General features: G+C 40.1%; 1 protein-coding gene across 5 annotated transcripts; it reads right to left on the reverse strand.

Moving 5' to 3' along the window:
• Positions 1-11939: 11939 nt before the first annotated feature.
• LOC139465772 (zinc finger protein 263-like) lies at positions 11940-106143 on the reverse strand. 5 transcript variants are annotated; one of them, XM_071247663.1, is made up of 6 exons: positions 106126-106143; positions 105825-105873; positions 87477-87556; positions 25919-26035; positions 18297-18395; positions 11940-16339 (listed from the first exon to the last, which is right to left on the reverse strand). In XM_071247663.1, the coding sequence occupies exon 6, from the start codon at positions 16244-16246 to the stop codon at positions 13862-13864; it is 2385 nt and encodes a 794-aa protein (XP_071103764.1). In that variant the 5' UTR covers positions 16247-16339; positions 18297-18395; positions 25919-26035; positions 87477-87556; positions 105825-105873; positions 106126-106143; the 3' UTR covers positions 11940-13861. The 5 variants fall into 5 exon arrangements, with proteins under 5 accessions (XP_071103764.1, XP_071103766.1, XP_071103768.1 ...); XM_071247665.1 differs by lacking the exon at positions 106126-106143 and adding an exon at positions 106034-106076; XM_071247667.1 differs by lacking the exon at positions 18297-18395.
• Between the last annotated feature and the right edge of the window lie 38036 nt (positions 106144-144179).

Raw genomic sequence — 144179 nt, forward strand, 5'->3', positions numbered from 1 at the left:
CTAATTTGAATATACTACTCCAAAGAAGTTAGGAACACCAGATTCTTTCATTATACTCTAGTTAATCTGTCTTGGCATTCTTTCACATTACAGTAGTTAACAAATTAACTATGGCAATATGGAAGAATTGGTGTTCTTTTACTTCTTCTGAGTGTTTTATGTTCACCAACCTGTTGTTATAATTATTGATTTTGAAATAATGTTTTATCCTGCATCAAAGGATGGAGCCTTTGAAACCTGGGGATGAGGCATTGTTTCTTACCTTTCTCTTTGAGATTTTTTTTTATTTTATTCTGTTGCTGTTGTTACCATTATCTTACAAGACACTACATGCGTAGGTGACTGTATTTGAGTCTCAGCTGTTATTTTTATTATTTGTTATTTCATTCAATCATATTCAGTAAATACTATTAATACTTAAAATTTCCTTATTGTTTTAATAGTTTGCAAATTTGTTAAAAAAAGAAGTTTCTTGAATATATTTTGAGGGGGATTAGAATATATACCACTCAAAAGAAGTTAAGGAACACCCGATTCTTTCATATTACTATAGTTAATCTCTCATGGCATTCCTTCATAAAAGAATTGTGCTGTCTTTAACATCTTTTGAGTAGAATATAATGTGTAAGTTGTCTTACACTAAATCTCAATTTGTCTTCCACTTTAAATATAAATCAAATTGGGGTATATACTCCACAAATAATGTCAAGGATCATTTCAGTGCATTATGCTGTTCATACAGCTGTGGTACAGTTTTATCCGACAGACGATACGGTGTTGTCCTTGAGTGCTACAGACCTGGGATTACTTCTTCCAAAGCCATTAAATTCCTGTCAGGATATTATGCTCTGTTGTACATCATTTGTTCAATACATTTTCAGTTACCGTATTCGACGTAATAAGCGCCCACAGCGAAATTTGTTAGTATATTGGCTAGTGAACAATCCCAATTCGCACCCCTTCCGATTTATTAATGTCCGCAAGACTTATTTATTCATGCATAATACGCACTCGTGTGTTATATGCACCCTTAATTAAATTCTGGAAAATATATCTGTCGTGTATAATACGCACAGACTTTTCTTTTGTATAATTTCAGGCTGTCAGCATAAACCACGAAATTTACAATCTTTCAACTCTTTTGGGTTTTTTTCACCAAAATCATATTCTAACAAGAGCCCCCTATTTCTAATTTTGAGAGCGCCTTAGATGCTTATTACGTTGAATACGGTATTCCAGTTTACTAATGTGAGGTATACTTGTTACTTTAACAACTCTGTCTTAATAAATCTATTTTACTATCAAACTGCTTTCCTTGTCTGTGTGTTTGAATGTGTTGTGATGCTGATTCAGCAATTAATCTTGCCCTCTATCCCCATCACCTGTAGTTTTCTCAATGTTCGGCCATAATAAATTATTTCAAAATTTTCATCCCTGCCTGTCCTGCTACCAAACACCCCACTGTTCCACAGGCCTGCCCCACATCTTACTGTCTCCAAGAAACAACAGATGAGGAAAATGGATTTCTTCTTTCTGTCCTTAATGAGAAGGGGCATGATTGGCCCAGTTGTCTAAGGTACCGTACACTAGAAACCTATGGTTGTGGGTTCGAATCCCGGTTCGCCCAAATTATGTTTCTAGGTTTGTCAGCACCATACCCAGGGTGGGTTTCACCCAAGTGGTAAAAGTCTGAGACTTTGAGTTGTCCTGCCACATTAGCTGACACGCCTTGAAATATCTAGAATACTGTTCAAAGTGACATTAAACCCAACTCACTCACTCACTCCTCAATGAAAGACACCACATACCTGGTCCTTCCAAGTATTCATGTTTGTTTGTTGTTTAACGCCGCACTCAGCAATATTTCAGCTAGGTGACAGCTGTCTGTAAACAATCGAGGCTGGACCAGACAATCCAGTGATTGACATCATGAGCATCGATCCACGCAATTGGGATACGATGACATGCAGCGACCAAGTCAGTGAGCCTGACGACCCGATCCTGTTAGTAGCTTCCAATGGCAAGCATGATTGCTGATGACCAATTCTATCCGGATCTTCTTAGGGTGCCATGGGGACGTCAACCACCCAATATAACAATAACCAATAAGAACAAAGCCAAGATCATATTTAAGCGTCATTTTACTCACGCTTGTGAGTTCCAAAAACTCCACAAAAAACAACTTGAGGTACAAACAAACAATATTTCCCGCCTTTCAGCTCAGGAAATGTACAGCCAAACAAATAATCATGTACAAAATACAAAATACAAGTGCATGTGTCACAAAGATGGACTCCATGTGTTTTGATCACAATACAAAACACAGGGAAATGTTACAATGAGTGATTCATGTGCCGCTGAGATGTACAAAATGCCGCTGTAAATGAAACAGGAAATACCTCAAAGAACGATCTGAAAGACTATATCTGACATGACTACTACCAATATTCCATGAAGAAAACGATGTCCCACCAATCAGTCTTTCATCTTTGAGACTGATGTCTTTTCTACAGCGCAGTTATTTATCATAAATACTTTTTAACTGTTAAAAGATTATCTCTGAAATGCGACATTCAGATGTATTTCAAACATTTCTATCAGCTCAAAATGCATCTGATTAGGCTAAATAATAATAGTCTTGGTTCTCAGGCACCGCACGCATCATCATAAAATTTGCCTCACGTTTTGTTTTTAATTCAGTTTTTAGAAGAAAAAAATCCTTAAATATTCCAAGTCCAACCCTGGTCAAATACTGTATTCCATTATTTTACTCATCAAGAGATACATTTATGTAGGGAGGCCCTTTCCCAGGTTGATCATACACGACTGTTTGTTTGGTTACACAACTGTTTATTTGGTTACATACTAGTTCGCACAACCCCCCCAAAAAGAAGAAAAAGACACAACCCGCCCGCACAATATTTTCCAAAACCATTGCCTGAGAACCAATTCTTTTATCTAAGCCTTAAATCTTTAACAAAAAGACAAATTTTACAGTGTATGTTTTTGGCTAAATGTTTACAAGGACGTATGGTTGTGCACAGTGAAGGTGATGAACGAGTGAGACTGGATGGTACATGATTAATATTGACATGTAAAAACACCATGAGGTATGACAAGCAGATAGAGTGAGGTAATCACTAGACAGTGTAATGCTATGATACAGTATTGCCGGCAGCCAGGCCATGTATACACCTTTAACTTGCTCATGCTTCAACATGGGAGTGAGTGAGTGAGTGAGTATGGTTTTACGCCGCTTTTAGCAATATTCCAGCAATATCACGGCGGGGAAACACCAGAAATGGGCTTCACACACTGAACCCATGTTAGGAATCGAACCCGGGTCTTCAGCGTGACGAGCGAACGCTTCAACCAATGGGCTACCCGACCGCCCCTTGAACATGGGAAAACATTGCAGGAAATGTACACATGTTGTCATAAAATCTCTCCGGTTTGAGAAACACCTACACTGAAATTTCATTGGTATGTATGTATTTCATTCGCAAACTTTGACAATCTAGCTGATGTGTTGTGATTAATAACTGCAATCTCTTTTAATTCACATCTTGGTTCTCGCTACCGCTAAACAAAGATCTGAGGACATCCCCTTGTGGGGATCTTTCATTGGACAATCACAGCGTCGCTAATCAGATCAGGAAAGTGACAGTTCGAATGTGTTTTCTTATCATGCAACCATGAAAAGGTTAACACAGGATATTCTGATCGACAGTTGCGGACTGTACGAGCGATTGTCTCTCTCAGTGGGATAAACTTTTGAATGGAAGAGACTTTGAATAGCCTGCTGGAAATACTACTATACAATCTCTCCATCTATTAGACATTCCAGAATGTTCTTTTATTCAATTTTCAAATTCTGAATCAGGAACTTTGACAAAACATTGTTCAAAAAGAAGTCTGGCATGTAAGTCACCAGTTTGAAACTAGTGCCATATAACTTGAGAAAGCTGCTTTCTGATTGGCTGATGTTGACTTCTTTTAAGTCATTTCATTGGTGGGTCAAGATTCGCGACCTGTAATGGGGTGTCCTCAGATCCTTGTTTTGCGCTAGCAAGAACTAAGATCGGATTTCAATGAGGCTGTGTTTCACAAAGAATCTTAGTGCTAAGACAATCGTAACTCCCATACAATAACCTTGACTGAGGTTATTGTGCTAAGATCACTTTGTGGAACAGAGCCTTCATTTTGTGATTTGCAAATTATTTAGAATATACTTGCCCCACTGTCTCTATTTCTTTCTGAACATGTTAAAAGATCTTCCCTTAAGACTTAGGAAACTTCAGTGTTTCACTAAACTACACAAGATGATGACTAAGTCTAGACTAAGATGTCGACTGTTGGGTAGGTAGGTCTCTAAGCGTCTAGGATAATCTGCAGACTAGATAGGTTTTTCTAAAATCTTTTTGCAAATGTCTGATCTTGCGATGAGTAGCTTTAATCGATTCATAACAACCCAAAACCCACCAGTGCATTGACAATCCTATTGTTCAGATAAGTATTTAAACCTTCATGAAACAGCTTTTAAAACGTTTCTATCATGAATATATCAAAGTTGTGAGAAAGAGTTAGAAGAAAATAATGCATGTAAAATACTGTGATTTGTGACAGGCTGTAAAGTCCTGCATAATGTCGTACATACATTTCTAAAGGCACTTTTTCTAATCAATCAAACATTTTGCGGAAACTACTTGTAAAATCTCCCATTAAGCCATCGTCATCAGAACAACTGTTCTCCACAGCAAAATAACAGTAATCTCAAAACAGCTGAAAATAATTGAATTATAAAACTATTTTCTAGCTTTTTAAGTGTCACTTTTTAAAAAAGGATCACAAATTATATCAGTGCTGTATATCTATTTACACTTTCACCGGATTGATTAAAAAAGTTTAAGGAAGCAAAAACCAGGTTGACCTTTTAGTTCCCACAGACAAGACAATATGGATACAGAAATCTGCAGTTCAGTGCCCAAACTTCTTCACCAGCAACAGCTAGGTTAGCCAGATATCACTAAAACCTGTTTGAGTTAAAAGCTTCTACACACTTAGCAAAAAATAGAAAAATAGCACTATTACTAACTTGATATGCCCAATCCTCCTAATCTACAAACAGTGTGTTTGAAACCATGTATACCAAGTGCTTTAGTCTTAAAGTTTCAAGCTTAATTCCTGAAGTTTTATCTCATGTGTCAAAAAAACTCACAATACCATTTATCTGGGATCAACAGTCCAAACTATACATATTCATAACACAAAAAGGACTATCAGCCACTTTTTAGATTTGACCAGGAATTTAACACTATTCCAAACTAACTGACCTTTGTTGGCCAATTTAAAACTGATAATTTTCAAAGTTACTGTAACATTGTGTTCGATACTTTAATGGGAAATTAAGCAACAAATCCTCTTCCGCTTGATTGGCAGTTATCAAAGCCATAGAATCAGTCAAAAATATAACAACATGAACTGGGACATATCTATTCCGAATTGGGAATATCTACTAACATTTGCTGCAGATTTGGAACAATTCCAGCAACATCCCCGGTTACTTCTATGTATGACAGGTTACTCTTTGATACTCCATGTTATTAGTCTCTATTATTTAAATACCAGGGGGAAATGGTTTAGAAATGAGACATTTTTTGTGGCAATATGATAAAAAATAATGCATATATTTACAAAGATTTCAAATTGTCTTAACCTGTTCATAACAAATATCTTACAATATGGCATCTGAGAGTTTAATAGCTGAATATTTCAGTAAATGGCACCACCTTACAAAATATATAACTTCTCAACACTACATCTTAGTAAGTTGTTAAATATTGAAACTACAATCGCAATACCTCAATCTCCTGACAACTTGTCAACATACACCGGGACTGAACCAGAGACAGGTGCTCTTGTGGCTGCTCTTGGAAGAGCATTGTCAGAATACAAGTTTTGACAGCTGAAGTAAGTTTCACATTGAAAACCCATCGTACACACAATATTTCTTTTACAACATCAATTCTCTCATCCCAAGATGGCACTGCCCGTTTTGTTTACAAGTTTATTTGTTCATAAAAAAATCTTTAGTCTAACAAAACAGAAGCACTAAGAATGAATAAGATTTTTGTCAATATTTCTCCTGATGGGTTTTCTCAAGAACAAGGCAGGCAATAACATTGCATATCTCACATCTGTTGAATATGAAAAATAACATCTTTCAAATAGGTAAACCTGATTCAGGCATGAATTTGTGTGAAATCTGTGGTGAAATTCAGGAGCACTTTGCAAATGGATTAACATGAAACTACATAGAATATTTATGGTGAACATCCCTAGGAATGATGCTTTAAACATGAACAAACATGACTGTGCCTACAAACTGTCCTGCAGTTTCCTCAAGAACTGGATGAAGTTAAGAATATGATTCTGATATCACAACTGAGATCATACATGTCGTTGTCATCTAAAAAAAATGGTATCAAAACTCTACATAAAACTGCTCCGACATTCCGTTTTTGAAATGTATTAAAACGAGAAACACTATATACTACAATGTGGTTGGTTACAGAACATTATAAATATTACAAGTAAAACTGACAGCATATTTTAAGCTTTCTTCTCATGATTTCTTCCAATGGACACAAGTGAAATTTATTCGTCAAGTAAACAGTATAATTTTAGAAAATAATATTTTCTGTCATTCATGTCACGAAAATTGACATTAAAATGTGGATAGCACTTTGGTGATGTTTTTTAAAAGATTTGTACTCATTTGAACTCAAAAAACAATTTAATACATGAAATCTCAATTGCCAGGGGTAACAGCACTTCCATGACATGGCAATAATTTCATTCCTTTTACATTGCTGCAAGTCAGCAACAAGACCTGCACCATCACCAGGTTAAGGAAACATGGCAATGACAAACATGTTCCAACTCACAGCTATTACTTGACAATAATTTCACCATCAATTTTTGCAGCTACTGAATGACATCCCTCTGCTGAGACAAATAGTAATAACAATTTGGAAATATTTCAACAACAAAATCATTCAACTTCTTAAAAAGTTCATGAATATACAAGCATATCTTTAAACATGTTGAGACTTCTTTCGTGATGAATCATACCTGAAACAACATAACAGTAGTGTACGTATTATTGTTGATAAAATGACGATGGAATACCGTATTCAATGCAATAAGCATCTTGTAAATTGTAGGAGTCCCCCCCCTTTACATGAAGTGACTTTTGAGACCCCTCTCCCGATGAAGACAGTCCACATGGACAAAGTAACAGTTGCTTCAGCCAAGGTGCCAAAAACGCCCACAAATGAGTACTTGTAATGCAATGAATAAATGATTAAAAAAACACTTGAGATGGCAGTTATTAAGCATATCTTGTTATTGTTGGTAGTGTTATAACACGCTACCAGTTGCTTACTTTTTTCAATGACCCAAGTGCTTATTGGGTTGAATACGGTAATGATTAACTTAAATTTATTGATTCACAATATTCACAATTATTGATTCAATTGCCTGTGATCTCATGATTTCTGAACAGGGATTTACCTAGAATTTTCAATTTAAGTGCCTGTAGCTGCGAAACTGTCTAAAACCATTGGACTTCTATTTATCTAAATTCGGAGGTATTTTAACCCTGCAATACAGAAATGTAAAACTAAGTATTAAAGCCATTTCTCTCTCTTGATACTTTCATCAGTGGAAAACATTGATTGACTGATTGACTGATTGACTGTTGTTTAAAGCTCAATCAGCAATATTCCAGCTGTAAGACTGAGGTCTGGAAATAATCGCGTCTGGCCCAGACAGTCTAGTGATTGACATCATGAGCATCGATCCACGCAACGGGGAGCGAGCCTGACCACTAGATCCATCAAGTTACCTCGTATGACAAGCATGGGTTGCTGAGTCTGTCAAAAACAAGCACCCTTGGCAAACTAAAACAATATTTTTTTCAATTATACCATTAGTTGGAAATGTAACATTGTTTGATAGGGATTGAATATCTGCCCTTGGGTACCTAGGTAAATCCCTGCAGAAAGTCCTATTGTCCAATATAACAGGCATGCAACAGACACACCTGGCAACTCTCCACAAAAACAGTAACTTCTTGGTGATGATTAAGCCACTGTTCTCCTTTTATTGTGACAGTGTGACAAAGCTAGATTCGTATCTTTGGATGATAATGGCACAGTGTACAGAGACAACAAGATCTAACTGCATCAACTTGACTGGATGAGGCATGTATGGATGAGACGAGATCTCTGGGAAGATTATCATGATTCTAGGTATCTGTGAGACGGTAACCAATGACAACCAAGATGGTCCAGATTCCATGAAGTTTCTGCACTCTCCTTAAATTTGTCTTTTAAAGATTTAAAATTTCATATAGTTTTCACATGAATATGTACAATTTTAGTCTTCCACTTGTTCAGGATCAAAATAATTTCTTTCTTCAAATCAAACTTTCCTTCTCGGACTTTGAAAACTCCAAATATTCTTCCTGGAACTTACCACTGTAAATAATATTTGTAGGAATATTTTTAATTCCCTTTTTCAAATTGATTTGGTACTCTCTTTTTACACAACAGGGTGTCTTATGAACAACTTCTTATTGTGAATTACTTTTCTTTGGGTCATTTTTAATTTAAATTAGAATGAATATTTCTGTCAAAGTTATTTCTGTGTTAAAATCCTTACCATTTCTCAATTTGCTTTTAACAGAAACATGTCTTTGGAACCCAGACCACTTGGAATGGATGAAAAAATTCATTGCATTTTCATATGCAAAATTTGTCACGAGGAATTCTATATACAATCAACCACTTGGCATACATTCTAACGTTACCATTGGCAACTTTAATTGTACAAAGTTATTAAAAGTGGAAAAATATAATTATTTACGTGTACAAAAATGACATGAGATATTCAACACACCTACATTTGTAAGCCAACAACAGTATGCATACAAATCAACAATATTTGTCTCCGAGATATATATGTACACACAGCCTAACAAAAGGCCTGACAAGCTTCGACTCATGACACAGACCAAGCTTAAACTACCAGGGACACCGAAATATTTTAACTTTAGTCCTGTCAAATTATAAGATGAACATTAACACAGACAGCATAAAAATGCAGACAGATTTACCAAATATAGACAAGCAGAAAATGTTACAATTTTATCATTATTTCATACTAGTAAAATTCTCAAAACGTGTCCAAATTACCTAAATCGTTTATCCTTGACATCCTTGTCTAAATCTTGGTCCTCATGGTAACTCGATCACAAGGGTGTGGCATTCATCCTGATCCCTCCCCTTTGTAGGGCTCCACCCTCCCCTCCCCTCCCCTCCCCTCCCCTAGGTAGAGTGATCCCCACTCCCAGGGCTCTCCCACTAGAGCATGGAGGGTCATGGCACACAACCAACCATACTATTGCATTCATTGAATTGTCATATTCACTTAATACCCACAGTAACACGTTTCTCACAATTATCTACCAAGTGTCTTTCATACACTGAGGCTTGAATGTTTATTTCTTCCAACATTGTCTGCGTGTATACTGTAAGTACTGTCAATCTCTGCATCTGGACTACTTGAAGATATTTCTAACAATGTACTTCCAAATCCCTGGCAAACAAAGGGACTATCATTCAATCTGTAATAAACCCTGAATTTTTATGAAATTAAATAAATACATTGAGTGTATTCCCATAAAAAGTCTGATATTTGTCATACTGTAAACAATTCACATAATGCAATAGTACGATGACTTACTGACTATCATATTGATATAATGTAACACATTTCCTGCTATTAGGCCCCAAGCTATAAAAACAGGATGTACGTTAGGATCTATTTCTATCTTCGATACATCGAACTGATCACACCTGTATACAATAATTAATGTTTCAAACACATGAAATCCTCAGTTAAAGAAAGACAATCCTCCAAATCTTAATTTGTGTATTCAAGTATTGTCAACCCTGATTAAATAAATATACCACTCAAAATTAGTAAAGAACATGCGATTATTTCATATTAACTATAGTAATAGGAAAGAATCTAGACTAACATTTAGTCTCTGAAATCTTATATTACACAATATCCTTCTTGACTCTAAAAATAAAAAAAAATTCCTATGCTGATAGAGCTAGCTTGAGCTGACTAGACTTGCTTTTGTATGCATTTCTAGATTATTATTTTTTCATGAAATAAATATATTCCACGGTCATGGTGCAGGACTAGAAAGAATCGTGTCTTCTCTAATAACTTCTTTTGTGCAGTCTGTATAATCTTTATCTAAGCTCCTCACATGTAGGTAGATGAATAATAATATTCCAACACACTCTTCTGATATTATTCATGTATTTTCAAAATAATACTCTCAAAAGCATCATCACCCAGTACCTGAACTACTTTTGACTCCATATCAATGAATATCTGCCGGCTATAAGTACATTAATCAAAATCATAATGTATTTTTAAACAGATGTGTTCCAGTTGTAAGTTGGTACAAGATCATTTCCTCTATACGTAAAACCCTGTTATATAGCTGGCGCAGTAATTGGAGAAAATGTGATACTACTGTCAACACAACTGAGTATCAGAAGAATATTCAATACAAACAACATGACATGACCTGTTGACTACTAGTATTACATAAACTACAACTAGTTATAGTTGGGACAGTGAAAGACATGGATTCTGATGAAACAACCACCCATACGGCAGCCTCTCACTCACTGGGATACAAGTTAACATCTCAAATATGTGTCAAATGTTTACGTTCATTATAAATCCAATACTCTAAATCATGCCATATTTGTAATTCTATTAAACAATGTTACTTTTTCACCAATTTCGATGAGAAAATTATATTTCTTCCTCTAAATAAATTTAATTTAACAGTACAGTGTTCATAACATATATAACACTTACAACTTAAGGCAGATCTAGATTTCTCGAAAGTCAGCAACACAACATGGCTGAATTGAAGGCTCAACAACCAAAGTTTCAGAATCAAATTCAAAATTACATGAAACCTCAATTGGCACAAACAAATAACGCTTCTTCAACAAAGAAAATCAAAATATAACAAACAAGTACATGTAGTACATCCGCCATGGATAAAACAAGAAGTACCTTTCAAGACCCACTGTAACCTGAAGCCAATCAGGGTTAACTACAACATACATTGAATGCCATTCAAAAGCTGATCACAAGAAATACTTGAAACTATCACTGAGGAATGCATAAAACATGGACTTTCAACTAAATATCTTTGGCCCTGTTGTAGCATCAGGCATTTTCACAAACTTACTGGATGTTTGCACATTAGCATGGCCTGTTTCAGTATTCACCGCCAAAAGAAATGTGAGTGAGTGAGTGAGTGAGTGACTTGGGTTTTACGCCGCTTTTAACAGTATTCCAGTTATATCACGGCGTGTCAGCTTAATGTGGGAGGAAAGCCCGAAGTGATGCAGGTCTCAGACGTTTACCACTTCGGTGAAACCCACGAGCACGGGTATGGTGCTGACAAACCTAGAAACATAATCAGGGCGAACCGGGATTCGAACCCACAATCATAGGTTTCTGGCGTGCCCAAGGGACGCAACTCTGCACAGCGAATCGCGGCGCCTTAGAAGACTGGGCCACCCGTGCCCCCCAAAAGAAATGTGAAAAAATGTTAGTGAATATTTGAAGAATTGCTAATATTCAAGAGATATTATACTGGTCGATGCACAAACGAAACTACTGTTATGCTGTGTGATCTGATGCTCATGAACGCATCACATGTGTTGTCACAGATCCATGACTCAAGATGCACCAATTGTCTCGTGTAGGATTAGCATGTAAAGTTTGGAAATCATGAGCCTCATATTGTGATAAGAATAAAGACACTTGACTGACTTTAGTCTTCTCATTAATTAGTACACATTGGAAACATCTCTTCTTGACGTACATACTTCTTTATTATGTTTCTACGGTTTGCATTTCTTTTGACGGTGAGTATATTTGTAATAATTAAGTGAGTGAGTTAGACTTTACGTCGCTTTTACCAACATACCACAAAAATGATGGCAGGGAACACAAGAAATGGGTTTCATATACTGTACCCAAATTATTAGGTGGCAACATCTGATTGTCAAATTGAAAATTTCAAATATGCAGAAAAGTTTCAAACTCACTCATATTTACGAGTACATTTGAAAGGAAGAAATGCCATCCTAACAAGCCCTAGAGCATTCCTCTGGCCACAGTTACTGTCTTATATTTGTTTTAATGTTATAAAATGATGATGATTGTTTCAGCACTATGTCAACAAGGACTGACGAAAACTTTCAGATTTCCATGTTTTATGCTTTCAAACAAGAATTAAGAAAAAAAATAACATGATAGATGCAAACACACTCAGTCCTGGGTGGCAACCCATAATACTGCATGAGGTATCCAGAGAAAAAGTGTCAGTTTAGAGTTATCTCCCCTTGGCTACAGATTTTACTTCCTTGGGACTGCTGTCCGATCCTATGTGAAAACAGTCAAGATGTATTAGGCATCTATTTAAAAATTGACATCTTCCAGATATATTATGCCCTTTCTCCAAGTGTTGAGCTTGGGGGTTGGCCAATTCAAGTGCCAAAAAATACCAAATATTATACATTATTTTAAATAAGAAACATCAATATTCCTCTGACCTAGTGATAACCAGTAATGAAATGCAGTCAAATATTCTCTTATCAACTACACTTCTAAAAAATCTTTATTTTCTTAATTAAATTTGGGTGAAAGTGTCAACCAGATTTACCCAAGTTACAATTAAACTGTCTTGGCAAGTGCCTCTCAGCCTTGTACAGTTTGTTGTTAGATAGGAAAAAATATTTTTTGCTATATCCTGTGAGTGATATGAATACTGCATGCTGATTCTTTATATAGGCAAATTTAACACTGACATACAGAAGATGGTGTTTTCCAGCATTTAGAAATTTTTCCAAGTATATAGTTGTTTCAAATTCTGCTAGCAATGGGGAGATAACACATGAACCTATCTGACATTCAAAACAGCACATACTCAACAAAGTGAAAACAAATGTTTACTTTGAAATTTGCGTTCACCTGTGATCGAATTAATCAATGAATGGAGACTGTTTCATGAAATTATTAGAAATACTTAAAACAAAGTACCACAAATCTTACGTCAGTATTTTTACAAATGACACCTCTCCCTATAGAAAGTTTCAGAAGAAAGCAATAGAATATAATCTTGTTCTAATTGTATTAACAAAAACTCCACAAATATCCAAGCAAGTGCTTTCAATATCCTTATCACTTACACAAAAATAGGGACGAGCATTTCGAATTTTTAAAATAATTTTTCCAAAATTGAAAATTGTGACTGTGTGACTGATGCAGATGTAGACGTAGATGCAATATAGATGAATATATTTGTTTGGAAAAAAATAGATTTAATTTGATCACAGGTATCCACAAACATCGTGTTACTCAAAAAAAACATTGGCAAATGTCACCATACAAAGTACCAACTACACAATATGCACCAAATAAACTATAATGTGAAAAATATACCCTTAACCAATGGCATATAAGTCAAATGATCACAAATAGATTCCACATGCGTAGCGGACACAAACAATAACAAGTAAATTTTGATTTCATGACAAAATCCAAAACAGGCCAAAAGAGCCCTTGTGGGAATGCTAGATAACAGAACTAGTCTAACACTTTGGCCCCTAAAATATTCAAATGATCAAGTCACCATTTGTTGCAGACAATTCCATTTGAATTAGAGGGGATAGATTGCACCTAGCTACATATTTACACTAGGACTATCGGAACTTATAGTACATTTCTGTAGACTAACTGTATCTATGAGTGGGCTCCCCTGACCACCACTACGTGACGTAGTTGTGGCGGGGCGTTCAGGCTCTAAAAATGGATCATCGGCAACAGAATCTCTCCTAGAGTCTTCCGAGTCTATACTTTCGTAACTTGTTGACGACCAGTTCCGGGCTTTTCTGTACCCCATGAATGGATCGAAAGATGATTCTGTAGGCACAGACAGTGTATTCTGGTCGATTTCTTCAAAGTCTGGAGCCTCTTTCCTCCCACACGCCCACTGCAGCGTCTGTGTCACGTCCTTGTCGGCCTGCGCTCCTTCCGGGCTGGCGTATTTACGATGACTCGTTTCTGATTCCAAACTATCAACGCTGGACACTGAGCAGGTTCGAGTTGAGTCTGTTGTATCTGTGCTTGAAACTGAACTCTTACGTACTTCGCTACTCTCCATTTCGGGCACAGCCAGAAAGCGTCCACCTTTTCGTGTTGATCTCTTGTTGTGGGTGCGCATGTGTCGTGTGATCATGTCTCGCCGACAAGCTGCGTACGGACACTGTGGACAGCGGTATGGTTTCTCACCCGTGTGTGTTCGTTTGTGAGTGTTCAGGTGGTCACTGCGGCTAAACACCTGGCCACAATCTGTGCACTCATAAGGCTTAAGTCCTGTATGGAGCCGCATATGGCGAGTAAGCATGTCACTACGCGAGAAGGACCGATTGCACACTTTACAGTAATGTATTTTGTTATTGTCAGCTGCACGTACAGTCTCAGTTGGGAGATGCTTGGCCATATGTTTAGCAAGATTATCGTAGGATGGAAACACTTGTCCACAAACCGGACAGAGGTACGTCACATCGGACTCCGATAAAGATCGTTTCTCGTAAAAGCCTTTAGTGTGTTCCTGCTTGACAGGCCCATATTGCTTGGATGGGAAGTTGGAGAACTGAGTAGGTGATGATGGGTACAGAGCCCGTGGCGAGACAGCCAAGCGATTCACCTCCGCTAGGGGACTCAACATGGAGGCGTGAGGAGGGAATGTGAAGAATCGTGGTGACATGGGACTAGGGGACAGAAGATCCGAGTCCGAGTGGGGACCTTCAAATGGACTGGGCATGCTGAAGTTGAAGATACGCCCGCCTTCAGGCACTGAACACAGAGGTGATTGTGGAGAGATAAGACCGTGGGGTGAGTATGGCAGGCGATGCGTAGACCGGAAAGTGACAGGGGAGAACTGTTTGGCTGCTGTGGGAGACAGCTCCTGCTCCTGGGGAACCTGGCCCATCCCTACACCCAGGTTTGGGGAACCCAGGTTTGGAGAACCCAGGTTTGGAGAACCCAGGGAGGGACTCCCTAGTGATGGAGACCCCAGAGAAGGGGATCCCAACCCTGGAGACAAATTAGGACTGGTGCTCTTTGAGAGGTCTAGAGGTTCATTCTGCTGCAAGGAAGGAGGTTTTGAACGTTTGTGTGAAGTAACAGAAGAGGTAGGTTCCATGAAGACATCGTCTGGTGTGTCCGACCGAACATCACTGGTCCTCTTGAGATCACGTTCTGACTCCGACACCGACTCACAAGACACCCATACACCTCCCGGCCCCACATCCTGGCCCCTGCCTTTCATATCCTCTAGTTCAGGAGGGTAGAAGTACACTGGCCCTTCCTTCAAGCTTTGCTCTAAGGATGAAGAGTCTGACTGAAGACTAGTCACATATCGTTGATGAAGCATTTTCTTGAATTTCCCATGTTGGTAGCTCTGACGTTCACTCTCTGAATGAAAATCTCCCTCCTCATATTTCTGAGCAGACATCTCTCCAACTCGCCTTCCTCCGAAATCCTCTTGTTCTGAGTTCCCTGGGTACTGATGTTTGGGAACATCTTCTGATCCAGTGAAGGGGGACTGTTCTCGACTGCTGCCACTGTCAATGTTGCTGGAACTTGACTCCGATATTGTCTCAACTAACGTGTTATCATCCGCTTCACCACTCCATAGTCGAGGTCGTTCAGTTTTTATCAATGGGGGTCCTCGAAACCACCCATATCTAGAATCATCAAACACCTCCCCTTCTTCCCCTGTTCTGGAAGGCATATTGAGTATCTCGTTACCTTCAAATCCAGGCGGACACTTTTGCAAATTGGGATTCTGGAATGCTCCAGCATGGCTGGGGTTGTCACTTGAATACGGAACGAAATTTAATGCTTTATTCACGCCTTTGTCCAACATACTGGCTGGTTGAAACTCTGACTTAATATGAAATTCAGCAGGACTGATTGGTGCGGCAGTCGCTTCCAAGGGCTGTGATTGGCTGGCTTGAATTTTATGGTGCTCCTTGGAGCTTTGTGACGGATGACCCATCATAGTCAAATAAACTCACAAATTGGAGATGGGGGAAAGGGAGAAGGTAGGCACTGGGTGGGGAACAAATGGGGATCCTTGGTATTCATGGTGACTCTGTAATGAAAACAGAATAGAATTTCAGGTGCATAGTCAACAAAATATTAATAAAAATAATCAAAATTAATTATTAATATAATATTACAGAATAAAAGTCTACTTAGTTCTCCAAAGAAAAAAAAATCTTTTGTTTTTGAGAGTGAGTGAGTTGGGTTTAACGCTGCTTTAAACAGTATTCCAGTTATATCACAGCGTTTTTGTTTTTGAAACCTTCAAATCTTTAAATGCTGAGAATGGTAACTAATGACATCATCCATGCTACCCTCTTTGCAAGTTCCTGACCAAGCAGTTTAAGAGAACTGGAGTGAGTGAGTCAGTAATGTTTTACGCCATTTTTTAAGCAATATTTCAGCAATATCACAGCGGGGGACACCAGAAACAGGCTTCACACATTGTACCCATGTCGGGAATCGAACCTGGGTCTTTGGCGAGACAAGGGAACGCTTTAACCACTAGGCTACATGACCACCCCTCAGAGAATCGGAAGACTTGTACATTTGTCAGTGCTTTACACTACATTGAAAACACAGCAAATTTCTCCCAGGACAAAATGAACCTCTAACTATTTAGTTCAACCAAAGATAAATTGACTTGTGCTCTAGATTACAAAAATAAAATGTACCAGTTGTTCCAACAAAAGACAGGCAACAGTACTGTCATCTCACGTAGAGCTGCCTATTATTGGGATAGAATTACTATACATCCATGGACTTATCATTCAGTACAGCCTTGGAGCACGGATAGTGTTTACTGTAATGTTATCAGTGGCTGACAAAGCAAAGAATAGTACTTTCTCAATACTTATAATGCCCATGTGCAGTGATGCAGATGACCAAAATATACTGCGACTGGTACTTGAATATTAAAAGGAAAACAACTTGTCATACTGTAACCGACATTTGCTACTGAAATACATAAAACTGCCAACCCACCTGGAAGTGATGCAAGTGAATGAGTGGGTATAGTTTTACGCCGCCTTTAGCAATATTCCATCAATATCCCAGTGAGGGACACCAGAAATGGGCTTCAACAGCGTGACAACCCAACACTTTAACCAATAGGCTACCTGACTGCCTCTGATGCAAGTACTCAAAGGAGATGCTAATGTTATTTGAAACCTCTGGCTAAAGGTGAGGGGGCGGTCGGGTAGCCTAGTGGTTAAAGCGTTCGCTCGTCACGCTGGACCCAGGTTCGATTCCCGACATGGGTACAATGTGTGAAGCCCATTTCTGGTGTCCCCCGCCGTGATATTGCTGGAATATTGCTAAAAGCGACTTAAAACCATACTCACTCACTCACTATAAAGGTGGGTGAGAATGGTTATACTTTGTGTTTAGCAATATTCCAGCAATATCAAAATCCCATTTTACCAATACAGTGAATCAAACCCTTGGCGTCAGCATGAGAAGCGAAAGCTTTAACCACAAGGCTAACCCACAGCCCCTTACCAAGAACATCTCAACATTCCCCCAAATACTGATATAGTAGAAAGGCAGCCATCCATTCATGATGAAGATGGTTAAAACAAATGATTTGTAATTAAACAGGAAAAGGTAAAAGTGTAAAAATTAGTGCACTCCATCATGTGAAATTTGTTAATATTTTCCACAAAGCCTCCAATCATGACACTTAGAATTTGAAAACCTTTCAATCATAAAACATGTACAGATTTATGAATAAAAAAATGTTTTCTAAAAATCCAAAAGCTCTTACTGTTATGATGACCAGTTTTCATAATCTCCGGGAGATGAAACACTGTCAGGTGTAGATTGACACTGACACTGATAAAGCTGGATTTCCATAAAATCAAATATTCAGTCTTAAAAATAAAATTACTTACATTGAACGACCATCCTGTCACCCAAGCACATGCCAAACTAATGCCAGATCTATCGAATTCTCTTATATATCAAGTCTGTTTCACACCTATGAAAAAAGTACGTAGGTTATTTACGTGGTGATTAGAATGTAGCAGCTTCCCAAGCCTCGTCTTTAGCCTGAGTGTTGTCAGAGCAAAGCGAAGGCTCTCGATCAGTCCTTCGTCTGGAAATACCTGTGAAACACAACAATCAATACTGAAGCACTAATTACAACCCTCATCGCCCAATATCCCATCTTACAAATTAACAAGTATAGCTGTGCTCCAAATACACGTGGAACAACCATTTTGCAGTTTAAACTTGTTTACTTTCTTGTATATAGTGCTAATCTTGTCTTAAAAATAACACAGCTGTGTAGAGGTTGGGTGCATTATACATACATAAACTTGACTTGTTGATTTTTTTTACCCCAAAGCAAAAACATTACCCTGAGTATATAACACTTGAAATACCACGTCAACAAATCCGTACTGAAGTAAGCAAGTTTATCTGTTACACTATCTGGTTTTAAAAAGTGATCATTTTGTATCTGAATTATGTCTATAGTCTATTTTACGAATATTGTATTCAAAAATTCATTCAATATTGGTGAAATCATCAGACCACACCAACTCACAGATATCTAGAGCAACCACAATCAAATTAACATTATTGACGCCCTGAAACGAACCTTACTTGTTAAAAATTCAACGCATGTATAGAAAATGTCATGGTTAAAAGTCATATTAGCTGTAACATGACAATAGATAGATCATTGTTAGGCGAAAAGATATACTGTCTGTACACCGGCGCGACTGTTACCGATAGAAGTGAATTTTACACTGGTTAACTGTCTATAGGTGTTATAGTAACACCTACCTCTTGTATCGCGCATACAACATGCACCCTCAGTTTAAGGTTTGACCGTACGGCTCAGCCCACCTAGCGAGTTTGCCCATTGAACCCAGACCTTCACTGTGATCAGCCGACGCTTAAACTACTAAGCTACCCCACCCCTCCATACAGAAGAGTCATCAGGAGATGACATATCCCCCAGATCTGGTGCAGTTCGAAAATGGAGTTTAGCTTCTTATACCCCACCCTTGGTTCACTGCACTTGGATACCTTCAGTTCAGAGAAGAAAAAAATAATTCGGACCGGTATTTTCTAAATCCCAAATCATGAAAAGGCACCAGTTCACCACGAGATTGATCTGTATAGCATGCTACATCTATGAATATTTAACTGTAATAAATAGTTGCAACAGTTAGACACAGTCATTTTGTAAAATCAGTGACTCTAAATGCATAAGAACCTCTGGGAGTATTTAAAACAAGAATGTGTTCTCCCCAATCCTTTTTTTAATACATTAGTTAAAATGGTTACCCTAATTACGTCAGCAAATCCCCCCAAAACAATGATTGCAAATTATATCTTGGAAAGATAATGATTTCATGCAGAAACATTCATAAGTCCAAACTGTTTCCATGGAAACACAAGAAATTAACCAAAAAATTTTGAAATATGACAAGGCAATAGTTGAGCATGCCTTGTTTATTGTTTAACGCTGCACTCAGCAATATTCCAGCTTTATGTCAGCAGTTGAGCATGTGGTCATTGCACATGTGTAGTTTCATTCAAAAATATTCATTGGTTTGAGAGTCATGGCTCAGAAACGAAGCCTTGAGTTGTTTGAGACCAAATTGTTCCCAGGGAAACATAACAAAACAAAACTTAGAAAGATTTCAAAATAGCAAAAGTCACCATTCAATCTGATGACGTATGCATATGCCAATTTTCATGTTTCTCCATCATCTTGTCTGACACAAACATGGACTTAATTTGTTATTAGTTCAAAACTGATGAAGTTGTCTGTTCTCGGTTATAAGTTGGGTTTCACATGTGTTAAACAGTATTCCTGTTATATAAAGCATGTCAGCTTAATGTTGGAGGCAAGCCCGAAGTGATGCAGGTCTTCAACGTTTACCACTTTAGTGAAACACCATCTTCCCGAGGCAAGAGAGTTAAAAGTCTAGTTGCTACCGTTGCCGAACTAGGCTGGAATTTCAGGGCTCGATCCTAGTGCCACCAATGGCTATTACAAGTTATGTCCCCCTTACTGACCAATCAGATTCTACCTCTCATATCACTTGCATTTGCTTCAAGAAAAATGGCACAGCGCCTTGATTAAAAAACATGAAAAGAATTGGAAAATATGTGTCGACGCCCAGTTGATGGTACACATGGTCTGCAAATCCTGCAATCGAACAAATTCGACACAGCAGTGGCCATGTTGTTTATGAACCATATGTCGATATCGTTACGGGACTTTGATAAGACTATGAAGAGACTTGTTAGTCCAGCCAAAATATAACTCCATAATTCCAGCTTAAGTCGGAAACTGGACTTTTACTGTCAGTCAACTCCCTTACCTCGGGAAGATGGTAAAACCCACTTGGTCATAACAAGTACAGTAAACCTCGGTTATAACGAACTCAAAGGGACTTCTAATTTTAGTTCGTTATAACCGTAGTTCGTTATAAGCATATATACAGCATAACTACAGCAAATAGTCGGGACCAAAAAGCGAGTTCGTTATAACCGTAGTTGACTGTACTTACTGATTTTCAGTGTCACAAGAACCACAAATAATTGCAATTCATGACTGATTAACACCCAGCCCACAAATACTTTTGTTTTCAGAGGCAGTGATTCAATAACCTGTTCCTTTCTCCAACCCTTTGAATATGTCACTAGCCACAGTCTTGCAGGCTAGCAATACATTTCTGAATCATCTCCTCCATGGCGACAAAAACACCATTGTCAAAACCTACATCGGAAACCTGGAAAGACAAGACATGTGTGTCTTCCCAGAAGACAAGGTATATATTTGTTCCACGTGGAACACAGCAAACACAGATGAAGTCTGAGTTGACAATGACATTGAGTTTGAGACAACATCTCCTCCCCATAACCCCTAGTCCATCGCCCCCTCAATCCCCATCCCTCACCCTCACCCTCACCCCCACCCCCACCCCCACCCCACCATCACTCCCTCAACTCTGTCCTATACAAATAGGGTCTACAGGACACTAGTTAAAACATGAATATTGATTAGCATGGTCCTATCACTTGCGTAAGGTGCTACAACTGCATATGTATCTTTGGTTACCTGGCGTGGGAATTTTATACTTTCTTGTTGGACAAGTTGGTCACATCACCTACACATCTTAAATGATAAATTTCCGAAGACTTATTTGATTTATTTTTTCAAGGATGTTCTTGTTAAAATGCTGAAGGTGAAAATAAATTGTCATTAGTGTTGATTCAAGTTATTATGTAAAATATGCAAAATAATCAAATCACCATTGTTAAATAAATTTTGAGTTGCTTGAAGACAAATATGCATGTAATATATCAAAAATATTTCATATCATTGCAAAAAATAATTCAACTTTGAGATTAGAAATGACTACACTTAAAAAAAGCAATTTGACTGAATGTGTTAAGTAGGTGAAGAGAAGGTGATACAAACTAGCCATGGGTCTCAACTGACCCCCTCAATGTTAAAACTGGCAATGTTACCATAGTAATGACTAGAACTGCAAAGATAAAGTAGGGCCATGATACAATATGTATCTTGATATGCAACCATACAAAAACAAAATATCAGTACTTCAGCTTTTATTAAGTTTCAAGACTTGCATGTCAAGATTGGACCTTCATGATTTTGGAATTCTTTTATAACAAGAAGAACTTTTGAAGTTGTAAAGCTTCAAAGTTTCTCTCCTTCAAAACACTTCAAATTTCAAAACAGCAGACAACTTCAAAGTTCGAACACTAGAACACCTGTGAAGATCCGAGGTAGAATAGGTCTTCAGCAACCCATGCTTGCTGAAGAAGGCAACTATGCTTGTCGTAAGAGGCAACTATTGGGATCGGGTGGTCAGGCTCGCTGACTTGGTTGATGCATGTAATTGTATCCCAGTTGTGTGGATCGACGCTCATGATGTCAATCACTGGACTGTCTGGTCCAGACTCGATTATTTACAGACTGCCGTCATATAGCTGGAATATATGCTGAGTGCAGCGTTGAACAACAAACAAACACCAGAAAACAATCAATGTACTTCAGTCTGAACAGTTCAACTTCAGGGTCTTTTTCAGAAAAATTAAAATGTCATCATTGTAAAGGGACAGGTCACCTGCTGTTAAGTCTTAACGGAGGTACACGCTCTGCCTACCTAACACGATCTATGATGTACGTTCAAAAATAAAGATAAGAATAGAAGTTGTTTATGATTCATAGTGTAAAAATTTTTTTTATTGAATGTAAGTGCTTTAAAGAAACCCATGCTTCAAGTCAGCAAACCTGACGACCTGATTCCATTGGTCGCCTCTTAACGACGAGCATAGTCGCCCTTTACAGCAAGCATGGGTTGCTGAAGACCAATTCTAACCCGGATCTTCACAGGTCTTGTTCTTTGGGAGTGTAGGACACTTTTGTCCACATTAAATATAAAAGTGATATAATTATTATCTGTTTTATTTTACAATTTGACAAACTATACCGATATAAATACTACAATTCATCAATTCTTGTCAAGTTCACAAAAATAGCACCAGCTAGAATCTGTCACAGTTTTTTCGCAATCAAATCCCTAATGACATCTTGTCCACATGGTTACACCCGGCGATTGTTAAGATCACAAATCCCAGCTTCAGTCACTAAACATGATGCGCTATATTCATTTCCAATATCCTTTCATAATTTGTGGCAAATGTTAGGACACACCATCTGAAAAGATATCTAGAGTCCCCCACCACATTCATTCTTACAACAACAAAAAAGTGGGATGTGAGTAATTGTCTGGTATTGTGGCTTCTTCAGCCTATTGCATTATAAACCGAAATTAATTACATGTACAAGTATATTTTTTTTTCAAATCCCTTTGTTTATGTTGATATTGGTCTTGAGAAGTTTTCTGCAATATAGATAGAACCCACAGAGACATCAAAAGCAGGAGGCCAACAGCGACAAGGGGACATAACACTATCAAGTGAGTGAGTGAGTGAGTGAGTGAGTGAGTGAGTGAGTGAGTGAGTGAGCGAGCGAGCGATCGAGTGTGGTGAGTGAGTTGTGGTTTTACGCCGCATTTACTAATATTCCAGCAATATCACCATTTGGGACACCAGAAATGGGCATCACACTTTGAGCCCATGTGGGAAATCGAACCAGGGTCTTCAGCTTGACGAGCAAACGCTTTAATCTCTAGGCTACCCCACCGCCCCTCACTATCAGATTAAATTTTGGCTGTTTATGCTGGTTTCCGGTGCTATTATGATCCTGTTTTTGTGCATTTTCTGAGTGACCGCTGGAACCACCTAACAGAGATATTCTCATTTGTCACTGCCCTGCACTGACTCGGCCATGTGCACACTGCAGCGTAACGACCAGTCAGTGAGGAACACACTTATTGTTCCTCTATACATTAGGGCTGGGGCGATATACCAACTGTCTGGCGACTTGTGACAAACATGAACTAATTTAGTGTAGACATGTCAAACGAAGAATTGGAAAAGCCACCAAGTTTCCAAGCAACAACGAAGCTGTACAGCAAAAGCCTAATAAACAATGATTCAGTGACTGTTTGGTGTGATAAATCATTTAGGCTATTATCAGCATATTGAGTCAATGACCTATATCATTTTGAATGAGGGAGTAAAATGTTAGTACCAGATGCCATCTTATATTTCTGGCAGACGATTGGGCAGTCGGATAGCCTAGTGTATAAAGCATTTGCTCGTCACGCCGAAGACCAGGGTTCGATTCCTGACATGGGTACATTGTGTGAAGCCCATTTCTGGTGTCCCCTGCATTAATATTGCTGGAATATTGCTAAAGGGGTAAAACCATACTCACTCACTCACTCACTCCGGCAGACGATTCCATAATCATCACGTGACAGGTCAATACTTATCATGTGAAGGGTCAATATTCAAGGTCAGGGTCAGTCCTGTGATTTAGGGGTCCACATTGAAATGTATTCTTTCGCCACATGGTATGGAATAACAGACTACCGTATTTTCTTGAGTAAAGTGCGCACCCATGTATAATGCACAACCCCTCTAGCAGGTTCAATATTTTGGAAAAAAAGAAATTTGAATATTATGCGGAGGAATTATTTTACACCGTACCCTTTCAGCGAAGTCCGGCAAACGAACGGGTGATGAGAAACTTTGTCAGTACAAATTCGAAATTTGAGATAAAAAATCACCAGACATGTTTATTTACCATTTAAATAGTATTTATTGTTCTGCTAGGCATTGTTTTATATCTAGGGATTAAGATTACCTTGTGTATTTTCTCGTAAACTAAGCCGGAAACAGCAATCAGCTGTACACACGTTTTCTTGGAATTGACCGGTGATTCGGTCAAGACACACCCAATGATATAACTTTATAGGATCGGCAACAATTGTATCTGAAACTATTTTTTTTATCAGGAATAATATATTCCATTATTTTCTTAATTATATGCAGTCTTTACTAAACATATTTAAAATAATAATAACCATAAGCGAAGCTGCTGATCGCTATTGCCGGGTATTATTTTTTACATGGAACCAGTCTGACCAGTCACCGTCAAGGCTCACGCGCACGTGATCGCGTGATCGCGTGATCGCGAGAATTTCATGTTGACATAGAATCGTCAAACAAATACAAATTTTTACCTATTCAAAGTATGTCATTTATGATATATGTATCCATTCTCTGTCAACTAAAGTTCGTTTCAAGGCGTCAATAGCGGTATTCTGACCGTGGTCGCTGTTAATAACGGTGAGTTGTGCGATCTTCCGATAGCTTCACACACGATTTCGCCGAAATTAATAACAACGTTGTTTCAGTCACATGAAACACCTCCCCATGGGTTTTATGAGATTTAAAACCCTATCCGAGGTCGCCCCAAGGTTTTATCCCCCAGATGCAGGTTGTAAAATCTCATAAAACACTAAAGGAGTGTTTATCCCACACATCACAACTGGGATCTGAAGGAATATTTTTTCACACATTGTAAGGTATATTTATTATGTGTGTTAGGCATATGTAATAATAAAAACTTTAATTTCCAGAGTGAAGATATAAATACAGGAAAAGAGGCATAACTCTAGCTGGTCTCATGCAGAAATCAAGTATTCCACACTTTAGCCATTTTACTGGTGCTTCAATTACCCTATACACATACAGACAGACAATTAGTATACTCAGATTTCTTACATATTTGTCTGGAAGTCTTATTCGAGGGCTTAATACGAGAAATACGGTAAGTCATGGCATGTCAGTTATTCTACATATGAATCAGAATGGGGTATCCATGTCAAACTGCATGGTGTGTGTATATATATATATATATATATAGAGAGAGAGAGAGAGAGAGAGAGAGAGAGAGAGAGAGAGAGAGAGAGAGAGAGAGAGAGAGAGAGAGAGAGAAAAAAAACAAAAAAACGTGTCAGGTATTCAATAAAGTTAGTTATTCTGTAACAACACACTTGTTTGTTGAACTGAAGGCATTAACTCAGTCTATGTTCTGAGTCACAACAGTGTTAAGGAGCGCTCAGCAAGACTTACCAAATATGCATTCCTCTAGATAGTATAATATCTATTGGCAATGACATATAAACACAGTGTCAGACCCATATAGAAATATTATACTCACACGAAAAGTAAAACGTAAAAGCTGAAGGTGTACAAGAGAGTTGTCTGCCCCTGAGTGTGTGTGTTGCTGTATCAAACTCTAGCCTCGCTGTCATGGTGGGTTGTGGGCATCCAATACCTAGAACAACAAGATCAGTTGTAACATTCATTGTATGAGGTAGTCATGTTTAAAGGGGAAGTGTACACGCAAAAATCACTTTCTTTCTTTTTCTAAACAAAACGCAATTTTAGAATTAGTTAGTATCTGTGTTTGAAAATATACACTCATTTTTTTTCACAGTGAAAGTAGGAAGCTCACAATAGTGTGAAAGTGATATGCCGTTATGAGGCCTTCGTTTTACGAGCGAAATAGGCCTGAGTTATCCCCCTTCGATTATGACGTAATTGGTGCCAATTCAACTGGGTCCCTGTCCATTCTCAACGCAAAAGATATCAAGGACCAGTTTGCGGTAAAACAACATGGTCTACGACACACTCCGGCGCAGTGGTGACTCAGCATAACACAATTCTGGCTGGCATCTGAGATGCTAGAATCACAAAACTGTACCTACACCACGTGAAGCGGCTCTAACAAAGCATGATGACGTCATAATGTTTATCAATTGGCACCAATGACGTCATATTGCAAGGGGCATAAGCAATGGTGTTTTTGTTATGGAAATAGAACACTTGGTAAATGTGAAAAATATAAATCGTTTTTGTGCAATAAATATGTTAATTAAATATGATGTTTTTATATTTTTGTCTATGACACTTCTATGTTAACACTTTTAATGTGGAAAAAGTACAAGAAAAAATGGTTCATTTCCGTGTGAACTTGCCCTTTAATACTGCCTATAATAACTGTCCCTCGCCTCGCAATGTTATATAGGCTTCCTATAAAGGAGATTTAAACACATTTTCAGTTTCATCACGATGTGTCAGCTAAGTCCTTAATGGACATTTTTAACTTCATCAGAACCAATGATGAAGACCCGTGAAGATCCAGGGTAGAATAGGTCTTCAGCAACCCATGCTTGCCGTAAAAGGTAACTATGCTTGTCAAAAGAGGCGACTAAGAGGATGAGTGGTCAGGCTCACTGACTTGGTTAATGCATGTCATTATATCCCAATTATGTAGATCGATGCTCATGGTGTCAATCATTGGATTGTCTGGTCCAGATCTGATTATTTACAGACCGCCCTCATATAGCTGGAATATTGCTGAGTGTGGAGCTAAACAACAAACAAACAAACAAACAAACAAACAAACAAGCAGTTGGAGTAGCCCAGAGGTTAAAATGTTCACTCATCATGCCAAAAGCCCGGTTTGGATTCCCCACATGTGATGCCCATTTCTGCTATCCTCAGCAGTGATATTTCTGGAATAATAGCAACAGTGGCAAAAAATCCCATACTCACTGCCTGATGTCTGTCTGGTACAAGGATTCAGACCAAAGGACCATAGTAAGGGCCTGAGGGTAAGGTTTTTAACAGAGGATAGTGCAGAAATCTGTCAAGTTCAAAGAAGCATTCATAAAAGGGTCTTACATAACTCCTGGTGCTCGACGGTTGGCCATGAGCGACACCGATAACACTGCACCTCTCAACGGTCGGAAGCCAACATCTGACTGTTGGCTTGACCTGGGGCATTAGTTGTGTTTTATAGGAAACAATTTGTTGCTGAACAGTGGGGATTTGTTGTGAATGGAAAAATATAGTGGAATAAAAACACCTGAATTGTTGCCATATTTGGTAAGCCTGTTTCATGACGTTAAGGCCTTGCGTATACAAGTATAGAAATGAGGGGGTATCACATGTTAACAAATACAGAGATTTTATGACAAATATGAAGATTCCGAGTGATAATAGGCAACTTTTTTAGAGTTATTTCTATTAGAGCTGACACTGAAATAGAGACCTATGGTATTGTAGCTCACCTGGTTAGAAGTTCATTTTGATGAGCATGAAACATATTCCAGCTTTTTGGTACTTAGTGTTTGAAATGACAGGGCGCCAGAGATCCTTATTGTTAGCACCTTTAGCATGTTTAGTGTCTGAAACTAAGGACTACCAAAGGACAACGGTTATGTTTGTTTGTTTGTTTGTTTGTTTATTATGTTATAAATAAGCAATATGACAGCTATATGACGGCTATCAGGACTAGACAATCCAGTGATTGACATCATGAGCATCGATCCATGCAACTGGGATACTATGACATGCATTAACCAAGTCAGTGAGCCTGACCTCCAGATCCTGTTAGTCGCCAACAAGGGTCATGACGACAAGGACTTCTTGACCTTATGCTTTATGTCGAACAAAATATTAACTTAATTACCTAATCAGTTACAACTAATCTAACAGATCTATTTCACCGGGGGAAATAGTTTCACCACCCTTGATCGTCTAGTGAGTGAGTGAGTATGGTTTTACGCCGCTTTAAGCAATATGGGAAACAAAAGGCTTCAACAAAAACCTTCATAACACAAGAGGCAAGCAATGTCTAACATCACAAGACAATCTCTATGCATGAATATCAATATGAGGTCACTTCAGTAGAACTTTCTAATTAGCCAATCAACGTCGAGAATTCTACATTCCCAGCAGCATATAATTTAATGATATCCCTATATTGAAAACAAACAATAAAGGGTAGTTCTTGATGGAGATAATAAAGGTGGTGCTTTTGTAGTGTTGCGGATATCTTATACATACAACTTGTCGATTCTGGATGCAATGGCATCTATTAATGGAATGTTTCTGTTGTGGGTAGGTATTGTTCTGTTAAGACATGCCTGATTGTGTTTTCAAGCTCTGGCAGTATGGATCACTGCTCATGATTTGAGTAGTGGTGGGACAATACACGGATGCATGGGAGGATCGCAATATTTTACTTCCCGATCCAAGTATCGATCACAGTCGCACATGAAGGAAAAAATATTGATTAATACCTTAAATGTTTACTTCTTTACTTTTTGCGGCTGTTACACAAAACAATAATTAGTAGTGAAAATTGGTATTGAAAAAATATATATTTTCATCCATTGTGCCATTCTTGACACTGCCAACTGTAAATCATCAGTGTGCCATGTATTTGGCAATACTGTCAATGAAAAAGATGACTTAAGCACCACAGATAAGGGCACATGCAAGTATCGTGATACATATCAGATTGAACAAGGTATGGTGATACGTATCAGATCGTGAACAAGGTATCGTGATACGTATCGGATTGCACAGTTGGTGTATCGTCCCAGCCCTAATGCATAGTCCAGACAGGACTATATACAGGCTGCTGGAATATCGCTGACATCAGCCCCAAAGGAGCTTTCACTAACTTATAATGATACTCCATGAGTTGAAATTGTGTCCAGACTCAATTATTTACAGACCGCCTTCATATAGCTGGAACATTGCTGAGTGCAACGTTAAACAACAAACAAACAAACAGTTCTCAACTGCACCTTATTAATTACAGAAGACCAATAACACAACAACTGATAGAAATGGTGAAGGTAATTCCTGGAATATACCTGTATCACTGAAGTCACATCTCTGAACTTAAGCCATTCAGCTTTCCAACACTGACAACATGAAGGTCAGAAAAATTGCAAATATAAAAGAAACTGAGTTTTCCACTAAATGGTTTCATCTTGCCATTTCTTTCTCCACATAAAGTGTCTTGTAGGCAAGCTGCAAGACCTTGGTCTTTGTATGTTGCAAAACAAGGATAAAAATAAAGTCAATACCTTGGTGAAATTGTATGACAAGGTGAGGAGAAATGTGGTTTAACATCGCGTCCAAGATTATTGCAGTTATTTTGTAATGTGCATGTGTTTGTGTGTGTGGCTGCTTGTACTAGTCCGGACTGATTCCAATTTATAGTGCTGGCACACTGAAATACCAAGCTGAAGTTTAATATGAATACCCCACTCAGACACAGTATACCGACTCCAAACCGACCAGTCCTTGTTTTAGTCCCTTAATGCTGAACACCAGACAGGGTAACATCAAGTACCATCTTTTAATGTCTTTTGGTATGACACGGACGGGGATCAAACCCAGGACCTTCCGCTCTCCCGCGGACGCCTTACCACTAGACCACAGAGGCGGTCCACAATATGATGAGCATAGATGGGGTGAGGTGAAATGGGGTTTAATGTTGTGTTCAAGATTATTTCACTTATACAGCGATGTGCATGGATGAGAGAGTTTGCTGCTGAGTTAAGACAAATGCAGCATAAGAAATTGGCACTTGTCCTGTCGTCCTTGCCAAAGCGCCCAATAGTTAAGGTATTAAAAGGACAAGTAGAAATTTGCCGTTTTTTAAGAGTTTTACTTTATGTTATCAATAAAAGGACCAGTGGACTACAGCTGCAAATGCCTGTTTTGTTTCATTTATATTCACCACTATTTTGCCTCTTCGCCGAATGGATCTGTTCCAGCAGAATAAAACGGACTGGTTCCTCTCTGGTGTGGACATTTTATATATTAACAGAGCTCCAGATAAGCTTTTGGTGTTGTGGGTATTTTACCCATACATTTTAAAATCATTGGGTATCAGTAATTCTACCTGCGTATTCAAATTTCTGTTACCCACTAGTTTTTACACATGTGGGTATTTAAGTTAAATATTTAAAAACACTATTCATCTTGTCCCTGCAAACTGGTGTCATGTGGGTTCGAGAGCTTTATAGGACTCAAAAATACCACGATACTTCCACAAGAAAGTGTGATGGCAAATGATCATGATGTAACTGTCATCGTGGAGTTTGGCAAGGTTGACGGAATGCCCCTTTATAATTTCAAAATAAGTTGCTGATTTGCTAATCGAATACGCAGGGTTACTTCACAATATGATACTTCACAAGTTTTATTTTTGTAGCGTATCTGTAATGTTCGTTGCATATTTGATACGCTTGGATTATATTTTACTGTGTATTTCTGCATTTCTGATGCGTATTTCACGCAGATACGCAGCTTATCTGGAGCTCTGATCAAAATGCTGGCCCACAAGATGCCAGGCCACAGTTTAACAGGGATACCCACTCAGACACATTATACTGATTCCGAGCCAGCCAGTCCTTGTTGTCTCTCCCTTCTGGCAAGAGCCAGGAAGGGAAACAACAAGTACCATCTTATAACATCTTATGCTCCATCACACAAAAGCAGTCTGAACATAAAAGTACTCCATCTAATGTCTACCTAGCTTCAACCCAATCCCCATAAACCTACCGTCTTCTCACCTACACCCACAAGGACAATGGCAAGTATACAGCAATGGAAACCTAAGCCTAACAAACATGTATCTCCCATTACTGACATGACTAATGATCAAAACAAAAATGCCATCCTACTCCCCGTTCAAAACAAACCCACATTCCAACATCACGTTCGCAAACAGCAATCCAATTACAATAAGCCTACGATCAATATATACGGAAACTGAACATATCATCAATGTTAGATACGTTAAAAACACATATGAAAGAAGGTCCTTTCAATTAACAAAACATCGGTGAGGAATCGTTGGGCGGGGATCTACAAAGAAGCACTACAAGTTATGTGTTGTTAGCCCTTGTGGTTGAATAGGGCAGTTAGGTCTGTCCAACTCGGCAGTTGTATGACCAGGGAAAGTGGGACAATCAATATCATGCACTTCCTTCTATGGCGTGTATCTGCACTGAGCATAAAAGGCCAGTGTGTCGACCAATCAGCATCGATGATCGTTACTTACAACATCCTAGTTCAAGGTTTAATGAACATTTTTCTATGGGTGCGGAGGGTCACTGTGAAGCTTAAGTCGATGTATTGCCATTTATGGAATTAGACAGCCTGAAGACACTTAAAGTGCACATTATGGAATACCAACAAATGCCAAGTGTTTCCTGTGATACACAGGTATCTGAAAAATTATTCAAGTGAAATCGGAAGACTTTGATGACATTCTAAAGAAACCAGAGAAATGCTATGAGAAGATGTGACGCCACTTTGCTAGACAAAAGCAGAATGCTCAGGCCACATATTTTAGTTTTTGTTTCACGGGCCTGCCACCACTACTGGAGGAAGACTTTGATGACATTCTAAGGAAACCAGAGAAATGCTATGAGAAGATGTGATGCCACTTTGCTAGACAAAAGCAGAATGCTCAGGCCACATATTTTTAATTTTTGTTTCACGGGCCTCCCAACCCAACTGAAAAGCAGCTGGTTAAAGAAATACATTCAACATACAAATATTTATTTTAATAATAATATAGACCCTCTTGTACAATACAAAATGTTAGACATAAATTCTATGTCTACATCACTATGAGTGATTCAAGAGGCCACCTGTAGTTTTAACTCCTAGCCAAAACGACTTTCCATTTTCCTCTACCTTATCTCGATGTTTGATTGGTCAGTAACCTGTTAATGAAAATCAAGAGTAGGTACCATATTCAACGGAATAAGCGCCCAGGTAGATATAGGGGGCTCTTATTAACATATTATTTTCAGTTGAAAGATCGTAAATTTCGTGTTTTATGCTAACAGCCTGAAATGCTTACATATGACAGATATATTTTTCAAGAATTTAATTGCTCATAATTAAGGATGATATAACACATGAGTGCGTATTATACACGAATAAATAAGTCTTGTGTACATTGATCAATCGGAAGGGGTGCTGATTGGGATTGTTCAGTAGTCAATATATTAGCAAATATCACCGTGGGCGCTTATTAGAGCAGGGCGCTTATTATGTCGGATACGGTAATTAGAGATCGCAAGAACCATGAGAATGGAACCATCGGTTAGTGTACATGTACCGAAATGCGAGCCTCGAGACATTATATTATAACGTGGATAGCTTCGTGTAATGTTATCCTGATGACTCTGATCTTTGTGCATTGAAGCGAGGGGGCACAGGTCATCTAAAGCGCCCAAATTTGCTTAGCAGAGTTACTTCCCTTGGGCATGCCAGAAACCTATGATCGTGGGTTTGAATCCTAGTTCCCTCCGATTATGTTTCTTGGTTTGTTAGCACCATGCCTGTGCTCATTGTAAGGTTTCATCAAAGTGGTAAACATTGAGACCTGCATCACTTCAGGCTTTCATCCCACATCAAGCTGAAACCCTGTGATATAACTGGAATAATGTTTAAAGCAGTGTTAAACACTTCTCCGTCACTCAATGAAACCCTTAAGTTTTAACATAATGGTTATTACAAGGATTCCTTGACCTTCATGCTAATTTTGAGCAACACATACTAATTTTTATTTTTATGTACTCAAGCTATGCAATCAACCCCTATTTTGGCTGGTTCAGATTCAATTACTTACAAGCCACTGTGATACAACTTAGAATATTGTAGATTGTGGCTTTCAACAACATTCACTCACTCATAATGAGTCCTATCCATTCTCATGAGATGGTACAGCCTACTACAAATATTTCTATTCTCGACTACAGACACTTTTAAAACAAGATACCAACTTTATGATCCCAAAGATAATTTGGGTTACATCAGCATAAGGTCTCAACTTAATAATATATAAAGTTAATATATATACAAATACATGTACAGAATATTAAACGAGCTCCCGTGTAATACCACACCTATTCACAAGTTTCATAAAATTGGTTTTACACGGGATCAAGTTTAGTATTTACTTATTACTTGCCATTTGAGTGTGAATAGGCTGACACCTACACGATCCACGGCATAGTCCAATTGAGTTTAACAGAATAATACTTCAAACACGTCAAAAGTTGAAACGTATGAATCCAATACCATAAAACGGTCCACCTTTAGAATTCAGGCGTCCGTTCCACAAAATTATCGTAGCGCTAAGGTTATCGCAACTCACATACTTTAACTAACGACGTTGTGTTGTGTCGTTGTGCTACAATTGCCTTGTGGAACAGGGCCTTTCACCTCAAAGTTCACAATCACGTCACAATACCCGATTATGTAATTTGTGGAATTTTGTTGCAAGATCCATCAGCGAAACAATGCCAAGTGACGTCAGCCTAGTAACAAGGTTGCTGGGGTCATTGAGTGTGCATAAGCTCTTCTCAGTGATCTATCATCTCCACATGCACTGTTGTTGAATAAGCCAAGGGATGCTGAGAGCTTTCAATATTTGTTTGTGAAACGTGTTCCGAGAGTACAAAAGCATAGGCGTTTTGGTATTACACAATGTGCAATACAGCTGTATGTTTATTAAACGGGTGACCTCTTCAAAGGCAAGTAATAAAAGAACATCACAAACATTAGTAACATTCAATGTGGCACTAGCGAATATATCCTCAACTGTTTTTCACAAAAGTCATTGTAAAATTTGGTATTGTGATATGAATGAATTCCAGGCCGTTTATTCTGAAACATTTTGTCAGAAATTTGAATATTATGCGCAGAAAAAAATTACACCGTACCCTTTTAGCGAAGTCCGGCAAACGAACGGATGATGAGAAACTTCGTCAGTACAAATTCGAAATTTGAGATAAAAAATCACATGTTTATTTACCATTTAAATAGTATTTATTGTTCTGCTAGGCATTGTTTTATATCTAGGGATTAAGATTACCTTGTGTATTTTCTCGTAAAGTAAGCCGGAAACAGCAATCAGCTGTACACACGTTTTCTTGGAATCGACCGGTGATTCGGTCAAGACACACCCAATGATATAACTTTATAGGATTTTTAATGCAAGGATCGGCAACAATCGTATCTGAAACTATTTTATTTATCAGGAATAATATATTCCATTATTTTCTTAATTATATGTAGCCTTTACTAAACATATTTAAAATAATAATAACCCCAAGCGAAGCAGCTGATCGCTATTCCCGGGTATTATTTTTTACATGGAACCAGTCTGACCAGTCACCGTCAAGGCTCATGCGCACGTGATCGCATGATCGCGAGAATTTCATGTTGACATAGAATCGTCAAACAAAAACAAATATGACTTTTAACGAGTCAAAGTTTGTCATTTATGATATATGTACCCATTCTCTGTCAACTAAAGTTCGTTTCAAGGCGTCAATAGCGGTATCCTGATCAATACACATTCCCAATACACACTCCAACTACAAAATACACACAACCCAAAAGCCCATAAACCTATGGTTTTTAAACTACCTATAAAAATATTTGACATACCATTTTACAAAACCAGATAAATCAGTTCATTATTTTGTGCAAAGGAGTACACTATTTTCCTGAACAACACAGCTATCCCTCCTCCCCAAAGTCAACGACCTCATTACACGATAACTATTGATTTTTTACTTAACCCAATTTTCCATCTGTGGCAGATTTTGATTGTTTGTAGATACGAAGGGGTGAATGCACTACGGGACCTACGATCGTCAATCCAAAACAACAGCGAAATCAGATCTCCTAAAACAACAAAATCAGTCACAAACCGAGAGGTATTTCATAACATCACAAACTGTTTATCTGAAGACACGGCCATGTCAAATGACCACCCCTGCCATTTACCCTTCTCCTTGTATTTACAAGATCTCCAGACCATTGACGTAAATTGTGACTTACAAAGCAGCATCAGCGCGTGGCCTTACGATTCCCAGATCAATACTAGAGCAAGCTGGCCGTACTACGTCATCCAGTGGAGGGAACATCTCCAAATGGTCTTGTTTACTACATCCTACAAATGAGTGTGTTTGTAGCGCGTTGTTTTCATTGAACGCTTCACAACAGTGTAGATAAACAGGGGGTGGATGCTAGTTTAGGTTGGTGCTAAAAACAACACAGCGTTACTTGTATGTCAGTATGCTTGGGGCAATGAGACATGGTGCTAGTTAATATCATAAGTGAAAAGTAAACATAATTGTTCAGGCAAAACAGAAAGTTTCCTGTTAGTCAGATTAATCATGTTAATGGAAGATTTTGTTTATTGGCTTGTTGTTTAACAATATTCCAGCTATATGACAACTGTCTGTAAAAAATTGAGTCTGGACATGACAATTCAATGATTGACATCATTAGGCCAGGCTTTTTTTTTATTTTTTGGATTACAGATTTTTCAGCCAAAAGTCCAGATCAAAATAATACTGAAAATAAAGATATCTGTTACTGTTCCGTTTTGAGGTCTTCAACTGTTGCACTTGCAGAGAGTTTACCGGTGGTTTTCGTTTTGACGTGAATATATCTGCAATTCCCAAACTCCAACAACGTACAAAAGCTTGTTGTACAAAGTTCAAATGAATGTCATCTTTCAAAGTTTCTTGAGTTGATGCATATCTAAACGGGCGTTCATGGAAGATGACTGCATATATTTTTTTATTATTCTGAGTGAGCTAGGGTGGCAAGGATAGAGGTGGGTGTTTGGTGAGTGAAGGGGGTCGGAGTGAGTGAGTTTAGTGAGGTTAGATGGGTGTCTGATGAGTGAGGTCGGTTTTAGGTGAGTGAGTGAGTGAGTGAGTGAGTGAGTGAGTGAGTGAGTGTTTGTTTTTAGTGAGTGAGTGAGTGAGTGGGTGGGTGGGTGGGATTTAGGGTGGTGTTTGGTGAGTGAAGGGGGTCGGAGTGAGTGAGTTTAGTGAGGTTAGATGGGTGTCTGATGAGTGAGGTCGGTTTTAGGTGAGTGAGTGAGTGAGTGAGTGTTTGTTTTGAGTGAGTGAGTGAGTGAGTGAGTGAGTGAGTGAGTGAGTGAGTGAGTGAGTGAGTGAGTGGGTGGGTGAGTGAGTGAGTGAGTGAGTGAGTGAGTGGGTGGGTGGGTGGGTGAGTGAGTTTGTAAAATCCTTGACAAGGAAAAGTCTTACCACTATGCCACTTACATCCCCTATTCCTGTTACAACTAATCTACTTAACATCAAGGAAATAATCAGTAATAAGGGAAGGGATGCTAATTGCGTTAATTATAGAATGAACTTCTCAAGAACAAAGTACACAAGTCACCCTACATTTTGCTCTGAGGCTATGGGAATGTTTGACTGTGTGAGTAGCTCAAATCAAGACATATTGTCAGTACAGACCTCTCTTAACAGTCGTGATGTCACAATACGGCAATAGTGAGTGTGTGAGTGAGTGAGTAAGTATGGTTTTACGCCGCTTTTAGAAATATTCCAGCAATATCACGGCGAGGACACGAGAAATGGGCTTCACACATTGTACCCATGTCGGGAATCGAACCCGGGTATTCAGCGTGATGAGCGAACGCTTTAACTAGGCTACCCGACAGCCCCTCAATACGGCAATAGAGTATTATATCATGATACAAAGCCCACATTACAGTACATCGATCTGCAACCCCTGCATCACGACACATACCATACATTACATTTACAAGTTACATTGGTGTCATGTGAATAATAACACAAACTGTTCAACAATGACTTTACACAGATCTCTAGTACTTCCTGGTTGGCTACTAAGCATAACATTCATAATGCCCTCTAGCTAAAACCAGCAATATCACGGCGGGGAACACCAGAAATGGGCTTCGCACATTGTACCCATGTTGGTTAATCGAGCCCAGGTCTTCGGCATGACGAGCGAACGCTTTAACCACTAGGCTACCCTCGTTAGCAGACATGTTTTCCACTATTAGCTCTTATTTATTTTTGTGTTTTCAAATGTGAAGCAATAGAATTTAGTCGCCACAAGATATTTTTCAAGGTAGTCATTTGGCTACCTCTGAATTTTAGACAGTAGACAAATTGAAATTTAGGTCGAATTGGCAACCGTTTTAGTCGCAACTTTGAGGCCTCGTAAGTTCAATCTTATCCTTCAGAGGGGCATGAGAATTTAGGGTAAGTCCGAGTAACAAACAGTAAAGAGAAATTAGCACAAGCTCAAATCTAACAAACTGTGTTACCCCACCAAAGCTAAAAAGCTTGAAAAATCCCCCAAACGGGCGTGTCAAGTATACACTGCAAGAGTCTCTAAGACTGGCTCCGAACAGAAGAGTTCATTATTTGCGTCAGGGGTTGGCTACCTGCTGGGCTACTACCCGAGAGCCAAAACTACGAAGCCCTTTGTCGTCTTCAAGTGCCACATGGTGAAGATAATGGCTGGCGAAGACTGTGTCAGACCTCCAGAAACATCCTTCCATGATTGCTCTAATAGAACAGTTGTTATGTAGAGCAATGGTTGAGGCGGCCGCTCTGATTTCGTGAGGAGTATTCGTTCTTGGAGGATCAAGGTTAGCAATCTCGTAAGCCTGCATTATAACTGCACATAACCATTGTGATAAGGTGTTGCGACTAACTTCGGTTGAGGCCGTACAGGATATGGGAAAGAACAACCGTTTACTTGTGCCTCCCAGGATAAAAACTCATAGTGCGCTTACAGGGCACAAGAGGATTTCACCCTCATCTTCAACCCCCATAGAGATTGGTGGAATGGTGAAGGACCAATCGGATTGGCCTGGTAGCTGATTCTTCACAATGAAATCCCTGCACAGCCCAAGGTAAACTGCTCCTGTGTACCATACTCAAAACGGACACGGGTGATGTCAAGTGCACGTAGCTCACTTACCAGCGCAGCTGTGGCTTATCCAAGAGAAAAATTGTCTTCTTGGTGAGGTTGAAAAAGGATGACGTATTGAGGGGCTTGTAGGCATCTTCCCGAGGCAAGAGAGTTAACTGAATATAAAAGTCCAGTTTCCTCCCTTGCCGAACTAGGCTGGGATTATGGAGTTCCTTTTTGGCTGGACTAACGAGTCTATGCACAGTCCAATCAAAACCACGCACCGAAATCGAAATCCGGTTCGTAAACTGTCATGCAGAGTTCGGTCGATTGCAGGATTTGCAAAGCATGTGCATCGCCAACTCGTTGTTCCAGCCTAGTTCGGCAAGGGAGGAAACTGGACTTTTAAAGTCAGTTAACGCTCTTGCCTCGGGAAGATGGCTTGTAGGGGCCCGTACAATCCTCTAAGTGCCACATACTAATGCAAAGCGGGGCACGGAATTAGGCCTTCTGATCGTCAAACCTAAAAGAGTGCAGTAGTGCCTGTAGTTCCGTGACCTTAGTTATTTTGCTAGTTTCTGGCCAACACTGAATTAAGCGCTACCAAATACATCATAATGATGCTACCTTTTAAATGTCAATTGGTAAACATGGTTGACGGAGGAGACAGCGCTTGAACTTGAACTAGATAGCTGTGAATTCCGCAAGGGCACCTCTGAGGTGGTTCCTCATGTGACCAATCTGGCGTTGCTGGAAATCTTGTGCGCAGTGAAGTGCAGCTCCTCAGATGGCTGGGCCCCCGTGCCACCCTAGAATGCTGACTGCTATAGTCACAACACTTAGGGATCAAGGTAGGTAGTGCAAGACACTGAAAATCTTGCGGAACTAGTTGTGTCCAAAAGTGTACTTATTTTATAATAACCTATAAATCTGGTATGAAATATATTTGAAATTCATTAGTGCTGGATGAAGTTACAATCACCTATATCGAAACATCCTGAAAAAATATACAATGTGAAATTAATGAACGCTGCAATAAACTTACTGGAGTTTGTTCTTTGCATTGTATTGAAAAAATAAAGACATTGAAATTCAGAAATGCTAGATAAAGGGAAAAGCACATGTGCCAACATATTGAAAGAACAATTATCTTCATATAAACTCGACTGGTCAAGATTCGGGGTAGAATAGGTCTTCAGGAACCCATGCTTGCTGTAAAAAGTGACTAATGGAATTGGATGGTCAGGCTCACTGACTTTGTTGATGCATGTAATCGTATCCCAATTGCCTGGATTGATGCTCAATCACTGGATTGTCTGGTCCAGACTCGATTAATTACAGCTTGCCGAATATTTCTGAGTGCAGCATTACACAACAAACATGTTCTTATATAAACTGTCTTCAAAGATATAACAGCTTCTGAAAAGCAACATAATGTTTCTAGTAAGTGTCATCAAGACCAACTTATTAACGTCCCTCATAGCCATCAATGACATAAGCCATTTCATACAAACTCGGATTATACATATCAGTAACTAAAGCTCTTACTTGATCAGTGATTAAAATTATTCATTTCTCCATATAAAGGGCTTCCATCACTGTAGCCCAGTCTAAATTGGTAATATCATTAACCAGTTACCACAAGAACGAATGATTTGTAAGCTCACGTCTCTTTCTCTTCTTTGAAGACATACAGATCCAGAACCTACATTTCATAGACATATTGTTCTTTGTAAATAGCAGCAGAATCATCATTGTCAGAGCAACTGGCTGACAGATAAATGAATTAAGCACTCATGATATACAATAACAGCAAACCAATTGGTATGTCATCTTCACCACACGCACTGATATATCAAATATGGCCCAAAACATCAATAATTAAAAGGAGTCATTACGAAAGCAGGAAGTATTAGATGTCATAAAACAATTCAAGAGTAGCCGGAATCCAGGATTAGTTCAATTTTGATTACACACCATAGTCATATTTGGCACCAAAAATCAATACAGGTATGTTTCTCACCTGCCCCAGTTAACGAGTACTCTTGTGATGAGAATCCGCTATAAGGAAGTAGGAATAGGAGACACCAAGTAACAGCAGCCAGCCTTAGACAATATCTTGGATCAATACATACAAGCTTCACTGAGAACCATGAACGTCCACACAGCACCTGGCAGCATACTATCCATACACATACACACACAATACTGAATTCAGGGCAGTAAGTGAGCATGATACCACATTTGAGTTTATAATTTTGATGTTTCACGCTGCAGAAACAATATTCCAGCCATACCACAGCTGCTAATTTATATTACGATCCACTTTCCAAGCCCTAGGGTAAGGCGACACACATGCACAATAAGCCTGACAATTCAAACCATTTGGTCGCCTTGGTCGCCTTGGTCGCCTTGTTCAACTCAAAGGTCTGATGCTCAAATACACTGACCACTGCGCTATCTCAACGACCAACAACTGAAATGCGAGACATGCTGCTGAAATATGTCTTGTTATCTATTAGGCGTTCATTATTTTATGAAATTCTACCTTAAATGTTGTCATCCAGTTGAGGAGATATTGGGTTAGTTTGGCCCTATGGATTGCATGGTCAAGTTCAGTGACTTGGTTGATTCAATGTCATCACACTCCGACAGCATGGATCAATGGTTAGAATTTCAATCACTGGATTGTCTGGTCCAGATTCTGTTATTAACATTCAGTCATCATATAGCTGGAGGTCTCAGAAATTTACCACTTTGGTGAGTGAGTGATTTGGGTTTCTTGCTGCTTTTAACATTATTCCAGTTATATCATGGCATGTCAGCTTAATGTGGGAGGAAAGTCCGGAGCAGTGCAGGTCTCAGACGTTTACCCCTTCGGTGAAACCCACGAGCACGGGTATAGTGCTGACAAACCTAGAAACATAATCGAGGGGAACCGGGATTCGAACCCACAATCATAGGTTTCTGGTATGCCCAAGGGACGTAACTCTGCACAGCAAATTGCGGCGCCTTTGACGACTGGGTCACTCATGCTCCCCAACTTTAATGAACCCCAAGCACTTTAGTGAACCCCAAGAGCAAGGGAATAGTGCTGACAAACCAAGAAACATAATCGGAGCATTTAGGGATTCGAACCCACCATTACAGGTTTGCTGTGTGCCTAATGGACGCATTCTGAACAGCGAATTAAGGCGCCTTGGACGTCTGGGCCAACTGTGCCCCTTCAAATAGCTGGAATATTGCTAAGGACTAATTGACCAATCATATGAAACATTTTGCAAACAGTAAAGAACAGCATTGGATCAAATTCAAACTGTACACCAGGCAAATAGCTGATGAATGTTATAGAACATGATTCACTACATCGCTCCAATAACCAGCAACTGAAAGTACTGTGACAGCTTTCCATCAACCATTAGTTTCAGATGTCTGCTGCACTAGCTGATACAAGGCTATTATTTCCACACAAGAAAATAGGCTGCTAAATACCAGGGACTGTTCCACAAAGCTATTGTCACACTATTACTATCGTTACAGCATGGGAGTTACAATCACCTAGCAGCTCAATAGCAGCTTCAAGAAGATAATCGTTCGTTCGTTATTCAGGTTTAACGCCGCTTTTAACAGTATTCCAATGATATCACGGCGTGTCAGCTTAATGTGGGAGGAAAGCCTGAAGTGATGCAGGTCTTAGACGTTTACCACTTCGGTGAAACCCACGAGTACGGGTATGGTGATGACAAACCTAGAAACATAATCGGGGCGAACATGGATTCGAACCCACAATCATAGGTTTCTGGTGTGCCTAAGGGACACAACTCTGCCCAGCGAATCGCGGCGCCTTAGACGACTGGGCCACCCGTTCCTCCAGAAGATAATCAGTTCTGGGCCAGGCAAAGCAGGGGTTGAAAGCATGAGCAACAATCCATCCAATCACATTATTACATTTAGCTAGGTCACACATTGTTACTATACTGCCCTGTACAACAGGCTCAGAGATCATTCTAACCTGCAGATAACATTTCTGTCCTTACGCATCAAAACAACTTAGACAAAATCAGAACAGCATTATATATTTCATATTTTTGTCCCAAATATGAAACTAGTAGCATTTTTACAAAGGCCTCCCCATGAATAAGACCTTCTACAGATACACATCTGATTGTTTTGTCTTTGCTGTCAGTGAACCCACCAAAATACTGCCTTTATTAATACATACTATCAAATTGTATATCTGAATAATCCAAATACATTTTTCACACAAAACGCCCTTCTCTGAAGACCGAATACAGGGAAATAACACTTACATCAATAGTGTTCCACTCATTTACCAGCAAGAAGTCACTGCTGCAGACAGCAGTCAATAAGCTTACATGGCAAGTCATTAACGTCTGAGAAGTCGGGGCAAACAACTGTTCCCTTCATTAGCATCACACCCACAAACGATTAGTTACAAATTGTACACGACTGGGCAAGAAGTGGAGTCATCTGACCACATGCTTCTCGACATAAACATCCTTTCACACAGTCCCTACTTCTCACTACACCAACTATGCACTGCACTACCCTATGACATCAGATAAAGCCTTCATCAAGGGCCCATCCTCTTTCTCGGAACCACTGTTCGGGAGGGGGGAGAGAGTGCGTGATGGGGGACAGGGATACTGTTTTCTATTGAGTTATCTCCCTTTGACCTGCTGTAAAGGGTGTGGTTTCATGTCAATGATTTTATTGACTTCCCTGTTAATGTGAGCCCTTTGAGGCAATCAATCTGGATTTCATTTGCTCATCAACATATTACAAATAATACATTAATACACTGTTTGAGTACAATGCAAAGTTGTACATTACTTACAGCTTAGAATCTTCATTTTGCGTTAACTTTGAATACAAATCTAATATGGAGTTGCCATAGATGCTGTTTGTTTCTTTGTTAAACGCAGTGCTGCGCAATATTCCAGCAATTTGACTGCTTCGTCAGAGTATAATGAAAAACGGCATTTAGAGTTGGAGTCAACAGATTACATATCATTATTTGGGAAAGTAAATGGAATCTCTTTAAAGTACAATCCTGACTCTACAAAGTTATTGATTAGATGCCACAGCCTGGAATTTCTGTTCAGTACTCCTGCACCAATGAAAACCTCAACCCTACACTAATCATCTTCCCTAATCATAGAAGATCTTCACAATCCCATGAATCACTAGCCTAGTCCAAATCCTTTCACTAATCACCTGCACTAACCTTGTCTAAACCCTTACGTTGAAAATCTAAACACATCCTAACAAGTCTTTGCCATAGCCCTGTACTCTACCCTACACTACTCACAACAGATCTCTGCCGTTACCCCAGACAGAAACAACCATTCCCCTGCCCCTCCCCCAGCCACCAAGTCTTTCAACCCCGACCTGTCCCGCCCATGACTTATCCCCATTAATCCCCATTAATCCCCTTCCCCGCAAGCTGCCTCCACCTTGACCCAGATCTTCTGACCATTCCCTCGTATTGATAGATATATTGATCTTCCACTGCCGCCACCGCCACCACCCTACCGAGCTGTTCAACATTCAGTGCTCCACGCCCGACCTCCTTGCAAACACCAGCACCTACGTCTAGTTACATACAGGCGGCCCAGTCTCACCTAATCAATACCACGACTTCCTTGAGAGCTGTACACTACTTTTCAGCACACTTCACATGATGCAATACCTCTACCACCTCACCTGTTCCCTGTGCTGAAACCATTACGACTCCCAAATTTCATCCCCATTGCTACAGATGCTACATGTCTATGATGGCAGTTTGTAGTAAGGATGTACTTCTGGCTACGCAAGCACAGTATGTGCCATTGACCTACAAACCTTCTATATCAAGCACAGAGAAAAATCAATTAACGCATCAGTGCCATAAAATACTTATCTACATTGCCGTAGCTGTGACTTGTATACCATAAACAGTTTACATTGCAAACAATAAAAAAACCCATCAAGGCCCAAATATCATTTTACTGAAACATTGGCATTCAAATTCATCTTAATGTATTTTATTTGTATTTATGCTCTTATTAGTGCCCTAGGGGCGGTCGGGTAGCCTAGTGGTTAAAGCGTTCGCTTGTCACGCCGAAGACCCCGGTTCGATTCCCGACATGGGTACAATGTGTGAAGCCCATTTTTGGTGTCCCCCGCCGTGATATTGCTGGATATTGCTAAAAGCGGCGTAAAACCATACTCACTCACTATTAGTGCCCTATCTAACAGCTGAATCACAATCAAATGTGAACATCAACAAATGTGATACATTAGGAATATGTAGCATCCATTAATATAATAGTCAGTTAACATTCATTATTCAAAACTATAATCACCGATTATTCAAAAGAGAATAGTTCACCAAAGTAACATGTCGCATGTTTAACATAACACCAGTATAAAAGCACAGCCTATAGTATGAGTGGTTTAACAAATCGAAATCACTCAGAGAGTTGAGTATAGACTCCAGGTGTAATCACAACCTGCTTGTAACAGAGCAAGAATATTTGACCTAATTACCAGCAAAGCATCGGAACCAGGAAGGAGATCCACACACGGGTTGAGCCTCTCTACTTACCACGAGAAATCATCATTGCTTCACGTCAGGGATATACAGAATTTCTACATTGACTTCTTTTTCGTTAATTAACTTTTTTTTACATCCGTCAATAACTTCTGCGTCAATTTATCTTCCCATACAACTTCTATTACATCAATGGTAAAATATGACCAAGTTGAAAAAGTTTTAAGTATCAACATGACAAATGACTCATTATTCATTCTACAAAATGTACAGATATTATTATTAATACATAAACATTATTTCATGTGTAAAAGTTATAATTCAAAATAATTCCTAAATAAAATTCTTTTTAAAAATCATAAAGTACTTACAAATCGTACAGACTCAAAGAAAACAAATTACAAAAATTATTCATTGAGTATGTTAACAAAGTTAATTGAAATACACTAATAATCATCTAATAGTTAAATAATACAAGAGGAAAACACACACTATGTGTTAAGCCTTACCTTACGCCGGCAAAACACTCCATCTTATTCCCTCTGTTGAACTCACACCCTCTCGCTCACATGCACACACGCCAAATACGTTTCTATTGTAAAGGATCCTCGTCTCACCAGCACATCGTAAATGAATCAATACCGTTCATTGATCAGCCTGCGCCGTATTGACCAATCACAAGCTGACCGACATATCCTCTCTGTACCTAGCCGGGTCACTACGGCCCAAGGGCTGTCCTTTAATGAGACTGGCTCACTGCCATCATGGCTCTTCCTTTCAGTCCAGCCTGTCAGTGAAAACAATCACAAGGTCTTCGATCTGCCCACTTGGGCCCTGCCCTTGGAGCAATGCAGCACTGGACCATCTAGGCAGTGACTGTATACTGCACTGTGTGTATACTATGTGCGGTGGTGGCGCTAAGGAGGAGGCCATGTTTACACTGCCAGTCACCGGGGTCAAGCCGTACAGCCAGCCACTGTAGATGTGTATTCACAGAAGCAATTTCAACTTTGACCTCCTTCCCCAGGTTTAGCTTTTCCACAGATGGAGGCTCCTGGCACTGGTTATGCCCAAGCTCTCTTTCACTTATTCAGCATACATATGTAGTTGGTGTCCGACACAGGGCACGCAACCGACATGCTCCCCTCCCCCATTATCTATTGCCATTAACAAGCCACATAGCTATGCTGAAGTGTTGTAGCGTTATGTAGGTCAGTTCACGAAAGGGCTCAATGGCAGAATTGATTAGTTAGAGACGGCCCTCACCTGAGACCGCCATGCACACATCCTCCCCCACCTCCCTCCCAGAGAACACATTAGATGTCAACACAGGCTTTGATGCCTCCTCCTCGCTGCTGGTCATACACGTGAAGATTCGAGTTAGAATAGGTCTTCAGCAACCCATACTTGCCATAAAAGTCAACTATGCTTGTTGTAAGAGGCGACTAACGGGATCGGGTGGTCAGGCTCGCTGACTTGGTTGAGGCATGTCATCGTATCCCAATTGCGTGGATCGATGCTCACGTTGTCAATCACTGGATTGTCTGGTCCAGAGTTATTATTTAAAGACTGCCGTCATATAGCTGGAATATTGCTGAGTGCAAGAGTCCCAGTCAGGATCATTGGAACATCATACATGCAGAACTTTTTACACCAGTTAACAAGTATATATAGACTACTCAGCAAGCTCCTGTCTAATACCACAACTATTCACGTGTTTCATAAAATTATTTATAACTTGCCTTTTTTTAACATCATTAGATTTTCACTGTTGTGTGTGAATATGCAGACACCTACATGATCATGATGATCCACAGCATAATCTAATTGAGTTTAACATAATGATACTTCATACACGTCAAACGTTGACACATATTAATGTAATACATTACAATGGTCCACCTTTAGAATTCAGGTGTCAGTTCCATAAAGTTGTTGTAGCGCTAAGGTTATCGAAAGTCACATAGTTTAACAGAAACTTCTGACTGTCGTTGCGCTACAGTACGATCGCCTTGTGGAATGGGCCCTGCACCAAAAGGTTTACAATCAAGTCACAATACCCGATGAGGAATTTTGTTGCAAGATCCACCAGCGAAACAATGCCATGTGACGTCAGCCTAGTAACAGGGTTGCTGGGGTCATTGAGTGTGCAAGCTCCCTCTCAGTGATCTTTCACCTCCACATGCAATGTCGTTAAATAGGCCCAGGGATGTTGGGAGCTTTCATATTTGTTCATGAAACTTGTTCCCGCAGGACATCAGTATGCAGTTTGGTGTGTAATATAGCTGTATGGTTTTTTAAACGTGTGATCTCTTCACCGGGAAGTAATAAAGTGTAACATTTAAAATTCTGTAATTTTTTTAGGCTAAAAAGTCACTGCAACTTGATATGTGATCATGGTGATATGTGGAATAATATTTTCCCATTTAATGTTTTTGGTACATTACTTATAGATTGTGAAACTGGTATTCAGTTTCTAGGATACTGAGACATTAGAAGCCTCTTTTTATACTTAAGTCTTGCTATAATGTCACAACCTAGATCTGATGTCAAATGATTCTCATATGGAGCCAAGTACACAAGTACTTAGACTAATATATGGTCCATGAATTGGATTATTACACAATACATTTCTTTCATCTAAAATTGAAAAAGATCATTTTCCTGGTGTTCATTTGCAGCTATGAAATAGAGCTGGCAAGACTTGCCTTTATTGGTTTTGTTTTCATAATGTACATATATTCCAGTCACGGTGCATGAGCAACAAGTACTGTCTGTCATTCACACAGCCCTGAAAGGGATTCCTGGACAGAACCAGGACCAGACTTATAGTCGTGAGTGAGTGAGTAGGGTTCATAGCTTCTAGATGATCGTAACTCCCATACTTTAACTTAGACATATGACAGTCGTAGCGCTAAGACAATCGCAACTCGCATGCTTATAAAGACAATCGTAACTCCCATAATTTAACATAGACATATGACAGTCACAGTGCTGAGACAATCGTTACTCCCATACTTATAAAGACGATCGTAACTCCCATACTTTAACATGGACATATGACAGTCATAGCGCTAAGACAATCGTAACTCCCATACTTTAACATAGACGTATGACAGTTGTAGCACTTAGACAATCGCAACTCCCATGCTTATAAAGACAATCGTAACTCACATACTTTAACATAGACGTATGAGTCACAGCGCTAAGACAATCGTAACTCCCATGCTTATAAAGACGATCGTAACTCCCATACTTTAACAGACGTATGAGTCACAGCGCTAAGACAATCGCAACTCCCATGCTTATAAAGACAATCGTAACTCCCATACTTTAACAGACGTATGAGTCACAGCGCTAAGACAATCGTAACTCCCATGCTTATAAAGACAATCGTAACTCCCATACTTTAACATAGACGTATGACAGTCGTGGCACTTAGACAATCGCAACTCCCATGCTTATAAAGACAATCGTAACTCCCATACTTTAACATAGACGTATGAGTCACAGCGCTAAGACAATCGTAACTCCCATGTTTATAAAGACGATCGTAACTCCCATACTTTAACAGACGTATGAGTCATAGCGCTAACATCACTTTGTAGAACGGGGCCTAGGTGATTACAGTATGACCACACCATGATCATTCTATTGACCACTGGTTTCCTTGCCCTGATTCAATTACTTGTGAATATTGCTGTCTGCAGTGTAAAACCATATTTACTCACTCTTTTGAAGTTGTTTAAAATTACCACCGCTCGACATCCGTCATTGACATCCTAGCTAGTGGTCCTAAGTACATAATTTCCTCCTATACACTTGTCCAAAGTGATGACCAATCCTGCACTGAAATGTAGGTCAATACAACTGGCACAGTTCAAAAGCACTGTATACCATTGTAAATGTTATTGACCATTTATTGACCGCGGGGTCGCATGGCACGGTGGAATTACAGCTGATCGATAGCACTCATGAATTGGGTCAGACAGTAACTAACAGCTTGAAGACTCTAAAACTGCCCTGTCAGGAATTGGGTATGTCTCTTGTCAGACCTTAGTGCAGCCATGGGGACATCACTTTAAAAGACAGCACTGTCACTGGAGCACTGGGGACATCCCTTTAAAAGACTTCACTGTCACTGGAGCCATGGGGACATCCCTTTAAAAGACAGCACTGTCACTGGAGCACTGGGGACATCCCTTTAAAAGACTTCACTGTCAGTTGAGCACTGGGGACATCCCTTTAAAAGACAGCACTGTCACTGGAGCACTGGGGACATCCCTTTAAAGACTTCACTGTCACTGGAGCCATGGGGACATCCCTTTAAAGACTTCACTGTCAGTTGAGCAGTGAGGACATCCCTTTAAAGACTTCACTGTCAGTTTAGCCATGGGGCCATCCCTTTAAAAGACTTCACTGTCAGTTGAGAACTGGGGACATCCCTTTAAAGACTTCACTGTCAGTTGAGCACTGAGATAATCCCTTTAAAGACTTCACTGTCAGTGGAACCATGGGGACATCCCTTTAAAAGACTTCACTGTCAATTGAGCACTGGGGACATCCCTTTAAAAGACTTCACTGTCAGTTGAGCAGTGAGGACATCCCTTTAAAGACTTCACTGTCAGTTTAGCCATGGGGCCATCCCTTTAAAAGACTTCACTGTCAGTTGAGAACTGGGGACATCCCTTTAAAGACTTCACTGTCAGTTGAGCACTGAGATAATCCCTTTAAAGACTTCACTGTCAGTGGAACCATGGGGACATCCCTTTAAAAGACTTCACTGTCAATTGAGCACTGGGGACATCCCTTTAAAAGACTTCACTGTCATTTGAGCTTTGGGGACATCCCTTTAAAAGACTTCACTGCTAGTGGAACCATGGGGACATTCCTTTAAAAGTCTACATAGAAGTGGCGTGAAATGGTAATGAATTCTTATCACAATAGGTTTTGAAAATGCCAGAATATTGCATTTTTCAAAATCTTTCATAATTTCACCTTGTTGGCAAAGTTTACATAACCGACAAGTGGAATTAAAATAATGATAAATTACACCACATTCAACACCTTTAGCATTGAAACAACCCCACCACATTCGACACCTTCAGCATTGAAACAACCCCACCACATTCAACACCTTTAGCACTGAAACAACCCCACCACATTCAACACCTTCAGCACTGAAACAACCCCACCACATTCAACACCTTTAGCACTGAAACAACCCCACCACATTCAACACCTTTAGCACTGAAACAACCCCACCACATTCAACACCTTCAGCACTGAAACAACCCCACCACATTCAACACCTTCAGCACTGAAACAACCCTACCACATTCAACACCTTCAGCACTGAAACAACCCAACCACATTCAACACCTTCAGCATCATAAACTGACAAATGATGCTGAATAAGTAGTGATGCAGTGGTGAGATGAAACAATACTGCAATCCACACTTGCTTGTGTAAGGTATTGATTCAGAAGGACTCCATAATGATGGGAGAAACATCTAGTCCATCGTAGTTCAAACCATAAATATATCGAAAGTGAGGTCATAACCTGACAAACAATATTATTCAAAGATCACATACTTGATAACACATCTGATGGATTTGAACATTCCAGAAACCGTCTTGTCACATTATTACAGAAGAAGAGCTGAATCTGATAAGGCACAAGAGCATAACTCATTTGAATATCACACAAGACATTTCCAGATCTCAGTTCTGTAGCCCAGTTCAGAGTCGGAATGGCTCTACATTCATCATCATCATCATCATCATCAGACAATGCAGACATGGTGTCCTTTTAAAACCTATAACGTTGTCTACATCATCATCATCATCATCATCATGTTATAGACAGACCTCAGACAATGCAGACATGGTGTCCTTTTAAAACCTATAACGTTGTCTACATCATCATCATCATCATCACCATGTAATAGACAGACCTCAGACAATGCAGACATGGTGTCCTTTTAAAACATATAACATTGTCTCCATCATCACCATCATCATCATCATCATCATGTAATAGACAGACCTCAGACAATGCAGACATGGTGTCCTTTTAAAACCTATAACGTTGTCTACATCATCATCATCATCATCACCATGTAATAGACAGACCTCAGACAATGCAGACATGGTGTCCTTTTAAAACCTATAACATTGTCTCCATCATCACCATCATCATCATCATCATGTAATAGACAGACCTCAGACAATGCAGACATGGTGTCCTTTTAAAACCTATAACGTTGTCTACATCATCATCATCATCATCACCATGTAATAGACAGACCTCAGACAATGCAGACATGGTGTCCTTTTAAAACATATAACATTGTCTCCATCATCACCATCATCATCATCATCATGTAATAGACAGACCTCAGACAATGCAGACATGGTGTCCTTTTAAAACCTATAACGTTGTCTCCATCATCATCATCATCATCAAGTTATAGAGACCTCAGACAATGCAGACATGGTGTCCTTTTAAAACCTATAACGCTGTCTACATCATCATCATCATCATCATCATCAAGTTATAGACAGACCTCAGACAATGCAGACATGGTGTCCTTTAAAAACCTATAACGTTGTCTACATCATCATCATCATCATCATCATCATCATGTAATAGACAGACCTCAGACAATGCAGACATGGTGTCCTTTTAAAACCTATAACGTTGTCTCCATCATCATCATCATAATCATCAGACAATGCAGACATGGTGTCCTTTTAAAACCTATAACGTTGTCTACATCATCATCATCATTATCATCATCATGTAATAGACAGACCTCAGACAATGCAGACATGGTGTCCTTTAAAAACCTATAACGTTGTCTCCATCATCATCATCATCATCATCATCATCATGACAATGCAGACAATGCAGACATGGTGTCCTCTTAAAACCTATAACGTTGTCTCCATCATCATCATCATCATCATCATCATCATCATCATCATGTAATAGACAGACCTCAGACAATGCAGACATGGTGTCCTTTCAGAGCTATACCTTTGCCCCCAATATCAAAATTTTAACAAAAATCCCACACAAAAGGACAAAGAACTTTTTTGGTAGTGACTTTTCTGTTTTATGAGTAATATCAAAAGGAAAAGCAATGGCTAGGCACACATACAGACATTTGTATTCTTAAAACGCTTGGCAGTAAAGACAAAATTTCAGTATTTCATATATATTTTCATATAGTGCTAGAAATACCATATAACGTGAAGCTTTTATATAATGAATAAATTGAAACTTAAATTATTTTTAAGAAGGTGTTGCCAAAATGCCTATCACGTGGACCGCTGCTCATAATATCAATCACTGGATTGTCTGGTTCAGGCTCAATTATGTTTGTCCGCCATACAAATGTTTCTTCAAAAATATAATTCTCAGGCTGCCGCCAAGCTTCACAACACCCATGCTTATCATGATAACAGATTGAAAATGAAAACAAGGAAGGTACAAAAACAATATCTTGTTGACATAATAATTACCTTTTCCCTAAACTTAATGATAACAATACATTAAAGAATGCCAGCAAGTCCACAATATCTACAAGCTGCAAAACAATAGGCAAAGTTCAAAGCCAGAGACGAGAAACACCATGGGCTAATAATCATTACAGTGGAGCACTGCTACACACCCTGCCTTGTGAATGTAGTGCCCTCCAGCCAGAGATTAGTGATAAACAGATCACGCTGAATGTGGCGGCTGTGTTCCTGACCTTACAAGGGCTAGTTTATGTTTGATATACGAACAAGCTAACTCAACACACGATGGAACTATATTTACATTAAATTTACTTTTGTCAATATCTTTTTTGTGCAGGTTTTTTCTTCTTTTTTTTAATTTAGTCAGAGTAAGATAAGCAAGCTAGGATGTGTTTCTTTCAAAGGCTGGGTAGAGGATTCTAAAACAATATACAGGAGGCAAGTGGGGTTCATTGCAACATTACTGCAGCTTTGTCGCAAGCAATTCAGCTTGTCCGGGGAGTGTTGTTGGAGATTTATTTACTTCCTGAAATGTATGAGCATGGTGAAGATTCTTGTTGTTTTCATGCCACACACAGCTATATGATAGTGACCTGTAAATATCGAGTCTTCATCAGACAATCCAGTGATTGATATTAGGATCCACACTGTCAGGGTATGATGACACACAATCAACCAGGTCATCAAGTGTGAACACGCGATCAAGGTGAGTGAGTGAGTGAGTGAGTGAGTGAGTGAGTGAGTGAGTGAGTGAGTGAGTGGAATGTGTGAAATCAAACACATTTAAGACAACAAGAATCCCATAAAATAAATTAGGAGAAGAAAACAAACCTACGCTTAATTGAATGTTTCGTGAAGACCAATATTCAAGGAACCGACTATAATCAAACTGGTAAAACATCTTCACATTTCCATCCATCAGTCAAGTAGATATCAATGAAAAGTGAGGAAAAGAGAGATGAAAGAGAAATGAAATATACCTTTTTTTTGGACTTTGTCACAATTATATCTTTGAAAATGGGACCTTATCATTTAAACTGTTTCTAAATTAAAAGACACATCACAATTATACTCTCTGTTTTGCATTTTACTTTAAACTGCATTTTGAAAATACAAAGGAGGGCTGAGGAAGGCGAGTTTTGATTGCAAAGTCGTTATTCGGGTCAGTGATAAAATATTTTCATTATTTTTATTCTTATTATATTTTCCATTTTCTCAGTATTTGGGGATGGTGAATCCTTAACGAGTAAACCAATTAAACAAAAAAAGGCTACTTAGCAACCACAGATACTGAAAAAATTATACTTTTGACTTACAGATAGGAAAAAAAACATTTACAATCACACATCTCACAAAACTGTGAAGACCTATGTCCATCACATATTTGAAAATGGTAATTAATTTTCCAATTTGGATGTAGATACTATAATTAGTGACTTGTGTGAACCGACACATTGATACAAAATAAAGGTAATCAAATGTTTCCTTGCTTGAGAGGTCATTAAGCTAACCTTACAGATAAAGATATTGTTCAAACAGCCCAAATTCAATCTTGTATTTTCTATTTTTGCAGATTCAGTTTGTCCTAATCTTCAATTATAGTCTTTTGTAATCTTTTCTAATCTTTAAATGGTTTACAAAACAGGGTTAGGAAATTGCAATGATCATGAACCCTGTCGTACAAAACCACAATTCACCCCGTGAAGATTCCAGGGTAGAATAGGTCTTCAGCAACCCATACTTGCCGTAAAAGGTGACTATGCTTGTCGTAAAAGGCGACTAACGGGATCGGGTGGTCAGGCTCGCTGACTTGGTTGATAGATGTCATCATTCCCAATTGAGTGGATCGATGCTCATGATATCAATCACTGGATTGTCTGGTCCAGACTCGATTATTTACAGACCGCCGTCATATAGCTGGAATATTGCTGGGTGCGGCGTAAAACAACAAACTAAACCAAACCAAACCAAACCAAAACCAGAATTCATAAAAGACATCAACCATCTTCAGCTATGATGTTGTTTCTAGTGTGAAGGACGTCAACAATGCCACAATGCCATCCGGATAACGTAAACTAGCGTACGTGTGAAGTGATATTTGCACACCTAGTTATTCCTAACCCTATAGACAATAATTTAATTTATGTCATAAATCGATAAAAAAAAAAAATACTCTTCATATATATCAGTTCCCCTTTGTCACCTCAATTTATTCCCTACACAGGCCCTGATGATTTACTTCACTATATGATTATTTACATACAAACACCCTTCATATCAACACTTGGAACAGATGGGCAGACAATCTGTATGACATGAAATAATCAATACTATACACACAAAGACTGTTCATTTTTTGTGTTTTATTTGGTTTGGTTTGTTGTTTAACTCTCCACTTAGCAATATTCCAGCTATATGGAGGCTGTCTGTAAAAATTGAGTCTGGACGAGACAATCCAGTGATTGATATCATGAGCATCGATCCACGCATTTGGGATAGATGACATGCATCAACCAAGTCAGCGAGCCTGACCACCTGATCCTGTTAATCGCCTTTTACGACAAGCATAGTCACCTTTTACGGCAAGCATGAGTTGCTGAAGACCTATTCTACTCCAGTATCTTCACGGGTCCTGATCATTTGGAGGATGCACAACAGTTACATAAGTCTGACTATTATCTCAGTGGTCTCATGAACAGAGAGTCTGCCTTGGGAGCGGAAGGTCGGTGGTTCTATCCCAAGCAGTGTCATACCAAAAGCTATGCAAATATGGTACTTGTGACCCTGCCTCGGCATTATGGAAATAAAACAAGGACTGGCGGCTTGGAGACAGTGGTGTGTCTGAGTGGGGTGTTCAAGTTAAAAACGAATTGCAGCTTGGTATCTTTGTGGGCTGCCACAATAAAACCGGCAGAGAATGCGAAGAGGGGAAGGCGTGAGGAAAGGACAGAATGGGGAGAGAACGCGAAGAGAGGAGGGCGTGAGGAGAGGAAGGAATGGAAGAGGACGCGAAGAGGGGAGGGCGTGAGGAGAGGACAGAATGGGGAGAGAACGCGAAGAGGGGAGGGCGTGAGGAGAGGACAGAATGGAAGAGGACGCGAAGAGGGGAGGACGTGAGGAGAGGACAGAATAGGGAGAGAACGCGAAGAGGGGAGGACGTGAGGAGAGGACAGAATGGGGAGAGAACGCGAAGAGGGGAGGGCGTGAGGAGAGGACAGAATGGAAGAGGACGCGAAGAGGGGAGGACGTGAGGAGAGGACAGAATGGGGAGAGAACGCGAAGAGGGGAGGGCGTGAGGAGAGGACAGAATGGGGAGAGAACGCGAAGAGGGGAGGACGTGAGGAGAGGACAGAATGGGGAGAGAACGCGAAGAGGGGAGGACGTGAGGAGAGGACATAATGGGGAGAGAATGCGTGAGGAGAGGAAGGAATGGAAGAGGACGCGAAGAGGGGAGGACGTGAGGAGAGGACAGAATGGGGAGAGAACGCGAAGAGAGGAGGGCGTGAGGAGAGGAAGGAATGGAAGAGGACGCGAAGAGGGGAGGGCGTGAGGAGAGGACAGAATGGAAGAGGACGCGAAGAGGGGAGGACGTGAGGAGAGGACAGAATGGGGAGAGAACGCGAAGAGGGAAGGGCGTGAGGAGAGGAAGGAATGGAAGAGGACGCGAACAGGGGAGGATGTGAGGAGAGGACAGAATGGGGAGAGAACGCGAAGAGGGGAGGACTAAGGAGAGGACAGAATGGGGAGAGAACGCGAAGAGGGGAGGGCGTGAGGAGAGGACAGAATGGGGAAAGAACGCGAAGAGGGGAGGGCGTGAGGAGAGGAAGGAATGGGGAGAGAATGCGAAGAGGGGAGGACGTGAGGAGAGGACAGAATGGAAGAGGACGCAAAGAGGGGAGGACGTGAGGAGAGGACAGAATTGGGAGAGGAGAGTATGAGGAGAGGGCGTGAGGAGAGGACAGAATGGAGAGAGGAGAGTGTGAGGATGAGAGGACGTGAGGAGAGGACAGAATGGAGAGAGAATGCGAAGAGGGGAGGACAGAATGGAGAGAGGAGAGTGTGAGGACAAGAGGGTGTGAGGAGAGGACAGAATAGGAAGTGGAAAGAATGGAAAGGGATAGGAATGGTAAGAAAGTGTGGACGGGAGTGATTTATGTATGAATTTAATAACAAATTACTGACATACATCTTGTCAAAAGAGCCAGGTGTTGTGCTATGTGCTCTAATGTTCCCCAAAAGGTTTTGTTTGTTTGTTGTTTAATGCCGGACATAGTGACATTCAAGCTATGTGACGCCTATAAATAATCAAGTCTGGACCAGACAATCCAATGATGGATATTGTGAGCAATGATCAACTCCATCAGGGTATGATGACACGCAAACCAAGTTGCTGAGTCAGACCATCCCATCCATATGGTCACCTCATACGACAAGCAGTCATTCCTGATCTGGCCTAACCCAGATTCGCTACTGGGTGCACAAGCTCGCAATCAACCTAGTTACAAGACACTAACAAGCCATCCGTTCCCCTACATAACTTTGATGAAACTTTAGCTTACCACTTCAACAGGCAGGGCTAAGGTGATGATTATAAAGTAATATATAAATAGTGAGCAGGCCTAAGCAGAGATTTCAAACTACTAGCTTCAACCGGCAATTATAAGGTAATTATTGTACAGAGATATACGCACGCTGGGCAGGCCATAGCCCAAATTCTGACCCACCAGCAACGGAATGTCTACAGCCTGAAGTGTAAACACTGAAGTGCATTTAGGCCAGTCCAAGGGGAAAGCTACCCCACCCCCACGTCTCAACCAGTCTCAGCCCGGTGGTGATACCACACACATTGTTAACCCTCCATCACTCAACGCAGCCTTGCAAAATTGTTAGCACTCGCCCTGAGCTAGCCTGGTTACCTTCAATAGCATAGAGGCTCACACCACTCTCCTGGCGACTCATATAAAACACATTAGCTGAATTTCATTTCAGCCCACAATGAATGGTCATGTTCTGGGTTGGTGCTTTGTCCAGAATGGGAAACAAATTGAGAGTTGGGCTGATAAGAAGCACACTAGTTAAAGCACTGAGGACTGGGCTTTGTGGAGGTCATAATTTAACATAAATGACCAAATGCTGTGAATATAAGGCTCATAGAGAAGAAGCACATCGATATGGGAAGCTTGATCTTATGTTTGCTTGTTTGTTTGTTGTTTAACGGTGCACTCAGCAATATTCCAGCTATATGACGGCGGTTTGTATTAATGGAGTATGGACCAGACAATCCAGTGATTGACATCATGAACATCGATCCACGCAATTCAACAGAAATGACCTAATGCTGTGAATATAAGGCTCATAGAGAAGAAGCACATTGATATGGGAAGCTTGATCTTATGTTTGCTTGTTTGTTTGTTGTTTAACGGTGCACTCAGCAATATTCCAGCTATATAACAGTGGTTTGAAAACAATGGAGTATGGACCAGACAATCCAGTGATTGACATCATGAGCATCGATCCAAATGCTATGAATATAGCTCTCGTAGAGTAGAAGCACACTAGTAAAAACACCGAGGACTCAGCTTTGTAGAAAAATCAGAATATATATGACTGTTCCTATCATACTAGTGCATGGATACAACCATATCGATACGGGAAGCTTGATCTTATGTTTGTTTCTTTCTTTCTTTCTTTGTGTTTAACGCTGCATTTAGCAATATTTCAGCTATATGACGGCAGTTTGTAAATAATGGAATCTGGACCAGACAATCCAGTGATTGACATCATGAGCACTGATATACGCAATTGGGATACGATGAAATGAATCAACCAAGTCAGCAAATCTGACCACTCCATCCCGTTAAGAGCCTTTACTACAAGCATAGTCGCCTTTTTAAGGCAAGCATGGGTTGCTGAAGACCCATTCTAACACTGATCTTGACAGGTCTGATTTTATGTAATATGGTGTCATGGTGTACAAGCCTAATTGATCTCGCCCATCCTCCCAAGTGATACCATCCCCACCAAGGCTGTGGTTCCAATAACCCTGTTAATGTCACTGACCTTTTCATTACATGAATGAAATTTAGCACAGATCTTAAGCTGAATTTTCTTTATTTTCGAGTACAAGCAAAAACACATTGAGCTTAGTTTGAAATACATGAGATCAAAATGGCAATGGGTGTGGAAAATCGTTACCTGAGATTGCAAGACAAACACACAAATCAGCTTCTGCTGTATGCAGAAAACATAAACAGGACCTCTACTCAATGTGGATACAAAATTTGTAAGTACTAAAGAGCTTTGAAAAAGTGTAATTTTGCGAGCAGGACCCATTCCACTGACGGCAGTGTATTGTTTAGTTCCTTGTTATGATTTCAATCACACTTTAGGACACAGTGTCCAATTGGTTGCTCCAAGTACCATGCAGCCGATTGTGCAACATATTCTAAAATTAAGACGTTAGGGCAGGTTGCACTGTCTGTTCAAATAAGTACGATTTTCTTTTGGTTATGGCCGAGCAATGGTCAAATTTAATATTCGTGGTGGGAAACGTCATGTAGATACAAAAACTGATTAAAAAAAATATATCAACAATAATCTGGACAAGTAGACTTTGTCTCTAGGCACACCCCTGGGAACCAATCACCGAAGTCGTTTGACAATGCAAGGATTTAACCACTAGCCTATTACCGTTTTGGTAGAAGACAGTCATTAAAGTATGTAGGATAAGTAATACCGTATTTGACGTAATAAGCGCCCCACTCTAATAAGCGCCCATGGCGATATTTGCTAACATATTGGCTAGTGAACAATCCTAATCAGTACCCCTTCCAATTGATCAATGTACACAAGACATTTATTCGCGTATAATACACACTCCCCTTAATTAAGGAGAATTTAATTTTGGAAAAATATATCTGTCGTACATAAAAGTTTTAGGCTGTCAGTATAAAACACTAAATTTATCTTTCAACTCTGTTTTTTTCACCAAAATAATATTCTAATAAGAGCCCCCTATTCCTAATTTTGACAGCGCCCTGGGCACTTATTACGTCAAATACAGTATTCACTAAAGGATCAGAGCTCAATACAACAATAAAATCTTAGCACAATGACTCCCATACATTAACATAGAAATATGAGATGAAATTGCATTGGGAATAGGGACCAGTTATATATGGGGGTGAGTGAGATACAATTATTATATGTACAAAACAAGATGTCACTTCACAAATAGACGTCATTAGCTTTAACTTTTTCGTAATTAGCTTGCCAGATTTGCTCATGGCCCTCTTAAAATATTTCAAAGTAGAAAATCACACAATATTAATATTTTAACCAAAAATACCCCTCGCCAAACTGTGTATTCATTTTCACTCCCCTCCCCCTGAACACATAACCTGGGTTGGGCTGGGGGTCACAAGACCCTTGGCCTGTGGCCAACAGAAACAGCACAAGCCTCTGGATTTATAGAAGATTCCAAACAAAGACTCCTGGCAGGCAAATTAGGAAATATATGTTATTTTGTGCAAAATTGTTTTGTTTTTAAGATCCTGTTTTCTAAAATTCAAAGGTCTTTTAACTTTGGAAATTAACATTACTGTATTTGACGTAATAAGCTCCAAGGGCGCTCTCAAAATTAGAAATAGGAGGCTCTTATTAAAACATAAATTTAGTGAGGAGGAAAAACAGAATTGAAAGATTGTAAATTTTGTGGTTTATGTTGACAGCCTGAAATGATACAAAAGAAAAGTCTGTGCGTATTATACACAATAGATATATTTTTCCAGAATTTAATTGCCCATGATTAAGGGTGCATATAACACACGAGTGCGTATTATACACGAATAAATTAGTGTACATTGATCAATCGAAAGGAATTGGGATTGTTCACTAGCCAATCTATTAGCAAACATTGCTGTGGGCGCTTATTACGTCAAATATGGTATATTCAATAACATAAAACCAAGCCTTTAAAGCCTCTTCCTCTTTATTAGTCCAATCAATGAAATGCAAGTTGACCAAACCAAGCCATCTATATAACAATACTACAACAATCAGGAACGTTTTAATTCCAATTTGGAAAGTTTCACTTACATTCGCTGAAGACCTATGGTCAAATACAGGCATCTCAGCAGGTCTAGATTAATTCTTAAGCGTATTTTCTAAAGTTGGGTAAGTTTGACAACCCTCATCCACACACACTTTTATGTAAGAGTTAAATAGATATGCTAATTAATATTCATGTCTAGCGTTCCACTGATAAACAAACACAGCCAGGAAGAACATTTGATGCATTGAAATGACCTGGTTGGCTTGTGTTTTATCAAAGCCATCTCTAACGAACACTAGCTAACCCCACAAGGCTGTAAATATATATTAATCTACCTCTGCAGATATACAAGCCGAAGAACATGTTGGGCTACCAACAAAAATATTAAATTCTATACGCTACACGATTCTTTAAACAGTAGACAATCTGCCATGTGTAAGCCAGCTAGTGGCAATTTGCATCTTTGACCTGTGTCAAATACTTCAGTGACACCCCCCCCCAATAGTTGTCAGGTCCCTTTGAAACCAATAGCAGGTCGTATCAACTACCCATCATATCCTGACAGTACACAGGAGGGTCCAGATGGGTGTTGCTGTCTAGTGTAAAAGGACTCTAAAACACTCTCCCAAGCATGTGTAAATTAAAAAGTACTGCTAACAGCTTCAGTAGCAGAGCTATGATGTCATTTGATTGTGACGTCATGGTAACCTATGACATCACAATGGTCTCGAAGCATTGTGATACAATTTCATTGCAGCAATATCTACAATGTAGGGAGCCAGATTTGGATGATAAAACACTATTTCAATTGGGGGAAAAAAGCAGTCTTAACAAGAATAAGAAAAAATATTGCCATGTTCATACATTTACGACTTAAAAGGGATCGAAATTAGTACTAACCTGCTAGCCCGGTCCAGTGTTCTGAATGGTAAAGGTATTCTAAGGGCTAGTAGAATTTCCAACATTTTGAGGGTACTGTTAGATATTAGTAACCGGAACTCGCGGTAGTAGACATTCTTGGTTAACTCCCATCACTGACCAAATAAGATTTCAAAATCCATTAAATGATTGGTGTTGATATTTCAATCAAAGTAATATTGTTATTGTTTATTGACTAAAGGCCATACATAAATCTAACAGCCTAATGACTAGCCTCTCATACAGTCAATGAAAACTAAAATATCCTAAAACTCACAAGCACGTTTACACTACTTAGGAAAATTTAGATTTCACCAGAATATGAAGAGAATATTTGAACTCTTTATATGATAAACTGAAAGACCAAAACCAAAGAGTTCTCCAAAAAATTATTTTTTTCTGAGACTAAATGTTAGATCCTACTGACTGATGTCCACCCCCATCAAGGCCCTCGCACAGTATTTGGTGTGGGTGTGTTATACAAGATTTCTATGACACATATCCTGGTTGAAACCTAGATCATGCGAAACGTTTAAGAATATAAGTGAGGGTTGTCACTCAAAGCACAAAGCTCCAACTATATAAACCTGAGCTAACAGGAAGCTAGCTCATAATACATTCTGCTGGCCTTTTCCTGGTCAATACTGGCCCATATCATGCATATGTAATAGTGTGGTGCTTAGAATGGTGCAGAAAGATACATTTATAAAAAGATAAAATGATTTGATAAAAGACACAAACAATTATGCAACATTCGATAATAAACAGGTGGTCAAAACATTTTAGTACTAATGCATACTGTGCAATGATTACAGTTGAAAGTTTCCCTTCAATATGAGCAACACTTGAAACTGTAAATGCAGGTGTGAAGAAACATCATGCCCACTCACCCAACCCGGTACTTTAAACAGTCACCCAAGTAGATTCTTGTATTTTAGTTGTCAGTTGAGAAGTTGTAATATTTTTAGAAAACATAAATGTACACACTTATATTTATTTCACACAATACATCATGATCCTTTCACCCTGTTGCTGAGGAACCTCTTCAGGAACTTCGTGAGTGAGTGAGTGAGTGAGTGAGTGAGTGAGTGAGGTGAGCAAGTGAGTTGGGTTTTAATGCCACTTTTAACAGTATTCCAGTTACATCGCGGCACATCAGCTTAATGTGGGAGGAAAGCCCGAAGTGATGCAGGTCTCAGACGTTTGCCACTACTGTGAAACCCAAGAGCATGAGTATGGTGCTGACAAACCTAGAAACATAATCGAGGCGAACCGGGATTCGAACCCACAATCATAGGTTTCTGGCATGCCCAAGTGATGCAACTCTGCACAGCGAGTCATGGCGTCTTAGACGACTGGGCCACCCGTGACCTCTAAGGAAGTCGTTGATCAGGTAGATGGGACTTCAGTATTTATCAGTGAAATTCAAGGTGTGCAGTTTGTTGAAGGACTTACGGCTTTGTGAGAAATAAAGCATCTGGTATCTCCTACACGTGGACACAAAGAAGAAATTACCTACCACAAACAAACATTAAATATACTGTGCCCCATTTAGGACCAGAAGCCCTGAACGAGTAGTTTCCACGATTTTACATGACGCAGAAATGTGTATCCAGTACGCACAAATTTATAGAATGGATGCAGAAAAATTAAATTGCATCCTGAACAATGCACAATAATATTCATTGTACGAAATTCTTGACAAGACATATAATGGTCCTATAATTACTTAACTATCAAAACTTACACTACACTACACCATTTCATTACAATACAACCCGTGAAGATCCGGGTTGAGAATAGGTCTTCAGCAACCCATTCTTGCCATTAAAGACGACTATGCTTGTAAGAGGCGACTAGCAGGATCAAGTGGTCAGGCTCACCAACTTGGTTGAAGCATGTCATTGTATCCTAATGGCTTAGATCAATGCTCAAGTCAATAACTGGATTGTCTGGTCCAGATTTGATTATTTACAGACTGCCGTCACATTGGTGAAATATTGCTGAGAGCAGCGTTAAACAAACAAACAAACAAATCATTCCAATACAGAACCATCAATGTCCTGTGAGGACCCTTGGAATCAATATTGGGGGTCCCCTGGAACCCAAGTATTGAAGGTCATGGTAAAACCCTGAGTTCCATATCTGTGGATGTATTTCTACAGCTCCTTTCTCGGTCAAGCAATGACCAATTTGAATGTTTCCAACTATCACCAGTCCTAACCAGTGTTTGAAACTAAGCATGAAAGTCAAGGTACTTTTTTTTTCTTCAAAGCCCTGATGGAAAAGGTTAAATATTCAGGAGATCATTAGATTCAAATACTCTAAAGCGGCAAACCTCAAGGGCCCCAGAATCCTCCTTAATTTTACACTGCTAACCCTTAACAAGTGTCATCAGATCACATATCCCAATTCAAAAAAAGAATTTGGCTACTTATACCCCACTTTTGACTCATCGCCCTTGGATACCTTCGTTCAACATGTCCTTGATAAGAGGTGAGGTGAAATTGGGTTCAACGTCGCCTTCAAGAATTTTGCACTTATATAGCGATGTGCATGTGTGGCTTCTTGTACGAGTCTGGACTGATGCCGATTTATAGTGGTAGCCCACTGAGATACCATGTCACAGTTTAACATGAATACCCCATTCAGACACAGTATACTGACTCTGTGACAACCAGTCCTTGTTTAAACCCCTTAATGCTGAGCGCCAGACAGGGTAACAACAAGTACCATCTTTTAATGTCTTTTGGTATGACACGGCCGGGGATCGAACCCCGGATGCTCTGCCGGCGAACGCTCTACCATTAGACCACAGAGGCGGTCGTCCTTGATTAAGCGACGTGGGCAAATATTCCAGCATGACCCGGCTAGAGCACACCATACACATTATTGTGACAGGCAATGAAATGGTTATCGAAAGGACTAGTGAGTGAGTACGGTTTTAAGCCGCTTTTAGCAATATTCCAGCAATATCATGGCGGGGGGACACCAGAAATGGGCTTCACACATTGTACCCATGTCGGGAATAGAACCCGGGTCTTCGGCGTGACGAGCCAACGCTTTAACCACTAGGCTACCCGACCGCCCCATCGAAAGGACTAAACAATAGTAATTTGATTATGATTTTCTCTTAAAGTACCTGTCATGTAAATCCTAAAGGGGTATCAAACTTATATAACTGTCTCACAGAGATCAGATCAGACCAGTATTCTTCTAAAGTTTCAGTCTTATACACATGTATATATTCTCTACAGATGAATTATTGTCAACAATTTGATAGGACAAAGTGAATAGCTGCTTAATTTGCCAACATGTCAAGTTAAATCAAAAGGGCACAAGGTCATCACTAGACTGATCATTTTCAGTATAAGTCAAACAGACAAATGGATGAACAGACGGACATGGTCATTGCTATATCCCTCCACTTTTCAAACCGTGGAGATAAAAATACCTAGAAATCCAATGGTACCGATCATGCAGAGTAGAATGCAAATTGAGTTGCTTGTGCATTGTCTTATGTTCCACTCGGCAATATTCTAGCTATTTGATGACCAAATGCTAATAACAGTCTGGACCAGACAATCCAGTGAAATTATGAGCAATGATCCACACTATCAAATATGATAGAGTTCCAGAGATCCTCATCCATTGCAGAGCTTGATCTCAGTCAATATCATATAACCATTATAACTACAGTGTTCCTTCACTATAGCGCTAACTCGGTTATAGCGCACATGGCTCTCAAAATTTACTAACATTTTTAACAAACTCAAATTTTCCAACGACACGTTTTCCCCCATCTCAGAAAGCATTATCACCTGATCACCATGATCATGTAACACCAGAAATAGAGAATCTCACCCTCGGGTCTTTTGATATCAAATATATCAACACGAGTTGATAAAAGTTGGAAAACTCTGAGCCTTGCCAAGGATTTTTTTCCACTTTTATCAACAAGTGTTGATATATTTGATATCAAAAGACACGAGGGTGAGATTTTATTTAGCATCCAACATCATTCTTCCAACTTTTTCAGTTTGCAGACAGTAATAAGCAGTGTTTTAAATGTAAAAAGTACTGCTAACAGCTTCAGAAGCAGAGCCATTAGTGATGTCATTTGATTGTGACATCATGGTAACCAATGATGTCACAATGGCCTGCAAAGCATTGTGATGGAATTTCATGTGGGAGGAAATCCCGAAGTGATGCAGGTCTCAGACGTTTACCACTTCAACAAAACCCACGAGCATGGGTATGGTGCTGACAAACCTAGAAACATAATTTGGGCGAACCGGGATTCGAACCCACCATCATAGTTTTCTGGCGTGCCCAAGGGACGCAACTCTGCAGAGCGAATCGCGGCAACTTAGACCACTGGGCCTCCCGTGCCCCCGGCTGTAAAGAGGATAGAGCTTTGAGGTGGAAGAGGTGGGATAGGGGTATTGCATTAATTGATAATCATATATTCTGCATTTCCATGGGAGTATATCATACAGCTGGAGTCGGTAACTTCAGAAACCTAGGACCATCATTTATTTCACACAGAATCTACTCCACAAGTAAAGGTGAGCTTTAAAATACAGCCATGAGCAGGCATATATTGTACCAATAAATTACGAGCGTTTATCATATACATGTACTAAAGGGGAAATTATTTAATTTCAAATTGTATAAATGCTACAAATGACATTTCAAATCAACAATAATAAGCCAGGATTTTCAAACTGACATTTCATCCTTGCATAATGCGTACTTATTCATAAACTGACATTTCAAATTATTAGATAAGTGCTGCATCAAATGGCCAATCCCAGCTGCTGGTAAATGTGTCTACAGCCAACCCAGACCAATCACCTGTTGAAATCATAGCTGAGAATAATGCAATATTGATTCGACTTCTCTCATCTTTAATCCCTGGGATGGCAAAATCAAGGCAGATATACCTCTCTCTGCATCACCCTGTGCAATAATCCACTCAATTACAATGAAAGAATCTTAGTTTAATTTTGAACCCATCCTCACAATGAAAAGCAATCCTTGCTTGTTTTACCGTTATTTTGCCTTTTACTACCATGGAACCTGTTTCAGTTGACAATCCAGACTGGTTATTTTATATCAAATAAATAACTACATTTGGTCCTGACATAACCAAGAACTTACTCATTTCTAAGATGTATTATAACATTCTTAAACCTTATTGATAAAAGTTCCCAAAAGTTTGTATAGATACAATCGGGACCATATGCCAGTTATATATTACACCATATAACATTGCAATACCTGATAACAATCAAGCATTTCAAAGTTACTAACGCCAAATTATCCTTACAAAATCCATAAAACAAACATGCAGCAATACACAAGGTGCATAAAACTCATAATCCCGCTATCACGATAACAAACAATAACTTGTCCAAATGTTACAAACTGATGAATGACATATCATATCATGCCAGTCAATTTCGATTTCCTGTTTTATTGTCTGAATAGGCCAGGAAGGATCTCGCCACGTCAAATTTACCTACTGCACAGCTCATATCGGACTAAATATGAATTAAATTATTCAGATTACTAAACTAAAATGAAATGTTCATAAAGCCACCTGCTTCTTGCTCTTGAATTAAACATCAAAACATGTCTATCATAATCATGTGTTGTATATTGAAAAAGAAATTTTGTTCTAATATCAGAACTTCATTATAATTTGAATCAAAAACGAACAAATTGCACAATACATGGGGTATATCTTGCTGTTAATATGTACAAAAGCTGTGGCCTAAAATTAAAAGATTGATTGGTATAATTTGAATACTTATGGGTATAAAGACTATCAACCCTGAACATGATGGCAGCGGGAATATCAGACATTCATCCTAAGCAATTGGCCCTTTGTGGTAATGCCACAGCAGAGTTAGCCCATTTGCAAACATGCCTGTCATAAGTGGCGACTTAAATTGATCGGGTGGTCAGGTTCAGTCACTTAGTTGTGTCCATGGTGTTCATGATGTTAACTGCGTGGGTGGGCTTCATTATGGGGGGCACGGGGGGCCCCAGTCGTCTAAGGCACCGCGATTCGCTATGCAGAGTTGCGTCCCTTGGGCATGTTGGGCACGCCAGAAACCTATGATTGTGGGTCCGAATCCCGGTTCGCCCCAATTATGTTTCTAGGTTTCTCAGCACCATACCCGTGCTCATGGGCTTTGACATGCATCACATTGGGCTTTCCTCCCACATTAAGCTGACATGCCGTGATATGACTGGAATACTGTTAAAAGCGGAGTAAAACCAACTCACTCACTCACTCACTCATTATTTATGGCTTCTGTCATAATCCTGCTGCTGTATTCCTGACTGTGACGCAAAACAACATTCACTCACTGTTCGGGGCAAGTCGTAAAATTTTCTTACTTTGGGTCATTTGCCAATATTATTCAAACAAATGCAAAACAACAGTCACTCTCCTCATGGTGGCCTGACTTCCATATTGTCTGGGGACCACATCGCTTAAAGATGGAAAATCATAAGTTTCTTACAGAACAGTCACCCAAACCTCTCGGCAATCTGAAGGACTTTGCCACATTAGAAATTAGATCTACAAGATCCAAGTGCCGGAAGAGCTTTTGTCTGGTTGTCGAGACTTAATTCATGTCTTCTAATTGTTCACACAGGGCTTCTAAGTCGAGCGTCACACATGAGGAGTTGTGGTTCGAACACTGGTAATCTGTCTAAACCAGCTTTGCTACATGACATACTTCAAACAGACATACAGCCATTTATAGTGCATACACTCCTATTCTTACTGTGCTTGTTTTAACATTTTAGCAGCCACACAGGCGGAGAACTTAGCAATGATGGTCTATATTTGCCATGACTTCCACCATATACCTGTCATTTCATAGCACATGGCATGTTTACAGAAGAAAAATGCAAATGTTTGCAACCATCAGTCATCACTTTTTGCCATAAATACAGCTGGCAAACAGTCTAGAACAGTAAGGCAAACAGTCGAGTCTACATCGGTGTAAGAGCCTTACTTGACAAGGCCAAGGTGAGGTGACGTGATGGTAGCCTTGGTGATAACTTGCCTTCAAGAGACTTTATTTCACAATTCCAGTTTTTATAAGTTCCAACTTGTGCGTGGTTGTAAGGACACATTCATTGGGATAATTCTGAAGGAGACACTAATATCCTGTCACACGTACTGCTAGAAGAGTCAAGGTCATGGCCGGCGAAATAATTACATCCACGAGTCATGTCAGGGACAGATAAATCCTGAATTGAGGACTATTTTGAATTTCAATTTACATAAACATGCTTCATACATCTACATATACATTTATAACACATTTTTTATATTTTAAGTTCAATTGTGCTGTCAAACGTTGAGCTACAATGGTATGATCAAAAACACAACTTCATACAATATGACACTGGATTAAACTTTGTAATCTGGGAATAAAAACATCTGAGTTTCTACAAGTATGCTAATATTATTTTATCCAATGTACTTTCCAAGTTTATTTTCATTAAAATTCCTTTATTGTTAAATCCCCTCTCTCCGCCCCTCAATCAACCCTTTCGCCCCCTTCCGTGGTCTAGTGGTAGAGTGTCCGCCAGGAGAGTGGAAGGTCCGGGGTTCGATCATGTTAAACTTGCTTCATGGTATCTCAGTGAGCTAGCACTTTAAATCAGCATCAGTCCGGACTAGTACGAGCAGCCACACAAACACACACACGTACATGCACGTCGCTATATAAGTGCAATAATCTTGGACGCGACGTTAAACCCCATTTCACTACTTCAATCAACCCTTTCGCCCCCTCGTCTCCTTCCTAAGTCAAACCCTCTACCTCAGTCCTTGCTCTTATTACTTTGGTCAAATACTTTATCCTTCCTTTCTCCTTTGTTCAGTCAAGGAAATACGGCAAGCTCTATTTGTTTTCCTATTCCATCATATGTACAAAGACAGGGATAGAAATTAATCCGAAAGCTTGCTAAACAATATGCCAACTAAGTCAGTCTCAGGTGCTAATTTCAATCCATTCATAGACTGGTTGCTATTCCTCCAATCGTAATGCATGTCCCATATCATATGATTTGTATATCAGCCACATCACAATAAAGGAAATTTATGTCAAATAATTTTTCAAACAGGATTTAAAAATTGACATTAGTCCTTAAAAATATCTTCTTTGATGGAAACACTTTTCCAATGAAAACTGAGATTTTTCTGACTAATATGAAACATTCTTTCCATTAAGGCAGACCTTGGGATTCATATGATTTTTGTACAACGTTTGAATCCCTGTAAATCTTTAAATCGTAACTTTGGGTCATAATAGTCTCTCTGACATTCCTGACAGCATAGTCTATACTAAAACATTCATCCCATTCTATTCTGATACTCTTCTCAGCTCTACTCACCGATACGCACCCCTTTCAGCTCTAGGAGTGAGTCGGGTTGAACGCCGCTTATAGCAGTATCCAGTTTTATCACGGCATTTCAGCTTAATCTGGGAGGAAAGCCCCATGTGATGCAGATCTCAGACATTTACCACTTTGATAAAACTACAAATACGGGTATGGTGCTGACAAACCTAGAAACCTAAACAGGACAAACCGTGATTCTAACCCACAATCAATCGAACCTCACCGCAGTGAATTGCTTTGCCTTAAGACAAGTAGACAACCCATTCCCCTCAGCTCTAAGAGATTGTTTATTTTTTGTTTGTTTGTTGTTTAACACCACACAATTCCAGCTATATGATGGTCTGTAAATAATCAAGTCTGGATCAGTCAATCCAGTGATTGACATCATGAGCATCAAACCATGCCTAGCCACCTGATCCTGTTAGTCTCATCTTGCAACAAGCATGGGTTGCTGAAGATCTATTCTAACCCAGATCTTCAAGGGGTTCAGCTCTGTGAGAATGAGAGTTCCTTATCCTCAATGAGTGAATGAGTGAGTGAGTTTGGTTTTACACCGCTTTTAGCAATATTCCAGTAATATCACGGCGAGGGACACCAGAAATGGGCTTCAGACATTGTACCCATGTCAGGATTCGAATCTTTATACTCAAAGTTTCCTTTATAAAATTACTTTTATTTAACCTTACATGTAACTTTATTCCAAAGACTTTGATGTCAGCCTTGGACCCTACGTGCTTAATATCAAACACTGTGAAACTTTACCTTAGTGGTGTAAAAGCAGTGTTTGAGATCACCTGGCTCCCTATCCATCCATGCTGTGACAAGCCCAGCAGTGTAGAGAACACAAGGCTGTACTTACCATGTGTATTTTTGAAAGGTGGCAAACAGCTGTGACGCTAGGTGTATATATAACGCTGTGAGAGGCTGTATGCCTCTTTCAACAACTTGCTCACACATTGTAAAAAATAGAAGATCCTATTTTATTCCCTGGATCTTAAAATAGCTTCCAACTTTTGCATCTTTTATCTTTAGTTTGAGGGTCAAGGGTTGAGTTATTAATATTGAACATGTTTTTCATGCACACCTAAATGACATATGACTGATGGTGTCATGTCTTTTTCTTTTATTGTTTCACAATTTCTTTTCATAAAGATTTAATCAGATTTTTGAAAGATGATGTCATAAATACAACTGAAGTCATAAAAAAAAAACTGAGGGGAAAAAGAATGAATGCCACGTTTGTTTTTATGTAATTGAAAATTGAAAGGACTGTTGTTAAATCTGATCATGTTTATTCAACCATCACACTTCCCTGGAATAGTCGCTGTGCAGAGTTGCGTCCCTTGGGCACGCCAGAAACCTATGATTGTGGGTTCGAATCCCGGTTCGCCTCGATTATGTTTCTAGGTTTGTCAGCACCATACCCGTGCTCGTGGTTTTCACCGAAGTGGTAAACGTCTGAGACCTGCATCACTTCGGGCTTTCCTCACACATTAAGCTGACACGCCGTGATATCACTGGAATACTGTTAAAAGTGGCGTTAAACCCAACTCACTCACTCACTCACTCTCTGGAACATTGTGTATAAAGTAATCTGTGGCTTGGTAATTTTGTTTACAAACAAATTGGTTCAATAAGTCTTCATTGAACCAATTTATTTGTAAACAACATTAAGAAAGTAAAGGTAAGAAATGAATTTGCAACCACAAGACCTCTGTCATGTTTGCAATGTATATATGTGCCGAAAAACACACACATTTATTGATTATCAAAGATACAATTCCATCATACCCATTAGCGGTTGAGTATCATGTGAATTGTTATTTTTTTTATTTCTAAAATTCTAAAATCAAATTACCGTATTTGCCGTAATAAGCGCCCCGCTCTAATAATCGTTTAAGTCAATTTTTGCTATTATATTGGTTTGTGAACAATCACAATTAGCACCCCTTCTAATTGATCAATGTACACATATTTATTTAGGTATAATACACACTCGTGTGTTATATGCACCCCTAATTATGATCAATTAAAATCTGGAAAAATATATCTGTCTTGTATAATACGCACAGACTTTTCTTTTGCATCATTTCAGGCTGTCAACATAAACCACGAAAGTTACGATCTTTCAACTCTGTTGGGTTTTTACTCACTAAAATTATGTTCTAATTTTGAGAGCGCCCTGGGCACTTATTACGTCAAAGACCGTCTAGAAATATTGTTTGAGTGCTGACTAAGGGAAAGTACAGTAATTATTTGGAAACAACACTGGTAACTTAAGATATTTTCAATTGAAAATAAACATGATAAAATCAACTGAGAGGTATACGTTTTTTTTAAAAAAGCTCCTCAGTTTATCAAATGCCATGATCATCTTTAGAAGGATATATACTACTCAAGGGAAGTTAAGCACCACCTGATTCTTTCATATTGCTATAATTATTCTGCCATGCCATGAGAGATTAACTACAATAACATGAACAAACAATCGGGTGATACTTCATTTTTTAATCGTATATATCTAAAGCTAAATTTTTCAACAACAAAACCAGATCATTTTGACTGTTAATGAGTTAAGAACCACACTAATGTCTCTCTTCAGAAACAGGGCCTGGGTTGGTAATACTTGAAGGTATTACTTCTTATCATAATTGAGTGAGTTTGCAAATTACTGTAAGAAAGTTAACATCGTGCACTCCAACAGGAATTATACATAACATTGTGTTTCACAACTTAACAAATAAATGCCAAATGAAATGAACAAATATTGAGCTACATTTATTCATTTGAATGTCCATCTGCCCATATTGGTCAGCAAACTCTCTGCAAAGGATTAAACACAAAATCAGCATCCTACATCCTTTGTGTATCCTAGGATATGACAAAGTAGTCAACAACAATGATCAAGGTAATATTTCTTACATCAGCTGAAACAGCCGTAAATGATATTTGTCTTCATATTTTAGCAGAAACAACAGTTCTAAGGCTTGGCACAAAACACAACTGGAAGTACGTTATTTCATAGCTAAATAATATATATTGATTATCCCTTACTTCAGACACTGCATGACAGATGAAAGAACCGCACTCGTAACAAGTCAAAAAGCTGGTTTCACATCAGGAAATGCACAAGGTTATGCACACACGCCCAGTAGCCAAATTGCAGAGACAAGTGGGTTCACCCATGTAGAGACTAAGTCAGTGAACGTTCTAACTGCCAAAGCTTTGCCTCTGGGTCCCAACTGTGACTAGAGAATACAGTTAATGATTAATTTGCATCTGTTTGAGATGAAACAAACCAGATTCATATCAGGAGCATAACGACACCTCATGTATATCAATAGTTGACATTGGGGATAAACAGTCTGAATGGCACACTTCATAATGCACTGATCCTGTTCTGATTGTGACAGTAACAGTCTTCATAGGACATGTGAGGTGAGGTGAGGTGAAATGGGTTATTGCACTTACACTCAGCAGCAGTCCAGCTAAGTGATAACAGACAATCCAGTGATTGATATTGTGAGAAACGTTCTGTCGGGCACTATGTGTGTGACATGCAAGTCGTCCCCGATCCATTACAAGAACTCTCTCTCTCTCTCTCTCTCTCTCTCTTTCTCTCTCTCATGTTAAAAGCGGCATTAAACCCAACTCACTCACTCAACAAACCAATGATAACAAAGGTGATACTGAGCTTCGAACCCACAACCCACATATCTAGTTAATGTGGTATCCATGTTTAGTGAGTGAGCAAGTGAGCATCTTTTGTTTTACACCACTTTTAGCAATATTCCAGGGATATCACGACAGGAAGACACCAGAAAAAGGTTCTACACATTATACCATGTACATCTTCCTGAGGCAAGGGAGTTAACTGACTAAAAGTCCAGTTTCCACCCTTACCGAACATATTAGGCTGGAATTATGGAGTCATATTTTGGTTGGTCTAACGAGTCTATCCATAGTCCAATCAAAATTGTGTTACAAAATCAACATCCAGTTTGTAAACAACATGGATTTCAACTTGAAGATTTCGGTCGACTGCAGGATTTGCAAAGGATGTGTCCCATCAACTGGTCTTTAACAGATATTTTCCAAATCTTTTCATGTCTAAATGAAGGTGCTCACGTGATTTGATGCACTTCACAAGGTAAAACCTGTTTTATCAAAAATAAATATTGATCATCAATCATAATGTCTTGACTGGCATGAGAGGTGGAGTCTGATAAGTTATTAGGAGGGGGGGGGGGGGGTGAAATAGAAGGGATATATTTTGTAATAGCCACTGGTGATGCTAGGATCGAGCCCAGACATTCTCGCCTCATTTTGGAAGTGTGGAAACTAGACTTACTATCATTTATCTCCCTTGCCTAGAGACGATGACCCATGAAGGAACCAAACCCAGGTGTTCATGTGATGAGCCAACCTTTTAACCACTGGGCTACCCAAACTCTCCCAAACCAAAGGGTGAGGTGAAATGGGGTTTAACGTCGCATCCAAGATTAATGCACATATTTAGCAACATGCATGCACGTGTGTTTGGCTGCTTGTACTAGTCCGGACTGATGTCGATTTATAGTGCTATACCATGCCGCAGTTTAACATGAATACCCCACTCAGACACACTAAAAGCCGACCAGTCCTTATTTTAGCCCCTTAATGCCGAGCTCTAGACAGGGTAATAACAAGTACCATCTTCTAATGTCTTTTGGTATGACGCGGCCGGGGATTAAACCCCAGACAATCCACTCTCCAGGCGGACACTCTACCACCAGACCACGGAGGCGGTCTCCTAAACCAGCAGGGTCAACCAGAAATGAGTGAACTTTGTCAACCCCATGATAAGTAAATACCTAGATAACAGAAGTGTTCTTAAGGCCTTCCTGGTTGCACGAGTTTGGCGAGGGTGATTATTGGTTACACCCCACCCACCTCGGTCACGACAGACTACGCTTCATTCATATCCTGTAGGATAATAAAGGTATGACTTCACTCCAGGGTGTGGTGCAATAAGAGTGATGTTCTTGGCGACATTGGAGAGCGTACCTGTCTTTCATCAAGCCTGTGTTTCCCCAGGCGTAGCTGTCACACACAGTTTAATATAACAGGTCAAGCTATTAAGCATATTCAGCTGAAATTCCCAGTCTGATAGATGTCCCAATATTGCTCATTTAAAAAGTGTAGAAACAAGGCCTCAGTCTGGAATTACAATGGTGTGCAATTGTTGATTTTTAACTGTTATTTTATTGTCTAGAATGTAAGACGACTAGTTATATGGCGAACTTGTCTAGAGCTGGTGATAACTACTGAACTAAGCAATATTTCTCTGGCTTTTTATATGCTAAACTACATTATGTTGCTCTAAACTATCGGCAAATAAATATACAGCACTCCATATATCTAGCAATATGACACCACCCTTTAATAAAAAAGTCTGATCCAGACGAACGAGTGATCTATTTTGTATACATTTTGTTCATACAGAATATTTGTCAAATGAAATTCTAGACCTACTGTTATCAGTGACATTGATGTACAAACAAATGACAGAAAATCTTCGAAGTTGTTGTTGGCAAATTGATCAACATACCTTCACTTCCTCACATGGATAAATCAGTAACTTCCTCAGGATAACTGTTATGTAGCAATTCAAGTCTGAATATATCACCTTCTAGCAAACTTCCAGAGACCTATCACAGTTACATGTCAGTTACCATGGTTACAGATAAATGATGCCACTTTTCGGCACCCACAATGCACTTGGCACTTGATACTAACCAGAAGTGGTGTTCTCATCAACTCAAATAATCAAAGATTAATTGGAAGGTCAAAACAACCAAGCAATCCAACTTAATTTTCCATAGGGGCGGTCGGGTAGCCTAGTGGTTAAAGTGTTCGCTCGTTAGCCGAAGACCCAGGTTTGATTCCAGACATGGGTACAATGTGTGAAGCCCATGGTGTCCCCCGCCGTGATATTGCTGGAATATTGCTAAAAGCGGCATAAAACCATACTCAATCATATAATTTTCAATAACTGTATACAAACAAAATCCTGAGATAGTTATGTTACCTTGGTTGGTTTGTTGGTTGGTTTGTTTGTTTGTTGTTTAACGCCGCACTCAGCAATATTCCAACTATATGGCGGTGGTCTGTAAATTATCAAGTCTGGACCTGACAATCCAGTGATTGACATCATGAGCATTGATCCGAGCAATTGGGATACGATGACATGCAAGAACCAAGTCAGGGAGCCTGACCACTCGATCCCGTTAGGCTCCTTGTGTTACCTGAGCAGGTATATTCACTACATGGTAAGTGAGGACAAAAGTGAGATAGAGCGTGGCCAGTATTTTGTGCTTCTTAAAAATATGATGTGAAGTAAGTATTTATGCCTGTTTTTGTGAGGAGTGTTCTAATTCTACTGAATATTACATTGGAAAACAGCAAAATGACACCGACTGATAAAATTCAATGATCGATCGGTTGTGAAGATATATAAATAATCAATCATGTTTTTAGAACAAATTCCAAACATTATTATCTATGCCAGCAAACCACTCAGGACATGTTTGATATTGAATATAAATAAATAAACAAAAAATGGCAAGTCTATTTAGTCAAGTCAGGCTACTGAAATCCAAGTTTAACACCATCTGGACGGGGCGAGTGAATTTGGTATAATGCCGCTTTGAACTGAACAGTATTTCAGAAAGATCAAGGGGCGTCAGCTTGATGTGGGAGGAAAGCCTAAATTGATGCAGGTCTGAGACATCTGCCTCACTGGTGAAACCCACAAGAAGGGTTAAGGTGCTGACAAACCTAGAACTGTAATCAGGGCAACCTGGGACTCAAACCCACGATTCTGTGCCTATAGCAACACCTCCGAAGACTGGGCTACCACTGCCTGTACTAGCCTTGCTCCAAGGCTGTACTGAGAGATAAGCCCAAGGATGTGTATTAATTCTATCTTCCTAACAGGCAAGTCTAAATATGTGACTAGTCGAAGGACTCCAGTCTCTTATAGTGACAGCTTTTTCTTATTATTTATATAATCTAGAAATTGTGACTTAAATTAATAATTATTGACTGAAAGAGTTGTGCAAATCTATGCCTACAACAGCAAATGGAAATCCAGTCAGCCTCTAGCTCAAAGAGTGAGTGAGAATGGTTTTATGCTGCTTTTAGCAATATTCCAGAAATATCATGACGGGGAACACCAGAAATGGGATTCCCACATTGTACCCATGTCGGGAATTGAACTCAGGTCTTCAGCATGGAGAGTGGCATAAAACAATACTCACTCACTCACATACAGCTAAACTAACCTGTTCGTTTTTAGTGAACATGCGTTTAACATTGCACTCAGCAATATTTGAGCTATAAGATGACAATCAGTAAATAATTGAGTCTGGACCAGACAATCCAGTGACTGACATCGACACCATTGGGATAAGATGACATGCATCAACCAAGTCAGCGAGCCTCAGACCACCTGATCCAGTTAGCATGGGTCGCTAAAGACCAGTTCTAACTGGGATCTTCAGTTGTTTTAGTGGAAAGTATTCATCAAAGTGCCACACTAAAATCAACTTGATTCCTATTTCAGCGTTGAAATTGCCAGTGGTCCTACTATCCTTGCTAGACTGCCCAAAAGTTAAGGTATCATAAGTAATTTGCCCTTTTAAGGACTTTGCTATATCTTGTCATCATAAAGACTAGTGGACTAAAACTGTTAGTTTCTATTCCTGCTATTTGTGTATGTCTGCTGAGTTTCATGTTTCAAATGTAATAAGACAACAAAGACATGGAAACCATGTTTGAATGGAGTCCAGTAAATTACACAAATGACATCAGTGCAGAAATAAGAGAAATGTCAAGTTGTTTTTCCCTCACTGGTGCAAAACAACTGCTGACTTTCATTATTTTTTTAAACAAAATGGGGTCAACCTTTTGTTACAAAACAAACAATAAAGTTGTTTTGAAAAAGACCTTTCATATCTACATGTACTTTCAACTTCTAAATGCCTATCAAAGACTTAATTAATCAAAAAATTCAATATTAAAAAAAGTGGAATTTATAAAGTAATTGCAGCGCCTTGAGTCTTGAGGTGAGTATGGCCTGACATCTAGTGATATGCTACTTATCATGAGACCTGTGAAGACCCGGGGTAGAACAGATCTTCAGCAACCCATGCTTGCTGTAAAAGGCGACTGTGCTTGTTTTAAGAGAGGACTTAAGAGAGGGATCGGGTGGTCAGGCTCGCTGACTTGGTTGATGCATGTCATCGTATTCCATGGATCAATGCCCATAATGTAAATCAATGGATTGTCTGGTGAAGACTCGATTATATACAGACCACCATCATATAGCTGGAATATTGCTTAGGGCGGCGTTAAACAACAAACAAACAACATATCATGATATGGGCTGATGATACCACTCGTATCACGATACTCCACAACAAATAGTACAAATTCATAAAATCACTGAAATACAACTCTTATACCTCAGAATACAACATTTTTTTCTATTTTAGGATTTTCAAAACCAAACCGAAGACTAAATGCAGCACCTCATCCACTATCACCACCATGTCTCTGCCATGGTGATCGGTGGCGCTTTGCTACTTCTACTGTTATGACATCTCTTCCTGTTCTATTTAAAGTGATCTCACAAACTGACAGTTCAAGTATCGTCTGTAGCTAAGTATCGATGAAAACCCAGGTATCACTGAAATCACTCCTCTGACAGTACAAGGCGACCCACTAGCAACACAATTCCACCCATGAACATTTCCCTCCGAGATCCTGTGTGCCATCATCAAGCACAAGCTACAATATGTTTTTAATGTTACACATCCTAAGCATTTAAGGGACATTTAAGGGACATAAATGTTGAGAAATTAATGATCAAAAACAAATTTCCCTCAGGCTAAATCTAAACTTATCGCTTAACATATCTCCGCCTGAAGTGCACAAATGTACATCTGTTTGTGGTGTTCTAATGTTTGGTCATAGTCAAATACTCATCATTTCACATCCCGATATAATGATAAATATTTATTGTAAATATCCATAACTATTAGTGGAGGGCAACATCACTTCATGATTATTTCAAGGTTTAATCATTCTGACAATAAAATACACATCACTGATATTTGACCAGTAGGTTTAGATTTCTAAAACAATCAACGAAAAACGAGGCACTCTAACCAAGTTAGCCATGACATGTAACCATGACATGCTACCATGACGTGTGTCCATGACAAATAACCATGACGTCATGTAACCATGTTATGTAACTTTAATCCATGAATGTAACCACAGTGTCACATTTCCATGACATGTAACCATGACGATGTGTAATCATGACATGTAACAAGGCCATGTAACGATGATGATGATGATGATAAGGATGATGAGGATGATGATGAAATGTAACCATGATGATTTGTTTGTTTGTTTGTTGTTTAACGCCGCACTCAGCAATATTCCAGCTATATGACGGCGGTCAGTACATAATCAAGTCAGGACCAGACAATCCAGTGATTAATATCATAAGCACAGTCGCCTTTTACAGCAAGCATGGGTTGCTGAATACCTATTCTGACGTGTAACCATGATAATGTGTAACCATGATAACGTGTAACCATGATAACGTGTAATCAAGAGGAAAGTAGGACATAAATTATTAATTTCCATTAACAATCAATGATTAACGATTGTTACAACTTATATGACCAATGAGGAAATAAAAACAAATTCCTTAAACACAACTCTCACACAGACCTCAAAGAAAAAGTGAGTGAGTTAAGAAGCATTACCATGACATCAGTATTATTTTAGGTTTGGTGAGGTGAGGTGAAATGGGGTTTAACGTCGCGTCCAAAATTATTGCACTTATATAGCAAAGTGCATGTACATGTGTGTGTTTGTGTGGCTGCTTGTACTAGTTCGGACTGATGCCGATTTATAGTGCTAGCACACTGAGATACCATGCCGCAGTTTAACATGAATATCCCACTCAGACACAGCATACTGACTCCGAGCCGACCAGTCCTTGTTTTAGCCCCTTAATGCCTAGCGCCAGACAGGGTAACAACAAGTACCATCTTTTAACGTCTTTAGGTATGACACGGTCAGGGATTGAACCCCGGACCATCTGCTCTCCAGACACTCTACCACTAGACCACGGAGGCGGTCCAAAGAAAACGTGAGTGAGTTAAGAAGCATTACCATGACATCAGTATTATTTTAAGTTTGGCAATATAAAGACCTCCAACCTCAAGGTCAGTCATATAAAAAAAGACCTTTTACAACAGAGTACTTGTCAATGTCACTGTCACGAGACGGTCAATGAGTATCTTACCTCCAGGAAAGACAACCTCGTACCATAACACCAAGCTGGTGTGCAGCTAGAGGACCAAACCTCCAGACCTAATCAGAGGCTCTAGAGATAAGATCCCCACCCACTTATATTCCACCCACTTATACCTAGCCAGTTGTTTATCAAGGCAATCACAGTTATTGTTATCTTGAACCACATAACATAAATTTCATTATATCCCGTTATTCCTTGATCTAACCAAACTATGCTTGATGGATAAGATCCTTCATTCGTATTGTAACATTTCTACTATGGAATTTTCAAACTGTGCCATTTGACAGAGTCCCATGCAGCGCTAATTGGTCACTCTAGTGACTCTGCGGTCACTCATTACATACGCAGGACACCGATATGTTTATCCTGTAACTCTATATCCTTTATCATGGCGCATGAGAACAGGTTCAGGAAGTTGGTGGTGACAGACTACTTACCCCACTGCTCACTGAGAATGTTTGTGGTTTCACCCACACGACAGCAATGTCATTCACGGTGTGATTTAGTCGCATCTTACAACAATTAACGTATTCGACGTAATAAGCGCCCAGGGCGCTCTCGAAATTACAAATAGGGGGCTCTTATTAGAATATTATTTTGGTGAAAAAAACAGAGTTAAAAGATAAATTTTGTTGTTTATGCTGACAGCCTGAAATGTTTATATACGACAGATATATTTTTCCAGAATTTAATTGCCCATAATTGAGGGCGCATATTACACACGATTATACACGAATAAATAGGTCTTGTTTTCATTGATCAATCGGAAGGGGTGCTATTCGGGATTGTTCACTAGCCAATATATTATAAATTATCGACGTGGGCGCTTATTAGAGTGGGGTGCTTATTACGTCGAATACGGTACATAGATTATTGGGTCCCCACTGGGCCTGTCTTTCTACATAATTGTGCTTGTGTCCAACAGCATTTGTTTGTTTGTTTGTTTATTTGTTTGTTGTTTAATGCCGCACTCAGCGATATTCCAGCTGTATGAAGGCAGTCTTTAAATAATCGAGCCCTGACCAGAAAATACAGTGATTGACATCATGAACATCAATCAACACAATTGGGATACAATGGTATAAATCAACCAATTCAACAAGCCAAACCACCCGATCCCATAAGTCGCCTCTTACGACAAGCATAGTCGCCTTCTATGGCAAGCATGGGTTGCTGAAGACCTATTCTACCCCGGATCTTCCAGAGTTACGCTGAAGACCCAGGTTCAATTCCCGACATTGGTACAATGTGTGAAGCTCAACCATGATATTGTTGGAATACTGCTAAAAGTGGCGTAAAATCATACTCACTCTCTCACTCACTCCACACCTAAATGAGGTTAACCTACACCAGACATCAACATATCAATAATACGCAGAGATTTGTCTAGGATTTATTATTAAGTACCCATGGCAGGCAAATTGGAAAAAAAATCTTTATTTTGTTGAAAATTGGAATTTTTATAAAAGATTTTTTTTTTTAAATTCCTAGTATCTTAAAATGTTATTTTGAGATTGCATTCAATACAATAATACAAAATAATATAAAACTCAGCATTCAAGTCTCTTCCTATTTATTGGTCCTGTTATCAATGAAATACTGGTCTCTACAAAGTCATAAATTATTTTATATTTATATATATTAACATGAATTAGGAAATGCTAAATCAGGACATTTGTTGGGGTGGAAAATTGGCTACTGAGTAGGGCTGAATAAATAACTGATATCATAGCAACATCTGAAAATATCCCGGCAGAATGTTTGCAACATTGCAAGTACGTCTTTGAAAGGCAATTAGAAGTTGGAAGAACATGAATACATGACACTTCTTTTGGATAGCAACTTCATTTTATTGTTATCTTTCTACATCAATCCGGTCTCATTGGCTTTGTCATTATATTGTTATATTTGTACATCAATCCGGTCTCATTGGCTTTGTCATTATATTGTTATATTTGTACATCAATCCGGTCTCATTGGCTTTGTCATTATATTGTTATATTTGTACATCAATCCGGTCTCATTGGCTTTGTCATTATATTGTTATATTTGTACATCAATCCGGTCTCATTGGCTTTGTCATTATATTGTTATATTTGTACATCAATCCGGTCTCGTTGGCTTTGTCATTATATTGTTATATTTGTACATCAATCCGGTCTCATTGGCTTTGTCATTATATTGTTATATTTGTACATCAATCCGGTCTCGTTGGCTTTGTCATTATATTGTTATATTTGTACATCAATCCGGTCTCTTTGGCTTTGTCATTATATTGTTATATTTGTACATCAATCCGGTCTCATTGGCTTTGTCATTATATTGTTATATTTGTACATCAATCCGGTCTCATTGGCTTTGTCATTATATTGTTATATTTGTACATCAATCCGGTCTCGTTGGCTTTGTCATTATATTGTTATATTTGTACATCAATCCGGTCTCATTGGCTTTGTCATTATATTGTTATATTTGTACATCAATCCGGTCTCATTGGCTTTGTCATTATATTGTTATATTTGTACATCAATCCGGTCTCGTTGGCTTTGTCATTATATTGTTATATTTGTACATCAATCCGGTCTCGTTGGCTTTGTCATTATATTGTTATATTTGTACATCAATCCGGTCTCATTGGCTTTGTCATTATATTGTTATATTTGTACATCAATCCGGTCTCATTGGCTTTGTCATTATATTGTTATATTTGTACATCAATCCGGTCTCATTGGCTTTGTCATTATATTGTTATATTTGTTCATCAATCCGGTCTCATTGGCTTTGTCATTATATTGTTATATTTGTACATCAATCCGGTCTCATTGGTTTTGTCATTATATTGTTATATTTGTACATCAATCCGGTCTCATTGGCTTTGTCATTATATTGTTATATTTGTACATCAATCCGGTCTCATTGGCTTTGTCATTATATTGTCATATTTGTACATTCAACCCACCTTGTGTTGTCTAAACATATTATGATTTATACATTTTATATATATACTCACCGTCATAAGAAACGCAAATCATAGAAACATATAGAAGTATGTACGTTAAGAAGAGATGTTCCCCAAGTGTACTAATTAATGACGAAACAGAGTGTCTATACTCTTACCACGATATGCTACACGTGATGTCCAAACTATACAACTAATCCTGCAGGAGACACATGGTGCATCTCGAGTCATGGCTCTTTGAGTGAGTGAGTGAGTGAGTGAGTGAGTGAGTGAGTGAGTGAGTGAGTGAGTGAGTGAGTGAGTATGGTTTTATGCTGCTTATAGCAATATTCCAGCAATATCACGGCGGGGGACACCAGAAATGGGCTTCACATATTGTACCAATGTCGGGAATCGAACCCGGGTCTTTGGCATGACGAGCGAACACTTTAACCACTAGGCTACCCGACATGGCTCTTTGACATCACACCTGATGCATTCATGAGCATCGGTTCACACAACATACCAGTATGTTCGTTTGTGCATTGAACCAATCTTATATCTCTTGAATATGAATAAGCGTGGTTTCATTTGACAGTGAGTATATATCAACTCCATGCACATATTCAGCATTCACCTGATGAAGGAGCTCTGAAACGTAACAGAGAATAAAAGAAGTTGATATCAATATACAGTGTCATATGAACACTGCTATTTATCAAAATTCAAAAATAACAGATATACCATTTATATTATTGATGGAATCCTACACTCAAATGTCATTAGATGATATAAGAAATATACTTTATCAATTATGCTTGGGCTTAATATTTCCTAAAGATCCAATTTCACATGAAACATGTGAAAAATGTCAGCAGTTTGACAAGATGACATTTACAATTTGTTCAAAATATGTCAAGAATTCTGTCATCATATGACACTACTAGGATCATTAAAGAACGCCACAAGATGTCACAAAGTCTGCATGTTGGGACAAGTCCAAATTTACTTTCACGTGTACTAGAAACCCTATTACCCGACCCTACCCGGGTACCCGCTGTAGGTCTCAATAGTTGGGAACAAAATGTCCGATTGGGAGCTTATTTACTGGAACCATTGCTTAAACTATTTAGACACACGAATAAAACAATCTGATCATGCCTACACAGAAGTTGTCTGAAGCTCTTACTCGAACATATAAAAATCAGAAAGAATGTGTGTATAGACAGTAAGAAATTCTAGCATGTTTTGGGTTTGTTTTAGTTTGGGGTTTTTTTTGTTTAACACTGCACTCAGCAATATTCCAGCTATATGACGGCAGTCTGTACATAATCATGTCTGGAACAATCCAGTGATTGACATCAAGAGCATCGATCTACGCAATTGGGATACGATGACATGCATCAACTAAGTCAGCGAGCCTGACCACCTGATCCCGTTAGTCGCCTCTTACGACAAGCATAGTCACTATTTACGGCAAGCATGGGTTGCTGAAGACCTATTCTACCCCTTCCAACGTGCAGTGTGACCATGGAGGATAACTGTTATTGTCATTTAACAATATTTCAAGTAACAAAACACGGGTCCAGGTTGTCCTGTGGGTACCTGCGTCCTCCTCAGGACCCACCCGACCTGAGCACCAGAGCTACACATTCCAGCTCCAATGCACGTCATCCTACTCAATGATTGTATCTTTACTCATGCAAACAATGGTGAGGCAATGGGGCAGCCTCTGCTCATAAAACGGACTTGTCCGACATTGCCGAGGTCCGATTCTATTCAGGGAGTGATCATTAATCAGGGGCGGTTGGGTAGCCAAGTGGTTAAAGCGTTCGCTTGTCACGCCGAAGACCCGGGTTCAAATCCCGACATGGGTACAATGTGTGAAACCCATTTCTGCTGTTTAACGCCATGATATTGCTGGAATATTGCTAAAAGCGGCGTAAAACCAAACTCACTCACACACTATCATTAATCAAATGCTACTTTTGTAAGTTTGTACATTTCATTAACATCCTTAAAGAGGTTATATATATTGTTGATATATATAAGGAATACGACTCGTGGCTGTTGCATATCATACAATAAAACACTGCAGGGAGAATAAAACACTCAGGGCTGCACCCCTTATGGTGTTTTCTCCCTGCAGTGTTTTATTGTACGATCAACAATAACGTCGGTTATTCCTTAAATATTCGAGCTTCACAACTGACTATGGTAATATGTGTGTTTTGCAGGGTTTTTTCCAAACATTAACATTTCATTTTTCAAGGTGATAAAATAAATGAAGCTGAATCGTTTTAGAAAGCTTACATCTTCATACCCCTTCAGTGAATTCCGGTAAACGAACAGGTGGTAAGAAACTTGGTCAGTACAAATTTAAAATTTGAGATAAAAAAATTTGGTTTTGGGTTTGGGTGACTGATGCTATCTCTATGGAAGTGGAGATGGTTGGTGTCAAGAAGGTAAGGTGAAATGTGGTTTAACGTATATAGCGTTGTGCATGCGCATGTGTGTGTGGCTGCTTGTACTAATCCGGACTGATGCCGATTTATAGTGCTAGCTCACTGAGATACCATGCTGCAGTTGAATAACATGAATACCCCACTCAGACACAGTATACTCCGAGCCGACCAGTCCTTGTTTTAGCCCCTTAATACCGAGCGCCAGACAGGGTAACAGCGAGTACCATCTTTTAAAGTCATTTGATATGATGCAGCCAGGGATCGAACCCCGGACCTACCGCTCTCCAGGTGGACACTCTACCACTAGACCACGGAGACGGTCTGGTGGCAAGAAGGTGAAAGTAACACATGTCACTATACTCCCACCGTTATTGCTTATCTTATTCCCACCCACATCATCATAAATAGTTCCTTGCCTTATCAACAAAGTATTTACTAGAGACATTATCAGCTATTACTTGGACAGGACAATAGGACGATAGGCTAGGACGATACATATCATGATACTTTGCTCATGATCCGATACGCATCACGATACTTGCATGTGCTCGTATCTGTGATGCCTGACCCATTTTTTTCAAAGACAGGATGATGAAATATCTGGAACACTGATTATTTGCAGTTTGCAGTGTCAAGAGTAGCACAATAGATGGATGAAAATACTAACTTTTTCACTCCTAACTGTCACTATGAATAATGTATATTGTAAGAGTTATTAAAGCAAACACGGAGTAAGAATCAATATTTTTTACTTTGTGTGACTGATCAATACTTGCATTGAGAAGTAATGAATCGTGATGCACCAATGCATCAGTGTGTCATCCCACAACTAGAACACATGGGGAAAATAAAAAATGACACTTTCTACCAAAACATAAACAAAGTGAGTGAGTGAGTGAGTATGGTTTTACGCCGCTTTTAGCAATATTCCAGCAACATCACGGCGGGGGACACCAGAAATGGACTTCACACATTGTACCCCTGTCGGGAATCGAACCCGGGTCTTCGGCATGGCGAGCGAACGCTTTAACCACTAGGCTACCCGACCGCCCCACATAAACAAAGAGTTTGCATTGGGCACTGAAAAGAAATTATCTTATTGGTTTTGTTCGTTTGTTGTTAACATCACACTCAGTAATATTCCAGTTATAGGACGGTGGTCTGTAAATACCAGACCATCCAGTGATTGACATCATGAGCATCAATCTAAGCAATTGGGATACTTTGACATGCATTAACCAAGTCAGCAAGTCTGACCACCCGATCCCGTTAGCTGCTTCTCAAGACAAGCATGGGTTCCTGAAGACCAATTCTAACCCAGAATCTTCATGGGACACCAATGGACCGATGCTTGCAAGTCACTGTCAAAAAGCTGTGACATTGCGGACTGTAGCATAAAACAACATTCACTTACTATGGGCGTCTTAAGTATTTCATCGTCTTCTCCAACAATCTACTTCCCATGACACCACAAAAAGATGCTATAATATAAAAGTCACAAGGACAAGCAAATATTGATTGCTGAAAGCTTATCTTAGTATCATCCAATACAACTCCTAAAGTGTATGTGCAAGACAATCTTGAATTCTTGAGGGAACAGCCATGCACGTCACACGACAATCTTGAATTCTTGAGGGAACAGTCATGCACTTCACAAGACAATCTTGAATCCTTGAGGGAACAGTCATGCACGTCACACGACAATCTTGAATCCTTGATGGAACAGTCATGCACTTCACAAGACAATCTTGAATCCTTGAGGGAACAGTTCACAGTATATACAGGATAACAGCAACAATGACATTGGTCACTAATCCTAATGACAAGTGACAAAAATAGAACCTGACGACCTCTGCTTAGTGTTCAGTGAAACAACTAAAGTACTTACCATGATTAATTAAAACAGTCTCTACAGCCACAGTCCATACAGCTGAGTAGCTCCCACGTATTCCTCACTCACAAAGCGATCTGGAACAAACAAAAGCCAAATAAAGAATGTTTTTGGTTTGTTGTTTAACGCTGCACTCAGCAATATTCCAGCTACATGACGGTGGTCTGTAGATAATCGAGTCTGGACCAGACAATCCAGTGATTAATATCATGAGCATCGATCCACGCATTTGGGATCGATGACATGCATCAACCAGGTCAGTGAGCCTGACCACCCGATCCTGTTAGTCGCCTTTTACAAGCATAGTCACCTTTTATGGCAAGCATGGGTTGCTGAAGACCCATTTACAGTCTTCACAGGTCGCCAAATCAAGAAAAATTATTCCAGGAAACACCGGCTCAGTTCAGTTGGTGCAAAGCAATCATAAGGTAAGGCAAGAGTAATGTTCGGTAACTGTTACGGAACTGAGTGACGGTAGGACGGAGGTTTTCAGCAAGAACACGACTATGAGTGTTATAATCAGTTACTGTTGTTGCATAGCAAGCACCTGCTACACAAAGGGTGTGGCTCGGATCAGGGTCACACCTTCCATGACAGTCAACAGCTGCAGCCTCTTGCAGAGACAGCAATAAAGGTGAGAGGTTAACATCACATCTGACAAACCTGCATCAGTGTGGAGCAGAGAAAGAGTGATCCGGAGTCTCACACGTGGGGTAGAACTCTTCACCCCAGCAGTGATACCTAGCCGGATGCCTATTGTGTAATTCCTATTCTTTAAATGACAGTGTACTTGTTACATCTGCTGCTCAATAAACATTTGCATTCAAGTTGGTATTTTCTCTGTCCGAAGTGTGCAGTGAGGCCTTCTTATTATTAATAGTCTTTTTGGAGACATAAATGCAAAGTTTCATTAATGCCAACAAAGACTACTCGCATTTTTCACATTTATTTCACGCTCGGATTTATTTCAAGATTTACAGTAGGTTGACTTAAACTAAATATGATGACAGTTGACACCATAAGGTGAACCATACATTGCTGAAGTTCAGCTTTCTCAGTTTGGCAATTTCAGGAAAGATGCTTACAAGGGCTGCAATGAATACACTATGAGGCAAATACGATTCGTATCACGAATATAGGGTAACGAATACGAATATTCATTCATGAATACAATAACAAGTCAGCAGCTGATGTATTATTTGTTATATTCAGTTCAACATTAACAACATAAATTATTTGACATGGTTTGTTAATTATTAATATATTATTCATTTATATACTGCACTTATCCAGGTACAAGAATCTGCTCACATGCAACAATGACCAACGATCACAATACTGTCAAATTAAATATTACAAGAGTGTTGTCTTTGAAGAAGACCCTTTAGGTACAGGGTATGTAAATGAACATGCTTGCATATTCATAAATATTCAATTCTAGTGGCCCTGAATAACGAATTCAATTCATGAATGGATACAGTTCGATTCACCGAATACGCAAGTGAATCGTAACAGCCCTAAGGCTTACAGGGTCAAAACTGCATTTTCGAGCATTACGCTACATTCTGGCTTAGCAGTGGCCATAATAAGTGTGTTCTGATCTATCTGCCATGTCGGACATGTAGGATTCAAAACTCTTGAACTAATTCAGGTATCGGAAAAACGGAAATTATATCTTGCCCCCTTACTACTAACTACACATGCACCAAATTTCATGACACTTCGAACAAAACTGATTGACAAATGGCCATAAATAACATTTTCAATATGGCCTCCATGTAGGCCATTATTGAAAATCTGATTGAAACAACTTCAACAAATTAGGGTGCCATCATTGGTGAGAACAAGCATGCAAAGTTTCACCTTCATTGATTTTATGGTTTCTGAGTAGAATGTTTTCAATGCAATGAAATGCACGGCCAAAGTCGAAAGGTCAAATAAAGGTCAACAGAACAAAAGGGATGAGTCTCACAACTAACTACACATACACCAGATATCATTATATTTTGAAAAAAAATACCTTAGGAAAGGCCATAAGAAGTTTCAGCTTTCAGTATACAGTCAAAAGTGCAAAGATCACATCAATGTCAAAATTCTAAATATCGCTAAAACAGTACATATATGTTGCTCCCACTACTAACTACACATGCACCATATTTCATGACACTTTGAACAAAACTGACTGACAAATGGCTATAAATAGCATTTTCAATATGGCTGCCTTGGAGGCCATTATTGAAAATCTGATTGAAACAACTTAAACAAATTAGGGTGCTATCATTGGTGAGAACAAGCATGTAAAGTTTCAGCACCACTGATTCAGTTGTTTCTGATGAGATTTACGATGGATGACAGGTAGGTTTTTTTATTTAATTTTGAATATGGCCACAGGCAGATATATTTGTGTTCTGGTCTAGAACAAATTTGGTACTACACCATCTCATCCACCAAGTTAAATGGCCTCTCACCCTTTCAGTTTCTAGGAAGATGTTTCAATTTTTTTTTAATTTTTTTATCAAAGATGACAACCTGGCAACATTATTGAAATTAATAAATGTTGATGCTTTGATCAACGTAAACCTGTAAACAACAAAGATCCGCACAAATAAATTCAGCTGAATCCATTAAGCCATGACAGAAAAGTCGAAAATGTACAACATGTGAGGACATTGGGCCAAGAGTGAGTGAGTGAGTTGGGTTTTAACGCCGCTTTTAACAGTATTCCAGTTATATCACGGCCTGTCAGTTTAATGTGGGACGAAAGCCTGAAGTGATGCAGGTCTCAGACATTTACCACTTCGGTGAAACCCACGAGCATGGGTATGGTGCTGACAAACCTAGAAACATAATCGGGGCGAACTGGGATTCGAACCCACAAACATAGGTTTCTGGCGTGCCCAAGGGACGCAATTCTGCACAGCGAATCGCGGCGCCTTAGACGACTGGGCCACCCGTGGCCCCCATTGGGCCAAGAAAGGGCCCACATTCACAAAGCAATCTTAGCACAAAGACAATCATAACTTCCATGCTTTAACATCGACTTACAATCATCTTAGCAGTGATGATCTCCCAGGTGAGCTAAAAAACAGTGTGCACTTTGTGTGAACCCACAAGGTGGAGTTACACAGTCCGCACACTGGTTTCTGTGTTTATAAGCCATAGTTGCAATAAATATTGAAGTCAATTCTTTATTACGGCTTATTAAAATCATGAAGTGCACTTTCCTCAGTTATTTGCTGCAAATTATACGTGGATTGGTTACATAACAGGGTGTTGGATGAGCAAGTATGGAAAGATCATTTCAATTACGAATTGTGTAGGTTATTTCTCCAGTAAACCTGACTTAAAGAGACTAGTTTACCATTAGCACACTTACTTAGACATAATGAAAGGATAAACATCACCTATCTAAAGCTCATGCGAGACTCAGTCACGGTTCTCTCAAAACATTTTAACTATGACTGATGTATAAAATATGCTCTCAGAGGTATTTCTTAATTCCTAATTTATGGGAGTGACTAATATGCCTGTTGCCAATTACTTGGGGGGGGCACTGACACAACTCAGTTCTGGATGGATGCTTGTTTCATTGATTTTGACTCAAGGACCCTTACCTCTATCATTACACAACTGTTCAATGAGCCCTTGCATCTAAAATTGCTACCATACAGAACGTAAAAATAGTGCCATGACACTGTAGCTCACCTTGATATATAGTCAACAGTTTAAACAAAAGTCACTTGTGAAGATCCGAGGTCGAATAGGTCTTTAGCAATGCATGCTTGCCGTAAAAGGCGCTATGCATGTCGTAAGAGGCGACTAACGGGATGGGGTGGTTAGGCTCGCTGACTTGGATGATGGATGTCATCGATCCCAATTAAGTGAATCGATGCTCATGATGTCGATCACTGAAGCTTGCTGATACGGTTAACGTCTTTGGTCATGTGGACAAGGTGTCCGACCTTGTATCAGAAGGCCTTGGTTCAAATCCTATCACTGGACACAATTCCATGGTCTCTGCAATTACTCAACATGTATTCCACAACAAAATCACCAGAAAAAATAACAAAACTACACCTTCATTTTGTTTGTTTGTTGTTTAACGTTGCACTCAGCAATATTCCAGATATATGATGGCGGCCTGTAAATAACTGAGTATGGACCGGACAATCCAGTGATCAACATCATGAGCATCGTTCCACACAATTGGGATGCGAGCCTGACCACCCGATCCCCATGGTTGCCTATTACAACAATTATAGTCGCCTTTTACGGCAAGCATGTGTTGCTGAAAAGCTATTCTAACCCAGATCTTTAAGGGTTACCTTCAGTTTGTGACAAAACAGTTACATATTTAATTGAATATTGATTCTCTAATGACAGAAGTATCCACAGCACTGACACAAACCTAGCTCTGTACATTGCAAATATATAGGGATGGCTTTCTGTACCAATGCATTAATAATATATTTTTAATGTTGATAATGTATCGATACAAATTTATCAATACCAACACTAAATTAAAAACACCTCACAGCCACAGAAACATTTACATTTGTTAAGATTACTATGCTTTAGACGGACAATAAGGCAGAAAATTCAATTTTAAAAATTTGATGTTTGTTTAACGCCGCACTCAGCAATATTCCAGCTATATGACCGAGGTCTGTAATAAATCGAGTCTGGACCAGACAATCCAGTGATTGACATCATGAGCATCGATCCACACAACCATGACAACTGGGATACAATTACATGCATCAACTATGTCAGCAAGCCTGACCACCCGATCCCCTTAGTCGCCTCTTACGACAAGCATAGTCGCCTTTTACAGCAAGCTTGGGTTGCTGAAGACCTATTCTACCGGACCTTCACGGGCAATAGCAAGCATGGGTTGCTGCAGACCTATTCTACCCTGGATATTCACAGGTCACATTTAGGGGATCAGCCTAGTTCATATTTAGCATTAAGCTGATTAACTGCAGGTGTAGATAGTAAATATGTTACCTATACACATACAAAATAACTAGTTTTGTAACTAATCAATACATCAATATATTGTGACACTTTTGAATCAATACATTCATACAATATTTCCCAATCAACGACACCCCTACAAACGCATACTTACTTCATGTATATTGAGATTGTAAGCATGTTAAAAAGTTTGGGGCCAAAGTATAATGAATGTGAAATGTTCAAAACAAATTACATTTACAAAATGCTCTGTTTTACTTGGGTACAACTCTAACATTCTGTTAAATCACATCATAAAACTATGTAACATCATACACTGAATTGAATAAAAAATATTTTTAAAAAAACAACAACAAAAACAAAACATATCACCAGTTACCTTTGGAGGGTGTGACAGTCCTACTGATCAGAAAAGCTACAAACTGTTCTTTTTTAGGAGAGGAGTCATGTATTGGGGAGATGAAATCCTTCAACCTCCTATTATCTACAAGAATTAGATTTGAATTAGAAATCCCTGACAAAGTGTACACAAGTTCTTTGTAGACGTAGGATCAGTGTGACGTCAACATTGTGAGTAGGCATTCCTCACTGACTGCCAAAGAAATATTCAGACAAATATAGACCCACACTCGCTGTTAATAGCCATAATTGTTTCACAACAGCAACATACACCTGATGATGACAGTATGTGGGTATTAATAGAAGCAAAGTATGGTGAAGAAGATCCGGACATACTGAATACTATTATTTAGATGTCAAATTGAAACATGAAGTGTTCCGAGTCAATACAAAACAAACTTGACACATAGGACAAAAGAAAGGGATAAAGAACAGGCCACATTCAATTGTATACTGACACACTTTGAAAACGCATACCGTATTCGACATAATAAGCGCCCAGGGCGCTCTCAAAATTAGAAATAGGGGGCTCTTATTAGAATATTATTTTAGTGAAAAACAACAGAGTTGAAAGATTGTAAAGTTCGTGGTTTATGCTGACAGCCTGAAATATTTACATACGACAGATATATTTTCCCACAATTTAATTTCCCATGATTAAGGATGCATATAACACATGTATTATACGAGAATAAATAAGTCTTGTGCATATTGATCAATTGGAAGGGGTGCTAATTGGGATTGTTCACTAGCCAATATATTAGTAAATATCGCTGTGGGCGCTTATTAGAGCAGGGCGCTTATTACATCAAATACAGTATTCAAATTTTTGTAACATTTGACAAAATGGCCACAAAAATCCAATTTGTTGTTCTGTTTGTTTGTTTGTTTGTTTGTTTGTTTGTTGTTAAACGCCGCACTCAGCAATATTCCAGCTACATGACATCAGCCTGTAAATAATCGAGTCTGGACCAGACAATCCAGTGAATGATATCATAAGCATCGATCCACGCAATTGGGATCGATGACATGCATCAACCATGTCAACGAGCCAGACCACCCGATCCCGTTAGTCGCCTTTTACGACAAGCATAGTCATCTACCTGTGTAAGGGTTTGTGTTCACCTGTGTAAGGTTCTGTTCACCTATGTAAGGGTTTGTGTTCACCTGTGTATGGGTTTGTTCACCTGTGTAAGGGTTTGTGTTCACCTGTGTAAGGGTTTGTGTTCACCTATGTAAGGGTTTGTGTTCACCTGTGTAAAGGTTTGTGTTCACCTGTGTAAGGGTTTGTGTTCACCTGTGTAACGGTTTGTGTTCACCTGTGTAAGGGTTTGTGTTCACCTGTGTAAGGGTTTGTGTTCACCTGAGTAAGGGTTTGTGTTCACCTGAGTAAGGGTTTACCTGAGTAAGGGTTTGTGTTCACCTGTGTAAGGGTTTGTGTTCACCTGAGTAAGGGTTTGTTCACCTGAGTAGGGGTTTGTGTTCACCTGTGTAAGGGTTTGTGTTCACCTGAGTAGGGGTTTGTGTTCACCTGAGTAAGGGTTTGTGTTCACCTGAGTAAGGGTTTGTGTTCACCTGAGTAGGGGTTTGTGTTCACCTGAGTAAGGGTTTGTGTTCACCTGAGTAGGGGTTTGTGTTCACCTGAGTAAGGGTTTGTGTTCACCTGAGTAGGGGTTTGTGTTCACCTGAGTAGGGGTTTGTGTTCACCTGAGTAAGGGTTTGTGTTCACCTGAGTAAGGGTTCACCTGAGTAGGGGTTTGTGTTCACCTGAGTAGGGGTTTGTGTTCACCTGAGTAAGGGTTTACCTGAGTAAGGGTTTGTGTTCACCTGTGTAAGGGTTTGTGTTCACCTGAGTAAGGGTTTGTGTTCACCTGAGTAAGGGTTTGTGTTCACCTGAGTAGGGGTTAGTGTTCACCTGAGTAAGGGTTTGTGTTCACCTGAGTAAGGGTTTGTGTTCACCTGAGTAAGGGTTTGTGTTCACCTGTGTAAGGGTTTGTGTTCACCTGAGTAAGGGTTTGTGTTCACCTGAGTAAGGGTTTACCTGAGTAAGGGTTTGTGTTCACCTGAGTAAGGGTTTACCTGAGTAAGGGTTTGTGTTTACCTGAGTATGGGTTTGTGTTCACCTGAGTAAGGGTTTGTGTTTACCTGAGTATGGGTTTGTGTTCACCTGAGTAAGGGTTCACCTGAGTAAGGGTTTGTGTTCACCTGAGTAGGGGTTAGTGTTCACCTGAGTAAGGGTTCACCTGAGTAGGGGTTTGTGTTCACCTGAGTAGGGGTTTGTGTTCACCTGAGTAAGGGTTTGTGTTCACCTGAGTAAGGGTTCACCTGAGTAAGGGTTTGTGTTCACCTGAGTAAGGGTTTGTGTTCACCTGAGTAGGGGTTCACCTGAGTAGGGGTTCACCTGAGTAGGGGTTCACCTGAGTAAGGGTTTGTGTTCACCTGAGTAAGGGTTCACCTGAGTAGGGGTTAGTGTTCACCTGAGTAGGGGTTATCCAAGTACTTCATAGAACTATTATCGAGGCAGATCAGTGTTTACAGCAGTGTTTGAAATAAGCACCTTGCAGGTTGATTTCATGTTGGGCCTGTAGTTTCAAACTTGCATGTGTCCTTATGGCCTGCAGTCAAATTGCGCCTAGGTCTATTTGTCATAATAAGCTGCTGTTTCTTTAAATGAGTGCCTGAAGACTTTAGCCAGGGACTGGAACCTCTAAAGCCTGTGGGTCCTGATAGCAGCCTGGCAATATTTTTTTTATTTCGAACACTGGTTTAGAGACAAACATTATCTAACCAATCCCAATCAATACATAACATCCAAATGGATAGCCAGAGGTTAGGAATAATGAAATGATGCCAATTCTAGCCATGATGATGATCTAAAGTATGTTGATTTCACAAAGTTTATTGATTGCATCAACAAATGTGAACTAAACCATTTCAAACACGACCTCCAGCAATATGACTTGCATGAAAGTACAGGGGATGACATCAACAGAAACATAATATATCAAGCCAAAAAAAATATTCTGCATCATACGTGTATACATACCGTATTTCATTCAGACACTCTTTACCCCCGGTGTTTAATCGAAAAGATAATAATGGGGAGAATTCCATGCACAAAAACAACCTGGTGTTTAATCAAGACCCTCGCATTTATTTGAGTGAGTGAGTGAGTTTGGTTTTACGCCGCTTTTAGCAATATTCAAGCAATATCACGGCGGGGGACACCAGAAATGGGCTTCACACATTGTACCCATGTCGGGAATCGAACCCGGGTCTTCGGCGTGACGAGCGAACACTTTAACCACTAGGCTACCTGACCGCCCCCGCATTTATTTGAGACCAGGCGTTTAATCCAGGAAGTAAGGAAGCTAATAGATCATACATAGCTGGCAAATTCAACTGTTAAAAATGTTACACTCAAATTTAATATTCCTCAGAAGCTCAACAAATAATCTATAATGATTTATGAATTTCAATTTCAAAGCAAAAAGTTAAAATTTTGCATGGAACAGTTTTAATGTTGAACAGCACAAGATATCTTTGATTCAAGATTATTAAGTTTCTATTTGACAAAGCTCTCTGTGGGGGAATAATAGAGCAACAACGAACAATAGTTCTTCTGGATTATTGGCAACATTAGACATTAAATAATTATTATGATATCATAAAATAATACGAATATGCATAGATAAGTAATGGAAGGTTCACCAAAACAAAACAGCATCATCATGATCATCTATCATAATGATACACACAGAAACTGCAAATATGATATCTCCAACATGGCAGATAAATCTGAAATCAGATTGGAATTCAATGCAAATTCAGTAAGACATCCTAGTTTTGAAACTGATGGACAGCAAACATCATGCCATGCCTCGAGACTTTAGCAGGGATTTCCAACAAAGTGCCCTTGGCAGAAAAAACAACAACATTCAATTAGACTCTAAAATTATACAAGTAATTTTCCAGATGCTAATTTTTGGAGTGAGTGAGTGAGTTGGGTTTAATGCTGCTTTTAACAGTTTTCCAGTTATATCGCGGCGTGTCAGCTTAATGTGGGACGAAAGCCCGAAGTGATGCAGGTCTCAGACGTTTACCACTTTGGTGAAACCCACGAGTACGGGTATGGAGCTGACAAACCTAGAAACATAATCGGGTCGAATCAGGATTTGATTTGAATTGGGGGTAATCATAATTTCAAATTGGAATTTCTTAAGGACATTTTCTACAAACTTCTAAGGCTCTATGATACAGCTACTGGTCCTTCAGTCTGGGGGCGGTGAAAATCTAGGGGGAGAAGTTGTTTTCTCCCAAAATACAATTAATTGACATAACCCAGGGATTTATCTAGGATTCTAAAGTCAATATTTTCTTCAAAATTGGGATTGTTTATAAGTTCTTATTTTTCTAAATTCTGAGGTATTTTATTAAAACATTGGAATAATGTACAAATAAACATATAAGTCTCTCCCTCTTTAATGGTTCTGTTATAAGTGATATACAGTCACCTCCACAAAGCCACAATACAAGGTACAACTATGTCCACACTTATTGTGAAATTTTCTATTCCAATTTGGGATTTTTACTGACCTTTGTTCCAGAGGAGGGGCAGAAAAATGGCCTCTGAACAGGTCTAGAATGAACCCAGTAATCCAAAATGAGCAGCAGAATATTTGATAGGACCAATGGTGTCTACTTCAGTCAAGATAAATCCCTGATACCACAGCCCACTTGAACTAATAATCAATATGTCAAACATCCAGTTGTATGTTTTACCTAAACTGAAATTTTGGCTTGTTTATGAATAAGAAATATTTAAATTGGAATCTATTAATCTATTATAGGTTAAAAATACTTAGCATTCCCGAGCAAAAGAAGGAAATATCCTGGATGGTCTTCTAGCTTGAACAGGCACAACAGACTTGAGGAATTGGTTAAACTTTAAATACTGATCATTGAACAGTTCTCAATCTTGAGTATTCTTTCCATACATCTTTCATGTAAGTAATAGGGGGCATGGGTGGCACAGCCATCTAAAGCGCCGCGATTCGCTGTGCAGAGTTGCGTCCCTTGGGCACGCCAGAAACCTATGATTGTGGGTTCAAATCCTGATTCGCCCCGATTATGTTTCTTGGTTTGTCAGCACCATACCTGTGCTCGTGGGTTTCACCAAAGTGGTAAACGTCTGAGACATGCATCACTTCGGGCTTTCCTCCCACATTAAGCTGACACGCCGCGATATAACCGGAATACTGTTAAAAGCTGCGTAAAACCCAACTCACTCACCCACTGTAAATAATAACAATGAATATAACCACACGCTATATACTGTTTTACATGTGTGAGTGAGTTGGTGCTGACACTGCTTTAAACAGTATTCCAGTCATATCACAGCGTGTCAGCTTAATGTGGGTGGAAAGCCCAAAGTTATGCAGGTCTTCAACGTTTACCACTTTGTTAAAACCCCAGTCTGTCATACATCTGAAAATGAAGTCTCTGGGCTCCTTCTCATTATATTTTATAACTATTATTTTAACAACTTTTATTTCTGTAAAATATGTTCATTTCAGAGACTAGATGTTAGTCTAGTGAAACCCATGAGTGTGGATATGGTGCTTACAAACCTAGAAACACAAGTGGGGCAAAACCGGGATTTGAACCCACAATCGTAGGTTTCTGCTTCGGCACAGCTCTGCACAGCGAATTGCGGTGCCTTAGACGACTGGGCCACCTTGCTGTTCACATGAGAGTCCACAGGACAATACACCTACTAGGAAACGGTGCACTAGCATCAAGTCTTGTCTGTTAGAATATTGACGCTTTACACAGGTCATGGACTCATGCTCAATTTTATTATCAGATTCCCCACAAATCTAGTAGTTAGTGGAAAATAATCAATAACATCTCTTATGATTGATTCCTTGGTTGTAACCAATTATCACTGAAAATTGATAACTGGAAATACCATTAATAACTACACCGGTAATCTACCTATAATTCTACTGCCCTGAGGGCACTACTTAACCACCGGAGGACCACCATGAAGATCTGGGTTAGAATTGCGAAAACAAACAAACCTAACACCAGGCCATCTAGGCCAAAGTATAACTTCTTTCAGTTGCATTTAGAAGTTGGTGTGATGAAGAAAGACAAGTTCTATGGATGAACAACTTCTTTGTTACAATAAGTGTGACGCTTCGGTGTAGATCCTAACAATGTAGACCCGTGAAGATCCGGGTTAGAATAGGTCTTCAGAAACCCATGCTTGCCGTAAAAGGCGACTATGCTTGTTGTAAAAGGCGACTATGCTTGTGGTAAGAGGCGACTAATGAGATCAGGTGGTCAGGCTCGCTGACTTGGTTGATGCATGTCATCCTATCCCAATTGTGTGGAACGATGCTCATGACGTCAATCACTGGATTTTCTGGTGCAGAATCAATTATTTACAGACCGCCGTCATATAGCTGGAATGTTGCTGAGGGCGGCATTAAACAAACAAACAATCAAACAATCAATCACTTACATTGTAACGTGAGGGATCGTTGTTCATAATATCAATCACCGGAGCCTTATCTGTACTTCTCTTTCCCTCTACACATGACTGACTAATGGACATCGTCTGACTTGTACATAACCATGGTTACTTGTAAAAAACACAGTAAACACCCCATTACACAAACTTTGTGAGGGTTAGCGTTATCCTGGTAGGCCTGAACACACGTGTACTTTGGCCTAAAGAAAGACAAGTTCTATGGATGAACAACTTCTTTATTACAAATAGTGCTTGGGGTCAGTAAACAACTAGTAACAATTATGTTTTTGAATGGCATGAAGAAGTGATGTACACAAGGAAGAGTGAGTGAGTTGGGTTTAACGCCGCTTTTAACAGTATTCCAGTTATATCATGGCGTGTCAGCTTAATGTGGGACGAAAAGCCCGAAGTGATGCAGGTCACAGACGTTTACCACTTCAGTGAAACCCACAAGCACAGGTATGGTGCTGACAAACCTAGAAACATAATCGGGGCGAACTGGGATTCAAACCCACAATCATAGGTTTCTGGCGTGGCCAAGGGACGCAACTCTGCACAGCGAATCGCGGCGCCTTAGACGACTGGGCCACTCGTGACCCCTACATAGGAAGAGAATTTATGGATGTCAACTTCTTTATTATGAGGAACACAACATTACGTATATACTTACTCCTTCAACTAAATTATTTTGGAAAGTGTATCATCTTGTATTGATACAGAAAAATGTATCGTATCACTGCATGAAAAGTCATGATGCACCGATTGTATCATTTCATCACAATGAAGCACTATCAAGCATGTCAGCAAGCCTGACCACCCAATCCATTAACATGATTAAGTCTCTGCTTACAACCGGCACAGGTTGCTGGGAACCAATTCCTGCCTGGGACACCAATATCAGTTCAAGCATGTGAAGTGCTGGGATATATTGATCAACCTCGGTCATCAAAAATATTTTTAGTTTTTCAATGAGAGCACAAGTGAATGTTGTTTTAGGCCATATTCAAAAGTATTTCAGCTGTGTTATTGTGGCCTGCAAATAATGAAGCGTGTACTATATCAGAAGTGGATGATTTACATCAGCAGCATTTAATGGCCGACAACAAGCATTCAGAAAATATCCAACAATAATCTCATTAAAATCAGATCTAAGTTCTGCCGCTAAACAAAGATAAGGACATCCCTTTACAGGTCATGTCAGATCAACCTTTCGTGAACCTTGGCCTCCCACTAAAACGACTAACAAGAAGTCAACATCAGCCAATTAGAAAGCAGCTTTCTTAAGTTAATGGTGCTCGTTTCAACCTGGCGACTTCCATTTCAGACTACGCTTGAAAAAAATGTTGACACAGTTCTCAATAAAATTTTGAAAGCTAAACAAATGAACATTACGGAATGTCTTATATATCGTTGCGATTGTATGGCAATGCTTCCCACGTACTGTGCAACGCCTCCTCCGTTCAAATGTTTATCCCACGCAAACGAGAGATAGACGATAATTTTGACGGAATCAGTTGTATACCCCGTGTTAACGTTTTCGATGATGCATGATTAGAAAATACATTCCGACTGTCACTTTCATGATCTGGTAAGCTCTGATTGGTCGGATGACAGGTAGTTCTGACATGACCCGTAATAGGATGTCCTCCAATCTTTGTTTAGCCATAGCGAGAACTAAGATCTGATTTTTATGAGATTGAACCAACAAGGAATTACGGATTGTTTGTCCCTAGTGAATAAATAATGCTAACCCCATTCCTTTGGAGAGGTACTTACATCATTGATTCACGATGGACAGATAATCCATAATTACACATTTTGATCAGACACTTTAAGTGAGACAATAAAGAAAAACAGATGAAATGACAGCCCTACGGACAAATTTCAAAGAAGGCAGTCCATTGTTCAGATGATGTCATGTAATCAATTTGTGACGTCATGAACAATTGATGACGTCAAATCATAAACTTCTCAACAATGAAGCACTGTGACGTCATCTGGCTTCAACTGACAAATCTGCATTGAAAAATGGCTAAAATCCACATCTGCAAATTTACATAATTATTAAACACGATCATTCAACCCTTATAGGTAATATGGTGCAAAAGTATCCACCACCTTTTAATAACACAGCTCTTACAACAAACACGGCAAGAGAAGATCCGGGGTAGAATAGGTCTCAAGCAACCCATGCTTGCCGTAAAAGGCGACTATGCTTGTTGTAAGAGGCGACTAACGGGATCGGGTGGTCAGGCTCGCCGACTTGGTTGATGCATGTCATCGTATCCCAATTGCGTGGATCGATGCTCATGATATCAATCACTGGATTGTCTGGTCCAGACTCGATTATTTACAAACTGCCATCATATAGCTGGAATATTGCTGAGTGCGGCGTTAAACAACAAACAAACAAACAAAACAACAAACACAGGCTTGTTCAGGTCTATTCTGCCCCTCTCTCCAAAATATGTGTTTTTCATACACTTCTAATCATACTAACAAAATGTGGATAAAAACTATTATAAACATTATTTTTAGCATAAAGTGAATAAACTCTATCAACAGGCATTAATAAGCCCATGTCTCCTTGTGCTATTTAAGAATGCCTCAACCATATTAATAGTAGAATCTATCAATGTATTTAGTACATAGTTAATGTCCGTATCATTATCTTCAGTAAATTTATTTACAGTTCTCAAGCATGAAAGTCACATGACCCCCAAAATAATTCTCATCAAAAATATAAAACATTGAGATCTTATACAAAACCCAACTATAGTATAATAGGTACAGAAGCTCACCTATAAGAGTCGATATAAAACTGGGGAGGGTATGATGTAGGGCTGGCTATCGATATAGATTGTAGAGATCGATAATCGCTAACTAAATATCGATCAATTATTGATGAATATCAGAGAAGGAACTTTAAGCAAATATGCAAGAAAGTCCTTGAGAGAAATCAACATATTTCATGCCACTGGTGAGCAGTTACACACTTATGCATTGATTACTTTGTGAATGTTTGAGATATAACAAAAACAGTTGCTTTCCGTCGTTGACAATTGACATGATTAACAATAACATGTCTGTATCAGTAAATCTAAACTTCATTTCATCACAATAGTTTATGTAAGTTATTATCGATGACCAAAATTTCATATCGATAATTGTTAATATTTCTCTTAATTCCGATTACTGATCTTTTCAGCCAGCCCTAGTAAGCAGTGTTTCCATTTACTGGTAATTACCAGTTTTTTACCGCTAAAGTTGGACTTGGGCTGGTAAATCATGTGACTGCCAGTCCCTTGGGACCGGTAAATAAAGTAGCTTATAAATCTGTGATATTCACATAAGTATATTTTTCAAACAATGTCAGCTTGTCTGTTACCATCAGGATTTCCCATTGTTGATTTTTAATGCAAGGAAATGACATTTCGCTTTGGTTCAAGGTTAAAAATATATTTGTAGTGACTTCGTCTTGAAATATTAAAAAAAAAAAAGAGAGAAAATTGTGACTGAACTTTGTGTGAATGATATGTAGATCCTAACTAAGTTACTTCAGAGATGACATTATTGCAATGAACATGATGTTGAAAGAATTATAACAAGGTAATTTTCATATGGTTTTGTATATTTGTTGAAAGTTGGGACTGACACAAATTAGGGGGGATTTGTAATTTTTAGAGCTACCAGTCCACTGGGACTGGCAGTTTCAACAACCAGCATCCAGAGTCAGACATGCTAATTATGGTAAATTAGCTTTTTATCCACAATATGATTAAATAAATCTTAATAACATCATTTATAAGCACACAAAAAATTAAATTTTCTTGTCCAGGTCTCACTTCTGTAAACATTCGTAAAACTAGCTATTTTTAATAGCTTCAAACGCTCTTAAGATCAGTATCAGATGGAAGGATATCAATGACATAAAAACTGATCTATACAGAATGAGAAACCTAAAGCTAATTTGCCACAAGGGTATCTGACGTGTCTGTTGCAGAGAGGTGATAGCCATTTGTTTGATATTCCCAAACCATGAAAACATTCAGCATAACAATAAATAGTATTTTGAAGGTGATAAATACATGTTGAAAATTGCTTTCAAAGATACACTGAATTAAACCTTTTATCCAAAGATTGAATTATTTATGCTCCAGGATCCATTTCCTAAACTAATTTACACTATAACATAAAACGTATAATATAAAGCTGACCAGATTGGTTAACTCTTCATTGGTCTGACAGTAACATGGGATTTCCATGCCATAAATTGTGATAATGCCTTCACTAATGTCAGGACCTACTATGATAAAAACCCTGGGGGATTTAGGTTACAAAGGGACCCCTGCCATTCAAGCTGGGAACCTATTGGTTGGTTGGTTTGTTGTGTAACGCCGCACTCAGCAATATTCCAGCTATATGACAGCGGTCTGTAAAAAATCGAGTCTGGTGTCATAATATCGATCATTGGACTGTCTGGTCCAGATTTGATTAGTAACAGGCTGTTGTGATCTAGCTGGAATATTGCTGTGTGGGTGGTTGAACAAACACACCATGATGACGTTCATCACTAGGGGCCACTTACCTATTAGTGTATGAATATGGCAACATGCTGCTTTTACTCTTATCAATATTTCAGCACAGATATCAAATAGGAAATCAAACCCATGTCTACATCCTGGGAAGTAAACAGGTTAATCACTAATGACTCTGCTGGTTATAAGTCACAAAGATCTACATTAACAAGGAGGAAAGCCCGAAGATGCAGGTCTCAGACGTTTACCACTTCGGTGAAACCCACGAGCACAGGTATGGTGCTGACAAACCTAGAAAACATAATCTTGCAAAACCGGGATTCGAACCCACAATCATAGGTTTCTGACGTGCCCAAGGGACGCAACTCTGCACAGCAAATCGCTGCGCCTTAAACAGCAGGGCCACCTGTGCCCCATTCAGATTGAACATTCACACAAATCTTGTTTGTTTTGCAGATAAAGCTTCCCTCAAATTTGCACAACTTTGATTGCCAATGTGCTAATTAAGACACTTACATAATAAAAATATATTGTGGAAATGTAACAAGTACCATCATTTTAATCAAAATGGTACTTAAACAATAAGATCCAGATTTCACATCTCATAAACATAATTATTAAGTTTTATTATAATTTTTAGAATGGTCTGTAATTCAAGCACGTCCTCATCAAGTTTTCCAAAGAAGAAAATAATGGTTGGATACAGCTATTTAACAAAAGGTTAATAAAAATATTTCAATGAACAAGTTAATATTAAAGAAATAAGATTGTCGTGAATTCTGGTAATTCCTTTTGTTTACAACATGTACAATGGATACATACACAAAATTTCATTTTTATATTTATTATAAACATGTTTCAAAATTGACAATTTAGTATGTCCAGTGAAACCCTGTTATTCTAGAAACTCCACATTCCAGACAATAACTGTTTGGAAAATCAATATACATAGACTAAAGTGACATACCTGCTAACCTGAGAACCCTTAATCCAGAATTCATTAAGAGTGGATGCTTTTTATAGGAACAGTACCGTCCAGATTAACAGGGTTTGATTGCATAGTAGTTCTTTTGAGTTTAATTATAAAGTTAAATAATACCATACCAGAACATGTTAAAATAGATTCATTACACACTTATCATGCGTAAAAATGATGTAGGACAACATTCATACCAAACAAACACATAATATGTCAATAAGAGTTTTGTTTAACTCATAATATAGTTTGTTGCTTTACAATGCTTTCTCAAAAATAAGAAATGTTCTCATTTTGATGTTAAATTAAAATATTCCTCCATTGATACTTATGCTTTGGCAGATTCTAATGTCACTTAGTTCTCCATGCAGAATGAATGTCAGTCATCTCCTGTTATGACTCACTGAGTAATCATCACATAGTTCACTCCTGCCAATATGGGTTGGGCCACTGCAAGGAGAACAGCTCATTTTTCTCCGCAGTTGCCCGAATAATGATAACATGGAGGTAATTATTTTTCAAGAGTTGTCAACCAGCTGGAAGATACCTTAAATAATGAACAGGTTACTTTTGAACAGTTACAATTTGTATTTCCACGGCCACTACGACCTAATTCAGGAGACGGTGAAACTTCACTTTATTCCCCTAAATTACATTTCATTCCTGCGCATCAGGTGACTAAATGAAAAAATGACAGCATATGAATTTCTTTCTCCACAACATACATAAATGTGTTGGGCATACAGATGATGTAACGAACAGATTTGGAAGACACACGGAGCTATTTTCTATAAGGTAGGCCCCGACTGTCGTGCAGGTGCCGTCTGCAAGTTGATATAACATTCAGGAAACTAGACGCAAAAGGATTCACAGATTAAACAAGTCAAACTCTCTATGACATTATGACGATTACTGACCTGAACATGAGATTCCTCTTCACAAGCTGTCCGTTGATACAAACGTCATCTGTAAACAACAAAAGCAGTCAGCTGTCATTGGGAAACGTTTGGCGAACTACAAAATAAGCCAGGAAAACCGCAGCGTTGAATCGTTCACTTCGGATGCATTGTCTAGCAAAGTCAAAGTTTGAATTGACAAACTTTTTGCAATAACAATAAATTCAAACCATCTTGCAACTGCGCAGCATTATATAAAACCGTATTCTTCCACTTCGCGTGTACTTTTTAGTGTTTCAAATTTCGCCCCCCACCCACGCACCTGCAGCCATTTTGGATTATAGGCAGACATTGGCAGACTAGGTCAGCCAGCCGCAGTTTCGCACATACGATATGACGCAGTAAATTTTACATCCGTTACCAATCTGGACATATTTACTGCAGTTGGGTAGCTTTATTATAATTATGCATAAAATGTTGACCTAAGGTTCTGTTTGGCTTCCAGTAATTCATAATTCAATCAATAAACCGTAGCTAGGCAATCTATTTGCGTAAGAGGTGACGTCACCAAGGCATTTCCCTGGGCTGCCCAGTTCAAGTCTACAGACTTTTTTCAAGAGCATCATGACTGACAAAGCTTCACAGGTACCATCGTTGTGAGCCATAATTCACGCAAAGTGCGGGCCTCGCTTCACTTTAGTGTCTACGCGTGGGATATCGAACGGCACCCGTAAATCTCGTGCAGTGAGGTGCGGGGGAGGGTGACCCGTCTGGTTCAGGTCACGAATCTAGGTCAGGTCACGAGTTCTCGCGCTCGTGTTGGCAAATAATCAAGACTAATGCCCTCAGCATGAATAGAACAACTGCGTCCACGTGCGCTAAGTTGAAACCTTTGTTTATATGCTGAAACGAGTATGAAGGGCGGCACAATATTTATCTATGCGGTGTTTGGTTATATATCCTCTTTGTAAAAGCTACACTTTTATATCTAGGTCAATAAAGCAAAGAGTCTTAACACAACTTTTAAAAGTTTTTAGAGGAGTTAGGTTTGACAGCGAAGAAAAATCAGAAAATCGGCAATCATTTTCTTGAGGTCACGAAAGTCTAAGTACATATTTACAAGATTTTTGACATACTTTTTAAACCCCATTTTCTATTGAAATTAGGAAATATAAAAGTGTGCATATGTCATTAAAAAACTTTTCATTGAACCAAGCCAAGGTCAATTGGTGTACACGAACGTTCAGCTCGTAAAATCTCGGACACCCGGCAAGTGACACATGTAACGAATTTGGCCACGAATTTATTATTGCGTGTACAGATACTTAATTTATTTTCGTAGGAATTGTTTGTGTGACAATAATATAAGATCTGCCTTATGGCCGACAGTGGTTTTGGTATGGAAACTCAACTATTATGACGTGACAAGCAGATGACGTCATATGAAATACTATGACGTCATAATGTCAGGACATTTTTACAAGACGGCGAATGAACAACCACATAACTTTTTGATTGTTTTTTTTTATTATGAACAATGATAACACTGTTTACACGTTTATGGGGAGGATCGTTAAGAAAATTGTCAGAATTTTGGAAAAGCTTACATTGTGGACATTGTTTACAAACTGTTTAATGTAGAGCAAGGTTACTTCTTGATTTAACCGCGCTAAATTGAATTTGAGTGAGTGAGTATGTTTTTACGCCGCTTTTAGCAATATTCCAGCAATATCACGGCGGGGGACACCAGAAATGAGCTTCACACATTGTACCCATAAATTGAATTTGGATCCGAACGCGCAGCTTGAGGTTTCAAATGTGACATTTAGCGCGGTCAATTATTTTAGGTAACCTTGGTCTACTATGAAAACCCAGTATGTCCATCTCCATTCTACCATGAGTAAATAAAACGCTTAGTCTTTGATGTCAGCAAATTCATTGAGTGAAGCGGCATGGGTTGAGTCCAGTATTTTGAGAGGGTTGTCGATCAGAATTTACGGAAGCACGGAAAACAGCCTTTAAACCAAAAATGGCGCTCAATATGCACAAGCAGTTTAGTTGCACCTAATACTTCACTTGAACCTATGACAGGCACTGTATGTAGCACTGCAACTTCGTTAGATAACATGAGGTGGGCACCCCTGAAGAAAACTAAGCAAGCCATGTAAAGGTTTCGTTCTTCACCGCGCGTCACTATTGTGACGTCACATCGCTTATTGTGACGCAAGGTATGACGTCACAGTCTTGTCTAGAAAAGCGCCAAATAGCAATCTCGCCGTTGTCCTCATAACCTGAAATACATTCTCTTTGTAGATTTTTATCGTGTTTTCTGATTGAAATGTATTACCACACATCCTTTATATGTTGTAGTAACCACAACTTTGCATTTTGTAGCCTACAATTGTACATTTAATTATTTAAATACGCCTCCCGACAATGACTGTAAAATAATTACTATTCTAAAAATATTAACTTCCGCCGTAAAGCGGCCGTCAAATCCGTCGGTTTCAGCCAGAAGGGGTTTATTGTGATTTGATACCCCTGATCGACCAACCAAACCCGAGTATGGTAGAATTCACAATATCGATAGCGGTGATATTCGTGGAATATTCATGAATAGCTGCCTAGGCAAGTGCGGGTGAGTTTGTTTATAAACTCGAGTTAAATGTTAAACACTTTGGGGCAGAACTAAATTAGCGGGTAAAAGAAACGCCACCAAATAAATAATGGTCGTCAGTTTTTCAACAAATTTGCCAAACAGCACGAAACACAGTTGGGAACACATATCTGGAATGCAACTTACCTATTCCCTGTGAACACATGCACGCGCTTCACGTGATTTGCGAGAAAAGTGAATTTAATCACTAAAAAATGCAAAATGTGCACAAAGTTACCCGTTTGAAATTCTGGTATAAAACCTAAGCAGTACTGTCTCATCACATGAAACCGTTTCAAACAACGAACATGCCTCGACGTACCGCAGAGTAGAGGGAGAGCGCCATCGTAAAGTTGCAAGTGGGAGCGACGCAGGAGCACGTTGCCAGGATCATGGGCTACTTCAAGTGCACCATTGCCAGACTTGTCACACGTCACAGGCAAACTGGCAGTACTGCAAACAGGCCTAGGAGTGGAAGACCTAAGGTCACGACCCCACATGAAGACCGGTATTTACGGGTGCTTCACCTAATGTCCAGATTCCTAACTGTGACGTCATCATCCGAAAACAGCCTTGACATCCAGTCTGCAGAAGGGCCGTTGCAAGACGACTCCGCCTGTATGGTCTCCATGCCTTATAGACCATTCAAGGGCATGACGTTAACGTTTATACACCGACGTCACAGACTGAGATGGGCCAGGACTGTACAGCAGTGACAGCAGAGAAATTGGCGAAGAGTGCTTTTCAGCGACGAGAGTAGGTGCCAGCTCTTCAAGTCTGATGAGTGGGTTCGAATCTACCGACGACGTTGTGGCGTCCAAGAAGTGGAGCCTTATAGAGGTGGTAGTGTCATGGTCTGGGATGGCATCTGCGGGGACCAAACGACAGATCTGGGCCCACTTGCACAAAGTGATCTTAGCGCTAAGACTATTGTAAGCCTATGCTGAAGTAGGGGAGTTACGATCATCTTAGCACTAAGATCGCTTTGTGCTAGTGGGCCCAGGTCATCATCGACGGAAATCACCGTACGTCGTTACATTGATGAGGTTTTGCGGACTGTGTTACTGCCTTGCCTGCAACGACACCCACGGACGCTGTTTCAGTAGGACAACGCCACCCCTCGCACAGCTCGAGTCACTAGCCACTTTCTGAAAGCCAACAACGTGACCGTATTACAGTGGCCAGCCAGATCACCGGACCTGTCGCCCATAGAGCACCTCTGGGACCAACTTGGACGCAGGATTCGGAAACGTCAACAGCCGCCATTGACGAGGGATGCCTTGACAATTGCCCTGCAGGAAGAATGGCGTAGGATCCCTAATCAGGATGTCAGGAGACTCGTGTACTCAGTTCGAAGTCAAGCTGGAGGGGGTCACATCCGATACTGAGCAGTGTGTGTAGCACGGGACTGTCAAAGAGATCAACGTCGATTCTGCGGGTGATCGAATACTGGACGGTGCACCCAGCATGATAAACGTGTCTACAGAACTTTAAGTACGTGGTTTTTGATCTTGTGATTTTCAAATACCGTTTTTGAATAATTGGTTTTGTTTTTTTTAATAAAACATCAACTGATACTAAATTTCGCGTCTGTTTTGTTATAGACCAGAAAATTGTTTGGTGGAGTTTCTTTTGTCCGGTAGTTTACTTTCAGTCTCGGTGACACTCTGGCTTTCAGAGAACGTGATCAGTGTGAAAATATATAATAAATAGAGCATTTGTATTTCTTGTCAAATAACATTTCTCAACTCGTGACGTGACAAGTTGACATTTTCACTGGTGACTGAATTACTCCATGAGATAAACATGTTATTCTTTGTCAGGTTACGAGAAGATAAACATGTACTAGTTTGACAAGAAAAAACAAATAGTATCTTGCCATTTATATGACATACTTCATGGTTACTCGGGGTTTCAGGGAGGTAGCCTAGTTGTTAAAGCGTTCGCTCGTCATGCTCAAAACACTGGTTCGATTCCATATCCCAACAGTCTCAAAAATTACGAAAATATAATAAACTGGAATATAGGAAACCAAAACGGTCATTAATTATTATGATGAACTGATGTAAGATATGGCATGACATGTAATTCTCGTCATAGCCAAGTACGCCACAACGAGGTACAACCGTATTTGAAAGAAAACTGCCTTCCTAAACTTTTAAGACCCGTAAAGATCCGGGTTAGAATAGGTCTTCAGCAACCCATGATTGCCTTAAAAGGTGACTATTGTTGTCATAAGAGGCGACTAACGGGATCGGGTGGTCAGGCTCGCTGACTTGGTTGATGCATGTCATCGTATCCCAGTAGCATGGCTCGATGCTCATGCTGTCAATCACTGGATTGTCTGGTCCAGACTCAATTATTTATAGCCGGAATATTGCAGAGTCTCGGCGTTAAACAACAAACAAACAAACAAATCCTAAACTTTAAGAATTTATCAATTCCAGTTGGTCCAAGAGGGCCCTTATCCTACCTCGCCCTTTCAAAGGTATGGAAAGGTAATACATGTATTTTATTTCGACAGACCCACTGATAAGTATGATAAGAATAAAAGACAGCTTGAAGTTGTTTTAAAGCGTTTTTCGCCCGCCCCAAAGACATTCTTTAAAACTCCATTAGCCTTAAAAATTAAACCGCTTGACCTGATAACCGAAGGAATGTTTGGTCAAGGTCATCTACCCGAACCACCCGTAAAATCCTGAGGCCTTTAAATAAATTGAATTGGACATCATCGACGCGTCACCACCACGTGATAGGCGAATCAAGTAAGTCGATCATATCGTGTTGTTATGTAAGTATGACAGTGATGATAATTCGTTTAATAAAATATTAATTCATATTATTCGTTGACGCTATCTCTCCGCAACAACAAACGCCTGTGTACGTTTTCACAATGGTTTCACGAACAGAACATCATACTTTTCTCTACACGTATTTCTCAAAGAGTATGTCATTTGAAGTTTGAGATGTCCCACAGCTGCTTTCCTCTCACATTAAGCTGACACGCCGTGATATAACTGGAATACTGTTAAAAGCGGCAGTAAACCCAACTCACTTACTCACTTCCAAACCTGCACATTCCCAACACGAGGGACAGTTGGGTAGCCGAGTAGATAAAGTGTTCGCTCGTCACGCATAAGAACCGAGTTTGTTTCCCCACTTGGGTACAATGCGTTCAGTTCTTTCTATAAATAATACCCAGGCGTGATGTGATGGAATACTGCTAAAAGCGACAATGCGCCATGCTTACTCTTCCGGCACTGGCTTGGTTGTGGATTTACAGGTTATGAGCACATAATCTACACCCGAGAATAGACACATGTTTATAATATGGAAGCGGCTTCTATTTGGAAGGTACATATACTGTGTGTTTTCTTGTCATTTATAGGCCAAGTTGTTGCCAGGATCTTGTACACTGTAGTCTGTCTTTTGTTCCCAGGATTTTGGACACTGTACGACTTCCTCTTGTTGCCAGGACATTTGACACTGTAGTCTGTCTCTTGTTGCCAGGATATTGGACACTGTACGATTACTCTTGTTGCCAGGATATTGGACACTGTACGACTTCCTCTTGTTACCAGGATATTGGACACTGTTGTCTGTCTCTTGTTGCCAGGATATTGGACACTGTACGATTACTCTTGTTGCCAGGATATTGGACACTGTACGACTTCCTCTTGTTGCCAGGATATTGGACACTGTAGTCTGTCTCTTGTTGCCTGTATATTGGACACTGTACGATTACTCTTGTTGCCAGGATATTGGACACTGTACGACTTCCTCTTGTTGCCAGGATATTGGACACTGTAGTCTGTCTCTTGTTACCAGGATATTGGACACTGTACGGATTCCTCTTGTTACCAGGATAGTGGACACTGTACGACTTCCTCTTGTTGCCAGGATATTGGACACTGTAGTCTGTCTCTTGTTACCAGGATATTGGACACTGTACGACTTCCTCTTGTTACCAGGATATTGGACACTGTACGACTTTCCCTTGTTGCCAATATCTCGTACACTGTACGACTGGTTCTTATTACCAGGATGCTGTACAGTGAACAACTGCCCCTTGTTTCCAGGATCTTGACCTCTTTACTGTTAGCCTTTGTTTGCAGTACGAGCCCTTGTTTGCCCTTTGTTATTACCAGAAACCTAAACTGTACAAAGTGTACACTGTATTACTGCATAGTGTTACAAGATCTTGCACGGCGAACAGCTGCATTCTAATTGATGCCTGCAACTTGTTTGGCCCACGTTGAGTTAGTCTGTCATAGGGACCCTGAGACAAGTATGCTCAACACAGCCAATGCAAGTCTATACTGTTTGCAAAGGTTTTTTTTGTAGATTACTGCAGTTTCTGAAGATGTCTCTTGTCTTCTATTTAAAACGGGGGAAGGGTGGTCCAGTCGTCTAAGTCGCCGCGATTCGCTGTGCAGAGTTGCGTCCCTTGGGCACGCCAGAAACCTGTGATTGTGGTTTCGAATCCCGGTTCGCCCCAATTATGTTTCTAGGTTTGTCAGCACCATACCCGTGCTCTTGGGCTTCATCGAAGTGGTAAACGTCTGAGACCTGCATCACTTCGGGCTTTCCTCCCACATTAAGCTGACACGCCGTGATATAACTGGAATAATGTTAAAAGAAGCGTTAAACCCAACTCACTCATTCACTCTATTCAAAACCATTGAAACACTATTGTGTTGAAGTTGAAGGGACTAACGTAAACACTTCGAGTTATCCGAGGTTCGACACAACAGAAAATGAAGAATAGACAAGGAATATGCAGAGACCATGCTACTTTGAGACAACTGCAAGCTCGATACATCCTAGTTCGACACAACGGATATTCTATATTTTTTAAGATACATAGCAACTGGTTTTTTATTCTATAACGTATCTTCATTTCAAGGACAAGATGTTAGTCTATCGTTGGAATTCAAAGGCAGAATAGGTCCCAGGTACCCCAATTCTGTCGTAAGAGCCGACAGTAATTTGGTTTCAATGTGTTATCCAACGGTGATGGCGTGACTTGTTGCTTTGGCAATAAAGTGATGTGCGTTATCCAGCCAAACTCGATTGTTAACAAACCTTCACGACACACACGTAAGTTAACATCCATGTTTGATGGAGGCTTGAATAAAACAAACACGAAATGGTTTTTCGGTGGTGATGTATTTTATTTAGGTATCATAGTTGTGTTTTTGGTACCCGTGAAGATCCGCTGGAATTGGTCTTCAGCAACCCATGCTTGTTTTAAGGTGACGAACGGGACCGGGTGGTCGGACTTGCTGACGTAGGAGATACTTAGACAACAACAAAATTCACCTTGGCCCTACTACGCTTCCGTACCTTCAAGTTCTCTCAGCGGGAAACACTGGAGAACCAAATGGCGATTGACGGATTTTTCTAGTACACTAGAGCCAATAGACCCAAAACGTGTATGCATATTCCTGACATATTGCTTTGATAGACCGAGGTGTAAAGGATAGAGCGTCTGCCCGGAGAGCGGTGGTTCAATCGCCGGCTGCGTCATTCCAAAAGAGCCCGTCAAGATCCGGGGTAGAATAGGTCTTCACCAACCCATGCTTACCGTAAAAGGCGACTAAGGGGATCGAGTGGTCAGGCTCGCCGATTTGGTTAATGCATGTCATCGTATCACAACAGCTTAGATTGATGCTCATGATGTTAATCACTGTCAGATTGCCTGGTCCACACTCGATTATTTACAGACCGCCGTCACATATCTGGAATATTGATGTGGGCGGTGTTGAACAACTAACAAACAAAAAGACATACCATAAGACTTTAAAAGGTGGTACTTTTTTCAATCCCTAGCGCTTGGTAATAAGGGGCGGCCGGGTAGTCTAGTGGTTAAAGCGTTCGCTCGTCACGCCGAAGACACGGGTTCGATTCCCGACATGGATACAATGTGTGAAGCCCATTTCTGGTGACCCCCGCCGTAATATTGCTTGAATATTGCTGAAAGCGGCGTAAAACCATACTCACTCACTCACTCACTTGGTAATCAGGGTACAACATTTCAAAAACCGGTTGTATCAGTATGCTGTGTCCGATTCCGAATCTTCGACATGGTTTAGCTCAGAAACTGTTTCCCAAATATATATATAATTTAAATTTAAAAATATATTATGTGCACCCCCTTAAAAAACTGTTTGTTAGATGGCACTATCGTTACCTTGTCATAAGCTGTGGCATTGTTCAAAAAGGGTATATGTTATGTATGTTTTCAACTAGATCCATACATCTAGCATCCCCTTTGCCTTGATTAACCGTATTCGCTTGGTTGCTTTTGTGCCGTGCTCGTCAACAATTTCGAGCTTTTTGGAGATAATTCTTTTTTCTTGTCTGAAGTTAAAGAAACCTAATTACGATCGACACATAATTGTGTTAAATTCCCATTATTAGGCAACCAGTTATAACACCAAAACAATCTAACCAAATGTATGTGATGTTTATCTTCCTGGCATGGATGGCGGCAACTACAGCAAGACTGTAGCAGTACATTCCGCCCTGGGGAGACGGGGATAGAGCTCCATGCTTGGCGAGCGTGTGGAATAGTAAAAGACTAGACTAACATCTACTCATCTAGTCTCTGAAATGAACATATTTTACAGACAAAACAGTTGTTAAATTATATTTATAAAATAAGAGCCCAGAGACTTTCTTCATTTTCAGATGCTGATACTTCAGTAATCTAGACTTGCCCAACATTGCATGGGCTGTATTAGATATATTTGTTTCAGGGTCTGTATGACAGACTAGTTAAGTACCTACCATTAAATATGCGTGTGCATACGTGTGTTCGTGTGCATGTGGGTTAGGCTAACGCTTAGACTCTGAAAATATAGAAACAAATAACTCCGTTTAAGTTCAAAAGGAGCCCCAGTGAAATGGGAGATAAACCTGAGGAAAATCTAGACTTGCTTTATTTGGGCTGAGCGTAAGGGAAAATATTATTGATCAGGGACTGTGTGGTGTGGTGTGTGTGTGTGTGTGTGCGCGTGCGTGCGCTGCATGTGTTTTCGTCGATTCATTATACTAAACTGACGTCCAAAAGAAACTTTACCAGAGTTTGAAATCACTCTGGCTCAAAACAACAAAACATACATGCATGAAATAAAGTGTATTGAGAAGATCAATATATCAACATAATCAACACTAAAAATACCGCGACCGAGAATGACGCCGCCGTTCGTTCACCCCTTCGGCGGTAAACACGTTGTCTTCCATCAGCTGTAAACATACAGAATCGACTTTCGTCAATGAAGACAACCCTCTGCCAGTCACGTCGTTGCCAACGTCGTACAGTCCGGGCCCATTTCAATCGTAGACGAAGATGTTGCGCTGTCAATAGCTGTCCTCTGTATGGTCTAAAAGCCCTGATTCCATGAGCCCGGAGTCTCCTGGCCACTGTCTGTCGACTAACCCTGTGACCTAAGGCATTTGTCGCCAATGACGTCACTGTCAGGAAGCGATTTCGGAAGTGCAAGGTATGTTATCATGGGGCGTGGTCACCCTGGGTCTGCCTGTTCTTGGCCTGTCAGCCGCCCGCCCTGTCTGTCTGTAACGTTGCATCAAGTTGGTAACGTCAACACTGGAGCAACCGAAGGTTCGTGCAATATGGGCGTGGGTGGTTCCCATCTGTACCATACCCAAGGCTCGTTCACGTTGTTCGACTGTGAGTCGTGGCATTTCTTTTGTGTGTTTTTTTTATCACTGTAGATGTCTGACTTGCCGTTGCAATCGTTTTATACCCTTACCCGAACGTGCATTTGCAGTTGTCCGTGGTGCACGTGTTTTTCACATTTTCGCGTGTTATCTCGCAAACATGTAACAGACGATTAACATTTTCTGCATACACTATTGTTGTATTTAGGTTATGCGTTTTAGATAGACTTCATCGAAAAAAAAATTATTCTTTGTCTGAAATATATATTTTCAGTTGGAAAAGTTTCTTCTGGACGTCAGTTTATTTATACTTTCAAGTGGAAACCAAACAGTTGTTTATCAACAAAATAGTGTTTTTCAGACCATCCGACATTTCCAGTTTTAAAAAAATATGTTTTCGTAATACTTTTTTTGTAATTTTCTTTTCCAGCATTTTCGGGAACAGATTGTTTTTTCAAACCTACATATATACATATGGATTTATTCCGTGTAGAGTACAAGTGACACTGACTGGGTTACAGATCTCCAGGACCTACCTGCACTTAGAGCATTGCACACAGCGCGACATGAGAAGCACTACAATGTTAAAAGTCGAGAACACTTATAAAGCCCCAAGTTTTTTCTGAAACAGGGCGCCGTTATCATTATCCAGACACTATTATATATAAGTGTGAGCAGTTCATATAAGTCTAGCAGTTCATGACTAACATCTACACAAATAGCGATATAGATGTGGTATACACCAATTTACATACACAAGCCGCCTCGAAATAGTTGAAGTATTTCTTTAGAGGGCTGCATTGCGTTGGCTTGTATATTTATACCTGTTTATGCCATATCTATATTGCTCTCGGTATTATTTTCAGTAATTTACCGATAGCAAGATATGATAAATAGGAAGCAATGTATACTAACGAGGAAAAGTAACTGAGCTTCATATAAAGTTCAATAAAAATCAGTTTATTCTGAAATTAAATAATGCATCTTTCAGTACATACTCTTGAGGATATATCTTCGACTTAATTATCAAGAGCGCCGCACAATTGGGATGTTTGCGTGATTGTTGGTAGCCATATATTTAAATGTGAACAACACAATGCTTGTTTAGCCATCAGGTGCTCATTGACACTTTTGTTTAACCGTAAATAACGATAACCAAAGCCACAGTTTGCTGAAAACCAACCCCAAAGCGCAGTGGATATGCTGCTAACAGATTTGGGCAAAACGAAGTTACCAGACATTTTAATGTTCATCGAAAGTAAATGTCATCTATTTGGAGACGTTTACACCACGGCAACACTCATGACACGGGCCGGTCGTCCACGTGAGACGTCACGTCAACCGTATTCGGTTGGTGCATCTACGGAATCTATATCAAACTGACACATTAACAGCTCATTTCCTGGGTTGACATCATTTAGTGGCAGAACCGTACACATCCGGCTGAGGAAGCACAGCATCCGACCCCGACGTTCAGCCCAATTGTGCTTCAACGTGCTTCGTCGAGCATGCCTAACGTGGTGTAGATGGCATCTGGGGCTCATAAGAAACGATTCTGATAGTATAGTGTTTACAGGTGAGTTCAGCTGATGGTCGTTCAAGGGTCTGGAGGCGTCCATGTTGACGTTTCAGCAACACTTGCGTTACTCAACGTTGTCAGATTTTGGGTGGAAGTGAAATGATATGGGGTAGCAACAGAACTCATGGGAGAAGATAACTGACGACATCGTTCAAGATCCTTTTCGCAAATGCAGGGACGTAACTTCCCATTACAGCAGGGTAACGCTCGACCACGTGTTACACGTGTTGTAACAGGCTTTGAGGCAGCATAACATTGCTGTACTGCCAGGGCAGACTGTTTCTCTATACCCCTCCCCCATGGAACATTTCTGGGATGAGATCGAACGAGACCTACGACAGGACCAGAACCAGCCGGTTACGCTAGCTCAATTGGGCCAATCTTCAGTTGACATTTCGAACAAAAAAGCTGTTTTCAGTCATCTTGGCTTCATCAATGCGCCACCCCGCCTGTATCAACAACGTACATGGTGGTCTAACCCGATATCGACATTGTTCATGGAGCTGTTACACCATCCCCCTTTTAGGTATGGGTTTGGGGTTATGTCATTGAATGTCTTTTGATAACACAATGATAAGACCTATGACCAAATATTATGTTGTTATTTTTAATAACATAACATTTACACCACATTATATGAAGCACAGTTACTTTTTTTCCCGACAGGACCGCCTCCGTGGTCCAGTGGTAGAGCGTCCGCCCGGAGAGCGGGAGGTCCGGGGTTCGATCCCCGACCGCGTCATACCAAAAGACGTTAAAAGATGGTACTTGTTGTTACCCTGCCTGGCGCTCGGCATTAAGGGGCTAAAACAAGGACTGGTTGGCTCGGAGTCAGTATACTGTGTCTGAGCTGGGTATTCATGTTAAACTTCAGCATGATATCTCAGTGAGCTAGCACTATAAATCGGCATCAGTCCTGACTAGTACAAGCAGCCACACACACACACACACACACACACACACACACACACCTGCATGCACGTCGCTATATGAGTGAAATAATCTTGGACGCGACGTTAAACCCCATGTCACCTCACCAATCCGGTGTTCCTCCCTTGATATTGCTTAAAATCTGCTAAAAGTGGCATGAAGTCATGATGACTCAGTCCTGTAGACCGAAATGAGTATTCTGTTTAGCATTTAAACACATTCCTGAACGTGTTTACTATTTTTACAGTGTATAATCTGGAATATAGCGAACATTAAATAATACGATAAACTGAATAAAACACACGGCATGACAATAACTCTCGCCACATAATGTCGAAAACACAGCTGTGATGTATCAAATATTTCACCATTCATTGTTTGTTTCATTTTTAGTCAGCATCAAACATGGGTATATGCTTTCTCTTGCCCTTTTATTCATGTACCAGTCACCCTATATGTTTCGTGTGTAATCCCCCTAAAAACAAATAATTTATTTTCCTTTTTACGACACATCCTCTAATGTTTATGTTTTCAAAGAATCTTAACTGCAAAACACCTGACAAAACACGACGGCTATTTCATCTAGAATCTGTTGCAAACAAACAAAGAAGTCAAATTTACACAAATTAAAAATCAGCTTAATACCGGTAACCAAGTTGGATGACGTCATATTGCCTTACGCGGCTTTCATTGACGTTGTGAATGCGAGTGAAATGGACACGAGCGGACGTCAGCGAGTGACATTTCTCAATCAACAGTCACGCGGGCACGAGGAGCACGAGCTGTGACGTCACAATCATAGATGCTTGGTACTCCCACAACACTGGTGTTTACACCAGACAACCGTCCATCGTCAATTAGCACTCAATTGTTGCGTGGATTTCTCCGGGGGTCAGCTCTTATTTGACAATGACTAGACAAAAACAAGAGACATTGCCCGGGGCACGAAACAAGCGACAAACAAATTTCATGTCACTATTGCAAAAGAAATTCTGAAATACAATAACACATATTTCAACGTGTTTTCATAACATCGCACAAGTTCATATATCACGGTGACCTGAACTATGTCATTTCTGTATTATGTCTGATGTCTCCCTGGGGCTGTTATTGTCTTTGTATTAATTGTTAATGAGGTGTTTAATTACCATGTTTATGTCTGCGTAATATGATATTTATGGTGCTAATCTCAGTTCCTGAATAAGACACGTTGATATACCAGTCTGACACTGACCCCAGAAGACTGTGTTGAAATGTTTTGTCGATTTCATCTGCTACCTGACCGACTTTCAACACATACTATTATACACGTGAAAACACATTGTTTGAGGGCACGAGCAGAACAGGTTGTTATATATTCTGTTCTTGTATCGTACTTCCCTGGGAACCATCTAAATGTATTTTATCGCCAATGATATTTTTGTTTTTTCATTTTGCACTGTCTTGTTTGTCATATTTGAAAACATTCGTGACCAACTCGTGTTATTCCGGGACAAGCCGAATAGCGACTCGTGCCCCTCGTGGCCTTTTTTACGACCGGGTTCCGTCTTGGCGCAAACGGGCATACCTAAAACAATTGTCAACTCGTTGTGTAATGGTTCACACATATTTCCCCGTATATTATATATATTTCTAGATGCAATTTAAAGCACATCTGGACATGTGGAATTATACAATATGTTTGAACACATTTAACTGTGTCTCGGGTATATTTATAGATGCAAGCAATATGTAAAATCAAATATTATTTCTGAGGGATTCTTTGACGAAGAACTTGAAATCATACGCGCATTCTGATTGGTTTGTCGTATTTTCGCACTTAACATTCATCGATAGGGGGACGAGTCTTCTTGCAGGTTACGGAAAGGGGCGAGTAGTGACGAATGTAGGGGGACGAGTCTTCTGGAAGGTTACGGAAAGGGGCGAGTAGTGACGAATGATTTGAAAAGTATTGCGACCATTGTCGAACATGCATTTCGACAGCAACAGGAAGCGATATGTGTTCGTGAAAGCAGTTCGGTGCTTAAATGTTCCCGGGCTGTCGGGTAGCCTAGCGGTTAAAGTGTTGGCTCGTACTGTCGAAGACCTGGGTTCGATTCCCCAAATGGGTACAATGTGTGAAGCCCATTTTCCGATGTCCCCCGCCGTGATATTGCTGGAATATTGCTAAAAGCGGTGTAAAACCATAGTCACTCACCCACTTAAATGTTCCTTCTTCTAAACAGAGATGGGTCTTCTTGAGAAATCAAACAGAATCAGTGACCCAAGAATAATTTGCACTCATATAAACAGACAACTACGGTTATAACGAACGCAAAGGGACCACTGATTGTATTTTGTTATAAGCAGAGTACACACGGGACCACAAAGTGAGTTCGCTTTATCCGTTATTTCAAAGCAGGTTCTAAGTGATCAGAGCACGTCCGTCAGCAAATTCGAAAACTTGATTGTGCCAATTCTGAATCATCCAAATAGTGGTGGTGGTGGGGGGGGACTCTATTAGTTCAGATTCCCAGCCTCCGAACAATTATTGTTGGAAATACCTCTCTTAGGAAGGGCCATGCTTTCTTCAATAATTCGTTAATTCCTCGCGAACTTAAATAGGAACTGTACCGATCCGATGTGGTTAATTCCGGACTTGTTAAGTCAGTGAGATTGTTGCCCAACGTAACATTTAAGCAACCCCTTACATTGGGGCGGTATACCGTTCCCAGTAAAGTTGATGGATTTCACAAAATCCGGTGAAGCCATTATATTACACATGCACAAAAGTTAAGCGCCACCATATTCATAGTCTCGTGATTTCACGTGTGGGAATCAGAAATACGAAATATGATGATTTATGACTGAATTAGGCTTCCATAGTTTCACGAACCCAAATTTGTCCAGATACCACAAGGAAAACGTGCTTTACATGTTGCTGCAGTTCCCCTACCCTATCAATAGTGAAATTCAAGTTTCAGACACGTGGTTGCATGTTGCTCCTGTGTGAGATTCCCCTTCCAATAGAGGTTGAAAATCAGCCATGGTGAGGAGAAAGTTAACGAACGCTGAAAGATGGCAAGTGATAGGCATGAAAAATGCTGGCATGTCATGCAGGGCCATTGCAAGACAAATGGGTCGTCATCACAGTGTTATCACTCGTTTGATTGTCAAACATGGTCAAACCAATGATGTCAATGACAGGCATAGGTCTGGTAGGCCAAGAAAGACCTCTAACAGAGAGGATAGACGTCTTTTCAGGATAGTCAGACGAAATCCATTTGCCACTTCAACAGATTTAAGACTGCAGTGGATTACCCATCAGAGACTCTCAACGATGAATGTATGGCGTCGCCTCAGAGCGGCTGGTTATAACGCCAGAAGACCAGTAAAACGTCCTCAACTGACTGAGAGGCACATGCGGAATCGTCTGATATGAGTGAGTGAGTGAGTGAGTATGGTTTTACGCCGCTTTTAGAAATATTCCAGCAATATCACAACGGGGGACACCAGAAATGGGCTTCACACATTGTACCCATGTCGGGAATCGAACCCGGGTCTTCGGCGTGACGAGCGAACGCTTTAACCACTAGGCAACCCGACCGCCCCCGTCTGATATGATGTCGTGCCCGTAGTCGATGGAACTTGGCCAACTGGAGAAGGATCCATTGGTCTGACGAGTGTCGAATGCTGGTACGAACTGTTGATGATCGAATACGTGGAGGCAACGTAACAATCGTTTTGCACCAAGGAACATCCAGAAGACCTTAGCATGTGGTCTGTCATGATATGGGGTTGTAGGGTTGTGTTTCCTTCGGCTGCAAACTTCCGCTGGTGACAATTCGTGGAAACCTGAATGGCCAACAATACCAAGATGCCGTTCTTCGTCCAGTGGTAGTCCCTCATTTTGACAACCATCCTCTTCAGACAAGACCTGTTTACATGGACGACAATGCTAGACCACACAGATCTCGGGCAGTTTTGGCTTATTTGCGTCAAGAAGCTATTGCTACTCTTCCTTGGCTGACCTGTAGTCCGGATCTTAATCCGATTGAGCATCTCTGGGACATTCTTGGCAGGAAAATCAGACATCGTCATCCACCAGTTCAAAATCTCGCTGGACTTGAAGCCGCACTTCATGAAGTTATGGGGTTTTTTAATATTTTTATTTCAGTTCAGTAGACATAAATGTAACATTGGTACATGAGGTATATAAATGAAGCAATTCATAGTATCTTAAAACGTGATCAGATATGGGCATATACATATATTGGATTGGCTGATAAATTATATTAAGTAGGCTGATAGATCCTTCCATTTTCTGTCGAATTTATTAATACTTCTATTTTTCATTGCGATAGGTTTTTTTCTATTTTCAATACAATTTCAATAATTTCATGAAGAAAGGAAAGCATAATGAGTTTTCATAATGCTTGGCTGGTGAATGTAATTTTTTTGCGAGAAAACTTTATGGTTGAAAAGATAGTTTTTGTTGTAGCAAAATAATTTATCTAGAATAAGAGTGCGTGAGTGAGTTTGGTTTATCACGGCGGGGGACACCAGAAATGGGCTTCACATATTGTACCCATGTCGGGAATCGAACCCGGGTTTTCAGCCTGACGAGCGAACGCTGTAACCACTAGGCCACACGGCCGTCCTTAATGTGATTATATCGCGGTGTGTTAGCTTAATGTGGGAGGAAAGCCCGAAGTGATGCAGGTCTCAGACATTTACCATTTCGACGAAACCCACGAGTACGGGTATGGTGCTGACAAACCTAGAAACATAATCGGGGCGAACCGGGATTCGAACCCACAGTCATAGGTTTCTGGCGTGTCCAAGAGACGCAACTCTGCACAGCGAATAGCGGCGCCTTAGACTACTGGGCCACCTGTGCTTCAGATCCCTAAAAGTCATTTTGTGTATATGATATCAACACAGTATACTGTATCATCGTGTCAGTTTAAACAGGGCGCTTTAAGTATTAATCATCTCTTTCCTGACATTTAATAGAAAGCTGTTCATGTGATGATTACCGTCACTAGAAACGTCTTCTGTTAATGTACTGTTTTATGTGTTTCTTCAAGGCCCATCATAAAGTACTACCGAGGACGGATTTGACATTGAAAAACTATACGAACGTGATTTGTTGATGTGACGGTAAAATACAAGATTGTCTAACTAAATCAGATCTTTTGTACCGATTTGATTCTGCCCTCCGTTAGGATCTGTTTGTTTAAATGTTGTGTAAGGCCGCAGTTAGCAATATTCCAGCTGTAAATAATCGAATCTTGACCAGACAATCCAGAGATTGACATCGTGAGCATCAATGTACGCAGTAGAATGAGTGAGTGAGTTGGGGTAAACGCCGCTTTTAATTGTATTGCAGTTATATCACGGCTTGTCAGCTTCATGTGGGAGAAACGTTCACCACTTCGGTGAAACCCAGGAGCACGGGTATGGTGCTGACAAACCTAGAAACATAATCGGGGCGAACCGGGATTCGAACCAACAATCATAGGTTTCGGGCATGCCCAAGGGATGCAACTCTGCACAGCGAATCGCGGCGCCTTAGACTACTGGGCCACCCGTGCCCCTCCACGCAATTGACATACCATAACATACATCAATCAAGTCTGACCACCCAATCCCATTAGGCGCCTCTTACGACAAGCATGGGATGCTGAAGACTAATTTTAGCCCGGATCTTCACAGGTCAAGATCTGAAAACAACTCTAAACGAAGATATGTAGGGAGCATCTTCTCGAGGCAAGGGAGTTAACTGACTGTAACAGTCCAGTTTCCACCCTTGCCGAACATGGCTGGAATTTCCGGGCTTGACCATGCTTAGTTCGGCAAGGGTGGAAACTGGACTTTTATAGTCAGTTAACTCCCTTGCTTTGAGAAGATGTGTCGGGTAAAGCCTGATATGTTATACTTTTATCCAATCAGAGGGCAGCTCTCTAAAGCGATTCCAATTGTGTATGTGTACTAAAGAAAGCCCACACAGAACACACATGATCCCTCCATAGAAAACACTTTGGGTGTAGATTCCATGGCGCTCAGAAACGACACTGTGTGTTTACTATCTACAACATACACTCAAAAAAGAAACTTAAAAGTAGTAAAATCGTAAATATCTGACAGAGTGTTGCCGACATCCATACAAAATTAATACCAAAAATGAATTTGTCATTTCTGCGTGGATTGATTTGTGTGGAAAGAATGAGGTACTGCAGAAATTTAGTGAAAAGATGGAAAAATTGTAAAAACACAACCACATGCGAGCCTGGCGCCAAAACACACCAACATGACATGCACGTACAACATCACTTATTGGGTTATAAAACAACGTTGGATTTCAATTGCATACAATCACAATCTTATAGCAAGTGAACAGCGAAAACACACCAAGGCTTATGCAAGACCAACGCAACAACGCCACCGGCCGACTGCACACGTAGCACCAAGCACCAAGACTGTGAAACCGTTATCAGCACACGGGGCAGCACGGGAACATTCCAACAAGATAACAGGACAGATTCGTATGCCTACGTCACTTACGTGACAGAACCACCACGGCCACCCCTACAACTGCGGCAATACCAGGATTGCTTGGGATATCAGCCCAGACAGTGAGGAACCGTTTGGTTAATGGTGGCCATACAAAATATTGAGTACAGATGACCTTCATAATCAAAATCTACTGTTTCACGTGTGCCACATGGAACCTGGGTCAATGACAATGATGTGTGCCAAGTTTGAACTATCTTATACCATGTGTTGATTATTTATACGATATATAAAACATCCATCTAAAAATAACTTTTGCGTTTCTTGTTTTGCAGAGTACATTTTCTGCGGCCTTTATTATTCCCAATTCGGTTATACCCGATTACATTCGATTTCAAGATTCAGATAATAAGTGCTGATCCGAAGCTTCGGCCGAACGCTGATTATCTAATCATATAGTAAATTCAAGTGACATGACCTTTTATAAGGATTTGTTCGATCTTGACAGAGATAGGAATTGAATTGGAATATAATATCTATTTTTAACGTTATTGAAACCAAAGTAAATGTATCGAATCTATTGAAATACTAAACACAATAACTACACTGTCGGGCAAAAGAAGTATACACTTGAACATTGGAGTTGACAAAAATCAAAAGTCATGAAAATGTTACCAGACTGAAAACAGTCGCCGAAACACTACAAACTTAAGGCTGAAAACTCATCTATGATACCCGTAGATAAATACATCACCATCGAATAACCTTTTTTAGGTTGTTTCATTTAAGCCATCAAACATGGTGTATGCGTCATTTTGCCCGGAAATTCAGTTACTTCATAAACACCTTATGGACGTTACATTGGGTTCAATTTGTAATATGTTACATTGGGTGTGTAATGGAATGGGGATGTTATGAAATGCTTATTAAAAAAACGACCCAAATAGCTGAACCCACCCCCCACCCTATAACCTGGATTGCACATTCTTTTCTTAATTAAAACACATCTCGAGGTAATTCGTACCATTAAATGTCGGGATGTTTTTGTTATTGTAAATTTCAACGGTTAGTGTAACGATGTCGGCTCATCCCGGAAGTAGGTGGAGCCTGTAATTGTGCAACGGCGTCTGATTGGTCACTTGTTACCACCACTGAGCTTTGATCTCTTGTAGTCAGTCAATCAATAGCCTTAAGGGAATTCTTCAACTGCGGGGCCAGGGCAGGAAATGCGGGCAGTTGGTTTTGCCTGAAGACAGAAGCTTTAATTCCATCTCTGGTACTTCTGATATGTGGATCTTGTCTAATTTCTGACAGCTCTTCCCGCCACACGTGACCCCTACGGCCAAAGACTGGACTGGCGGACATTTTACTCGTGATAATTTGTCCACAAAGTGCGCGCCATTAGCAATAAATATGTCTCAACCATTTTCGACTAGTTTGGAAAAGGTCACCATGCATTTGTAGTAGACCAAATGCCATACCGCCAAGGTCACCTGATAATGGCCACCTATCGTTATTATTACGTTTCAGGTAGAGGAGTTTTCATATACTTGACAGAAAAGTGGGACTATATAATTCCACCGTCGGCATCACATCTATAGCTCAAGGCTAATTTGTGTTACTCTTAAACTCTTTATATAGTCTTTAAGTACCTGAAAACACCCACAGAGCCCTTTATGCTGCTGGTTCGTCGCCGAGTTCCTATCTGGTAACGTGATCAGTGTTTTTAGGATTTTCGTTAAGTATGCAGTTGGCCTATATGCCTTATTAGGAAATAAATTGAACAATCCACTTAATACCGTTTAATCCGTTGGTAGAATAGGTCTTCGGCAACCCATGTTGGCGACTAATGAGATCGGGCGGTCAGGCACGCTGACCTTGTTAATGCATGTCATCGTATCCCAATTGCGTGGATCGATGCTCATGATGACAATCACTGTATTGTCTGGCCCAGGCTCGATTATTTACAGACTGCCGTCATATAGCTGGAATATTGCTGAGTGCGGCTTTAAACAACAAACCAACCAACGACCATAACTGGATACCCCAAGAGACAGTGATTATGGTTTTACTTCGCTTTTAGGAATACGGTGGGGGACACCAGAAATGAGCTCCACACATAGTACCCATGCTAGGAATCGAACTCGGGCCTTCGGCGTGACATGCGAACACTTTAACCACTAGGCTACCCACCGCCCCAACCAACTCTGTACACGACATGGATAGCCACATCGCATGGCTGTATTGCAGAGGCAACCCCGCCTTTAAAGGCTACCATAACCAAAGATCAAGATAACTGGTGACGTCAGTCCACCCGTTGCTGGGATGCAACCGTACAGATATTGGAGCCCGAAATGGCCAGAAGCGTATCTGATGCAGATTCATTGCTACCAATTCATTGGTACGCTTGAAAACGCTGAATGTTCCTTGGCATACTTCACTCGCGGTCAGTCCGCGCGATGTGGAGACGTCAGGGATACCAAGCACAAACGACGGGTAGGATTTTATGCCGCTTATAGCACTATTGAAGCTCTAAAACAGCTGGGGCGTTATGAGATGCTAAGAAAATGTATCCAATCTTGGAATCGAACCCGAACTTAAGTGAGTGAGTTAGTTGGGGTTTGTGCCGCTTTTAACAATCTCCCATCCATAAACGGCGATGACACCGGATCTCAGCTTCACACATTGTGCCCACGCTCCCAACCGTTAGATTAGTCTGTCATTCAGATCCTGAAACAATTATACCCAATACAAGTTGTTTGTCTATTTGTTTGTTTGTTGGTCGGTTTGTTGTTAAATGCTGCACTCAGCAATATTCCAGCTATATGACGGCGGTCTGTAAATAATCGAGTCTGGCCAGACAATCCAGGTATTGACTTCATGAGCATCGATCCACGCAATTGGGATACGATGACATGCATCAACCAAGTCAGCGAGCCTGCCCACCCGATACCGTTAGTCGCCTTTTACGACAAGCATAGTCGCCTTTTACGGCAAGCATGGGTTGCTGAAGACCTATTCTACCCCGGATCTTAATACAAGTAATACATGCATAGTAATACATATAGGAAACAGTTTCCTACACAAACCACACTGTAAATCACACGGGGAAAGTAGTGCTGGAAACAGTTTCATAGTCAAACTAAATCACATTGGGAAAACATGAGTAGGAAGACGTTAAATAACGCAGGTCGTAGACGTGTCCCACTCTGGGAAAACCCTCTACCATGTCTGTCCTGCTTTCGTTGAAGCAGCGATTCTAGGTTTAGATTCTAACCCATGCGTAGGAGATCCTGGCGCATGGACAGCGTTACCGGGTATTAGACTGCTGTGCCACCCGAGATACAAGTTATGTAGTGGTACCATAAAATACCATATATAATGATTATCCAAAATCTGATTCGAAAGTCGTTTATGAATTTCCCAAAAGGTTATATGGCTGTCATTTTGTATCACGAGTGTGGCTTAAAAATAAGATGACGGTTTTGTCGTTCGACACCCACACTGAAAGTAGATTTAAATGTACATTAAAACCCAGTTTATACGAGCACTCTCGTTCCCTGTTAACTCTTCATAAGCAAGGATTTTGAGGATTAGTGAGTATGCTTTTTATCAATATTCCAGCAACATCACGGCGGGGGACACCAGAAATGGGCTTCACACATTGCACCCATGTCCAGAATCGAACCCGGGTCCTCGGTGTGACGAGCGAACGCTTTAACCACTAGGCTACCCGACCATCCCCAAGTTGAGTGAAAAAATGACCTAGATTGTCCCTTAAAGGGATACCTTGACAGAATAACTTACCATGAGTTAGTGAGTGAGTGAGGTTTAACGCAACTTTGAAGAGTCTTCCAGTTATATCCCAGCGTGCCAGCTTAATGTGGGAGGAAAGAACATGACGCAGGTCTTAGATGTTTACCACTTCAGTGAAACCCACGAGCACTGGGATGACGAAATGACGCAACTTGCTCCACTTGAAATGTTGTACCCTTATTACCAAGTGAGTGAGGGAGTATGGTTTTACGCCGCTTTTAGCAATATTCAAGCAATATCACAGCGGGGAACACCAGAAATGGGCTTCACACATTGTACCCATGTCTGGAATCGAACCGGGGTCTTCGGCGTGACGAGCGAACGCTTTAACCACTAGACTACCCGACCGCCCCCTAACAACAATGAAGACAACAAGAAGGGGACGTGGCTGTTTTTCTTGTTGTAAGTTAATTTCTTTTCATAAACATCTCATTAGAGCTACATTAGAAACTCCTGGATCTCGTATTCACTTGGCTAATATCCATCGTAGTTCGAATACAAACGACAAACATTAAAGGTTAATATCTCCTTCACGTATTCTAGCACGCAAATGACGACAAAGACACGTGGTGATTATAGAAATAATCGTCGAATTACAAGTATCATGATCGCGTTATTCACATGCCCGCTCGACCTTAATATCGTGCTGGCATTGGAAAGAGTTATAGATGAGGAAGAAAATGACGAAGGAGCATAGATGAAGATGGCGCGTAGAAGGAAAATATGCAGAATGTTGTTTGTTTTTTAACACTGCACTCATCACTATTCCAGCTATATGACGGCGGTCTGTAAATAATCGTGTCTGGACCAGACAATCCAGTGACTGACATGAACATCGACACCTTACATCCGCCATATATCCGCCAACCTGCTTCGCTGATGACTTTTTCATCCCCAGTTTTTTTCTGTTTGGCTGAAATGTTAAGCCCGATGGCAGAACAAGGCATCCTTCATGATCGTCTTCAATGCTAGACCCTTTCCTAAGCCAAACAGCCAAGAATTGCATGTAAAAAGAGCACATGCTCACATACATCACTGCCCAGCAGCCGCTTTGACTGCTTCATGCACTAAATCCTGTTCCTTCTTGGAGCTTGCTTGGGTTCTGGTGCCAGGAACAAGTCACGTGCTTCCTTTTCAACATGATGAGGAAGGGGATAAGCAACTCTGTGTCATCTCCCACCTGGACAGTGTCTGTTTTTCTTGCAGTTGTGACAGCGTCTTGTTTTTTCAGCTCTCCAGTGTGTCACTCAGATAGGCAGTAAAATGCTGTTTGTTTTTTGGGTTGTTAAAGCATGTTTCATTCCACGTTAGAATGAGCATTTCCCCCGTGAAATAATCTGTCTCACCAGAACAGGCCCCTGTTCCTCTCATGTGTGGCATCGATGTATAATCAGTTTGGCCATTAAAGACAATGTCAGCAGCATATTTCTGCACAACATATAGATGGTGTAAAGTTCAAATACGCGATATAACGTAGACATCTGGTCAGTGTAGCCGGTGAAGTACAGCACTACCAACAAGAATGTACTGGATATTTCCAATTGTTGTTTCACTTGGAGGGTTTTCCAGACAGCATCAACAAGGGTTGGCTTCCTGTCCTGCAGATAATTCAAACAATGCTGGTGGGGGACTACATACTTGAACAATGCTGGTAGATAGATCTTGTACTTCACTGGTGTGACAGTTTATTTCCCGGGGAAAGGGTCATTCGATCGAAGAAGGAAGCATTCTTGAACAAAGTTAAAACAAACAGCACTTTATTGTCCGTCTGAGTGACAAACGGGAGGGATCTGGGTGCTGTTCTGTACACACAAAACAGGGAAACACTAACTTTTGTCTTTATGGTGCTTTTAGCAATATTCCAGCAATATCACGGCGGGGGACACCTGAGTAAGGAGGAAGGACTGGATAGCTTCAGGCACAGGTGATTTTGTGAGAAGGTGGCGAAGAACCTACCACGTGTAAGCCATCAACTCTGCCGCCAACCTCTGTAGCCACAAGATACCACAGCCCCCATGTCAATTGCCAGATAATGGAGTGGAAAGGGTTCAATATGGATCCATTATAGTGGGGATGGCACATGATAGATGTGCTTACCAATACAGACAGATCAGCCTGCAACACCTTCAGCACTCCTGGACATCATCTGCTGTAGACTGTAAAACAAGAAGAAGCACTTGCCGGAAATATGGTCTCATGTAAGCTTTGTGTGCGGGGAATGCCATGGTACAAGCTGATGATGACAAACCTGCGGAGACTTTCGAGGTGTAATGACCTTGCAACGTATAGCTACAGCATTCACCATGACAACTTTGCCACTATTCCTCGCGTAATAATGTCCATGAATCACACAGTCATGTAACTGAATGAGCAGTGGATCAAACGTTTTCAGGTTCATATTCAAATATTGGTATTTGGTGATTTTATTGGATTTCCAAAAATGAACTACAAGGGAGTTAACTCATTGACTTCTTGTGAAACAACTGGTTTGGGGTAAATTCTGAGAGGACCTCACATAGGTCTTACTTGTTTCCAACAAGTATTTACATGAATGGAAACGAAACTGGTTATAGCGTTTATTGTCATGTTATGATGAAGTATTCTACATGCATTCTTGAATCCGTTTACCCCAAAATTCAAATCACTCCAATATGTCACCAGAGACCAACAGTGTATTGATATTCTGTGTCTAGCTACCAAACGCTTGGCGGCCATCTTGGAATTTTAGACCATCTGGGGGCTTTGGTGACGGAATTTCTATCTAAAAGTGTTAACTTTTCATAACTGAGTTAGTGTGCCCAGTTATATGCATATAAGTCCTAGCACACTGTTTCAAAGTTAAAAGATACAACAGTGTCACTACACATTTAGGAAACTTGTCGGCCATCTTGAAATTGGCGGCCATCTTGAATTTTTGCAGATTTGTCCATAGTAAAAAATGTTCAGTAGTTGTGAATATCTTTTTAGAAACATAATATGGCTATTTCGCAATACAACACATTCTTTTTCTCATCGAAACAATGAATCTCATCTGTAATATGGAAGATACATTGGTAATTGGTAGCCATATTGGTTTATGCAAATTAGACATATTTCCCAAACAGGGATTGCTTGGGACTTTTAGTAAGTTGTTTTGGGGACCTTGTAGAAATGCATTGTGGTGAAATAAATTCTGCTGCAATTTGTTCCAAGTGAAACCTTATTTTGCCTGGACTACTGTGTCAATAACAGACAGTACTTGTTACTCATGCACCGTGACTGTGGAATATACGTACATTATGAAAACAAAACCAATCTAGATTTATATAAAGGGAAGTCTCACCATGGAAGTTGCTTTGACGTTTGTTTGCACTCAGCAATGGTCCAGCTATATGATGGCGGTCTGTAAATAATCGAGTCTGCAGTGATTGACATCATGAGCATCGATCCACGCAATTGGAATACAGTGACATGAATCAACTAAGTCAGCGAGTCTGACCACCCGGTCCCGTTAGTCGCCTCTTACGACAAGCATAGTCGCACGAACGGACTCATTATTGTCTCTTGGGTAGCTGAAGACGTATTCTCTCCCAGATCTTCACGGGTCCAGTTGCTTTGAAACACTGCTGTGATCCGATGTCGCGGGTTCAAATCCCAAATTCACACTAATTAACATTCTTGGTTTGTCAAACTGTACCCTTGTTCGTAGGCTTCTACAAAGTGGTTGCTGTCTACTACCTGCGTCATTTCGAGCTTTCCTCCCACAGGATGCATCACCATACAACAGCAAAACTGTTGAAAGGGCGTTAAACCCAACACAATAACAATACTAAAAGAATAAGGGGGGGGGGGGGGGGGAGCCGCGGGGGGTGTAGCCTAGTGGTTAAAGCGTTCGCTGGTCACGCTGAAGACCCTAGTTCGATTCCCCACATGGGCACAATGTGTGAAGCCACTTTCGGTTGTCCCCCTTTACGATATTGCTGTAATATTGTTAAAAGCGACGTAAAAAAAGACTCATTCACTCACACTCACTCACTAAAAGAATGAAGAACGCACAGTCTTCAATCTTGACGTATAGAAAGTTACCGATTCCAGGATCTTTACGTTGTTCCAGTTGTGAATTTTAAAAAATGACTTTTTAGTATATTTCGATATATACTATATTGAAATCATATACTATTTAACTGACAACTAATTATTTAGGAATGAACTTTAGAGACATTTGGTTGGAACCCGACAAAATGATGCCATTGACGTTAATGTTTATAACTACCATTAACACAATAACTGCTAATTCTGTCAGCATAACAACCCCATACTCGGACAACGTAGCCGGGAAAGAGATACGTTATGGATGCCAGCTTGTTGTAAAGATGCATTGAAAGTATTTCAGGTATTCCATGATCACGTTGAACATAATATTTATCTTGTACTTCCAGAGATTAGAATTCTGACACGTAAAAACAGTTGGATATATTATACGAATGTAAATATGTTTTTGTCATCAACACTTTATTTTGTAGTTTCAGTGAAGACGTAATATCTATATTGACACCGTATCCTAAAGCTAAATAGATACACGTGACGACAATGATCACTACTGAAACGTCATTAACCACGGCGTCAACAATTCTGTCTTTATGACGTCAGCAATGGCATTTGCATTACGTCAACATTGAGCGCGTAAAATCATTATGACACATGTGTTTCGCATGGATGTTTATTAACTCGTGTATGAAATGCCATATGGATATTTAATCCTAATATGAATCCCCTGTGGCATGTTATAAAAATTACCACATATGATATATCCCAACCATAGATTACCTTTTGAGATTTTTTCGGTCAGAATTTCAATCAACGCCAGGACAGAATATCAAATGACGTTTAAAACCATTTTACAATTTCTAGATATTCATTCTTGGCGTAAAGATAGCGATTATATAAAGAAACAATTGCAGTATAATTACCTGGAAGAAACGTTCTAAACATAGAACGATGAGATAAATATACACATACGCGCAAACTCTTTGAGGCAAAAAGAATTAGTGTGCAGGCGCCATTTTCTAATTACGGCAAATGGATTGCCACGAGCTTGGATAACCAAGGGGTGATTGGCTGTAGTATTTAGTGACCCCTGCAGCAACAAAAGACCTATTTATGATCAAAAGCAGGAACCCTATGTCGGGCTGTTCCACCTTCAACTTCGGCGGCATATATTTTGGTCACTGTCTTCATAATCTGGCTTACTCGCGTAAGACTGGTTTCCATTGGTCGGTTTACCATAACTCACCACTGGATAGTAATTGTACGATTGTCGCGTGACAAAGTTAAATAAATTTCCAGAACAATGCACAATTGTTTGATGGAAATACTATTCGTGTTTAATAGTCTTGTTTACTACTTAAATATGTTTGTAGTAGTGAAAATAGTATCGATATCCTAGGCTTCCGTTTCCCAGGTCATTGAACCATCAAATTGTACTGTCCATGTGTTATGGTTATATTGGCCACACTAGTATATCTGAAACTCGGCCAACATTTAAGAACTAAAATGCGTTGGATCTCTGTATCATAAAGTATATTTATTTTGTTAAAAACGTTGTCTACAGCGGGGCAACACTCGTGACTTCCCACGGGCCGGTCGTCCACGTGTGACGTGACGTCAACGTGACAACCACATTCCATTGGTGCTTTAACTCCTCCAGGGTTAAGAGACCGCCTCCGTGGTCTAGTGGTAGAGCGCCCGCCCGGAGAGCCGTTCGATCCCCGGCCGCGTCATACCAAAAGACGTTAAAAGATGGTACTTGTTGTTACCCTGTCTGCAGCTCGGCATTAAAGGGCTAAAACAAAGACTGGTCGGCTCGGAGTCAGTATACTGTGTCTGAGTGGGGTATTCATGTTAAACTGCGGCATGGTATCTCAGTGAGCTAGCACTATAAATAGGCATCACTCCGGACTAGTACAAGCAGCCACACAAACACACACACGTACATGCACGTCGCTATATAAGTGCAATAATCTTGGACGCGACGTTAAACCCCATTTCACCTCACATCACCATCGAATGACAATGTCTTGTTTGTTTAAATTTTACCCATAAAATATGGGTGTAGACTTTCTTTTGCCAAGCAGGTTAGACTTTTGAACGATTCAAATAGTCGTTAATTCCTAAAAGTAGAATTCATAAAAAGGAGAATTCGGTAAATTTGAAGTCGCCATAAGATATGCAGAAAAACAGTAACCATTACAATGCGCAGGTAAAAAAGGTGTAAAAATAGATGGATCCTAGGGTACACGTGACTACACAGGTAATCTGTTCTTAGAGGCGTTTCCCAAACTCATTCACTCACTGATCAGCAATTTATCAGTGATTTATCCTCCATGACACACTACTATCTCCAAACATTCTACTTTTGATCACCTAGACAGGACGCCCGTAGCTTGAGGACTATTGCTTATAAAATCAGAGTTCAATACCTATTCCTGTACCCTTAATCTGCCAGGACATGGCTAGGGGAAATTAAAATGCAAGCAAACTTGTTTAAGTACATAATCTTCTTAATCACTTGTAACGCTTATCTAACACATACTAAACACAAGCAGACCCCTACAATATATATTTATATAAAACAGAGAGACAAAAATAAATATCCCAACCACGTTCTGGGCATAACGTACTGTCAGACATCTTCCCGAGGCAAGAGAGTTAACTGACTTTAAAAGTCCAGTTTCCACCCTTGCCGAACTGGGCTGGTATTATGGAGTTACATTTTTGGATGGACTAACGAGTCTATGCATAGTTCAATCAAAATCGCGCAACGAAATCGAAATCCGGTTCGTAAACTGTCGTGCAGATTTCGGTTGATTGCAGGATTTGCAAAGCATGTGCACCGCCAACTCGTTGCCAACAGATATTTTCCAAATCTGTTCATGTTTTTAATCAAGGTGCATTTCGCAATGTAAGACCCGTTTTATCACAACATAGACCTTGATTATCGATCGATCGAGTGAATCGAGAGGTGGAATCTGAATGGTTCATAGGAGAGGCTTAAAAGGGACTGGTGGCGTTACGATACAGGAATTCCAGCCTAGTTTGGCAAGGGTGGAAACTGGACTTTTAAAGTCAGTTAACTCTCTTGCCTCCGGAAGATGACTGTCAGACGTTGTGTTATATAGTTTGATTATTGTGTTTGTTTGTTTTGTTTGTTTGTTGTTTGTTTGTTGTTTAACGCTGCACGCAATATTCCAGCTATATGACGGCGGTCTGTAAATAATCGGGTCTGGACATGACAATCCAGGGTTTGACATCATGACCATCGATCCACGCAATTGGGGTACGATGACATGCATCAACCAAGTCAGCGAGCCTGACCCACCGATCCCGTTAGTCACCTCTTTCGACAAGCATAGTCACCTTTTACGGCAAGCATGGGTTGCTGAAGACCTATTCTCCTCCGGATCTTCACGGGTTTTGATTATTGTGCTTAACCCAGATATCTTCAGTAGGTATTGTCGGCAAACACAATAATATCTTCGGACCAGCTCCGAATTGAAACTGGTAGATATGTTAAAGAAGTAAAATCAAATAGAATATATCATGTATGCAAACTAAGATACATACAGAATGAATACCATTTTGTACTTGTGCGCTATGCTTATGGTAATCTCAGTTGTGTGTATATACCCCGAAAATACTACTTATATCTATCATTACATAAATGTAACGTACTAATGTCTTTTAAAACTCCAGAAACTGTTAAAAATCTTGCAACGTTTGTACATTAATCAATGCCACTAAGACAATCAATTGGGTGAAGAATGTATATCAATGCACCAATGTATATATGCTGTCACTCTCTCAAGCAATGATATAACTGTAGAATGGGCCTATGGCATCCACTACTTTATGATAAATATCGATTAATATGGGACCAAATCATCAGTGACAATGTTTACAATTGTAGCGGGTCAATATGTAACTTATCCAACGATGATGTTACGACTAACATAAGAACACACAAAATTATTTTTAAGATTTTATTTTATATTATATTAGTAACGATTTCAATGTATAAACATTTGCTTTTTATGCTGTGTGGAAGCTACGCCGCTGTTTTAAATAAGTACACCGCTACACACACTGCAGATTCGCATTCGGGTCTGAGATCGGTCTCGTCAGGAGTCTGGGTTAAGTAGCTTACTGCGACAGTTCCCGGTCTTCTCAGTATTGACGTCCCATTGACCAATTCCTCGTAGCCTTAGCAAACTATTTGGATTTGCAGTCAATATTTCACATGCCTAGATGCCGTGTTTGAATGAATATGTTGTCGTTCAACAACAGTGACATATGTGCTCACGGAAAAAGGTAACTGTGGTTCATATAGTGTTGTAAATGTTATTTTGTTGAAAACAACGACCATTTTTTTGGTCAAGTGTCTGATCAAATTCATCCTAAACCCATACCTGGTCGTAGGAGACAGCGCGACACACCTTAAAAGAGGTGGGCGTGGGGGATAGGGGAGGGTGTGTGTGTGTAGCAACTCAATTAACAATGTCAATATCCACCATTTGCTTGATACACAGGCTGGGCAACGGCGGTGCTTTGAAGACACCAGATGATTGAAAACAACCAAAGTATGCACCAACTGAGCCAGCGGTACCGGCTGGTTCTGGTCCTGTCGTAGACGTCCTTCCATCTTATCTCAGTCATGTTCAATGAGGAGAAATGGACTGCCAGGGTATGTCCATGCATTTGCACAAAGGGTAGAACATGATATCGAACGATGTCGTCCTGTTTGCGCACGTTATTTCAAATTGCCATTAACAATGATGAGTTATGTTCTCACATGAGGTGTGATGCCATCCCATAGCATTACACTTCCATCCCAAAACTGACGACATTAAGTAACTCAAACGTCGCTAAACGGTTTTCCTTGATGCCTGCACGACCATCAGAGCTGTCCAGATGAAACTTAGACTCATCTGTGAACAGCATACTGTCCCAGTCTTGTCTTCTGAACCTCAGAATCCGTCTACACCAAGCTGGTGTGCCTGATGGCGACGTAGAAGCAAGATTGGGCACATCGTTGGACGTCGTATGTTGTGCTCCCTCAACCGATTGCGTGCGGTTCTGTCATTTATTAGTCTTAACCCTGGAGTGAAGTGAAATTGGGTTTAACGTCGCATATAACGTCTTATATAGCGACGTGCATGCACGTGTGTGTGTGTGTGTGTGTGTGTGTGGCTGCTTGTACTAGACCGGACTGATGCCGATTTATAGTGCTAGCCCACTGAGATACCATGCCGCAGTTTAACATGAATACCCCACTCTGACACAGTATACTGACTCCGAGCCGACCAGTCCTTGTTTTCGCCCCTTCATGCCGAGCGCCAGACAGGGTAACAACAAGTACCATCTTTTAACGTCTTTTGGTATGACGCGGCCGGGGATCGAACCCCGGACCTTCCGCTCTCCGGGCGGACGCTCTACCACTAGACCACGGAGGCGGTCCCTTAACCCTGCAGGAGTTAAAGCACCAATGGAATGTGGTTCTCATGTTGACGTCACGTCACACGTGGACGACCGGCCCGTGGGAAGTCATGAGTGTTGCCCCGCTGTAGACAACGTCTTCAAAGAGATGATGTTGTGTTTCGATGAACCTTAAAATGTCTGGCAACTTTGTTTTGTGCCATTCCATTAGCAGAACCGGGATACGAATTCCAGACCTATAAGGATCCTTGAACTGTCAGCGCTATACCGACTCATGTGCATTTTACAGCTACTAGTGAGTGAGTGAGTATGATTTTACGCCGCTTTTAGCAATATTCCAGCAATATCACAGCGGAGGACACCAGAAATAGGCTCCACACACTGTACCCATGTCGGGAATCGAACCCGGTTCTTCGGCGTGACGAGCGAACGCTTTCACCACAAGGCTACCCGACCGCCCCTAAATCTACTACATTGCAACTTTCCCCGGGTCGTAATTGGTCCCCAGCACCCCATGCTTGTCATACAAGGCGACTGCATTGATAGGGTGGTGAGGTTCGGTAACTTGGTTGATAGAGTGTCATCGTACCCTGATGGCGTTGTTCGTTACTGATAATGTCAATCACTGGATTGTCTGGTCCAGGCTCGATTATTTCTAGGCCGCCGTGATACAGCTGGAATATTGCTGTGTGCGGAGTTAAACAATAAACAATCAGGTAACGTTGTGATAACTTAAATACCATCCACAACGGCTTTAATCCCAGCAGGGGGCACGGGTGGCCCAGTCGTCTAAGGTGCCGAGATTCGCTGTGCAGAGTTGCGCCCCTGGGGCACGCCAGAAACCTATGATTGTGGGTTCGAATCCCGGTTCGCCCCAGTTATGTTTCTAGGTTTGTCAGCACCATACCCGTGCTCGTGGGTTTCACCGAAGTGGTAAACGTCTGAGACCTGCATCACTTCGGGCATTCCTCCCACATTAAGCTGACACGCCGTGATATAACTGGAATATTGTTAAAAGCGGCGTTAAACCCAACTCACTCACTCATTCACTTTAAACCCAGCGGCACCTGTCGAATACCTTGGTGGATATACTTGACTTGGTGTGTAAGACATTTAAATCCACAATTCAGAGGGTATAAGACTTGTTTGTTTGGTGTTTAACGCCGCACTCAACTGTATGACAGCGGTTGGAAGGTATAGGAAGACGGAACATCGCAACATTCGGGGGGTGAAATACGGCGCGTTCGGAACAGATGGTCACTCCACCAGCAACATCGCAACTTACGGAGAACTCCCACAGATACTATTTAAAAAGGTTAAGTACCTCCCGATTCTTTCATATTACTATAAGTGTGGTAGTGTAGCCTAGTGGATACAGCGTTCGCTCGTCACGCCGAAGACCCGGGTTCGATTCCACACATGGGCACAATGTGTGAAGCCCATTTTCCGGTGTCCCCCGCCATGATATTGCTGGAATATTGCTAAAAGCGGCGTAAAACCATACTCACTTCATATTACCATAGTTAACCTGCCCTTAACATTTTGGAAGCAGTATACATCATATCAAATTTTGTCGCTCAAACGGAAATTTACTCTATATATTTCCACATAAAATAGCAAAATCCCGTCCTGTATTTATTTTCTAATGAAAAAGATTAGTTTCAGTTGACATAGTGACATACAGATAGTAAAATACCAAAATCTAAATTATTTAATTACATGTTTTGTAACTGTATCATGGCAATAGTTATTTGACTGCCTTTTAAATGGCTTCCTCTGCCTCTTCGCAGCATCCATAACCCAGCCCTTGCGAGCATCAGAAGAAACCCATCCTCATCACGGTGGTACCTTTGACATGTATCAAAGTCAAGCCGATGCCACGTGTAGATATTTCAAAAGATGAAAGCGTTCGGAGTATATGGTTTAAAGAAGTGTTGCCAACTTTGTCCAGGTGTGTATATTATTGCCAAAAACATGCCCAATAGGTTCTACGATGCCAGTCAACAATAAAGCAAAAATAATTACGATTTTCCCTAAAGCGAGGCATAAGAAATTAAGTGGATCCAACACTAAAAACCCGTTTTTGTGATTTTGTTTAATATTCTGAATACGCCTTTGCCAACAGGCTAATCAATATGCTTGATCAGAGGCCCACCTTGGAGTAATCTCCACTTTACTTTTGATTCTGGTCAGAGCGAACGTTACGTAAACGCGGAAAATGGGGTCAGTAGGCTCAGATATATAGATTTCTACCTGTGTCGTGTCATGTTACGATCGATCTCGTCTTTCCATCGGATGGTTGACCTTGCGGCCAAGGTCAAGGTCACCGATGATCGATTCCTGTAATGGTATAAACACCGACCGAGAAATGATGTACCGTGCGGGTGACGTATTCGCCTTGTAGGGTGGAGCTCCTGCAGTTCCTCCGAGACGAGAAGGGGAATGTGTGTGGCGGTAGAGCTCGCGGACGTCCACGTTGTAACAAAAGAAGTCCCATTTGTTGGTTGACTCGTTGTTTTAATGGCTTCCCCGTTTATGATTTGAACACCTGTTCTAGTTCAGCTGGTGAAACCGATCTCTGCTAAGGAGCTGACCGAGAAAATATGTATGACTGACAGAAAACTTGGCTTAATGTTTTGAATGAATCCTATCAAATGCCAGCTGTGGGATCAGTTACAGAAAATTGAGTTTTTGGTGCATTTTTTTCTGAAAGAGACGCGAGTTATTGCTATACATTATGGCCGATAGGTCGTAAACACTGCAAAAGTGATGACAAAGCATTGACTTTTTAGAATAGAGGTTAGATACAAGAACAGTGTTAATTTAAACGTCTGAAGATGACTGGGTCAGCCTAACATGCCTCACACGTCAATTACCTTAGTTCAATGTTGCCACTTAGGCAAATGGTGTTTTCACTGGGGAAACTCGCTGAACTGAACCGTCGCGATGACCTATTAGTCAACCAGAGAATCTCCACGTAAACAATTTTTTGCGACTTGCGTTTACGTTTACTTGTCTCCTTTAACTTTTGTTTACGTTGACCTGTGGACTTGGTTTACGTTGACATGTCACTTTTTTCAAGGATGTTTTGTTTTTATAATATGTATAGGTAACAATCATTTTGTCACTAGAACCCTTAATAGATTCGTTTATATTATCGAGAATACACTTGACTTGTTGGTTTTTGACTGTTTAACTGCGCTATTTCTTCCTAATGTAATCACTATAGTGATGTCTTCTGTTAATTCATCGCCAGCCTCATGGTCATTGTTAACAGGGTTGGTCGGGTAGCATGGTGGTTAAAGCGTTCGCTCGTCAAGCCGAGGACCCGGGTTCGATTCCCGACATGGATACAATGTGTGAAGCCATTTTCTGGTGTCCCCCGCCGTGATATTGCTGGAATATTGCTAAAAGCGGCGTAAAACCATACTCACTCACTCATTGTTTATGAAATATTTAAACAGTTTATCAAGGGTCAGTCTCTCATCACATGTACCCTGCTTCAGTGTATGGGGATGGGATGATTTGTGGGGTGGGGTGCAGTCCAATAATTTCTCACCAATCCATGGGTCAATGAACGTAAATAGCCCTCGTTAATAGGGAAAGTAATTGTCATAACATTCCACGGTGACATATTCGTCACAAAAGCTAATGGCGGTTAAGGCTTGAATTTTAGGAAATGAAGGGTACGTCTTGTCGTGTCAGAGTGGGTTAATGGTGTTTTATGCCGCACTCAACACTTTTCCAGCTGTTTCACGGCGGTCTGTAAATAATATGAGGCAGGACTCCATTTCACAAAGCGATCGTTCCGCAACGGCTATACTCCCTACGTTGTGCTACGATCGCTTTGAAATTACACCAGCATAGTCACTTTATAAGTTGCAAAAAAAACAGCATTTTTAAAAGTTCATGGTTTGACAGTATTAACAGTAGCATGTACATGAGAAGAGAGATGCATGAATAAACGGAACTGGCTATGGCATATTTTCGGAAACGTGACCATTTGTACGGGAATGTTAACATTTCACTTTAATAACTGCATTGACATTTCACAAAACACAAATTCTTGTTGTTCAGTTTCGTCGTTGTCCTTTTTTACATCGCGCGTGTCCTCGTTCTTATCCCATTTCATATTTTGTCATTGTGATAAAGCTAACAAAAAGCACAGGCTTTCGACAAACATAATTATGTATATGGCCTTGACAATAATGGACACGTGTTATGCGACGCCTACAGTTTGCTATAAGTACTTTTATCTTCACTTAGCGAGTAAACATAACGTTGACGCCATGGCATATGTGAGTGAGTGAGTGAGTGAGTGAGAGTGAACAGTATTCCAGTTTTATCACGGCCTGTCAGCCTAATGATGGAGGAAAGTCCAAAGTGATGCAGGTTTTTACGTTTACCACTTTGGGGAAGCCACGAGCACGGGTATGGTTCTGACAAACCTAGGAACATAATTGGGGCTAGCCCAGATTCGAACTCACGATCATAGGTTTCTGGCGTGCCAAAGAGACCCTGTTCTGCACAGCGCAATACGGCGCCTAAGACCACTAGGTGGTAGCAGTGTTCTTTCTTTAATGACATTAATGAACTCGGAGCTGTGCACAGAAACGATAGTCAATTAAAAACAATTCATATATTATGCGTGCCGCCGCCGTGTCTACTAGTTCGGCAAAAAACCCTGTTCAATCACTGAACGAGCTGTGATTTTGTCTTTGCCAGGTGTTGTTGAGCTAAACGCATACTTTGACAAGAAAAACCAGTCTCTAAACTCCATGCATTCAGTGGATAGAGTGTCTGCCTGGAGAGTGGAAAGTCGGGGGTTCGATCCTCGGCTGCATCATACCAAAAGACGTTAAAATATGGTACTTGTTGTTACCCTGCCTGTCTCAGCATAAATGGGAAAATAACACGATTGGGTAGCCCCGGGGCAGTATACTGTGTGGGGTATCCATGTTTTACTGCGTCACGACATCTCTGTGGCCGTAATTGCTTATTGCATACTTCCAACAGAATTACCATTTACTTAACCAAACGTTACCATTTCATGTTGACCTTCCACACAATAGGATGGTGGGGTAGCCTAGTGGTTAAAGCGTTCGCTCGTCACGCCGAAGACCCGGGTTAGATTCCCGACATGGGTACACTGTGTGAAGCCCATTTCTGGTGTCCCCCGCCGTGATTTTGCTTGAATATTGCTAAAAGCGGCGTTAAACCATACTCACTCACTCACTCACTCACTCACTCACTTCCACACAATGATTCAGACTCGGGGAAGACTTCATTTATTATCTCGTTGGGCCACTTCAAATCGAGATGTTGTGATTGATTATGGTTTAAAAGAACGGAAAGTGAAAACTTCAAGGTTATCTCGAACAAAGTGATAACCTTGCGTGACTGAACACTGTTTTTGCCCATGTGTTGCATTACCTTACAGATGACAACAATTGTAATGGATGTGCATTGTCGAAGGACGGACGATTTCATTCATGGTCATGATATACGAAAAACGTGATACAGTATTCACGTTTTCGCCTGGACAAGTGTGAATAATGAGTTCCCCCAATACCCTATTTTTCATGACATTTTATGGTTGTTAACTATCTATATGTTATCAAACATACGCTATGTATCGTTTCAATGCGTGAACCATTGGCATTTGGAAGTACATATCAAGATGGACGTTCACCTTTTTTAAGAGATAATACAAAATTTCTGTTACTTTGTCAAAAATTACAAT

This window comes from Haliotis cracherodii, unplaced genomic scaffold (assembly GCF_022045235.1).
Source record: "Haliotis cracherodii isolate W230 unplaced genomic scaffold, xgHalCrac1.p SCAF_18, whole genome shotgun sequence".
Taxonomy (NCBI): domain Eukaryota; kingdom Metazoa; phylum Mollusca; class Gastropoda; order Lepetellida; family Haliotidae; genus Haliotis; species Haliotis cracherodii.

Excerpts from the sequence above, each read along its gene's own strand:
- LOC139465772 (XM_071247667.1), bottom strand. The coding sequence starts at position 16,246 with ATGATGGGTCATCCGTCACAAAGCTCCAAGGAGCACCATAAAATTCAA.